Source organism: Bos indicus x Bos taurus, chromosome 11 (genome assembly GCF_003369695.1).
Source record: "Bos indicus x Bos taurus breed Angus x Brahman F1 hybrid chromosome 11, Bos_hybrid_MaternalHap_v2.0, whole genome shotgun sequence".
NCBI classification, from domain to species: domain Eukaryota; kingdom Metazoa; phylum Chordata; class Mammalia; order Artiodactyla; family Bovidae; genus Bos; species Bos indicus x Bos taurus.
Window position 1 is genome coordinate 47,577,315 of NC_040086.1, and position 118,599 is coordinate 47,695,913.

Below are 118,599 nucleotides of genomic sequence, written 5' to 3' on the forward strand. Positions count from 1 at the left end.
ATGAGAGTCAAACTCCACAAATGGCATTCACGTCTCTATAACAGGGATCAGTAAACTTCTTTTGCAAAAAGCCAGAAAGTAAATATTTTCAGTTTTGTGGGCCACCCAGTCTCTGCCACAGCCCACCAATTCTGCTGTGGTTAACACTGAAGCAGCCACAGATGATGCCCAAACAGGTGGGCATGGCTGTGTTTTACTGAAACTTTATTTTTGAACACTGAAATTTGAATTTCATATCATTTTCATGTGTTCTTCTTTTGATTTTTTAAAACTTTTTTTTAAATTAATTTTTTATTTATTTTTAAATGTTGTTTGTGCTGAATCTTTTGTTGCAGCGCACAGGCTTTCTCCAGCAGTGGTATACGGGCTTAGTTGCCCTGAGGCATGTGGGCTCTTAGATCCCAGACAAGGGATTGAACCCATGTTCCCTGCATTGGAAGGTGGACTCTTAACCACAAGACACCAGGGGAGTCTCTGATTTTTTTTTTTTTTCCAACCTATTTAAACATGGGGAAATATCCTTAACTCGCACACCACGTAGAAAAAGGTGGTAGCCAGATCTGAGTCATGGACCCTATGATTAAAGTGAAGACCTTGAAGTGGGAAAATTATCCTGGATTATCCCACTGGGGCTAATGAAATCACAAGAGTTCTAAGTGAAAGAGGCAGGCAGGAGGGTCAGAGAAGGGGTGATGTCCTGCTGACTGGGGACCACAAACCAAGGAATGTGGGCATTCTAGAAGAAGCATTTAGAAGCTGGAAAAAACAAGACACAGGTTCTTCCCCAAGGATCTCCTTATTGACTTCTTTCTGCATCCTTAAGAGAAGTAAACCTGAGCCATCCAGGTTAAAGGTTATATCTGGCCTTTAATACACGTCTGTTAATTCACTTGTGGGGTGGTGGACAAGAGGCTTAGTCTGAAGGGTTTGGTGTGGCACTGGATGGCAGAGGTTTCAGAATGCAGAGTTCACCCTTGACTCTTTAATGATCTTTCTATCTATTCTGCTGTATCTATGTAGCAAACTCCACTTTTACTGACTGATAACACTACAAATTAATGTGTTATTCTAAAGTTCAACCGATCACCATGACGTAAATATTCCCACCAAGTCCAGTGGCAGGTTATCAGTGTGATGCTATGCAGAGGTGGGAAGAGGCATGTGTGGCTGACTGTCTCGAGCTGGTCTAGCACACCACTGCTTGTCTCTGTCCTTCACCCCCACTTTCTCAGTAGGGGAAGGGACACCCCAACAGAAGCATGGGTGGAATGCTCATGGACCACTTAGGATGAGACAGGCACTGTTTTAAGAAACCTATATTTTTAAAAACGTATCTTGGGGTACTCTTTCTACCCCCTTCTGATGTCTATATCAGAAGCTTTCTCTATCTCCTTTACACTTTAATAAAACTTTATTACACAAAAGCTCTGAGCAATCAAGCCTCGTCTCTGGCCCCAGATTGAATTCTTCTCCTCCAGAGGCCAAGGATCCTGGCCTCTTTGCGTGATTCAGCAACAACCTTTCATCTTGGGGGGCTTGTCCGGGATTCTTCAGGACAAGATGGGAGCTAACAATTCCAGCCTCACTGCTTTGAACTGTATCCTGAAAAACTGGGATAGATTTGATCCCCAGGGCTTAAAGAAGACACACCTGGTCTTCCTATGTGATACTGCATGGCCATGGTATCCATTGGAGGATGGCAAATGGTGGCCGGTTGGAGACACTGGGGCAACTTATTCCGTGCTTATTGAAGCCTCTGGTCCACTTTCTTCTTGATCCGCTTCTGTAATGGGACTGTCTGGACAAGCCAAAAGCTTTTCAACAAGCATTAACAGAACTCCAGGAGACGACTCCTGACCCAGCCTCTGAGTCAAGCAAGCCTCTATTTGAGCCAGGAACCGAGCTGTCAAAGTGCCAGGAATTGATTCGTGGGTACATCACACTTGAATTAAGAGGTGGCACCATGACCGAAACTAAGTGACTTCATTTTATGTCTTTACTTTCTATGCTCTGACTTTGTACTTTTCAGATGGGCCTGATAATCTATGTGAGCCTACTTCTGCTGACTCCAAAAATCTTGAGTCTGCCATTTAATCCTCAAGACAATGCCTTCCTGTCCTGGGCTCACTCCTACGCAGCATTTCATAATCAGTCTAACTGCTGGGTCTGTGGAGTGGAAGGCTTCCTGTGGTGGACATCTCCACTTCAAGGAAAAGACTTTCTCCAAGTCTGCGAATACATTCAACAACAATCATATGTGATGCCTCTTCCTAAACTGATGACATCTAACAACCCTAAAATGGACTGGTGCAACACTTGTACTTTAACTATGGACATAACGTGACTTTTAATTTTGATTATACATTGTCTCGGTTCGATGACTGTTTCACTACACATAAGGCAAATAGGTCTAGATCTAATGGTTTTTTTACCTGATGTTTATTAAACATGGGATGAGGCTATATGGCTAACTCCTGAAAAAGGACGTCTAATATCTACTGCCCCTATATGCTGGGAACAAACAGAGCCATCCCCAAAAGTTAGCCAACAACTTAATTACAATTATCGGAAGCAATTGGGATTTTTGCCTCAGGATATATGCAACGTAATCTTTCCCATGTTTTCCAACCCCAGTTCAGGTCCTTCCTTTGTCTGGCCAGGCACTAATTGGGACTGGATATCTCAGTCACGCCGGCTTGCTCCAAATGGGACCTACTGGATATGTGGCTCTTACCTATGGGCATGGCTTCCCCCGGTTGGATAGGGAGATGCACCCTAGGGTGCCTTTACTCGTGGCTTTATGTTTTCAGAGCTTCCAGAAAAATCTGCTGATTTACCCTACCTTAAAACTCCGTGGGCAAGGTCTGTATTTCACTGGTATGATTATTTGGCTGCAGTGTTTGTTCCCTCTCTGGGAACTGCAGATGTTATGCTACGAGTAGATGCTTTGACTAATTTTACTCAACAGGCATTGCAAGATTCTCAAAAAGCTATTTCAGCTCTTAATGCTGAACAAGCACAAATTAGAAAGGTGGTTTTACAAAACAGATTGGCTTTAGATATTTTGACAGCTGCGCAAGGAAGAACTTGTGCCATTATTCATACCCAATGCTGTACATATATACCTGATATGAGCACTGATGTTACTTATTTTTCTAAACATATGAACAAGATGATTGGGGCTATGGACACTCCTGAAGCCTCAATTGCCTCACTTTGGGAGACGTTAACTGGTTCCCCATGGTGGAAAACTATCTTAATTACAATAATTCTGATTGTTGTAAAAAAAAAATAAAAAAATAAAAACGTATCTCTTATAGTAACACTCCATGGTATGTAGAAATAATGAAACTGAAGCATGGATGAAATAACCAGCCCAAGATCATCTAACTAATTTCAGGACCACTGATATGAACTTAATTTGTGTCAGTGTACATGATCTTAAAAACTGCACTGAAGAATTCTCTAAAACTGCACTAATACAGTAGACACCAGCTACATTGGCTATTTTCATTGAAATATAATAGTTAAAAGCTCAGTTCGTCACTCATACTAGACGCATTTCAAGTTCTCAGTTGTCCCATGTTGCTAGTGGCTACCATACTGGACACAGATAAAACACATTTCCATCATGACAGAGAGGTCTATTAACACTGCTTTAAACAGACTGTCAGAAAGAAAGAAGCCACACACATTTGCTTGGAAACATGGAAATTTAATAGCCTATTTGGACTGCTATAATAAAAACTCAAGATACATAGTTCTATGTCTCTTGTGCTCTGATCTAAGCAAATTCATTCACTTAATCATTCATTCAATACATATTAACTGAGCACCTACTATGTCCCAGGACCTGTGCTAGGTTCTGGGGATAGAAAGATGAATAAAGGGACAAAGCTCCTGCCCTCCGGAGGAGGCAGACGAGTAAAAAGGCGATATAAGGTCATGAGGAAAATGTTATGATGGGAGATTCAAGGGTAATATGACAGACTCCGATAGGCAGCCAGCTGAATCTAAACCTTTCAGGAAGGGCTTTACAGAAAGGGTGATTTCCAAAGTGGGTGCTGAAAGATGAATAGGAGTTGATAGGTTTTGCATATTTTAGACACAATGTTTCGAAACTCAGAGAGGCACAGGAGGACATGGGTCACCCAAGGACCCATGAGTAAGTGGCCCTGACTAAAATCTCAGATGAACTAAATACTCAGTAAGTAACTAGACCAGTAGTCAGATGTTCTCCTTGGGGGCAATGGGTGTTGAGGAGGAACAGGCGCAGGAGTGGGGAGAAAGGAAAGAGAAAGAGTTCCCTTTTGGACATGATGAGTTTGAGAGGCAGAACGTTCGACAGGAGATGTGGGACTAATGTTCAAGAACAAGGTTAGAGGGTACAGACTTAAGAACATCAGCCTCAAAAGTATGAAAGTGTTAGTCACTCAGTAGTGTCTGACTCTTTCCGAGTCCATGGGCTTCAGCCTGCCAGGCTCCTCTGTCCATAAGATTCTCTATGCAAGAATACTGGAGTGGGTGCCCATTCCTTTCTTCAGGGGATCTTCCCAATCTGCAGGCAGATTCTTTACCATCTGGGCCATCAGGGAAGCCCTGAGGCCATGAGGAAACAAAGAGCCTGGCTGAGCTCCTGGGGGAAGGTGTGCAGAGGGAGATGAGGACCAACCAAGAGTGACCAGAATGAACAAAACCAGCTCTAGGAAATACCAGCCTGTCAAGGGCAGGAGAGAAACCTCGACAGAGAATCATTACAAGGATGTGGTACCCAGAAATCAAGGGCTGTGATGCCAACTGAAGCAGAGAAGCCAGATAATACGAAGGCTGAAATGGCCCACCATGAGTCAACCTTGGAAAGCGCCATGATCATTCTGCAGTGGGTTCAGGAAGAAATGGAAAGTGAAGAAAGCTAAATTCCAGTATACAGTAGGTGCAGAAAAATGCTGTCTGATTCCACTTATACAAGGTACCCAGAACAGTCAAATTCATAGGGCCAGAAAGTACATTGGTAGATGCAGGGCAGGGCAGGGAGGGGAGTTAGTATTTAATGGGGACAGAGCTTCAGTTTACTAAAGTGAAAAATTTGGGAGATGGACAATGGTGAGCACAACAATGGGAATGTACTTAGTGCCACTGAAATGTACAGTTAAATATGGTTAAAATAGTATGTTTCATATTATGTAACTTTTACCACAATAAAAAAAAAAAGCATTTTTTTTTTTAAAGAGGGAATTCTCTGGTGGTCCAGTGGCTAAGACTCTGTGCTTCCAATGCAGGGGGCCTGGGTTCGATCCCTGGTCAGGGAAATATATCCCACATGCTCAAGTAAGAGTTTGTGTGCCACAACCAAAAAAAAAAAAAAAAAAGCCCAATGCAGCCAAAATCAATAATTTTTTTTTTAAAAAAGAATTGTTAATAAACATGGGAGACAAAGCCTTTTAAAAAATAGTTAACCTTAAAGATTATGAGTCCCCTGCATGTCAATTAACTGCTTTAAATAAGCCAGAAATGTGAAGAATCCAAGATGAGAGAGAATATAGGGGAAGCGAGGTTTAAAGACCCAGGAGGGGACAGGAGTCCAAGGTGCAGGTGGAGAGTTTGGCTTTGGAGGAGAAGGGGGTGTGAGGAGGGGGGACGGGAAGGACAAGCACAGATATGACATGTGTGAACCCACGTGGGAAGAGGAAACTGAGGAAATCCCATCTCCTGGCCCCTCCATGAAGCAGGCAATGAGGGCCTGCTGAAAGCTGAGAACTCAAGAACAGGAGTGAAGAGCTGAAATAACCACTGGGCAAAGGGAGAGCCAGCAAGGGGCACAGGGAGCACGTCTGGGCTGCACCCCAAGGCCGGCTGAGGTTGGCGAGGAGTCTGTGGAAGAACCTGTGATGAAAGGTGCCATTTTCCTGGCTGTGCACAGACCTCCAGGTACAACAGAGGAAAAATAAGACAGCTGAATTAATCTAGGTCAGAACTCTGCTGGAAGGGGGCATGGGCCAAAAGGAAGACAGACACCTAATTTGAGAAGAGGGGATGGGAAACAGACCAGGAATATGGGAGAATGACCAGCAGTGTGGCAGATGAGAGTGACAAAGAAGGAAAGAGATTTGGAGGAAGGTTTTATATGAGGGTAAGTCACTTCAGTCATGTCCAACTCTGTGGCCCCACGGACTGTGGCCCGCCAGGTTCCTCTGTCCGTGAAATTTCCCAGGCAAGAATACCAGAGTGGGTTTCCATTTCCTATTCCAGGGGATCTTCCCAACCCAGGGATCAAACCAGGGTCTCCTGCATTGGCAGGCCAGTTTTTACCACTAATGCCACCTAGGAAGACTGGGAATAGAAGAGGGACCATTTGAACTGGCACAGTTGGCTCCCTGGGAGAGGGCTGGTTCCGTCCTTTGCCGTGTAGAATGTGGGCTTAGAAGAACTGTCACTCTCCCAGTGAAAGTTCTAAGGAAGCAGGTGTCCTCAGTAAAGAGCCAAGTGCCAGGTACAAGCACTCTGCAAAGAGTTGGCATCTTTGCAGAACTTTTTGGACAAAGATTTTGGCACATTGGCAGGGCTGTTAGGTTCCAAGGGAGATAGTGGATTGTTCTGAGGATGAAGGGGTGTAAGGATGGAGGAAGTGACTCTTTAGGCACAGGTGACAAATCTAGGTCCTGGGGGGATCATGTGACTTCAAGATGTTAGTCAGAGCTCTGGGGTCAAGGGTGGCTCCAAAGGATATAGAAGACTTGGTGATACTCCCAAAAAGAGGGTTTTGGTCCAGGATCTGCCAAAACACTGGTGAGAAGTTTGGGCTCCCAGAAGATACAAGAGCACAATTAGAACAACTGTCCCAGGCCAATGGGACAGCTGGATTGGTTGATTCCCAAGACCCTCATTCTTGAGTGAAAAATCAAGAGCAGCTCCCCAGGAGATGAGAGCAAGTAGATCATACCCCAAAGAGGTCCCAACCTAAGTGTGAAGTGTCCAGATTAGACATTTCTCCTGGTAAGAAAAGTAAAGAACCCAGGGTATGGACAATGAAAGAAATTAACCCAAGGAAGTCATAATTATTCATAACTAAAAATAGAGATTTCCTGGGGGTCAGTGATGAAGTCTAAGCTGATATAGACCACCCAGGCACATGTAACCAAATCAAATATCCAAAGGCCAGTTCTGCTGGACCCATGATTATCAGGTAGGTGGGTTTCCAAATTTCTCCCTCAGCTTCACCCTAAAGAGACTTGGGCCAGAGAAATCTCAGCTAACATCCAACTACTCCCACATCATGGGAATCACAAGGCTTGACTCAGACGGTAGAGAAGGGAGCCACTCCGTCTCTGTTCTAAAAGTAGTTTCAGAATAATCCTGGGAACCCAGACTTTAAACTGAGGCCTCAAGTGGCTTGAGCAAACCTCCCTCTCCTTCTGCATAGTACCCTTATTAAAGAGGTTCTAGTTCTCTGAGTAGGACCCACACGGCCCAAACACAGTCCCATCTTCATAACTCCACAGTCACCTGTGGAAACCGGACAACACCCATTCCAGTCAGCAAATCCTGAATATCCCTGAGACACCTGCACAGATAGGTGAGCAGACAGCTGAGACTCCAGGTACCTGCAACTCTCAGCTCAGAGGTCATCTCCTCCATGACTAACCGCCACCCACCCCCACCCCGCGATGGACACACACACACACACACACACACACACCCTAGACACATATCCCTCTCTCCATACAGCTTACCATTGCATTTATTGTCACACTGTGTTTTAATTGTTTGTTTATGTTTCCTCTCCCCAGTTACCTTTGGAACTTCTTTATACCTAAGGTCTAGCACCCAATAAACACTTGTAGGATGAGTTAGACCGGGCTGGGCTGGGATAGAGTTAAACTGAATTGGACTGAGTTGAAGTTAAAGAAAATGACACCAGGGATCACAGAGCAGTACGTTCCCATGGCAACAAAGTTGCGTATTACCCTGATTTCCTCAAGGGTCTCCCCAGAAACCCAGCACCCCCAGGATGTCTCCCCAGTGCCCCAGCCACGGCGCCCCTCCCCCACCATGCAGGTCGTCATTGCTTCTTGTGGAACAAAGCTGGCGCCGGCTCTTTGCTGGGCTCGGCCATGACCTGCATGGGTTGGTTGTTCAGGGCGGCCTCGCGCATCTTGTGGTACATGAATTCGTTCTGGCGGAACATGCGCAGTTCCATCTCCGTCTGCATCCGCATGGCCTGTGGGACGCGGATACATCGGAAACAGTGATGACAAAGCCCCAGGACGTGTCGGTCTCTGACTTATGTTGGCCCTGCTGGAAAGGACACATATACACCCTACACACACATGCACGCATGTATACTCACACTCATCCACTGGGGGTCGAATGTCTTGACAGTGGGCTCCATTTGTTAGGAAGAGGCAGCCACACGAACCACTGAGAGAGCAGCTTGTGGGACTGTTCTCAGCAGAGATTATTCTTAGGAAGTGCCAGGTGGGGACCTGGGTTTGAACCTTGGCTCCTGCACTGAAGTCCCATCTAACATTGTGGGACTTAATCCCTTCAGCCCTCAATTTGCTCATACATGAAATGGGTGAGATGCCCTGTACTTTATAATGTGCCAGGAAGACTACAGCCTGTGACACATAGCAAAACCCTCACCCTCCTAATGTTAATTCAAGAAATATTTATCAAGGGCCAGGCTTCGCTGCAGGGCTAAGGTCAAAGCAGTGAATACGGTGACAATGACTTATTTGACAAGCTTAATATACTGACATAAAGTTAGTCTTCTTGTACGTTCTATGATGCTAGGGTCTGTCTTCTTTCCCTATACTGCTGCCTGAGGACAGGCCTTTGGACTCTGTTACTTTCAAGTAAATCAGTGTTCAAAGCACAAAGGAAACCAGTAGCTATGAAGAGCATTCCATTCACACACCAATTCATCAAACCCTTGTGCCAACCCTGTCTTTTTCCTCCATTTCACTGATAAGGAGACTGAGGCCCATACATTCAGTATTAGCAGCCACACAGCTGGAAAGTGGTAAAGCAGCAGCAGCAGCAGTCTGATTCTAGAGCCTGTGCTCTCTGACTCTACTCCACATAGCAGGTTTTCTAATGTACGTGTTACACACACATGCATACCATTAGGTTTTCTCAGTCTAGGCTTGGAGCATCCTAGGGTTCAAGTCTGAGCTTTGCCATCCACTAGCTTTGTGACTAAGGACAGGTTACTCTCCTTCCCTGGGCCTCAGTTTTTTCAGATGTAAAATGAGAGGAGGGACTAAGCATGTCTGAATTCCCTCCTGGTCTAGCAGGCAACTAGGGTCTTTGCAAAAGCAGAATCTAGTACTCAGCTTTCATCTTCAGAGAGCCCAGCCCAGCCACAAGATGCCACTTGCCTCTAAGTCCTTGGTGATGGGATGAGAGGGTCCATGTGTGACCAGGAGGATGGCATAAGCTTTGCAGATCATGCCATGCCCCACTTCAATGTTGCCAGCATGCCAGTTGGTCAGCCCTGCCCGCATGATGGCCATGCCCAGCTGGGCATTGTTGTGATGGTACAGCTTCCTGTGGGGACATAGCAAGTAATCATAACCCATATTCCCAACCTGCCTTGCATCTGCACAGCATTTGACAGCTTATAAAGCAACCATGGGACTTTCCTGGTGGTCCAGTGGTTAACAATCCTCCGTCCAATGCAGGGGACACAGGTTCAATCCCTCATTGGGGAATTAAGATCCCACCTGCTGTGGGGCAACTAGAGAGCCTGTGTGCCACAACTAGAGAGAAGCCTCAGCACACTGCAATGAAGACCCAGGGCAGTCAAAAATAAATAAACAAATAAATAAATAAAAGTGACCTCACTGATTAAGTCCATTTGCTTTCCCATCAGCCCTGGGAGGTATCTGCCATCAAAGATAGATTGAGGCACACAGAGCTGCAGTCAGATACCAAACACCCCACATGGTGAGACTGTGAGGTGGAGACTCTGACCTGGGCCACTGAGCCAAGTCCTCACAGGGAAACGGGGGCAGGATTGTACTTGGAACTTGAGTACTGGGAGCTGACAGCCTTCAGGAGTACCCAACCTCTCCTTGGGAAAAAGCTAAGAAGTTTAGGGGAAAAAAATAATTTGAATGCTCTTCGTGGGACCAAGTGGTATTCTTACCTCCCTGGTACCCTCCTTTTGTACCCTCCATGGATTGAAAAGGGTACCCTCCATTCAAAAAATACAACTTTCTTATGCAAAAGTATTCATTTGGCCAGAAATACAAATTCACACACCAATGTGGACACATATGGCAAGAGAAGACATTAGCAGAGGAAAGGCAAGGAAGTTGCCTTTTACAGTTTATAAGCAAGGATGGCCCACGCCTCTTTTATTTTCTTTCTTTTTTTCCTTCTCTTTCTCTCTGTTTTTTTGTTTGTTGTTTTTTTATCACACTGTGCGGCTTGCAGGATCTTATTTCCCAAACCAGGGATTGAACTCTTATCCCCTGCAGTAGAAGCACAGAGTCTTAACCACTGACTATCAGGGAAGTCCCTTTCTTTTTTCTTTTGATAAACTCTAAAGCTGCAAGATTGCCTCTGTTGATTGGTTGATTGGTTGGGGGTGGGGGGAACCTTTCTAGGCACTTAAAAGCAAGCCAGATTTAGCCTTAAGGAAACCAAAAACAGAAGATGCCACCCAAATAATAGACAACCTGGAGGTGGGAAAGACAAAGGTTGACACACAGATTTCATCTCAAGTATCCGATCTGATTATTTGGACATTATTGGTGGGCACACCATGATAAAGAGGTTCAGTCATAAAGAGGATGGTGATAGATTACTAATGCCTGCTGTGGGTGCCAGAGGGAGGGATATAGTGATATGCCTGCCATCTTCTTACCATCCCTGAAATAGACACATTTCTGGAGACTACCTGAGACCCAGGATCGTCACCTACATGTAGCCATCCACCATCCTCCTGGCGTAGTGTGAGGCCTCCTCAAAGGCCTGCAGGTAGGAGAGGACCTCGGAAACAATGCTCAGCAGTCGCAGCGTGTAGATGTTGGTGTCGGCAAACACTGGCTCCTGCTTCTGCAGGCACTCCCGGCATAACTTCACAACCTAGGAGACACAAACCCTGATTGTACTCACTGCACCAGAGCACAAGCTTAATTCACATACGGGAGCATCATGATGCCATCATGGACACTCATGCTTTGAAGACTGAGGAAACTGCTAACAGAGATGGGAAAGCACCAGCTTGTGATTTGAAGAGAAAAATGGTTCCCATTTGGCTAAGATGTAGAGATGGAAAGGGTAACTGTGGGACACAGTGCTGACATGGCAGGATGAGGAGTTACCATAGAAGTTAGTATGGAGTCTGTTAACAGATGAATGGTACATATATACAAGGGAATTCTGCTCAGCCATAAAAAGGAAATGAATTTGAGTCAGTTGTAGTGAGATGGACGACCCTAGAGCCTGTTATACAGAATGATGTAAGTCAGAAAGACAAAAACAAATATTGCATATTAATGCATATATATGGAATCTAGAATATTCATTAGAAGGACTGATGCTGAAGCTGAAGCTCCGATACTTTGACCACCTGATGCAAAGGGCTGACTCATTGGAAAAGACCCTGACCCTGGGAAAGATTGAGGGTGAGGGGAGAAGGGGATGACAGAGGATGAGATGGTTGGATGGCATCATCAACTCAATGGACACAAGTCTGAACAAACTCCGGGAGGACAGGGAAGTGAAGGACAGGGAAGCCTGGGGTGCTGCAGTCCATGGGGTTGCAGAGTTGGACATGACTGAACAACAACAAATGGAATCTAGAAAAATAGTACTGATGAACCTATTTGCAGAGAAGAGATGGAGATGCAGACATCTTTCTCTGTGTCCATACCTCTGCCATGTGAGGATGCAGCGAGATGATATGCAAGGAAGGTGGCCAGACAAACATGAGCTAAGTTTCCTATCTGCTGTATGTATGTGTGCTAGTCAGGAGTTTCCTTAGCAATTGACAGAAACCTAAATAAAACTGGTTGAGAATAATGGAATCACACAATGGTATATTAAAAGGAACTCAGCCATTAAAAGGAACAAAACTGGGTTATTTGTAGATGTGGATGGACCTAGAGCTGTCATGCAGAGTGAAATGAAGTAAGTCAAAAAGAGAAAAATAAATATCGTATATTAATGCATATATGTGGAATATGAAAAATGGTATTGATGAACCTGTTTGCAGGGAAGGAATGGAGATGCAGATATAAAGAATGGACACATCGGGGGAAAGAGAGGGAAGGACGAACTGAGAAGGTAGCACTGACATATATACACCATTATGTGTAAAATGGATAACTAGCAGGAAGCTGCTATATAATACAGGGAGTCCAGCCTGGCACTCCATGGCAACCTAGAAGGGTGGAATGTGTCAGGGACGGAGGCTCAAGGGGGCACTGATGCATGTCAGAGACCTCCACAACATTGTAATTATCCTCCAATTAAAAAAGAAGTCAGTAGGGAGTTATGAAAGCTATATTCACACATTACTTCCTCTCACAACAGCATGATGAGAGAAGTGCTGCTAATATCCTCATTTTCCCAGATGAGCAAACAGAAGCACAAAGAGGGTAAGTGCTTTGCTGAAGTTACACAGAGAGTGAGCGATGCAGTGCAGATTCAAACCAATCAATGGAGCTTTATCTTAACCATCATGTCCATGATTCTCCATCGTGGCTCTACTTCGGAATCATCTGGAGAGCTTTTTTTTTTTTTTTTTAACACCTTGAACAAGTAAAATTTCTACTTCTTAACTATGCTTCAATAAAGCTGGAAAAACATAAAGAGTATACCACATGCTGGAAGATATGACCCCTTCTCATGAAGTATTGCTTATAAAGCAGTGCTTCACCTGAGCCTTTGACAGCCTTATAACACTTTTTATTAGGCTAGGAGGATGTGTAGTATGGTAGGTGATGTAACCAGTAGAATCCAAGCTATGGCTCCATTTCCACACCTCTATGGCTATAAAAGGCATCATTTGGACTAGTGATACCAGTGTGCACTCAGGTACCATTGGGACAAAATCTCTGTAAGTGCCTGGAGAGCTTTTTTAAATCCCGGTGTCTGAGTCCTACCCCAGACCAAAGAAATTAAATATCTAGGGGAGGGACCCTGGCATCTGTAGCTCATATCTGCCCCCGGGTGGCCCTTATGCACAGTGACATTGGACAGTCATGACCTGCTAGAAGTGTACAGGATGGATTGGAAGAGAGAGGGTCCAGGAGACTGACTAGAAGGAGGCCACATTGGTCCTGGTGAGGAAGAAGATGGGCTCAATCCCAAGGGACTTGGAGGCAGGCTTTCCTGACTAATTCACATGTAGACATAGCTTCAGTGATGCCCTACAAAGTCAGATGGTTTCTAGATTTTAGTGGTTCATAGCTCTCCTCTCTTTCCCTTGCCAATCTCATGGAAGAAACGTCACACAATTCTTTCCATTTCTAATGAGTGGAAATTAGTTTTCTCTGAGATTCTCCCAGAGGCCCCTGGGGCAACTGGGTGGGGGTGTGACGGAGTGTGAGCTAACAAGCCATCCATCCTGAAAACAATCATGAACTCATAGGCACTCTCCAGCCCTACATCTAGCCCTGCCCAGCTTAAGCGCAGAAGAGGACAGACGAAGAAGAAGAGAGGACAGAGGAATGGAATCAGGAACTGAAGCTCCTACCTCAAACCTCTAGATTTTCTATATTGCACAGCAACACTTTGTTCATGGGACTCTCCCTGAGACTTGACAGACTCCTGGGAGGCAAGCAGCATGTCCTGTGTTGGGCTCAATAAGGGCTCAAAAATAGGCAATGAATGAATGAGGAAAGAAGAATGAAGACAACGGACAAGCTGACAGAAATGAACAGAAATGAATCTCCCACACTGCCACACCCTAGTGGCATCCAAACCCAGCCACACAAGTTCTTTAAAGAGCTTGGAGGGGAAAAAAAAAATACTGTGATGATCCCTGTGTTCTGTTGCAGACTGGGTGAATCACATCTCAGGGGGTGAGACACAGGAATCTGTATTTCCAACAAACTGCCTGACAGAATTCAATGCAAGTAAGTGCTCTGCAGGTCAGTGCTGGTGGTGGGTCTCAACTTTAGGTGCACATTGAAATCACATGGGAGCTTTAAAAATCTTGATGTCTGGGTCCCACTCTAAGAGATTCTGGAAGGACTGTCCTGAGTGTCAGTATTTTTCAATGATTCTAGTGTACAGCCTGGCTCTAGCGTACAGCCAGGGTTGAATGCACAGTTAGAAGAACTTGGAAAGTGTAGGCAGGACACACGTTCAGTTACCAGAAAGCAAGCCATCCACTGCCGTTTCCATTCCTCCATCCCTGATGCCAACCTAAAATATTACAGACCATCCCCCAAACCCCAGGGACATTTGTCAGGCTGCCTGTGCTTTCCTCAAACCCAGTTTTAGTGAGTTTCTGAACCATCAGTGAGAACACGCCCCTAAAAGAGGCTGCATGGCTTAGGGGCAAGAAGAGTCATGGTCTCAACCATGGGACATCTTCCAGAAAAAAAACCTGCTTGGTAGCCTCCCCGTCTTGACTGCCCCCCACCATTTCCCTCCTTTACTAGAGAACCCTTCTGCCCTCTTCCCCACCCCTATCCCCTATAAAAATGAATTTTTACCTCGTGGTACAAACCCTCAGAGCGAGCCTTGTCGATTTTTTCCAGTGTATCCTTGGAGAATTGTATCATCTCCTTCACCACCTCCTGAGAGGGCTGGGAAAGGAAGGGACACTGAGCTGGAGACCTGTTCGTGAGGCAGTCCACCGCATCTCTGAACAGCCAATATTTTTTTTATTGGAGTATAATTGCTTTACAATGTTGTGTTAGTTTCTGCTGTTCAACGAAGTGAATCATCCATAACTGTACACATATCCCCCTCCCTCTGGGACCTCCCTCGTACCACCCACCCCCATCCCAGAGAACCGAAGTGAACTCCCTGTGCTATAGAGGAGGCTTCCACTGGCTCTCTTTTTATACATGGCAGAGTATATATGTCAATCCCAATCTCCCAATTTGTCCAACCCTCCCACCCCGCCGACCATGTCTACATTTTAGTTCTCTATGTCAGCGTCTCATTCCTGCCCTGCAAATAGGTTCAGTTGCTCTTGTTGACATTTACTGTAGTACGAGATTAATGCCTTCCTCCTTGTGAATGCTTCATTTCTGTAAATGCCGCTCAGGATCCCTATAGCTTTTCCAACTCCCTCATTATGCTTCTGATGCACATTGCATTTTCCATTGACCAAGTTCCTGAGCCTTGCTGCTGGGTCATGTTCCCCAGCCCAGCTCGTGCCTGGGTTTATAGACCCCAGTGAAGAATCTGACATTAATCCCTGTTGTGTTTTCTCTGGCATTTTGGATTCTTATTGTATTCTATCACCCAAAATGTTTGCCATTCTTCCTCTTGACTTCAAATCAACCACATATTCTATAGGTATGGCCTTGAATCTTTGTTTTCACCCAAATACTGACCAGCACAGGGCTGAGGACAGAGTCTGAGAGTTTGACAAAAAAAAAAAAAATCATACTCCAGTTTGCCACTGAAGCTCATTAAACAGGGCCCTGTGGCTATGGGCTGTCAACCCTTTCACGTGTCTCTGCATCCTGCTCATAGTTCCTAGGATGATCAAAATGATATCATGGAACGTCCTTGGTGATCTGGTGGTTAAGAATCCACCTTACAAAGCAGGGACACAAGTTTGATCTCTGGTCAGGGAATAAGATCCCACATGCCCAGGAGCAACCAATCTTCGTGACACAACTAGTGAAACACGAGTGCCACACCTCCAGAGTCAGTGCCCTGCAGCAAACGGCCCAGTGGGCCTCATCGAAGACCGGACACAACAAAATAAATAAACGCATGATTAAAAAAAAAAGGCTACCATGAAGAACTTGTTAGCTGTGAAATCTAGACCAATTAGGCTTCCTACATTTGCCTAAGCAGTCTAGTGATCTTGTAAAACAAAAATGAGGTTTTGATATTCAAGGTACCATAATTAAGAAGCCAGTTCCCATGAAAGCATAATTTTGAAGAAAAAGTGCCAGATTTCCCAAAGACCAAAGAAAGAGTTTGCCTGCAATGCTTACCAATATCGGAAGCTCTTTTCTGGGGGGAAAAAAAAAAGTTTTTTGCTCAGGCAAATCTGATATAATTTTTTCCAAAATAAAAATATCTTTATTATTTATTCTGACTGTAAAATTAATATACGCAAACTGTAAAAAAAACAAAACATATGAAAAAAACATGGAGAAAAAAAGCGGAAATCCCCAGAACTCACCCAAAAATGGACACAGTATGTTGAGGAGTATTTTCTAATACTTATACATAGGAATAATATTTTAAATATTTAACAACTAGTATAGGAAAAGCACTGACAGATCAAAGGCACAGACACATCAATAGTATGTCTACATGACCATATCAGCTTACACTGGCTGATAAAGTTCTGATACACAGAACTTTGGTCCTGCATGTTCACACATGCATGAGTGTGTCTATGTCTATAGCATCATATTTTTCTAACTGGTATAGTAACATATTTCTCTCTATTGCCTGTTTTTTTTTCACTCATTATAGTCAGATCTATGGTTTTTCCAGTAGTCATGTATGGCAATGGCACCCCACTCCAGTACTCTTGCCTGGAAAATCCCATGGACAGAGGAGCCTGGTAGGCTGCAGTCCATGGGGTAGCTAAGAGTCGGACCCGACTGAGCGACTTCACTTTCACTTTTCACTTTCATGCATTGGAGAAGAAAATGGCAACCCACTCCAGTGTTCTTGTCTGGAGAATCCCAGGGACTGGGGAGCCTGGTGGGCATCCGTCTATGGGGTCGCACAGAGTCGGACACGACTGAAGCGATGCAGCAGCAGCATGTATGGATATTAGAGTTGGACCATAAAGAAGGCTGAATGCCAAAGAATTGATGCTTTTGAACTGTGGTGCTGAAGAAGACTCTTGAGAGTCCCTTGGAGTGCAAGGAGATCAAACCAGTTAATCCTAAAGGAAATCAGTCCTGAATATTCATTGGAAGGACTGATGCTGAAACTGAAGCTCCAATACTTTGGCCATCTGATGCGGAGAGCCGACTCATTGGAAAAGACCCTGGTGCTGGGAAATATTGAAGCAAAAGGAGAAGGGGGTGGCGGAGGATGAGATGGTTAAATAGCATTATTGACTCCATGGGCAGGAATCTGAGGAAACACAATTCTGTGTTTGTTTCCGTACTTGCCTCACAGCCTGACCCCAACAATTGATGCATACGTCAGTGCTCTGTCTTCTGTTGGGTCTCACTCCTGGGTTATCCTTCACCTTGACCTTTGATTTGGCTGAGATTTCTGGCTGCCTTCCTGCTTGATGACCTAAATGTTGACTTCCCGCCTGAGTGCTACTCAGCCCCCTGTTAGTTACCTGGTCATGTCTTGGTCCCAGACCACATCATTTCAGTGTGTGTCTGCTTCCCTAAGCCCGTTTGAATCAACCACATTAGTGAGAGGAGTCCACATCCTGCCTGGTATGCAGAGTCCTGTGAGTAGGGTCCAGAGGTGTAGCGTATCATCCATCCATCAAACCTACAACTTCAGTTTCACCTATCATTTGTTGCCCAAGTGTTGGCTCATAAAATCCCATCTAGTTGATGACTACTAGTCTCCAAGCTACTGTAAGTTCCATCATATTCAAAATTCTTAGTGAATCTTCTCAGTTCAGTTCAGTTCAGTCACTCAGTAGTGTCCGACTCTTTGCGACCCCATGAATTGCAGCACGCCAGGCCTCCCTGTCCATCACTAACTCCTGGAGTTCACCCAGACTCATGTCCATTGAGTCAGTGATGCCATCCAGCTATCTTATCCCCTTCTCCTCCTGCCCCCAATCCCTCCCAGCATCAGAGTCTTTTCCAATGAGTCAACTCTTCACACAAGGTGGCCAAAGTACTGGAGTTTCAGCTTTAGCATCATTCCTTCCAAAGAAATCCCAGGGCTGATCTCCTTCAGAATGGACTGGTTGGATCTCCTTGCAGTCCAAGGGACTCTCAAGAATCTTTTCCAACACCACAGTTCAAAAGCATCAATTTTTCAGCGCTCAGCCTCCTTCACAGTCCAACTCTCACATCCATACATGACCACAGGAAAAACCATAGCCTTGACTAGACGGCCCTTTGTTGGCAAAGTAATGTCTCTGCTTTTGAATATGCTATCTAGGTTGGTCATAACTTTCCTTCCAAGGAGTAAGTGTCTTTTAATTTCATGGCTGCAGTCACCATCTGCAGTGATTTTGGAGCCCCCAAAAATAAAGTCTGACACTGTTTCCACTGTTTCCCCATTTCCCATGAAGTGATGGGACCGGATGCCATGATCTTCATTTTCTGAATGTTGAGCTTTAAGCCAACTTTTTCACTCTCCACTTTCACTTTCATCAAGAGGCTTTTGAGCTCCTCTTCACTTTCTGCCATAAGGGTGGTGTCATCTGCATATCTGAGGTTATTGATATTTCTCCCGGCAATCTTGATTCCAGCTTGTGCTTCTTCCATGGAAAAGAAATGCAAAAAAGCAAAATGGCTGTCTGGGGAGGCCTTACGAACAGCTGTGAAAAGAAGAGAAGCGAAAAGCAAAGGAGAAAAGGAAAGATATAAGCATCTGAATGCAGAGTTCCAAAGAATAGCAAGAAGAGATAAGAAAGCCTTCTTCAGCGATCAATGCAAAGAAATAGAGGAAAACAACAGAATGGGAAAGACTAGAGATCTCTTCAAGAAAATTAGAGATACCAAAGGAACATTTCATGCAAAGATGGGCTCGATAAAGGACAGAAATGGTATGGACCTAACAGAAGCAGAAGATATTAAGAAGAGATGGCAAGAATACACAGAAAAACTGTACAAAAAAGATCTTCACAACCCAGATAATCACGATGGTGTGATCACTGACCTAGAGCCAGACATCTTGGAATGTGAAGTCCAGTGGGCCTTAGAAAGCATCACTACAAACAAAGTTAGTGGAGGTGATGGAATTCCAGCTGAGCTATTTCAAATCATGAAAGATGATGCTGTGAAAGTGCTACACTCAATATGCCAGCAAATGTGGAAAACTCAGCAGTGGCCACAGGACTGGAAAAGGTCAGTTTTCATTCCAATCCCAAAGAAAGTCAATGCCAAAGAATGCTCAAACTACTGCACAATTGCACTCATCTCACACGCTAGTAAAGTAATGCTCAAAATTCTCCAAGCCAGGCTTCAGCAATATGTGAACCGTGAACTTCCTGATGTTCAAGCTGGTTTTAGAAAAGGCAGAGGAACCAGAGATCAAATTGCCAACATCTGCTGGATCATCGAAAAAAGCAAGAGAGTTCCAGAAAAACATCTATTTCTGCTTTATTGACTACGCCAAAGCCTTTGACTGTGTGGATCACATAAACTGTGGAAAATTCTGAAAGAGATGGGAATACCAGACCACCTGATCTGCCTCTTGAGAAATTTGTATGCAGGTCAGGAAGCAACAGTTAGAACTGGACATAGAACAACAGACTGGTTCCAAATAGGAAAAGGAGTACGTCAAGGCTGTATATTGTCACCCTGCTTATTTAACTTATATGCAGAGTACATCATGAATCTTCTCAAGTAATCAATAACTTGCAGGATGGACTCAGAGAATACCAAGCTGTTAGATGTCAAGAAAAATGGTACTGATGAACCTATCTGCAGGGCAGGAATAGAGACGCAGACATAGAGAACAGACCTTGGACATAGAGGGGGCAGGACAGGGTGGCATGAATTGAGAGAGTAGCAGTGAAATGTATATATTACCATATGGAAAATAGACAGCTAATGGGAAGCTGCTGTATAGTGCAGGGAGGTCAACACGGTGCTCTGTGACAACCTAGAGGGGTGCGATGGGGAGATGGGGGGAGATTCAAGAGAGAGGGACATCTGCATACTTATGGCTGATTCACATTGTTGTATGGCAGAAGCCATCATAATGTCATAAAGCAATTATCCTCCAATTAAAAACAAATTTAAAAAAATAAAGTGCATCTCTTATAGAAAGCTTTTTTTTAAAATCTTCTTCAATTTGATGCTGTAAGAAAAAGTGCTACTTTAAGCTCTTGAAGGGAGTTAAATTTTTTCAAGGAGGCAACTGCCAAGGTTCTCAAAACAACCTGGCTGAAAGGTTGTTAACTGACCCATGCAACATGTGATGAAGCTATTCTGAGAAGGGAAATGGGCTGTTCCACTTGGCTCTCTTTTCAGAGTAAAGGCAGGAAAGCCTGATCTGCAGACAGGATTTAAGGAACCCCACAGAGAGATGTTCCACTCTCCAGGAGCACCAAGATTAATAGAAGGAGGAGATTAAAGATTAAAACAGGGAGGAAGAGAGAGGAGCCAGAGGAGAAGGGGGAGGAGCTAGTGGCGAAGGGGGAGGAACTGGAGGAGGAACCAAAATAAGAGGAGGGGAGGGAAAGAGGGACACTGGCTCCCCAAACTTGAAAAACTGAAACATTCCTATTGTGAAAACCATAGGTGAAGGCTGGAGAAAGAGGGAAAAAATAAAAAATTTAAAAAACAGCAACCTAAACAAGGAGGGTACAAAGCTACAACTGAGGGAAATTGGTGTTATTTTCTCATTTTAAAAATATTTGGTTTTTATTTTTATCCAGCTCTATATGTATATATATTATATATATACATATATATAATGTATACATATATATAATGTATAATGTAACATATATATACACACATATATATATATGTGTGTGTGTATATATATGTATATATGAGTCAGAAACAATTTGATGCCAACTGAAGGTTTGAAGTTGAGTCACAAAGGCTGATGTACAGAGAGGAGCTTATCAGGCTGTGATAAAGCATTATTTAAATAAATAAAAGCAATTGGATGACATCATAGAAAAGCCTGAAGGAACTGTTAATAAGTTAGTCCAATGCCCCACTTCACAGATGAGGAAACTGAAACCCACAAGGAAGAGCCTTGCCCAAGCTTAGACATTCAGGGTCACAGCCAGAATAAGATCACAGGCCTCCTAATTTTTTCTCCAGTGTCCTTTCCGCTACAATATTTGGGGGGTGGGAGGGTGGGGGGCTGTGGTGGGGGCAGAGGGAGGCAGTGAAAGTGTTAGTCACTCAGTCGTGTCTGACTCTTTGTGACCCCATGGACTGCAGCTTGCCAGGCTCCTCTGTCCATGGAATTCTCCAGGCAAGAATACTGGAGTGGATAGCCATTCCCTTCTCCAGGGATATTTCCAACCCAGGGATCGAACCCAGGTCCCCGCGTTGCAGGCTGATTCGTTACTGTCTGAGTCAACATGAAAACCCGAGTTATTGTTATTTCTTTATTTTAATAGAGAAACCATTTTGATATAAAAATAATAAAAAGCTTTTGCTTTGAATCCAGGTCAGTTCAAGCAGAAATCATTGATGTTTTGTATCAAGAGAGATGTCAGCTCTTCAATTCAGATAGGAAGATGTGGGCATATGGTCACCATCTGGTAGCAGCTTATCTAAAGTGAAGGGGCAGGAACTAACAGCCACACATCACCTACTTAACTATTGGCACTGCCAGGTAAATATAAAAAAATTCAAAAGGCTGTATGGGAGGGGAGTTTGGAGGAGAATGGATACATGTGTATGTATAGCTGGGTTGCTCCGCTGTGCACCTGAAATTAACACAACATTGCTAATTGGCTATACTCCCATAAAAAATAAAAAGACGAAATGGAAAAAGAAAAAACAACACATCTGATTTCAGAATCTTAAAATGTGACTATAGATTTTTGGGTGTGTTTAAGGATATTCTCCTAAAAATGTATAAAATATACAAAAATATTAAAATCTACATGTATAGTGTATTATATGAGCATAGATGGGTCCTTTCAGGATAAGTAAATGGGAAATAAATTAATTAGTACTAATGAACTCAAAGGGGCTTCCCAGGTGGCACTAGTGGTAAAGAGTCAGCCTGACAATACAGAAGACATAAAGAGACACAGGTTTGATCCCTGGGTCGGGGAGACTTCCTGAAGGAGGACATGGCAGCCTACTCCAGTATTCTTGCCTGGAAAATCCCATGGACAGTGGAGCCTGGCAGGCTACAGCTCACAGGGTCGCAAAGAGTCAGACACACTGAAGCAACTTAGCATGCATGCAATGAACTCAAAATAAATAAGAAACAGATATTCCATGTCATAATAAGTAATTCCTGTTTCTTATCTAATTTATTTTGAGTTCATTTGTACTAATTAATTTATAATTAAACTAATACCTTAACTTGGTTTCTATAAAAAGAAATTTCAAAAGATTCAAAGAAATAACTACAGTTATTTCATTTAATTTCAGAAGTGAGAAAAGAAGGTCTTGTCTCTTAAAAATTAGGTAGTGGTTGCTGCTGCTAAGTCACTTCAGTCGTGTTCGACCCTGTGCGACCCCATAGACGGCAGCCCACCAGGCTCCCCTGTCCCTGGGATTCTCCAGGCAAGAATACTGGAGTGGGTTGCCATTTCCTCCTCCAATGCATGAAAGTGAAAAGTGAAAGTGAAGTTGCTCAGTCATGTCCGACTTTTAGTGACCCCATGGACTGCAGCTTTCCAGGCTCCTCCATCCATGCGATTTTCCAGGCAAGAGTACTGGAGTGGGGTGCCATTTCCTTCTCCAGGTAGTGGTAGAAGCAAGTTATGAAAAAATTACTCAGGTCCAGGCAGCAGGCGGGAAGGCTGGCTGACTTGCAGATAAGACACACGTTAACCTGCAGGTTCTAGAAGGTCAGGTTAAGGGTGGACACAGTAGCTTATTCCTTTCTGTACCTCCTGTGGTATTGAGCTCAGTGCCCCATACATACAAGCCAATACACATTTCCTGGACTATAGAACCTTTGATTCTATGAAAATGGGGTTGTTCCTATAAAGAACACATCCCTGAGTGTTTTGTATCCTGCCCTGCATCGAGATTGACTTCTGCTTGCACACACATGTGGGTACGCGTATCTGTGTGAGTGCATGTGTCCTTTCTAATTTTAATAATTAAATAAATTTAATTTTAATTTGCATACAGTGTTACACTCCCCTCCCAAATTCAATCCATATGTTTCAGTTCTAACCCCTAGTACCTCAAAACATGACCTTTTTAGAAATAGGGTCAGTGCAGGTGTAATTAATTAAGATGGGGTCAAACTTAATTAAGGGTGGCCCCTTCATCCAATGGCACTGGTGTTCTTATAAACAGAATGCCAGGTAAAGAGAAAGATACATGCATGAGGGGAAGACCATGGAAAGAGGCCCAGGCCCGTCTACCATCTAAGGAAAGAGGCCTAGAGCAGATACTCTCTTCATAGCTCTCAAAAGGAACCAGTCTAACCAAGACCTTGATTTCAAATTTTAGCCTCCAGAACTGGGAAACAATATATTTCTATTGTAAGTCACCCAGTTTGGGGTCCTGGGTGTTATGGCAGCCCTAGGAAACAAATTCATATGTCAATGTTTGGCCCCTTAACTCTTCTCCCTTAAGAAATAGAGCTCAGACTTCCCTGGTGGCACAGTGGATAAGAATCCACCTGCCAATGCAGGGGTCACGGGTTTGGTCCCTGGTCCGAGAAGATGCCACACAGCTACGGAGCCTGTGTGCCACAACTACAAAAGCATCCAGAGCATGTGCTCTGAAACAAGAGCAGCCAGCACAACGAGAAGCCTGAGCACTGCAACGAAGGGTTGCCCCTGCTCACCACAACTAGAGAATGCCTGTGTGCTGCAAGGAAGACCTAGCCCAACCAAATATAAATAAATAAATGATTTTAAAGAAAGAAGTAGAGCTCAGCTAATCACAGTAGCTAAGATGCAAAAACGACCTAAATGTCCATCAACAGATGAATTAATAAAGAAGATGTGGTGCCTATATACAATGAAATATTACTCAGAGATTTAAAAAGAATGAAATAATGCCATTTGCAGTTCCGTGGATGGACCTAGAGATTATCATACTAAGTGAAGTAAGCCAGAAAGAGAAAGACAAATACTATATGGTACCTCTTACATGTGGAATCTAAAATATGAGATGAATGAACTTGTCTACAAAATAGAAACAGATTCACAGACATAGAGAACAGAGTTATGGTTGCCAAGGGGGCAGGGAGGGAAGGATTGGGAGTTTGAGGCTGGCAGATACAAACTATTATCTATAGAATGAATAAACAACAAAGTCCTCCTACATAGCACAGGAAACTATATTCAGTATCCTGTGATAAACCACAATGGGAAAAAACATGAAAAAGAATTATGTGTGCGTGTGTATAGGCTTCCCAGATGGCACTAGTGGTAAAAAAACCTGCCTGCCAATCCAGGAGACACAGGTTCTATCCCTGGATCGGGAAGATCCCCTAGAGCAGGGCATGGCAACCCACTCTAGTACTCTGGCCTGGAAAATCCTACGGACAGAGAAGTTTGGCAGGCAGCAGTCCAGAGGGTCACACAGAGCTGGACATGACTGAAGCGACTTAGCATGCACACACACATGTATAACTGAATCATTTTGCTGTATACCAGAGACTAACACAACACTGTAAATCAATTATACTTCAATTAAAAAATAATAAATGAAAAAAAAAGAAATAGAGCTCCTTTCATATTTGTACATAAAGATATACCTTATCAGTTTTAGTGACTTTGAGGTATTGCCCTAACTTAAATATTTCCCTATTGGTGGTTACTTAGGTATTATTCAATATTTTGTTGTTCCCAACAATGCCACAGTGTCCTATCTCTTTATACATATACCCATGCATGTATGCAAGTATATCTGCAGGGTAATTCTTAGAACAGCTTGGCCAAAGGGTAAAAATATTATCTATTAAAAATAAAAATAAGCTAGTGGCAAAAAAAAAAAATGTCTAGAGTAGCCTGGGGATGAGAGAAATGAGTTGGGGACAGCAGCACTGATGCCATAAGTAATTAGGTGGGTCCCACCATCTGAACCTAGAAGTCAATTTTGTTTGTAGCCTTTGCTGTAACCAGAGACAAGTTTCTGCCAACACACAGGATGCAGTGTATGTGTGCGTGCTCAGTCACTTCAGTCATGTCCGACTCTTTGCAACCCTATGGACTACGGTCCGCCAGGCTCCTCTGTCTAGGGGGTTCTCCAGGCAAGAATACTGCAGTGGGTTGCCATGTTCTCCTCCAAGGGATCTTCCCAACCCAGGGATCAAACCTGAGTCCCTTATGTCTCCTGCTTTGGCAGGTGGGTTCTTTACACTAGTGCAACCTGGGAAGCCCAATAGGATACAGAAGTTAATTCACAAGTATATTTGTGTTTTCAAATGCACTGATGGATTGTGCATTATACAGAACTACTGAGTTAGTCTCTCCAAGGAGGCTGGCGCCCAGTTAAAAACCTATATGTGCTTTTTCCAGATCTGACTATAAGCTGTACCTGGCAGGCCACACAGGTAGGAGGGAAAGCTGCCCTCCCCACGAAAGACTTGGTGCAAGGCCAGTGCACCGCCGTCTCTGAAGGGAGGTGCAGCCAAGGGCTCAGGCCTATCCTGGCAGCTCACACTCTTCACATATGGGCATTCCTGACCCAGGTGCCTTCATTCTTAAGTCTCTCTCTCTCTCTTTAATTGAAGTATAGTTGATTAACTGAGGTCTTGAGGTCTTCTTCAGGAGCCTCTACTGAGGCCTGCTTATTGTGAAAGTGGAGTTGGGGGAGATTTTCTTTTCTTTTTTAGTATTTTCTTTGCCACACCACATAGCATGTAGGATCTTAGCTCCTGGACTGAGGATGGAACCCATACCCCATGCATTGGAAGCATGGAGTCTTAACCACTGGACCACCAGGGAAGTCCCTGGGGGATTTTGAGACATGCTTCCTCATTCTGACTCTGTATCCCAGACTTTTCTACTCCTAACTCTTCCCCCACCTCCCACCCTCTCACTCACATGCCTCAGGGTCCATAAAACTGTGGGGCCCTCAGTTCTGGGTCCCTCAGCAGTGAGCCAACCCTCACATCTATGCTGATCTACCTGACCCTCCACCTGTGTGCCTTCCCATGGGGGGAAAATGGACTGGGGGAATCGGTGCCCACTCCAGTCTCAGTCTCATGCTTTACCATTACAGGTAAGCGATTAAAAGCTTGCTGCTTTAATTGGCTATTCTGTCACCTAGCAGCCTAGCTCTCCCAATTCAGCAAGCCCCTGACCTCCTCGTTGATAAGACTTGCAATGCTCAGTGGTCTCACCATTGATGAGGAAAGAGCTACTCAGGAGGTAAACGTTTTAATCAATCTAAATATCGCCTGGTCTGCACATTACCCATTTCCATAAGACTAGAAACATATCTGTGATAATCTGACAACAAATCTCTTTGCCCATCTGGTCTCTCTATGAGAAACTCTCTGCATCACTTAATGTGCAAGGGGGCAAGAAGAGGAACTTAAATTTACTAAGTGTCTACTCTCTATGCCATTTCCTTTACATAGATCATCCTGTTTAATCCTCATAACAGCCCCTCACAGTGGATGTCATGTTCCTATTTTACAATTGAGAAAACAGAGTTACTTCCCCAAGCTCAAAAACCTGGCAAGCAGTGGCACCAAGACACTAGCTAGGACCCATCTGTGGTGCTCTGTCCACAAATCAGCAAGGCAAGGGCACCTTGGTTAGCTGGGGAATCCACCCTTGTCCGGCTCTTGAGGAAGATGCCCAAAAGCACCCCAGTAGTGGGGCTGCGTGTACCTTCGGGTTGTCTTTCACCCCCAGGAAGAGGTCATCCTTCAGCCCCTTCTGGCAGTGCTCACACGTGCAGTCAAAGTAGTACTGTCTCTTCAGCTGCTTCTTGCGTTCTTCACTGACGTTAAGGAAGTCGATATAGGACACCGTCAGCTCCTCTCCTTCTGAGATTTTGCCCAGGGCTCGGAGCTCAATTCTGGACCAAGGTAAAGGAGAAGAGTCAATCAAATCCAGGGTGGGATACATGCTCTTCAAGGTTTCAAGGAGTTGAACCTCAAAGACAACTTCCACTAACACTCTGAGAAAACATTCCTCCAAAAGGGGCAATTGTGACATAAAGGACAGTTTTCTGAATAGGTCTGCTCTACTTGTCATAACAATCAAATCTGCTGCATTCAGTCTGTTGCTCTGGAAGCAGCTCAAATAGACTCCCAGTAGAGAGCTGGGCTTGGTCATAAAAGCATATGAAGCTTCCATGTCTGCAATTATCCCTGTGTATTTAGCCACTGATTGTAAAAAAGGAAAGGAGAAATAATAAGGTACAAACTTCAAACAAGAGAAGACTTAATAGTCATGTCTGGTTGGTCAAGGACGGCTTCTCTCAGAAACACACATATTCAGTTACCCACAATCTTAACCCATTTTGTGTCTAATTATAAGGCCTGGCCTATCTAAACTTTTGGTCCAATGGTTCAGGCCAACATTAAGTGAGGAGAGTTATGCTTGGAGATCTCTGAAGGCAACTAAAGCCTGGCTCTTTAGTACCCCACTGCATTTTTCACTTTTTCCTTTACTTGGGGACATGGATTTGGGGTTGAAGGTGGGTTAGAAAGAGCAGATGACATTTCAACCACCTTCCAGCCTAGACCTGAGCCTCCAGTTACCTACAGCACTACACACCTCACCATGTAATAGAGACAGAATGTGCTGAAGACAAAAGGCCGCTGCACAACTGACACCCAGCTAAGCCAAACCAGCAGAGACCAGCCCGTGGGCCTCTCAGCCATGCATCTTCTACCCACAAGGCCAGAAGCTATAGAAAGAGTAGTGAGCCCAGAAAACTGTGCTTCTGTATCTAAGCTGTGCTCCTGTATCTCCCCAAGATCCTGGCACCTTCCTTCCCAGAGAGAACCCATCACCTAGAGAGTGAGTGGCAGGATGTGGAGGGCTAGGAAAGCATCAGCAGAGAGGTCCGCAGTTGTTCCCTTCACCTCCCAGAGAGGCTGAGTCAGATGCCATGTGAAAGGCAGGAGATGGTCTCAGTCAGAGGCAACCCCTTCCACTTGTTCTGAGGTGACAGCCCAGCAAGGAACAGCTGGATGGCAGTGACACGTGTGTCCAGGTATCTGAGGTGACTACTTCTCTCACAGTGGGGTACACTGCGATGCCCAATAAATGTGATCATACACACACACACACACACACAACTTATATGGAGACCGGCAAAATTGTCACCTTTAGTCCCTTGTTTCCTTTCATCTCCACCCTAATTTTTGACTGTTACTGAAGGAGTGAGGCCTGGTGTGCTGCGATTCATGGGGTTGCAAAGAGTCGACACGACTGAGCGACTGAACTGAACTGAAGGAGTGAAAAGAAAAAGGAGAGAAGGGCAAGATGGCCTACTCGCAGCTCTGCTTAGAATCCTAATATGTCCTAGCTGCAGGGCATTGACCTTCTCATTTCACAGATGAGGATGCTGATACCCAGAGAGATGAAGTAACTTCCCTGAAGGTCCCACAGCACTTTGGCAACGGGGCCAAGATTTTGAACTCAAGAGCTTTATCATATCATACTGGCCATTAATTCATGGTTGGCCCAGAAGCTGTAAAGAGAATATATGAATAAATACTTACCAAAAACATCACAATTACAGATACCAATTTTAGAACTAGTCTGAGTACGAAATTGGAGGTTATGAACAAACACACAGTCCTTTAGTAGGTCAGTAATATCAACAGTCCTCATTTCATGGTAAACAGGGTTTAGAGGAATCATGTGTGTTTTTCTAAGAAGATGTGGACTGGAAGGGACTGTCATACTTTGGGGTTAGAGGAGAGAAAGAAATGAGGAGTAAAAGAGAAGGAAGAAAGGGAGCAAAAGCAAGCACAGCACAGAAGGTAGTGGTGGGTGAGGAACAAGATGATTAACATAAATGCATTAAACATACAGCATTCAGCAAAGACGAGATTTGGGGGAGCAGACAGGCATTACAGACAGACAGCAACCAATGGGTCTCAGGAAGGGGCATTCCCAGCAAATCAGGCAAGTGAGGGAGATGGGTCAGAGGAACAGGGAGGTTTTCAAAGACTGACCCACCTCATCTGGGTGTGAAACATGGATTTCACTGCCTCATGACTGAAAAACAAAACAGACACCCAAATGGAAATCATTATCATCGGCTCATCCCATACAGCTAGCAACAGTGCACAGCATTCCAGGTTATGCCATCAAAGCTTTGGCCAGCACAACCAACTCTCTCCCAACCCCTTCTAGCTGAGCTCCCTTGGCAAGATGTAGCCTGGTATAATGGAAAGTACATTTGATATGAAACGAGAAGTTCTGGGTTCAAAAGGACTCAGCCTTGGGCAAGTTACTTCCCTTCCCTGGGCCTTGATGTTTTCATCTGTAAGCTAACAACAAGACTGTCATAAGACAATGAATTCAAAAGTAGAGGGCTACCATATTTTTCAACGGCAGGGCAAAAAAAAGCATGCGAACCATTCATGAAAGATGCTCCTGGTTGCCCAGGCAAATTTGAACACCAAATCATGGGCAAATCGGGCTTAGAGTAGCCCTTCAGAGCCTTAGGGTCTTCTGAGTGGTTCGCCAATAGGGCTTCAACTTCAAGTCACCAGCAGCATTGCCACCAAGAAGCAGAATCAAACAATCCTTGGATGGTTTACTCTGGCTAATTTCTCTTTAAAATGAAAGATTGAGGGCAAGAGGAGAAGGGGGCAACAGAGAATGAGATCGTTGGATGGCATCATCTACTCAATGGACATGAGTTTGAGCAAACTCCAGGAGACAGGACGGGACAAGGAAACCTGGCGTGCTGCAGTCCATGGTGTCACAAAGAGTTGGATAGGACTAAGCGACTGGACAACATCAATTTCTCTTTTAATGAAATAAATGTTCCTGCAGGCATTCTTTTCCATAAATAAGTGAAGTAGAGTGCTAAAAAATCATATGGGAAGCTACATATTATTATCCCTCTAAACAAGCATCTTGGGCATAAGGGTGGCCTCTTTTGATGTCTGTCTTGGGAAGAGTTTGAATATGTCTGGAGACCAGTCACACAGGTAGTATGTAAAAATTGCTAGGATTAGAATTGGACTCCTAACATCACAACAAGTATTCTTTCCACTATGGCAGGCACCTAGACTGTTACTGCAAAGTCATCTTCTCTCACACAACAGCCAAGAAGCTCGGGTACCGCGTGTCTGCTCAAAATTAGAGGATGCATCGAAGCCAGAGTGGACACTGGTGATGATCTGAAGAAAGGGCCCCTCAGGTTTCTATGGTAGTGACAAGAAGGGCACTGGCTCACCACCACTTACGGGAGGGGTACCCAGAAAGACCAGTCCCACTTGTGAATTTAATCCTCCCTGCCTACCAGGGTAACTCCAGACACCAGTCCTTCTGGGGAGGATTCCATGAAGTCCAGGCCAGGGACCCCAAGAGGTTTAGGAAGGGAAACACAAATATACTGGGAAAAGACTGTCATCTGGGTCCAAAATAAACTTTCCTGTCTTGAGGGACTTTCTCAAGTGCTCAAAAGCCTCGTGTCATGCATGCCCTTGCTTTCAGAATTAGGAAGGAAAAGGGAAATCAGAGTCCAGGCTCCACTGGAGCCTAAGCTTGTTTCTTGGCTGAGAACCAGAAACCATTATTTTTGGGGGCAAACCTGCTCATTGTTGATGGCTTATAGTCAACTTGCATCATCATAAGAGCTCGTCTCTAACAGTAAAAGAAATATTTCTTAGGCCTTATATCCCCAGTAGCTCAGACAGTAAAGAATCTGCCTACAATGCAGGAGACCCAGGTTCCATCCCTGGGTCAGGAAGACTGCCTGGAGAAGGGCATGGCTACCCACTCCAATATTCTTGCCTGAAGAATCCCATGGGTAGAGGAGCCTGGTGAGCTGCAACCCATGAGGCCACAAAGACAGACACCAACTGAGTGACTAACAGTTTTCTTTATATCCCCAAAGCTCCCCCTGTCTGAACCATGGACAACCTGGATTCATCATGTTTTCTGACTCTTCTCCATTTGCACCCCACCTCAAATTCTGTTCTCTGCCCTTCAGTCCTCTGATCTGTGCCTTCCAGGGGGCGAGGGTGAGCTCTGAAGTTTTCATAACCAGATTCTTTGGTCATCTGGCTTCTGGTTTAGCCAATGGGAGGAGATCAGAAGGTGGGAGGAGAGAGAAATTGGGGTATTTAGTCTCTTGGCTCCCTCTCTGCCTGACCACGGTTCCAGCTGTGGCTGGTTTCTCTACAGGCACAGCTGAGCTGTTGGGCTGGGGGACAAACGGCTCCCTCCCATGGCTACAGCTCTCATCAGCCACAGAAACAGCACTTCCTCCATCACCCCTCCAAGTCTAGAGGAGGTCATGATTTCATGTTGCTGCCCAGACCCTGGACACCTCACCATTATTTTGTCAGTTTCTTCAGCTTTACCCACACTTCTATCAATTGCCCTTTTATTAAATTCTCTTAGGGTAACCCTTGAGTGCGCCTTCTGGTTTCTGCTGGTAACTTGACTAACACATGCTCCTGACAGGCGCCTTCTTGGCCAATGATGCTCTGCAATGACCCCTAGATAGAAAATCTCAGGCTTCAAGTTTGAAATTACACAGTAGTTAGAGGTTTATTTAACATATCTCAGCCACCTCAAGAAATATACAAAGACTCAGAAATCACTTTGCTACCTTCCTCATTACATTTTTCCTCTCTACACTTATTCTGGAATAAAATTTCAATTTTCTATCCAGATGAAATCCATGCTAGTTCAGGTCCAACAGTTTACTTTTGGTTTAAGTCAAGTGTAGAGATGATACCCTACTGTCTCCCCATCCCTAGCACACCAACCCAAGTTAAAGACATACTCACTTGCCATTGTTAAATATGACAGTGCAGTTGGGCCAACAGTCATGGTTCACCAGGGCCAGGTTGGGGAAGACGCCCACGCCCACAGCCTGCAGGCCTCGCTGGTCACTGAGTGTGAAACCATTGCAATTAATCTGCCCAGAAGAAAAGATGAGAGTCAGCTAACAGACCAGACATAGACTTGGTGCAGAACACTAACCAGCTGTTGAAAGTATTTTAAAAATAGAAAACGTGGTCTCATTCTGGAAATGCTTAGAGAGTTTGGAAACAAAACAGTTAGTCTCCTGATCTCTATGTGATTCCAAATGACCCTCAAGATGAGTACCACGTGAGAGTCTCAATTTGCACCATTACCTTGAAAGTCTAGGGTAGCTGTATTCTTAAAAAGTCCAAGATAGGAATTCTCTTGTGGCCCAGTGATTAAGACTCATTTCCTTCACTGCCATGGGCAGGGGTTCGGTCCCCGGTTGGGGATATAGGCTCTCACAAGCTACACAGCAGTGCCAGAAAAAGCCCCGAACTGCCTCTTGTGTTGCAGAGATTGTGTACAATAATAAAATAATATCTGGGACACTGGGATGGTTAATTTTATGTCAATTTGGCTGGGCTGTGGTGACCAGATATTTGGTTAAACATGATTCTGTATGTTTCTAAAAGGTGTTCTTTGGGTGAGGTGAACATTTAAATTGGGAGGCTTAGAGTAAAGCAGGTTAGCCTGCACAATGGAGGTGGGCCTCATACAATCAGTCGAAGACCTTCATAGAGCCAGACTGATTCCCCAAGTAAGAAGGAATTCTTTCAGCAGACTGCCTTTGTACTTGAAACACAATTCTCCTTTTTGGGTCTTCAGCCTACTGGGCTACCAGCAGCCCCTACAATCACAGGAGGCAGTTCATTAAATCTCTTTCTCACTCGCTCTCTCTTTCTACACACACACACACACACACACACACACACATCCTCGTGGTTCTGTTTCTCTGGAAAACTCTACTACAGAAGCACTGGCACGTGGGGAGGACTCTGAGGTGCTGAGCACGATCATACTATTTTATTACGAGAACTCCCTCCTCAGCCCACTCACCAGCAGCCCAGCAGGCACTCAGCCTGCCAGATGGGAGACAAGTTCCCACAGCCCACAGCCTGAGTCTGCTGACCCACTGGGCTCCCATCCCCTCCTCCCTCACGGCTTCAGAAGGCCTGGATTTGTGGCTCAAGACAAAGCCCTCCAGAAAGCCCCTACTCTCCTCTCCCTGCATCCCCATGATCAACCCATTAGATCTGGAAAAAGGAAGAATCTTATTTCCAAAGTGCCGGGTCAGCAAGAAGAAATAGTGACTGGATCTTCATTTTCTTTTCTTTCAAGATTTGGGGGGTGGAGGGAGGTGGACCATGTTTAATCTTTATTGAATTTATTACAGTATTGTTTCTGTTGTTCTGGTTTTTTTGGCATGAGGCATGTGGGGGTCTTAGCTCCCTGACCATGGATGAAACCCATGCCCCCTGCATTGAAAGACAAAGTCTCAAGCAATGGACCACCAGGGAAGTCCCCCTGGGTCTTCATTTTCAATGTGGAGTAGAGAAAGTATAGAAGTGCAGATGAACAAGAAAGTAAATCACCATCTAAATATGCGGTGGGAGATAAAGAGTAGTTTTCAGGTGGGATGTTGGTTTCAGACCCCACGGGAATGACCTCATAGTAACACAAGACCAGAAAGAGAACTGAGTGAGAGCTACTCATCTAAGGCCTCCTTTGCCCTCCAGAGCTTTTCTTGGCTTCCCCAGTCCACACTTTATCTTTTGATGCAGATCATTTTTAAAGTGTTTATTGAATTTGCTACAACATTGCCTGTTTTGTTTTGTGTGTGTGTGTGTCATGTGTGATCTTAGCTCCACAACCAGGGATTGAACCTGCACCCCCTGCTTCGGAACGGGAAGTATTGACCACTGGATCACGAGGGAAGTCCCTCCCCTTCCTCTCTGACCTGGCAGCGCTGGGGTCGCTGGCCCACCTCCACCCCACCCCATCCCCACGTTGAGCGAACTCCTACGCACCACACCGAAGATATGGGAGATGTACTGCATGCTGAACTGCTGGCTCTGCGGCGGCCAGTACTGCAGGAACGTGTCCACGTCCAGCCGCAGCTCCTTCTGCTCCTCCTCCCCGAAGTGCTCCACGTGGTTCTGCAGGTCGTCCACGGAGACCAGGCAGCCCTCGGTGAGCCCGCTACCCTCTCTCTCCACCCGCCACATGATGCGTGCCGCCAGCCTGTGCAGAAGGGTGGAGTGAGTGAGGCCTTACTGCGATCATTATTTCCACAAACACTTGTGGAGTGCCTCCTGCTGCCTGGCGCAGTGTCGGGCTCAAGGTAACAGTTCTGAACTAGATGGATGGAATTTCTTGTGTTGTGAAGCATCTTAGAGTGGTGGTTGGTGGTTTAGTCACTAAGTCCTGTCTGACTTGCAATTCCGTGGACTGTAGCCCTCCAGACTCCTCTGTCCATGGGATTTCCCAGGAAAGAATACTGGAGTGGATTGCCATTTCCTTCTCCAGGGGATATTCCCCACCCAGGGATCAAACTCAGGTCTCCTGCATTGCAGGTGGATTCTTCACTGACTGAACTATGAGGGAAGCCCTTTTAGAGTCGGGGAGACCTAAGTTGAAAAGATAATCTAAACCAGTGCTAAGTGCTATGCCCAAAATCAAACAGGGTGACCTGAGTGGGAGCGGGAGGGGAAGCCAAGGTGCTCAGGGGAGGCTGGAGGAGGCACACGGGGCTGCCAGTGGAGTGAATAGGAGCCAACTCTGTGCAGATGGGGAAAGAGCAGCAAATACAATGGCCCTAAAGAGAGAGAGAGCTTGGCATGATTAGAAGCAGCAAAATGGGGACTTCCTTAGTGGTCCAGTGGTTAAGACTATGAACTTCCACAACAGGAGACATGGGTTCAGTCCCTGGTTGGGGAGCTAAGATCCCACATGCTGCAGGGTCCAGTGAAAAGAAGCAGGGGGAAAAAGAAACAGCAAGATGCTGGGGCTAGAGAGCAAGGAGAAGAAAGCAAATAAAGGTGAAGACGGAAACGGAAGCCATATTTTGTGGTCTGGGAAGCCATGAGAGGGGCCTGGGGACACAGTGAGGTCTAGTTACCTGTGTCTCTCCTGACCCTGCGGCTAACTGAAATGAGCACTGGAGAAGTCTGATGACTCCACTTCTTACTGTGTGACTCTGGGCAAGTTGCTTGCTCTCTCTGAACCTCTCCAATGGCGAGTAAAGTGAGGGTAATACACATTCCATGCCATGCTAACCTCCAGAGTGCTGGTTCTCATACTGCCCTCCCTTTACAGAAGGCAGGAAGAGACCAAAGAAAGAGGTCCACCACTCCAGATTGGTGGTGGCACTCTGAACCTGCAGGGCACTCACTTAGAAAGCTTGTCTTGGGTGACCACAGATAAATAGATCTTTCACAATACACATGTATAGCAAATCAACACAATGTACAATATATTTTAAATATCAATATCTTACGACTTAATCAATTACACCTCAATAAGAGGGAAATTTATAAGTAAATAAAATTGCACATGAAATTACAAAAAGAAGGAATAGGGGAAAAGAAGAAGATTTCAACAGATGGAACTAAGGGGGACAGGAGATGGGGAGGCTGACTAAGCAATTTCATTTTGCAGTTTCCCATAAGTTACCAGGATATGATGATTCCAGTCTGGGCTTTAACTTCACAGTTAAAATGCTCAGTTCAAATGCTTCAGCATCACCATCCCCATCTCCTCCACTCTCCATTGCCAGCTTCATAAGCACCTACCTGCAATCTAGCATCAGGTCCTACCCTGGCAGAGCCTCCTGGACTTAGTAGCTCTGGTATTAAGGTATTGGCGCAGAGATTTTTGCAAATGCAAATGCATTTCAGGTATTTGTACTGAGTCCAAAGGGCTAGTGTACAACCATGGGGACCAGTGGAGCTGTGATAATTTGAAAAGTTCTATTTTGTTTAAAGAGGTTAGTTGCTATTGAGCTCTCATTTTGCCAAATCTTCACTTTTTTTTAAGAGAAGCCAGAAATCTTAATTTTTTTAATGTGCAACTTGCTAATTTTTTGACATAGCAGGTCAGTTTTTAATTAATTTTAATTAGAGTATACTTGATTTACAGTATTGTGTTAATTTCAGTTGCTAACCATAAGTTTGTTTTCTATATCTGTGACTCAATTTTTATTTGGTAAATATGTTCATTTGGACATTTTTTTTTTTTAGATTCCTCATATAAGCCATATTATATGATACTCAGATCACTTTTTAAAAATTAAACATTGAGGAGCCACACAGAACAAGTTTGCAGCCAGCTCCACCCAGTGGAAATTCCCTCATAAATGGGCTTCCCAGACCAAGTGGGGCGGGGCTTCTCTGATGGCTCAGATGGTAAAGAATCCACTCACAATGGGGGAGACCTGGGTTCAATCCCTGGGTTGGGAAGAGCCCCTGGAGGAGGGCATGGCAACGCACACCAGTATTCTCACCTGGAGAATCCCTGAGGACAGAGAAGCCTGGCAGGCTGTATTCACGGAGTCGCAAAGAGTCGGACACAATTGAGTGACTAAGCACAGCCCAGATCGAGGGAGAGCACAGAAGCAGCAATTGTAGTCTGTTTGGGGCTTTCTCTTGATTTGCTCTCAGCCCAACTTGCTTGGACCGAGGCGTGGTGCCCCCGCTGCCACCCGACTCCTCACCTGACATTTGGAAATGCAAAGCCCCACCCCAGGGCCCAGCTCTCACCTGATGTTCTCGTTGGGCACCTTGCCATATCTCTTGATGGCCGAACATTCATTCTTGTGGTTCAGCCAAGCATCTTTCTGGCAGGTGCGGTCACAGTAGTGGGCAAACTTGCACTGCCCACATCGGTGGAGCTTCTCCTGCCTCTTGAAGCAGGTGTGGCACACAACATTCACCAGGCTGGAAATAGGGGGAGAAAACTCTGACCATGGGGCACCACACCAGCTGTTGGGAGACTGGCATTTGGGTATGGGCTCAGTGGGCTGTCCTTGCCTTTCTCAGCTTCAGAGTCCCACCTTTCAAAATGAGGGGCTTGGGTTTCCAAAGGTCCCTTCCAGCTGTAACCATTCTTTTTTATAATTTTATTTATTTATTTTTGGCCCTTCTGGGTCTTCATTGCCGCGAGGGCTTTCTCTAGTTGCAGCAAGCAGGGGCTGCTCTTTAGTTGAAGTCCCGGGGCTTCTGAATGTGGTGGCTTCTCTTGTTGCAGAGCACAGGCTCTAGGGCTCCAATAGCTGTGGGACTCAGACTCTAGAGCACAGACCCAATAGTTGTGGCACATGGGATTTGTTGCTCCACAGCATGAGGGATCTTCCCAGATCAGGGATTGAACCCATGTCTCCTGCATTGGCAGGTGGATTCTTTACCACTGAGCCACCAGGGAAGCCCTGTACCTATTCTTTTGGCAGATATTTTTCAGTGAAACTAATGAAAGGGACACTGTTGAACTCTGCATATAAACCCTCCAGGTTAATTCAGTAAGTATAGATTTACGACCTGTATGCGTTAGGCACCGGGAATATCGCAAGTTGCTGGAGGAACAATTGAACTGGGGTCACCAGGCAGCATGAGCAGCACTATAGGAGGAGGGACGCAGGGTGTTCATGGATCACAACATAGGAGTTCCCCTTTAGGAACCGGGGACGTCTTCTAAGCCAAGGGAGTGGGTGGAAATTCCTCACAGTCCTCTTGCTGAAAGTCACAGGTCATTAGCACCATGGCATGGGAGAGAGCATTCTGTGTCACGTGTCCTTCTCGTTGTTGAAATAGACTGTCCTTTTCTCCAAAGAATAAAAAAGTCATAATTATCTACAGTATAATGGGACATGACCTGTTTTACCCAGAATGACATCTACATATTTATGTCACAGTTCTGTGTGTTTAGCAAGAGTGAGAATGACAGAGTTGCTGATATCACCAGTGTTACGTGATGTGTTCTCTTGGCTCAGAGAGAAAGTGGAAGTGATGGGTGGCCAACTCCACAAACCGCTGTGAGGTGCAATGCCAGTAATTAATTATAAAGTGCTCAAGGCTTTGAAAGGTTAGTGCTTACTTACAGGTTAGGTTATTCCCATAGTACTGTCTTCCTCACTCCCTTGTATTCCCTGAAGTTTTCCCAATGAGAGAGGAAGAGTAGAATTACTTATAATTGTGCAGAATTGCAGCCCGTTAATTACTATGCCACTACTACTACTTGGACCAGGAGAAGGCTAGGGACAGAGCCCCAGGATACTACAGTAGAGACCTCACCCCATACTGGGTGATGGAGAGACCTTTACAACAATGTATACAATCCCTTATCAGGCCTTGACTCAATTCAGCCACCAGTTCAACAATCTCTTGCCCTCATTTTGTCTCATCAGAGTCTTTACAATCACTTTGTTATAATAAATGTTTAATTACAATTCAACTTCCCTGGTGGCTCAGACAGTAAAGCATCTGTCTACAATGTGAGAGACCTGGGTTCGATCCCTGGGTTAGGAAGATTCCATGGAGAAGGAAATGGCAACTGGGAAGACAGTGATGACCTATACACTAAAGGGTTGCTGTGACGGTTTAACAAAAGAGAATTGCTTAAAAATATCTCTGAAAATTGCAAAGCACTGTGTAAATGGGACTCTTGTGGGGACTGAAAAAATGAGACTAAGGAGGAGAAATGTGGCTTGGTGAAGGTCATCAGCTAAGCTGGCTGGCAGAAGCAGTCTTTCTCTTGGAATCTAAGATGTGGTTTTAAGTGGGAAGGGATAAACTAGGAATGTGGGATTAACAGATACACACTACTGTATAGAAAATAGATAAACAACAAGGACCTACTATATAGCGCAGGGAACTATATTCAATATGTTGTAATAACCTATAATGGAAAAGAATCTGAAAAAGGATATATATATGTATAACTGAATCACATTACTGTATACCTGAAACATTGTAAATCAACTATACTTCAATAAAATAAATAAGTCAGAAAGTGGTATTAGAACTTTGTTTATTTAATTATAGTTGATGTATGGTATTATATGTCACAGGTGTACAATGTAGTGATTCACAAGTTTTAAAGGTTATACTCCAATATAGCCAATATTTTGTCATAGCTATAAATGGAGTATAACCTTTAAATTTTGTCATCACTGTCTTCCCAGAGATATTATTCTCACAGGGGTCCCTGGTGCCTGACACTGTTCCCAGCACAGAAGGCAGAGGAAGCTCCCAAACCTACCTGCTTTGTGTACAGCCCTGAGTGTGCCCTGCCCCAGCCAGCGGGTCCCTGCTCGCTCTTTCCTCTGCAGCCCTGGGTTGTATCATCTGTCAGAGTCAAGAGGGATGGAAAGGCAGCTGCTGCTCAACTCCTTGTATGGAAATAACTGGTTCCTGAACAGATAAATGCAAATAGAAGGCGCCTGCAAGGTGGACGAGCCCTCTAAAAACAGAGCCAGAGAGGACTGGACCAACTGTTCTGGCTTCCTGGGCTACCTAAAAACTTGTAGCCTGAGAGGAGGTCTCCCCTTAAAAATTGCAGGGGAGAGCATCTGTCTTAAAGAAATCACATCTGGGAGGGGGGTTCAGGATAGGGGGACACATGTATACCTATGGCCAATTTATGTTGATGTATATGAAAAACCATCACAATATTGTAAAATAATTATCCTCCTATTAAAATAATTAATTTTAAAAAAGAACATCGCATCCCCCAAGTACCCAGAGAACTTTACAATATTTTGAATTCCTTCTTCCTTCCTTGTTCCTTCCCATCTTTCTTCTTTTCACAAGTTTTTATTGGGCATCATTTGCAACAATGTGGATGGACCTGGAGGGCATTATGCTCAGTGAAATAAGTCAGAAAGAGAAAGATAAGTAATGTTTGTTATCACATATATGTGGAATCTAAAAATTAAAATCAACAGATGAGTATAACAAAAACAGAAACAGACTCACAGATGTAGAGAACAAACTAGTGGTTACTAGTGGGGAGAGGAAAGGTGGAAGGGTCGTGATAGGGGTACGGGATTAAGAGACACAAACTACTGGGATTTCCCTTGCAGTCACGTGATTAAGACTCTGCGCTGCCAAATGCTGGGGGATGCAGATTCAATCCCTGGTTGGGGAACTAAGATCTCACATGCTGTAATGCAGCCAAAAGATAAAAAATAAATAAAATTTTTAAAAAGAAGGTGTTGGTTTTAAAAAAAAAAAAAAAAGTCTCATCATAATTGATAATGATTCCATGATCCTACCACCTCCTTCTGTAAAGACATATTTTTTAAAAAAAGAAATACAAACTACTATGTATAAAATAAATAAGCTGTAAGGAAATAAGCTAGAAGGATACAACACAGGGAAATATAGCAAGTGTTTTGTAATAACTTTAGATGGAGTATAATCTATAAAAATATTGAATCAGTGTGTCATACACTTGAAACTAATATGATATTGTAAATTATACTTCAAGTTTTGAATTTTTTGTTTGTTTTATGTTTTTTACTATATATATTTTTTTAAAAGTAAATTAAAAGTTCTAAGTGTATTAAAAACCATTTATTGAGCATCTGTTATGTGCCTTGCCTTGAGCTAGCTGACAGAGATAAAGAAGATACAGACTTTGCCTTCAAGCAGTCCCCAGTTTGGGCTGGTGCATAAACACATATAAGGAAGGTGAGGCATGCCCCCCAGGAATCCTGCTGCAGGATTCAAGGTCAAGGAAGGAGGAACCTGGGAAGGCCATCACCAAGGAGGCCGGGAGGCATGGTTCTGACTGTCTGAAGATGAGCTGAGTTATACATAGAAGGTCAAGTGCTCTGCCACGGACAGGCACTGGCATGAGTCAAGGGCTTCCATGGGGGGAGCAGTCAGGGCAGGTGTGTCTAGGAGACAGGAGGAACTGTTTGACAAGATCACATTACTGGGAAATAATGTTGGAAAAATGACTGGACTGTGGGGGACCTAGAATGCATCTTTCAGTAATAAGACCTTATTCTGCAGCTAGAGGGGCTGGGATGGAGGGGACAGAAGAGGTCCAGTGGAGGCTTCTGTAGAGAGGAGAAACATGGCCAGAGTTGGGATACTCTGTTTCTTTTTGCTACGGCATCTACCTAATGTCATTTTTAAAAAATTGTATTTGTTTGCTTTTGGCTTTGCCGGGTCTTTGCTGCTGCTCGGGCTTTTCTCTAGCTGTGATGGGGGGATGCTCTCTAGCTGCAGTGTGTAGCCTTCTCACTGCAGTGCCTTCTCTTGTTGCAGCGCATGGGCTCCAGGCGAGTGGGCGTCGGTAGTGCTGTACATAGGCTCTAGAGCTCCGTAGTTGTGGCATTTGGGCTTTGTTGCTCCACAGCATGTGGGATCTTCCCGGATCAGGGATCAAACCCTGTATCTCCTGCATTAGCAGGTGGATTCTTCACTACTGAGCCACCAGGGAAGCCCTCTAATCTTGTTTTTAAATGGCCCATGTCAATCCTTAAGGGATTCACATTTGCACAATTATTTACCTTAGCAGAAGTTAGGTGGTGTATATCCCTAGACCAGACCTAGAGATTTTTAACATTTCTTTAATTAAAATAGCAACTTTCAAGATTTTCTCTGCCACAGCTCCCAGGAAAAGGCTCACACACCTCACTCAGACCTGGATGCACCTCCCACACTCTACCAAACCCCTCTTCCCAGACTCAGAACACATCTTCAGATGCAAATGAGAGGTGACATTGTTTGGGGGACAACTTGGCATTTGACCTAATCTTTGCTTAAAAACACAAGCTGGAATCAAGATTGCTCGGAGAAATATCACTCACCTCAGATATGCAGATGACACCACCCTTATGGCAGAAAGTGAAGAGGAACTAAAAAACCTCTTGATGAAAGTGAAAGTGGAGAGTGAAAAAGTTGGCTTAAAGCTCAACATTCAGAAAACGAAGATCATGGCATCCGGTCCCATCACTTCATGGGAAATAGATGGGGAAACAGTGGAAACAGTGTCAGACTTTATTTTGGGGAGCTCCAAAATCACTGCAGACGGTGACTGCAGCCATGAAATTAAAAGACGCTTACTCCTTGGAAGGAAAGTTATGACCAACCTAGATAGCATATTCAAAAGCAGAGACATTACTTTGCCAACAGAGGTCCATCTAGTCAAGGCTATGGTTTTTCCTGTGGTCATGCATGGATGTGAGAGTTGGACTGTGAAGAAGGCTGAGCACCAAAGAATTGATGCTTTTGAACTGTAGTGTTGGAAAAGACTCTTGAGAGTCCCTTGGACTGCAAGGAGATCCAGCCAGTCCATTCTGAAGGATATCAGCCCTGGGATTTCTTTGGAAGGAATGATGCTAAAGCTGAGACTCTGGTATTTGGCCACCTCATGTGAAGAGTTGACTCATTGGAAAAGACTCTGATGCTGGGAGGGATTGGGGGCAGGAGGAGAAGGGGACGACAGAGGATGAGATGGCTGGATGGCATCACTGACTCAATGGACGTGAGTCTGAGTGAACTCCAGGAGTTGGTGATGGACAGTGAGGCCTGGCGTGCTGCAGATGGGGTCGCAAAGAGTCGGACACGACTGAGCGACTGAATTGAACTGAACTTGCTTAAAAAGCTATTATCCCCAAACTTCTGCATTTAAGGATTAGTTAATCAAGTTTAGCAACACAGCTCACTATGGGTCACGTGACATATCAACATGTCTGACCTCTGCAGATGAATTAAAGTGCCAAATTAAATATATATGTCTAAATCTACTCTGTGGTTATCCTTAACATCAAATGCAAATGTTGAAGACTGTAACCCAAATACTTGCACAGTTACTCACTCATTTTCTGAACTATCTGTTCAGGAATTTCTCTAATCCCTTTATTAAATTATTTCCATTTATAGCATCATTTATATCCCACCACCTACCCATCAGCTGTTACCAGGTTAAGGTCACACATGTATTTGTGCATATGCCATGGTTAATTCTGGTGTTCGCACGGGTCCACATAGAATTACATGGGCTGAAAGCCCAGCCGTCTCTGCTGGACCTGAAGAAGCGCAGAGCTGGCTTAATTTTCAAAAAAGCCCAGCTGACAGTAATTTGTTCTAAAATATCCTTCTTTTCAAACTCTTAGACTTAGAGAATGAACTTATATTGTTGGGGGAAAGGATGAAGAAAAGGGATAGTTAGGGAGTTTGGGATGGACATGTACACACTGCTATATTTAAAATGGATAACCCACAAGGACCTACTGTACAGCACAGGGAGCTCTGCTTAATGTTATGTGCAGCCTGGATGGGAAGGAGTTTGAGGGAGAATGGATCCATGTGTGTGTATGGCTGAGTCCCTTCGCTGTTCACCTGAAACTGTCACAACTTTGCTTGTTAATTGACTATACTCTAATACAAAATAAAAAGTTAAAAAAAAATCTTTATTTTTCTCATATTTTCATCTTTGATTTTCCCTGCTCAGATGGATAGATAGGTTCTCTTGGGCACTTCCAACTCTTTAAACAGAATTATTTAGGAGTTGGTCAAGAACTTTAAAAAAAAAATTCACTGTCCTTTTCACTTTTTAACATCATGTATGACAAATTGAATTAATAGAAAATGCATTTTATTGGTTAAAGTAAGCTGAAAAATAGCCCCCCAAAATGTCAATGTCCTACTCCTGGAAACTACATGAATTACCTTACATGGCAAAAGGGACTTGCAGATGAAATTAAGATTAAGAACCTTGAGGTGGGGAGGTAATCCTGAATCATCTGGGTGAGTCTAACGTAATCACTAGGGTCCTAACTAAGAAGGATGCAGGGGGTCAGAGGAGAAGATGCTACACAAGTGCATTAAAGATAAAGCCCAGAGATACAGGCAGCCTATAGAAGCTAAAAAAATCTTGGAAACATAGTCCTGTTTTATTTCAGATAGTAAATTTGTGTTGTTTAAACCACAAAATTTGTGATAATATTTTATACCAAGAGTAGAAAACTAATTGGGGCTTTCCAGGTGGCTCAGTGGTAAAGAATCCACCTGCTAATGCAGGAGACATCAGTTTGTTCCCTGGGTCAGGAAGATACCCTGGAGAAGGAAATGGCAACCACGCCAGTATTCTTGCCTGGGAAATTCCATGGATAGAGGAACCTGGCAGACTACAGTCCATGAAGTTGCAAGAGTCAGACACAACTTAGTGACTAAACAACAACAAAGGAAACTAATACATTGGTTTATTATTATAAACATTTTTTTCCTGTATCAAAATGAAAGTGTTAGTCACTCAGTCATGTCCAACTCTTTGCAACCCTGTTGACAGTAGCCCTCCAGGCGCCTCCGTCCATGAATTTCCTCAGGCAAGAATACTGGAGTGGGTTGCCATTTCCTTCTCCAGGGAATCTTCCCAACTCAGGGATTTAACCCAGGTTTTCTGCATTGCAGGCAAGTTCTTTACCATCTGAGCCACCAGGGAAGCCCCTTTTCCTATATGCTGCTGCTGCTGCTAAGTCACTTCAGTTGTGTCCGACTCTGTGCAACCCCATGGACGGCAGCCCACCAGGCTCCGCCGTCCCTGGGATTCTCCAGGCAAGAACACTGGAGTGGGTTGCCATTTCCTTCTCCAATGCATGAAAGTGAAAAGTGAAAGTGAAGTCGCTCAGTCGTGCCCGACTCTTAGCGACCCTATGGATTGCAGCCTACCAGGCTCCTCCGTCCATGGGATTTTCCAGGCAAGAGTACTGGAGTGGGGTGCCATTGCCTTCTCCTTTTCCTGTATAGTCACATGTATATTTCTGTTTCTTACCTACAAGTCTCTGGATCTAACCTTTCTCAGGCCCCAGAACCAGATCTTGATTCCTCTGCAATTAATAGATGCATATTCTTTCTTTTATTATGACTAAATATTAATAATTGACAAGAACAAAAGAAAATTAGGTAGGCAATGGTAGGCCCACTTGTGAGGGGTGGGTGGTTGGGGAGGATAGTGAAAAGAAATGACAGACAAGATCCTGGGAGACTCAACCCTTGCCCTGCCCTGTGTGACCTGGGAAAGCCTCACTAAGCCTCAGTTTCCCCATCTGTAAGAGAGGGGACTTGAATTAATTCAATGGGTCTCAACCTTCTTCTGGGTTGAGGACCATTTTGAAAGTAATAACTTTCTCCCCAGAAATAAAAAGCATGCATGCACATCCACATACATTTTGATCCTCCCGTCACAGGTGCTTCCCTAGCTAAGGATCCAAGAACCCAGGTCAGGAACCCATAGGCTAGAGATTCTCTAAATGTAAGACATCTGGGACTTTATCAAATAAAAAAAAGAAAAAATCGAATAGTATTTTTGGCTTCTAGAACTGCCCATGGCCACTTTCCTTATGAAAAGTATATTCGTTGTATGTGATGCTAAACTAAATCAAAACAAGCTTTATTCCTATATTAGCCTAACACCCCTGTCTTGCCACACTGTAGTCCCTTGCATGTCCTGAAAAAAAAAAACTCAGAAAATCTCAGACTGGAAGAGATCTTCAGGGTCCTATGATCCAATTCCCCTCTGTGGCCCAACTCGTACTCTACATCATCTCTGTTGTCATCAAGAAATACACACTTCCCACCTCCAGACTGCCAAAGCCCTGTTCTACCTAGAAGGCAATAGAAACTCAGTGTCGGGGGCTTAAAAGCTTACAGATGCTCCAGGGAAAGATTTGGAACTGATAACATCTTTTTTGTTGTTTAGTCCCTCAGTCATGTCAGACTCTTTGTGACCCCATTGACTATAGCATGCCAGGCTTCCCTGTACTTCACAGGGAAAATAGACAAATTGCAGAAGAAGAAACGTAATGACCAATAGGCATATTTAAAAGACCTTTCACCTCCTTAATAATAATAAATTCAAACAAAATAATTCTGGGCTTCCCTGGTGGCTCCGTGGTAAAGAATCCACCTGTCAATGCAGGGGACACAGGTTCGATCCCTGGTCTAGGAGGATCCCACATGCAGCAGAGCAGCTAAGCCCTTGGGTCACCACTATTGAGCCTGTGCTCTAGAGCCTGGGAGCTGTAACTACTGAGCCCACATGCCCTCAAGCCTGTGCTCTACAAGAGAAGCCACCGAAATGAGAAGCCTGAGTACCACAACTAGAGAGTAGCCCCTGCTCACCCCAACTAGAGAAAAGTCCACAACAAAAACCCAACACAGCCAAAATAAATAAACAAATTATACTAAAAATAATAATAATTATAAAATACATTTTAAAGATTAGTGTTAGTCACTCAGTCGTGTCCGACTCTTTGTGACCTAGTGGACTGTAGCCCGCCAGGCTCCTCTGTCCATGGAATTCTCCAGGCAAGAATACTAGAGTGGGTTGCCATTTCCTTCTTCAGAGGATCTTCCCCCAGAGATCAAATCGGGGTCTTCTGCATTGCAGGCAGATTCTTTACCATCCAAGCCACCAGGGAAGCTCCTAAAAATGAATCTGTCTGCCACTGCAGGAAGACACAGTTTCAATCCCTGGTCTGGGAAGATTCCCACATGCCGCAGGACAACTAAGCCTATGTAAAGTTAAGTACAGAGCAAAAGGAGAAGACAGAAACCTTGAACAACTCAAGCTTATCCACCATGCTTGGGGTCTCACCCACTTTCAAAGACCAAATCCATGAAAGACGACTCCTTGGTAAATTGACCTTATCCACCTACTTTGCCTTCATCCCCTTCCAGCATGAAACTCAGAATCCCCAAAAAGCATGACACACAGGCTCCCTTCTAAACGTCAGTTTTGGTTGATGCACAATGGCTGCCTGGAGTACCCTGTTAGAAAGAACAGTGAGGCCAAGTTGGAGTTAAGGAAGAAGGTGTTGCCTGATTGATTAGCCATGTCTCCCAGGGATCCTGGTGCCCAAGTGCTGCTCATTTGCCGGTCTCAATGGATTATCTCTGTTTTATTCTTGGCCTTTTATGTTTAAGCAGATGACCTGTTTTTCCAACCAAGCAAATTAAAGAGATTCTAACCAAACTAAGGGCTATATAATAAAGGCCTGAAGAGCTGCTCTGAATGCTAAGCCCAGTCTATTCTAGCAAAGACACAATTCAACTTGCAAGTCAACATGACACAGTGCAGCATTATATTTTAAAGCTAAATATCTCATGCATCATAAACCAGAAATTCCACTCCTAGGATACACACCCCATGTATCTGTTCACCAAGAGATACAAACAAAAATGTCCATAGCAACTACTTGCAGGAGGATGGAAACATAAATTGTGGTACATACATATACAGAGCTTACTCATTTTGTTAGTTACACAAAACCATATGGATAAATAATAGAAGAACATTTGAATGAAAGAAGCAAGAGCATAAAACCACCTATAACTGTATACCCCGGTTTAAAAGATGAAAAAAAAGCTATAAAAACTAAATTATATATTGTTTAGGAATATGTACATATATGGCAAAACTATCATTGAAAACATAGGGAAATAAGCAACACGAAATTCAGGAGACTACTATAGTTACCTTTGGGGCAAGTATGGGACAGGATAGGGAAAGATAGGCAGGATGAATGTAATAGAATGTTCTCATTAAGTAGGATGGTGGTTTCACAGGGGTTCATTTATTGTAATGCTTCATGTATGTTCGTGCGTGTACTCAGTCACTCAGTCGTGTCTGACTCTTTACAATCCCATGGACTTTAGCTGGCCAGACTACTCTGTCCATGGAATTTTCTAAGCAAGAATACTGGAATGGGTTGCCGTTTGCTACTTCAGGGGATCTTCCCGATGCAGGGATCGAACCCTCATCTGTTGCATCTCCTGCATTAGCAGGCAGATTCTTTACCACTGTGCCACCTGGGAAGCCCTGTAATGATTCACAGAATATATACATATACATATATATATATATATATATATATATATATATATATATTTCATGTATTGTTTGCAAGAAGAGATTTTCATTTAATGCACTACTCAACTAAAGATAAAATCTTCATTTTGGAAGGTAATGCAGATAGCCTGGTTTGCAGTAACACAGTGTTAGAAAATGCTTCTTTCATAGGGTGACTTTTGTGGGTCACCTGGTCCTACTTCCCCAGTCAGGTTCCTCCCTTCCAGTGGCTGAATCTCATCAGGAGCCTAAAATTGGAGTGAGGATATGATGAGCAAAGCTTTCCTCTGATGCTTCTCTAGGCTGTCTCAGGTACACCTGAGCAGTTCCCTCATCTTTGCAGTGATGAATTTGATTTTATCTCTTATTTTTTAATTATGAAGCAGTCATTTCAATTTCCATATTTCTTTCTTTTTTATTCAAATATAGTTGACTTGAAATGTTGTATTAGTTTCAGGTGTACTGGGTAAATCACTTTAAAAAATAATCTTTTCGATTTTTTAAATCATTTTAAAGATCATTTACTCTAATCATCCTAATCTTTATTACTATTATAACAATGAGATTTTATTAACAGTTTATCTGCAACATGCACTAAAGTTGTTTTTATATAGTTATTACTTCAAATGAATGATGAATTTTTTTATAATAAGAAAAACATGTAAACAATCTGAATGTCCATTCATAAAAGAATGGTCAGAAAGTATGCAGTCTTAAACTCTACAAAGAGAGTATAGTAACACAGAAGATACCTAAATCATTAAATGAAAATCTTCCCAAGTCGGGAAGTGGTAAAAAAATCTGCCTGCCAGCGCAAAAGACACAAGACGGGGAGGTTTGATCCCTGGGTCAGGAAGATCCCCTGGAGTTACTCCAGTATTCTTGTCTGGAAGATTCTACAGACAGTAGCTTCGTGGGCTATAGTCCATGGGATCCCAAAGAGTCAGACATGACTGGGAATGCTCGAAGTTTAGATAAGATCCCAACTAATAGTACAAATAAATGAAACCTATGTTTTAAAATGGGTTTCCCTTGTGGCTCAGTGGTAAAAAATCCGCCTGCCAATGCAGGAGACTCAGGTTCAATCCTTAGCTTGGGAAGATCCCTTGGAGAAGGGAATGGCAACACACTCCAGTATTCTTGCCTGGGAAATCCCATGGATAGAGGAGCCTGTGGGGTCACAAAGAGTCAGACACGACTTAGTGAATAAACAACAACAACATTTTAAAATAAGCTGGAAGGAAATGACCACCATGTCAATGCTAGCTTCATGTGAAGATACATTTTTCTCTTCCTAAGTTTTACTCTTGTAATGGAAGGAAAATCCACTCAACTTCGGACACTCTTGAAAGGGAAACTGATTGGCAATACTGGTTTTTAGGGAGTTGAAGACACCCATGGATGTTCTATAAAAGGCAAGATGGCGACTCAGTAGTAGTAGTAAGATCATTGTTCAGAGTTTCTGTGTTTCTAGCTTTTTCTGTCTTACTTCTGAATCCAATTGATTCCTCAACTGCCCCCAACACACCCACACAAGTAAATAAAGTAAGACACACTCCCCCTGAAGAAGTATTACTGTCATCTCAGCCTCTCTAAATTCCTCAGCTGTAGCTAGCCATACACTCCATTCACAGCCTTTTCCCTGAAGGTCTTGGTGGGCAGGAAGAAATGAGAATTTGAATGCTACTTAAATTATCTCTGAAAAGCTGTGAAGATCATGGCATCCGGTCCCACCATTTCATGGGAAGTAGATGGGGAAACAGTGGAAACAGTGTCAGACTTTATTTTTCTGGGCTCCAAAATCACTACAGATGGTGACTGCAGCCATGAAATTAAAAGACGCTTACTCCTTGGAAGGAAAGTTATGACCAACCTAGATAGCATATTCAAAAGCAGAGACATTACTTTGCCAACAAAGGTCCGTCTAGTCAAGGCTATGGTTTTTCCTGTGGTCATGTATGGATGTGAGAGTTGGACTGTGAAGAAGGCTGAGCGCTGAAGAATTGATGCTTTTGAACTGTGGTGTTGGAGAAGACTCTTGAGAGTCCCTTGGACTGCAAGGAGATCCAGCCAGTCCATTCTGAAGGAGATCAGCCCTGGGATTTCTTTGGAAAAAATGATGCTAAAGCTGAAACTCCAGTACTTTGGCCACCTCATGTGAAGAGTTGACTCATTGGAAAAGACTCTGATGCTGGGAGGGATTGGGGGCAAGAGGAGAAGGGGACGACAGAGGATGAGATGGCTGGATGGCATCACTGACTCAATGGACGTGAGTTTGAGTGAACTCCAGGAGTTGGTGATGGACAGGGAGACCTGGCATGCTGCGATTCATGGGGTCGCAAAGAGTCGGACACGACTGAGCGACTGATCTGATTTGATTCTCAGGATGGTCATACAGTGAGTCAACCACCAAATCTAGATTATCAGAGACCATCTTAATTTAGACCACATCAGTGTCAGTCAGGTCACCCCAATTTGGGGGCTCAGAGAATACTGTCATAATGTTATCACAGTGGAGGGTTTTTTAAAAATAAAGATTATTACTACTGGTTCAGGAAGATCCACTGAAGGAGAGTATGGCAACCCACCCCAGCATTCTTGCCTGGAGAATCCCATGCACAGAGGAGCCTGACGAGCTACAGACCACGGGGTCACAAAGAGTCGAACACAACTAAAGCGACTGAGCACGCACGCATGCAAAAGTGTAGTGGTCAAGTATGGACAGGACTGTAGGGGAAATGGGAATGTAAATTTAATAGATTCTCTTTGGAGGGCCTGTTAAAATGGAAAACAGCACACCCCAAGGCACGGTGATTTTTCTCCTAGCCAGTTCGCCTAGAGAATAATCACACATGTATGCAAGTGGACATGGTCAAGGATTTCAATCACAGAAACATTTGTTTTTATGAAAAATTGGAAACCACCAGATGTCTCTCAACGGGGCAATAGATTTTTGAAAGTTCATATATTCATATGGTAAAATACCCACAGCAGTTAAAATTGGTGGTCCATATAGCATATGGATCAACGTGGATAGATCTACATGTTGAGGGAGGGGGAGGAAAAAAAAAAGCCCACAGATCTTTGAGGATTTAAAAGAAGTGGCTATAGATTTAACGGTTCCCATGAGGATAAATATCAAAACATGTTGTTTAGTGAAAGGAGCAAGTTCAAGGATAACATCGAAAGTATGATATTATTGGGAGTTCCCTGGTGACCTAGTAGTTAGGATTCTGTGTTTTCACAGCCATGTCCCAGGTTCAATCCCAGGTCAGGGAACTGAGATTCCCCCAAACCACACAGTGTGGCCAGGAAAAAAAAAAAAGTATTGTGCCATTTCTGTTAAAAAGAAAAAACAAACTACAGCTATGCATTTTGATAAGTACAGATATATATATATATAGGTATCTATCTATCTATATATATATATCTATACCTATTTCTACAGGTAAAGAGATGTAATAGTACAAGAACATTCTAGAAGGAAACACATTAAAATTAAAACAAGGATTACCTCTGAGGAAAGACAGAGGAAACTGGGACCTGGGGTGGGAAAGGTGAAACAGGACTACAGGTCATTGGTGATATTCTAATTTTCAAAGGTAAATGGATTCCAGTGTTACTTGTGTGTTTGCAATTACTTTTTTAAAGTCTCAGCAATTACTTAATCTTCTAATATATCTATTACACCTCAGAAGCAAAAAATATGGAGCCTTCCATAGAAGAATGTCTCCTAGACACCACACCCCCTTTTCATTCCCTTTCCCTCCACCATCTCCACTCACAGCACTCCCACTCGGGCAAGTTCACTTATGTTCTGAGTGCTTGTGTTGTGCTTAGTCGCTCAGTAATGTCCAACTCTTTGCGACCCCATGGACTGTAGCCCGCGAGGCTCCTCTGTCCATGGGATCCTCCAGGGAAGAAAACTGGAGTCGGTAACCATTTCCTTCTCCAAGTGATCCTCCCCACCCAGGGACTGAACCCAGGTCTCCTGCATTGCAGGCAGATTCTTTACTGTCTGAGCCACCAGGGAAGCCCAGTGTCCTGAGAGTATGCCCTAAAGCCTTCAATCACCTTTGCAACCCTCCTAGGCACTAGAGCAAATCCCATGCAGAGAAAGTAACGCCAGCAAACAGCTGTGCATGTACCCGTCATTATCAATAGCCACATGAATTGTATCCCTTCCCATGATTATTTTTTTATTAATTGGAGGATAATTCCTTTACAATGTTGTGTTAGCTTCTGCTGTAGAACAATGTGAATCAGCTATATGTATACATAACCCTCTCCCTCCCACCCTAACCTTATCCCCCCTGCTCTGGGTCATCATATCACCAGGCTGAGCTCCCTGTGTTACACAGCAGCTTCCCACCACCTACCTATTTTACGCACAGTGGTGTACATATGTCAGCGCTACTCTCCCTCAATTTTGAGAGCAAAGTATTTGAGAGTGTGGCACTGGCCAAATCACCAGGAGTAAAGAAGGCAAGAACCCACATTCCATACCTGTCAAAAACCACAGCGGAATAAGCCCGCTCGGCAAAGATGATGTCAGCAGCACAGAACTCCTTCGTGGCCTTCAGACCTCTGCCTTTGCCCTCAGCAGTGAAGACCTCCACATTCTCCATTCCCCCTATTGTCATCTCAGAGTCTTCGGGCAGCTCGGCAGATATTTAAAACTGAGCCAAGTCCCTTGTCCTCGCAGCTATTTCAGCACCTTCAGCATCCCAAAGAGCAAGTCTATAAATGGACAAGCACCTCCCCTTCCCTACCCCCTCCAGCCCCTGGGCCCTCTCTCACTCCCCCTTCTGCTTCTTTTCCTGGAGACCGGGATGGGGGAGGCCAGTGGACAGTGACCCAGGAAGGATCCCCTCCACCGCCCAGCCAAGCTGACGAAGTAGAAAAAGACCATGGGCTGGTGTGCTTCTCAAATTGGGCCTGAAAACTTTGGAAAAGTTCCTTTGCAAGGAGTAGTAAGTCCTGGATTGCAGTCGTGCTCAGCTTTAGTTGGAATGGGCAGCACTTGGTCAGTAGGGTATTTTTAGCAACCAGATGCCTCTGTCAATCCAAAGCAGAGACAGCTGAAGTGGTCCAAGAGAAGAGGAGAGGTGATGTTTGCTGCTCTGGGACCCTTCAGCTGTCAGACTTGGACTCTCTCAAGTGAGATGGGGCCCTTGTTTCCTCCATGGGTAGACTATTGGCAGAAAGTAACAGATGATAAATTGACCCTTTGCCATATACATAACCTCTCTCCTCCCTGGTGGCTCAGACAGTAAAGAATCTGCCTGCAATGCAGGAGAGTCACGTTCAATCCCTGGCTCGGGAAGATCCCATGGAGTAGGGAATGGCAACCCACTCCAGTATTCTTGCCTGGAGAATCCCACTGGGTACAATCCATGGGGTTGCAGAGTCGGACATGACTGAGCGACTAAGTACTCTCTGGGCCCCAAGGGGCCTCCCTCTTCTCTAATATTCCTTGGCTCTCCCACAGTGCCCCTCCCAGGGCATGGAGGTCTGAGCATTCTCTGATGAATGCAGGTACGTTGGACCACAGGATGTGTTATGAAAGGAGGCTGGCTTTGAAGAAGAAAGCCCTCATATCTATCATTCTGTCAAATCTCCCTTAAACTTTATGTCTGTTACCAGAAAAGTACCAATACCTTCTTTCCCAGGAATGAGGACATTGGAAGGATTAGTCTAAAATCCCAGCTATTGAACACTGGACGCCGCTCATCTTGATCATCAGACAGCTCTCACTGAGGTTGAAAAGAAAGACACTTGCAGATCTGGAGCTATGGCTTATCTTCCAGGTAATATTTTTAGTTTCTGGGATGCATCTGTTTACGGATTTCTGTGCTCTGGGTTTCTGTAAGTGTACTAGTTTACAAGCACTGGCTTCTGAGTTAGACAGGTCTGCATGTGAATTTTGAGCCTTCTAGGACCATGGGCTTCCCAGGTGGCACTAATGGTAAAGAACCCGCCTGCCAATGCACGAGACATAAGAGACCCAGGTTCGATCCCTAGGTGGGAAAGATCCCCTGGAGAAGGGAATGGCAACCCACTCCAGTATTCTTGCCTAGAGAATCCCATCGACAGAAGAGCCTGGCAGGCTACAGTCCATAGGATCGCAAAGAGTCAGACATGACTGAAGCAACTTAGCAGGACAACTTTGAGATAGTACCTGTAAAACAAGGGTGATAATTTCTACCTCACTGGTAAATGAGATAATAGGTACAATGGATATGGCACAGCACTTGGCTATGTTCATACAGAACTTACTAAATGATAGCAAATTTATTTTATTTATTCTGTCCATTTTCTTCCCCCAAACCATCAAGATACATTCAAAATTCTAATGTGTCTTCAACCCAATTGCATCTCCTGATGCTTCTTTGCTCTTGGAAGCAGCTGGAGAATCGTCTGTCAGACCTTGCACGCATGCTAGGTCACTTCAGTCGTGTGAGTCGTTGCGACTCCATGGATGGTAGCTCGCTAGGCTTCTCTGTCCATGGGATTCTCCAGGCAAGGATACGGAGTGGGTTACCATGTCCTTCTCCAGGGGGTCTTTCTGACACAGGGATTGAACCCAATTCTCTTGTGTTCTTGCATTGGCAGGTAGCTAGCACCACCTGGGAAGCTCTCTCCATGTATCCCAGTTTTTAGGTCATAACACATAGTACCTGGAACTAGAGAATAATTCAGTGAACTCTGATCTATCCCAAAGGGCAAAACACGTTAAGATATTTAAAATTGGGTGCCCCAAAAGTAAACATCACATGCTCTTGGGGGAAAAAAAGCAATTAAATAAGAGTTCTTCAGGTTAGTCTCAAATGAATGTCTGCACCCACGTTGCCTGGCAAGAGCCAGGGTCCACCCTTGGGAGCCAGCAGCTCTGCCTGGTAGAGATGACCTCATTGTCCTCTAGACACAGGTTCAGCCCAACCCAAGGTCAAGGAAGACATCTACCTGCCTGAAATCAGAAAGAGAGAAGGAGCATCAAACCTGGTGCTTTAGTTTCAATGGTGAGTCTCAACCTTCTCGGAACAGCAAGATTATATTATTAAAACATGGTAGAGGGCAGTGCAGTGGATGAGAATGCAGGGGCATGAGTTCAGTCCCTGGTTCGGGAATATTCCATATGCCATGGAGCAACTAAACCCATATGCCACAACTACTGGGCCTGAGAGCTGCAACTACTGAAGCAGGCATTGCCTTTGGCCTGTGCTCTGCAACAAGACGAACCACCGCAATGAGAAGCCAACACGCCACAACTAGAGAAGGCCCACACAAACCAACAAAGACCCAGTGCAGCCTAAATAAATAAATAAAATTTAAAACATGGTAGACAGAATAATGGTTTCCCAAAGATACTCAGGTCCTACTCCACAACCCCGTGAAGATATTATCTTACATGGCAAAAGGGACTTTGCAAGTGTGATTAATTAAACCTCTTGAGAGAGGGAGGATTGTCCAGTTGGCCCGATGAAATCATAAGAATCCTCATAAGAGGGAGTTGGGGGGTGATCAATGTCAGGTGGAGATGTAACAATGGAAGCAAGAAGGTCAGAGTCAGAGAGAGAGACATTTGAAGATGCTATATGGTTGGCTTTGAAGTAGGAGGAAGGAGCTATGAGCAAAGAAATGCAGGTGCCCTCTAGAAACTGGAAAAGGCAGGGGTATAGCTGCTCCTCCAAGAGCCCCCAGGGGGAGCATGGCCCTGATGACACTTTGATTTAAACCCAGTGAACCCTCCGTTTCTGGCTTCTGATAACTGAATTCTAATATAATAAGTTTATGTTATTTTAAATCACTAAGTAATTTGTTAAAAAGCAGCAATAGAAACTAACACATACAGTATTATACTTTGTTTTACATAAGAGATACCAAGGGAACATTTCATGCAAAGATGGGCTCGATAAAGGACAGAAATGGTATGGACCTAACAGAAGCAGAAGATATTCAGAAGAGGTGGCAAGAATACACAGAAGAACTGTACAAAAAAGATCTTTACGACCCAGATAATCATGATGGTGTGATCACTGACCTAGAGCCAGACGTCCTGGAATGTGAAGTCAAGTGGGCCTTAGAAAGCATCACTACAAACAAAGCTAGTGGAGGTGATGGAATTCCAGTTGAGCTATTTCAAATCCTGGAAGACGATGCTGTGAAAGTGCTGCACTCAATATGCCAGCAAATTTGGAAAACTCAGCAGTGGCCACAGGATTGGAAAAGGCCAGTTTTCATTCCAATCCCAAAGAAAGGCAATGCCAAAGAATGCTCAAACTACCGCACAACTGCACTCATCTCACACGCTAGTAAAGTAATGCTCAAAATTCTCCAAGCCAGGCTTCAGCAATACGTGAACCGTGAACTTCCAGATGTTCAAACTGGTTTTAGAAAAGGCAGGGGATCCAGAGACCAAATTGCCAACATCCGCTGGATCATGGAAAAAGCAAGAGAGTTCCAGAAAAACATCTATTTTTGCTTTATTGACTATACCAAAGCCTTTCACTGTGTGGATCACAATAAACTGTGGGAAATTCTGAAAGAGATGGGAATACCAGACCACCTGACCTGCCTTTTGAGAAACCTATATGCAGGTCAGGAAGCAACAGTTAGAACTGGACATGGAACAACAGACTGGTTCCAAATAGGAAAAGGAGTATGTCAAGGCTGTATATTGTCACCCTGCTTATTTAACTTCTATGCAGAGTACATCATGAGAAACTCTGGGCTGGATGAAGCACAAGCTGGAATCAAGATTGCCGGGAGGAATATCAAGAACCTCAGATATGCAGATGACACCACCCTTATGGCAGAAAGTGAAGAGGAACTAAAAAGCCTCTTGAGGAAAGTGAAAGAGGAGAGTGAAAAAGTTAGCTTAAAGCTCAACATCCAGAGAACTAAGATCATGGCATCTGGTCCCATCACTTCATTGGAAATAGATAGGGAAACAGTGGAAACAGTGTCAGACTTTATATTTGGGGGCTCCAAATTCACGGCAGATGGTGATTGCAGCCCTGAAATTAAAAGATGCTTACTCCTTGGAAGAAAAGTTATGACCAACCTAGGTAGCATATTCAAAAGCAGAGACATTACTTTGCCAACAAAGGTCCATCTAGTCAAGGCTATGGTTTTTCCAGTGGTCACGTATGGATGTGAGAGTTGGACTGTGAAGAAGGCTGAGCACCAAAGAATTGATGCTTTTGAACTGTGGTGTTGGAGAAGACTCTTGAGAGTCCCTTGGACTGCAAGGAGATCCAACCAGTCCATTCTAAAGATCAGTCCTGGGTGTTCTTTGGAAGGAATGGTGCTAAAGCTGAAACTCCAGTTTTTTGGCTACCTCATGTGAAGAGTTGACTCATTGGAAAAGACTCTGATGCTGGGAGGGATTGGGGGCAGGAGGAGAAGGGGACGACAGAGGATGAGATGGCTGGATGGCATCAACGACTCGATGGATGTGAGTTTGAGTGAACTCCGGGAGTTGGTGATGGACAGGGAGGCCTGGCATGCTGCAATTCATGGGGTCACAAGGAGTCGGACACGACTGAGTGACTGAACTGAACTGAGAGTAAATATTATATAAAATCCTTTTTGATGTATGAAATTAAATTTATAGAGAATATAATGTGTTAGTTCTTGAACCTAAAAAACATAGATTACTAACTCCTCTGGGGCTTCCCTGGTGGCTCAGATGATAAAGAATCCGCTTGCAGTGCAGGAGACCTAGGTTAGATCCCTGGGTCAGAAAAATCCCCTAGAGAAGGGTATGGCAACCCACTCCAGTATTGTTGCCTGGAGAATTCCATGGACAGAGAAGCCTTGCATTCTACAGTCCATGGGGTCACAAAAGAATCAGAAATGACTGAGTGACTAACAGGGTCACTTCACAAAGTCTGAGTATTTGTCCCCTCCACCTCCAAATTCATACGTAGAAATCCTCACCCTCAATGGTGATGGTATTAATCTGTGGGGGCTTGGGTAGATCCTTAAATCATGAAGGTGAAAACCTCATGAATAAGAGTCATGCTTTATATATAGAAGAGGCTCCAGAGATTGCCTTGGCCCTTCTCTTCTGCCATGTGAGGATACAAGGAGAATTCTGTGACTTGAAAAGAAGCCTTCATCCAAACATGCTGGCACCCTGATCTAGGACTTCAAGCTTCCATAACTGTAAGAAATAAATTTCTGGTGTTTATAAACTACCCAGGCTTTGGTATTTTGTTATTGCAATTCAAATGGACTAAGACTCTGATCTAACCTAGTAAAGGAAAAGGGAAAATGACAGTTAAATTATAATAAAATAACATATATTCATTGTAAACTCCAGGAGATATTGAAGGACAGAGAACTCTGACATGCTGCAGTCCATGGGGGTCTCAAAGAGTTGGACACAACTTGGCAACTGAACAACAACATAAAAAAAAAACTAGCTTATATAATGTTAATACTATTTAAAAAATAAAAGGACCCAGCTTTTTAAAAAAATTTACAGAAACTGATCTATGATTACGTAAGACAGTGTTCTAGACTCAGATAATTATAAATACAATTTTACATAAGTGAAATGAATATCCAGATATTTGAAGTACAAGGCTGTTGCTTACTTCCTGGGGCATCCAGCATCTCTGGCCAGGACCAGTGAGACAGGGGATGTTGACTCTAGTTATCAGGCTGGTGATGGAGAAGGGAGCACAGGGCTCTGTGGTATCAAACACCAACACAAATCCTATGCAAAGGCTTTTTGCCCATCTACCCACCTACATTTCATTTTTTCCCCACTGGGATCAGCCTTTCTTGCTGGCCCTAGCCCTACTTCTGCCAACAATAAGCCAGTGCTTACATGTGCGTGCTCAGTTGTGTCTGACTCTTTTTGACCCCATGGACTGTAGCCCGCCAGGCTCCTCTGTCCATGGGATTTAACAGGCAAGAATACTGGATCGAGCTGCCATTTCTTCCTCCAGAGGATTTTCCCAAAAAGGGATCAAAGGCATGTCTCATGCCTTCGCAAGTGGATTTTTTACCACTGTGCCACCTGGGAAGCCCACATTATGTCAGTTGCACCCTACAATCATCATAACAACCAAAATATCCACCCCCACATTTCTAAGATGGCCCCTAACTAGTGGAACTGCCTCCATTGAAAAGTGCTGGTCGTCATCATCAGAAAAAGCACATTTAGAGTTTTTAGTGGATTTCTTATCGCTCTACTGGAGATGTTTAGCCAGAAAAGATTTAAGAAGGACATGAGAGCTTTCTTCAGCATCATTCATCAAAGCATGGAAGAAGCAGGAGATTCATTCCACGTTTCTTAAGAGAGCAAACGAGGGTCCAGAGTGGACATAACCATTTGGCAATGTGGTATCGAGGTTAAGATCCTAAACTTGAGCTTCACAGACCCTCACAATCCTATCTCTCTTGAGCACTTTTCTGCTCCAAGAAGATGGAAACTTTCCCATTGTTAATGATTTTAATAGCCATCCAGTCTCTTTCTTTGATATATCTATTAACAGATAAAGAAGGATGGTAAGAAAGAAAGAAAAATGAGATTGTGCAAGTCAAAGGACCCCTGGTCCCACAAGTACTGGCTGAGTTAGGAGATTGCAGACAAGGGAATGATGAGAATGACTACAGTGGTTCTGTAACTCAAAGTGGGATCCAGCTGCTCGCCACTCCAAAACCATTAAAGAGGCCAGGCTGGTGGAAAGAAAAGTTTGCATTATTTTGGTTGCTGGCAACCGGGGGTCAGGAAGGCGGATGCTTGTCCAAAGGTCAACTACTCCCCAACCCCTAACAATTAGGGCGCAAGAGCTTTTATAGACAGAGAGAGGGACTGCATGCAGAAACAACAGAAACAGCAGTCAGCTCTGACGGTCATCTTGAAGTTGGTCATTGGTGATGTGACCAGCTTCATCTTGATTAAGTACAGTTAATCTTCAGTTCCAGGGTGGGTTTATTCCCATTTCCTTGAGGCCAGTTCTTGGAATTGTGGCAGCTTATGTCATGGCTACAGTCTGGTCATTATATAGTTAAATTCTCCACCTGGTCGGGATTTTGGTATCTATAAGAGAGCTCACAGGATATGGCTCAGATTTTTATCTATAGCTATTGAGAAGGAACTAAAGGTCCTTAGCTGTGCTTAATGACTACATTATTATTTGGTCTCCTTTGACTGGTTTTCTTTGCTTCTTCATTTTCTTACTTCTCTAACTAGATTTATTCTTTTCTAAAAAAAAATTTATTTATTTATTTATTTATTTTTGGCTGCATTGATCTTCCTTGCTGCACTCAGACCTTTTTTCTCTAGTTGAGGAGAGCTGGGGCTACTCTCTAATAGCAGTGCACAGATTATCTTTGCAGCGGCTTCTCGCTGCATGGACTCCAGGGCAAGAGGGCTTCCGTAGTTGTGGCACATGGGCTTATGTGCCCCATGGCATGTGGAATCTTCCCAGACCAGAAATTGTCCCTTGCGTTGGTGAGCAGATTCTTACCCAATAGATCTGGACGTATTATTTGGCTGAAGTTTTTCCACAAACAAAAGGTCAGCAGAGAACATGGGTGGGACGATGGAGGGGAAGAAGGTGGTAAGGACCATAGGGTCCTGCTCCATTTCGGTTCCATTTACCTCGATTTTTAGCTGAACTCCCCTCCCCACTCAGGCCATACACAAGGACATTACTATGGCTATTGAGTACCCAGCACCCTAAAGAAGTGTGGGCAACCATTGCTGGGTTCCCAGTCTTGTACCTCAACGGTAGAAGAAGCTAACATGAAGTGGCCAAGACTGGGGCCTATTTTGGAAAGAATTATTAGCATAACATTATAAGCCTAAACATGGGTTTCAAGTAACCCTTACTATAAGCTCCACTGGTTAACTTTTTTTTTTTTATGTATTTTTGGTGGGGATGCTTCCCTGGTGCCTCAGATGGTAAAGAATCTGCTTGTAATGTGGGAGACCCAGGTTCAATCCATGGGTTGGGAACATCTCCTGGAGAAGAGAATGGCTTCCCACTCCAGTATTCTTGAGACTTTGTCTTTTTTTTTTTTTTCTAATTTATGTATGTATTTATTTATGGTATAGATTCTCAGATTCTTATTTTATTCGATAAGTTGTAAGACATTGTTATTGTTTTTTTCTTTTTCATTTGTTATTAACTCCTGTATTTTACTTTATTTTTTTTTCAGCTTTATTGAGATATAATAACATATAACATTGCATAAGTTTAAGGTGTGCAATATGATAATTTGCCACTGGTTAACTTTCATCTCAGATAGAATCTGTTCCCAGATTCCACATCACAGCCCCAAAATCTTTTTTTTTTAGCGTCAAAGTCTTTAACCATATTCTGTTTTCATATTATTATCCTGAATTTTTTTTTTTTTTTAAATTAAAAAAAATTAAAAAAAAAAAAGAAAAAAAAAAAAAGAAAATAGGAAAAAAAAAAATAAAGAAAAAAAAAACGAAAAAGAAAGGTAAAAAAATGAAAAAAAGAGTCGCCAGTCCAGGTTCGATGCATATCCTGAATTTTTGAGCAAATAATCTCAGAGGCCTTGAAAGAGTGATTGCATTCCCTTCAGTTGGATATGCTACAGTTCAAGGAATATGTAGAATTAAGTGTGAAGGTGGAGATGTCTGTGAAACCCAGAGTAACGATTTTGAACCACCAAGACAGTTTGTGTGCCTATGTTAATATCATGGTAGCTGATCCACCACGCTCGATCCTTCCTTTTGGTGAGATTCAGTCACACACCTGCAGGACCACCACCTAGTGGCAAATCAAGAGAGCTGCAAGATTTTAAATCTTTTTTGAAGACCTTTTTTTTTTGCCAGGCATGGCTTTATTGGGGCCCCTGCTGTAGCAGGGCGGAGCAAGAATAAACAACAGGTTCCCTTGCTTGTTTGCTCCCCTAGGGAGGGGACAAGCTTGTTCCTTATTTGGGGTGAGGGTAGGGATGTGTCCAGAGGTTCGGCTGGAGGGGTGGCTTAGGTGTTGTGGGCAGAGGGTGTGCTCTGTACCCTGCTTTTGTTCCTGACACCCAGTTTTTGCTCCCGGCTCTTCTAAAGTGGTGGTTGGTTTTTTGGTCTCTCTGTATCTTTTGTCCAGAGTTCACCCCAACTGCACATGCAGGCAGTTGATTTTAGTCCTATATAGTTTCTTTATATTTTGCTGTTTGGAGGAGAGGTGTGTCCAGGCGCAAGCATTTTAGCAAAGGTCCCCAGGTCTCCCAACCTGTCTCATTCCCCACTGTGAAACTGTGCTCAGTCGCTCAGTCATATCTAACTCTTTGCGACCCCATGGACTGTACCCCACCAGGCTCCTCTGTCCATGGGATTTTTCAGGCAAGAATACTGGAGTGGGTTGCATTTCCTACTCCAGGGGAAAAACTCTACACCCTAATTATTTTAGTAAAAGTACAGCACTTTATCATTGGTTTCGACCTTCCTTTGTACCCAGAGCTAAGATTCATTTAGGCCAGGGCTTGAAAAGGTTCCTTTAGGCCTGTGAACTAAGAACAGTTTATATATTCTTTAATGATTGGCACTGGGGTAGAATGGGGGAAATCAAAAGAATATTTTGTGACACTTGAAAATTATGTGAAACTCAAATTTCAGTAACGATAAATCATATAAAAAAAGCAGCCATACTCATATGTTTACATATTTTCTAAGGCTTCTTTCACACTATAGCCCCAGAGTTGAATAACTGCAACAAAAACCACATGGCCCACAAAGTCAAAAATATTTACTGTCTGGCCTTTTACAGAAAATGTTTGCCAATCCTGCTTTAGACTAATAGTAGCTAACGCCTAGCAGTGTTAAATAAGCCAGGGGTTGCTCACTATTTTCAAATGCATTCACTGGCTGATTCATTATCATTTCATAATCACAGGATCAAAGAGGTTTGTGGGCACACCTAGCCCTCACATTCCAGAATGAGAGGAGCAGGTTCCCTCCTGAATAGTCCATTATATCCTGTGTAACCGGGGTTCCCAGGTGGCACAGTGGTAAAAAATACACTTTCCAATGCAGGAGACCCAGGAGACAGAGGTTGGACCCCTGGGCCAGGAGGATCCCCTGGGGAAGGAAATGGCAACCCACTCCAGTGTTCTTGCCTGGGGAAGCCTATGGACAGAGGAGCCTGGCGGGCTACAGTCCATGGGGTCGCAATAGAGTTGGACATGACCTAGTGACTATACAACAACAATAACAATCCTATAAAATTACATCATTGACAAAACTTCACACTCTCTCTGGTCCCTGCATTCTTACTAAAGTAGCACTCCTGCTTCCATCTTTCTTCCTTCAGCTCCTAAAATTCTCAGCTCAAATTGCTTTCCTCTCAAGAGCTCCTGAAGGCACTCATTCCACATGCATTTATCAGCACTTTTACCAGGCACTATACTCAGTGCCCCGACACAAAGGTGATTAAAATGTAGGCCCATATGATATATACAATAGATAACTAATGAGAACCCACTGTGTTTCACAGGGAACTCTATTCAATGCTTTCTGGTGACCTAAATGGGAAGAAAATACAAAACAGAGTGGATATATGTATGCATGCTGAATCACTTCAGTTATGTCCAACCCTTTGTGATCCCATGGACTATAGCCCACCAGGATCCTCTGTCCATGGAATTCTCCAGGCAAGAATACTGATGTGGGTTGCTGTGCCCTCCTGCAGGGGATCTTCCCCACCCAGGGATCAAACCTGAGTCTCACATCTAACCTGCATTAGCAGGCAGTTCTTTACCACTAGCGCCACCTGAGATGCACAAATATATGTATACGTATAGCTGTTTCACTTTGCTGTACAGCAGAAACTAATGCAACATTGTAAAGCAAATCTACTCCAACAAAAACTTTTTTTGAAATATAGGCCTGGTATCTAAGACATTGACCATTTAGAGAGAATTATAGGTAATGGCGGCTTCCCTGGTCGCTCAGTGATAAAGAATCTGCCTGAAACGGAGGAGACAAAGGAGACAAGGGTTCGATCCCTGGATTGGGAAGATCCACTGGAGCAGGGCATGGCAACCCACTCCAGTATTCTTGCCTGGAGAATCCCATGGACAGAAGAGCCTGGCGGGCTACAGTACATGGGGTTGCAAAGAGTCAGACACTGAAATGACTTAGCACATACGCATGCATATAGAGATGTACAAGGCAAAGGGGAAAGGGTAGTAATAGCAGCCTAAGAAATCAGGAAAGGCTTCAGAAGTAGCAGACAAAGATAAGTGTGGGAGTGGGGGGGAAACTTTCAGGCCCAAGGACAGAGCAGAGATACGGAGGTAAAGAAACAGCATGATATTGTATAGACAATTACAATCAGTATTCTGGGAGCTAAAGAAGCACATGTATTATACTTCACTTTATCCTCTGTCACCAGACTATCTCACCCTTTATGTCCAGTGTTTCATATACAGCAAAAATAAGTGTTTGAATGCTTGAAACTGTGCTTTATTTGCATTACTTCATATTGCTTTCACAACATCCTTTGAGGTGGGTATTACTGAGACTTCCTAGTTAAAAAGTAGATCCCTCTCCTAAGTATAATCCCCCAGAGAAACTCTCACATGTGAGCATAATGAGACTGAACAAGAAAGTTAAAGCAGCATCGTCTATAAAATTAGAAATGGGAAATAAGCCCAAAGTCTTAAGACAGGAGAATGGATAGCTCATGTGTATTCATACAATGGATGTTATAGAGCTGTGAAAGGGAATCAGTTATAACCTCACAACTCAACAGAGGTTAATATCAAAAAATAGTAAGTGAAAAAAGGAACCTTCAGGGGAATAAATAGTAGGCAAAATAACATTTATGTAAAGTTTTAAATCATGCAAAATAATACATCATGTTACTTAGGGATACATATCTATGTAGTAAAAATATAAAGAACCAGGCTACCTCGCCCCTTGCTGGCATTCAAAAAAAAAGAAAACTTTCCTTTACACTAACCTGGCCTCTTTATTGAATTTTGAGCATGAGAATAAGAAATGCTGAATTCAGGATAGTGTTTACTTCTGAGGAAAAGAGGAATTCATTCGGAAGTAGGAAGAGGGTGTTTCAGGAAGAAGTGGCAGATGCAATAAACTGAGTTATGCATAGTGTTTATGGTAATCAGTAAAGGTTTAATGTTGCTGAATCATAAAGTGAAAGCAGGGTGGGGAAGTGAGAACACTGGGAAGCTAATGAGATCAGGGAGGTGCACAGAAGCCCAGTAGTACAGCATTCATGATTGACTGAATGAAGAGCCAGTAATGACTTCCAGGTAGTACCCTTTGGCAGTACCGAGAGTAGACTGGAGGGTGAAATTGAAATGTAGCAGTACCCTATGGTCCTTGGATCCCCCACCCCACCATGTCCTCAGCCTGCCTTTTGTCTGTGGAATAACTCCTGTTGTTCAGTCACTCAGCCCTATCCAACTCTTTTCGACTCCATGGACTGCAGCACACCAGGCTTCCCTGTCCTTCACTATGTCCTGGAGTTTGCTCAAACTCGTGTCCATTGAGTCAGTGATGCCACCCAACCATCTCGTCCTCTGTCATCCCCTTCTCCTGGCTTCAATCTTCCCCAGCAGGGTCTTTTCCAATGAGTTGGCTCTTCACATTGGGTGGCCAAAGTACTAGAGTTTCAGCTTCAGCATCAGTCCTTCCAAAGAATATTCAGAATTAATTTCCTTTAGGATGGATTGGTTTGATCTTCTTGCAATCCAAGGGACTCTCAAGTGTCTTCTTCAGCACCATAGTTCAAAAGCATCCATTCTTCTTTGAAAGAAAGTACTCAGCTTTCTTTATGATCCAGCTCTCACATCCATACATGACTACTGGAAAAACCACAGCTTTAACTACATGGACCTTTGTGGGAAAAATAATGGAACAACTTTAGCCGAAGAATAAGTTTAATCAGAGAAGTGAGAAAATGCATAAACAAAGGAAAACAGTCAAAGGAGACCAAATGATAACAATGCAGTCATTAAGCAAAGTCACGGGCCTTTAGTTCCTCCTCAAGAGGTATAGATAATATTCTGAGCTATATCCTGTGAGCTGTCTTATAGATACTTCTCCCCTCAGATGAAGTTAACTACATGATGACCAGACTGTAGGCCATGACATAAGCTGCCACAGTTCCGAGAACTGGCCTCAAGGAAATGGGAACAACCCACCCTGAAGATTAACTGTACCTAAAACAATCAGGGGTTTCCCTGGTAGCTCAGCTGGTAAAGAATCTGCCTGCAGTGCAGGAAACCCTGGTTCAATTCCTGGATCAGAAAGATCCCCTGCAGAAGAAGTAGGTTACCCACTCCAATATTCATGGGCTTCCCTGGTGGCTCAGATGGTAAAGAATCCACCTGCAAAGCAGGAGACCTGGGTTCCATCCTTGGGTTGGGAAGATCCCCTGGAGAAGGGCATGGCAACCCACTCCAGTATTCTTGCCTAGAGAATCGCCATGGACAGAGGAGCCTGGCTACAGTCCATGGGATTGCAAAGAGTCAGACACGACTGAGCAAACAAAGCACAGCACACAAAACAATCAAGATGACACTGGTCAGACCACTGATGACCAATTTCAAGGTGATTGTCAGAGCTGACTGGGCTGTTTCTGCATGGAGCCGCTCCCTGTCTATAAAAGCTCTTGTCCAGATTGTCAAGGGTAGGAGTTAGTCTTTCCACAGATTCCACCCTATCTCCCACTTGCTGGCATCCAAAATAAAGAAAACTTTCCTTCCCACCAAACTGGCCTCTTTTGACTGTCTGACTTTTGAGCAGCGAGCAGCCCAGAACCCACTTTCGGTAACAAAATCAGGAATGATGATAAGTAAGGCAGACATTGCCCCGGCTCTAACAAAAGATAATGAGAACCAGAAATTAGGCAATGCTGGTTTGACGGGAAAGGAGAACATACAGAAGAGAAACTTTTGCACAGTGCACCAGGGGGCATGCCCATCAATTGGGAGATGGGTGGAATATTGTACAGCAACGAAATGAGTAAATTACACGTATATGCAACAGCTTGGATGTACCTTAAAACAGCAAGTGAAACAAGTCCCAGAATACCGCTAGAGAAAGACATAAATCTTATGAAATTCAAAAATAATCGAAACTTTTTCCCCAGTCACACATATATTCCTTTCAAATGAGTATATCTTTATCACATATATTATATTCATATGAAAGGAAATGACCACAAACAGGGTATTAATTTCCTTGGGAGATAGGGAATTAGAGGATGAAATGAACCGGTGTGTATGTATATTTGCATACACTGAGACTATCAGGAGAGAGAAAGAGGTCATTTATGGAGCAATGATGACAGCATATCAAGACCAAGGATTTTCCACCCTGTATTAAAGGCTCTAACAAAGAAAACCGGTAAGGGAGGAAGGCATGTATTTTTCTGATTTTTTAAAAATTGTATTTATTGAGCTATGTCTGGTCTTAGTTGCAGCACTCAGGGTCTGTGCTGTGTCATGCAGGACCTTGTCTTGTTGCACATGGACTCTCTGCAGCGGGCAGGCTTAGTTGCTCCTCAGCACGTGGGATCTTAGATTGAACCCAAGTCCCCTGCTTTGCGAAGTGGATTCTTAACTACAGAACCAGGAAAGTCGTAGGTTTTTTGGTTTGTTTTTTTTTTTTTTTTCAATTAATTTAATTGGAAGATAATTACTTTACAATATTGTGATGGGTTTTTGCCATACAGCAACATGAATCGGCCACAAGTATACGTGTCCCCCCACATCCTAAATCTTCCTCCCATCTCCCTCCTCACCCTATCCCTCTGGGTTGTCCCAGAGCACTAGTTTTGGGTGCCGACTCATGTATTGAACTTGCACTGGTACAAGTGCATATGGTAATGTACATGATTACCATATGGTAATACACATGATTTAGTGCTATTCTCTCAAAACCTCGCCTTCTCCCACTGAGTCCAAAAGTCTGTTCTTTACATCTGTGTCTCCTTTGCTGCCCTGAATGTAGGATCGTCGGGTACCGGCTTCCTAATTGGTTTCAGACTCTCCCAAGGTGAGCTGCCCCAGGAGTTTTTCCTCTCTTCCAATGGTGGGTGCGTGCTAAATCGCTTCAGTCCTGTCCGACTCTTTGTGACCCGATGGACTGTAGCCCACCAGACTCCTCTGTCCATGGGATTCTCCAGGCAAGAATACTAGAGTGGGTTGCCATTGCCTTCTCCAGGGGATCTTCCCGACCCAGGGCTCAGACCCGTTTCTTGTGGCTCCTGCATTGGTAGCCGAGTTCTTTATCCCTAGCACCAACTGGAAAGGCCCATGGAGAGACCAAGGAACAGCAAAGAAAGTGAAAGTGAGTCACTCAGTCGCGTCCAACTCTCTGCGATCCCATGGACTGTAGCCCACCAAGATCCCCTGTCCATGGGATTCTCCAGGCAAGAATACTGCAGTGAGTTGTCCTTTCCTTCTCCAGGGAATCTTCCCGACCCAGGGATCGAACTCAGGTCTCCCATATTGCAGGCAGACTCTTTACCGACTGAGCCACCAGGGAAATCACCAAAGAACAGCAAAAGACTGAGGAACAGCAAGGAACACCGAGGTACACCAAGGAACAGCAAAAGAAAGGCTAATGCAAGCCAGAGAAGAAGAGAACTCGGGAAGTGACGGACTGAGCGGGTAGGGCAACCGGGAGGGCGCGGCTTTCGTGGAGCCGGGAGACTGCGCAAGCGCAGTAGCGCGCCTCGCCGCCATGGTCCCCGGTTCCGTCCAGTCAGCCGCTGGTGGTGGCGGCGACTTCCCCTCAGGAAGTCCGGTCTCCGCCTCCTCCTCCTCCTCTTACCCCGCCTGTTCGGCAGCGGCGGAGGCGGCGGCGCGGCAGCGGTTGTCCCTGCCTCTCCGCCACCTCCACCTCGGCCTATCCCCGGGCTGGCGGCGCTGGCGGGGAGGGGGACAGTAGTTGTAGACGCTGCCCCTGCCTCAGAGAAGGTGAGTTCCCGCCCCGGCGGCGGGGGCGGCCCGGGCCTTTAGCCCCTCCATCCTGCGACCCGGTAAAGGCCCGGCGCGCCCGGAGAGTGCGAAATGGCGGACCGGACAGGACCTGAGGCTCTCCGCTCCCCTCCCCACCCGTCACCCCTGGGAAACGGGCGCCGGGCTCCCACGTGGATCGCGGAGGGAGAAGGGACGTCTCCGCTGCCGGGGGAGCTGAGGTTGGAGCGGGAGAGAGGCGACCCGGCCGAGGCTGTAGATAGAGAGTGACAGGGCGAGGGAAGGGGAGGATGTGATGGGGACAGAGGCAAGGAGAGAAAAGGCCCCAGACGCGGAAGGGCGTAGACCTGCGCGGGGTGAAATTGAACATCCCGGAAAGTGGCGACCTCACTCACAAGTAGGGAGAAGTGGAGTCGGAACTTGGGGAGAATAGGAAGTAAACACGCGAGCCCAAGGTTCCTGGGGCCCTGGAGGAAGAGAAGAGGGGGTTAAGTTTTGAGGGATCACTTCGCAGAGTTTCCCCGGGTTTTTTGAGGATAACACCCTTTAAAACAAGCCTCCAAGATGTACAAGCTCATCTTGATAGTGGTGTGAGTTTTAATAGATACCTGCCAGTGTCAAAGCAGGACTTCAGTTAGGGCGGCGAAAACAACTTTTATTCAGTAACTACTGATAGTAGGAAAAATACTGAGCTCCATTCCGACTTTTCGCAGAAGTGACTGGGGGGTCTTAAAAGAAGGAATGGGGGAAGGTGGGGTTCAAGTAGAGTCGGAGAAGTACAGACTTAACAAAGGGTTGGGCAGTGTCAGCTTGCTGGCAATTACGGAAGTGAGAATTCTGTTTTCCCACAGAAACTGGGAGACAGCCTCTGAAATACATGATCATCACATTTCAAAGGAATGACTTTCAGATCCGTGAGACTCAGACACACCCGAGCTGTAGGAGACAGAAATACATTTCAAAGAGCCTGAGGAAGAGTTCGCAATTGTAAACCCTTTAGTAAGAACTGTATGAAAGAGAGGCCAGGAACCTCATCAGGTGTTGGCTAGAACAGACAGTAAGTATTTTTTGACAGCCGTGAGCTTTTCCAGACCTGAGCTCCACGATGGGGCTGGTTCATTCAAACGTGACCATGTTAAAATTTGGTCAAGTCTCTGCAAAAGTTTGAAAGAAATATACCTGCCTAGAGTTTTTACAGTTTTCACCAGTTCATTTTCCCTAAAACAAAGAGCTACTTCTTGACCATTTCGATCTAAGAGATGTTTGAGTTCTTACAAGTACTGTAAGAACTTACAAGTACAAACAAACTGTTGGTTCCAAACTATGAGTTTAGGCTTTAAGGCAGTTTTGAAATGATTTTGGATCGTGGAGCTTGATCCCACTGCAGAAGATTCTAGTAGAACATTCAGCCATCTTCAGTTTCATAGTTAATTTTTAGTATTTGCAGTGTTGCCTCATGTTGCTTTTTGTCTCCAGAGAGACAAAATGAGAACATTATTTTTGGTGGAAGCCAGAACATTGTTGGATAATTTAATTTTCCTTTTTCCTGAGGAACAGCAGTAAATATAACTTCATTAAAATAATTTTTATTTTCATCTTCCACAGTATACTCTATTTTTGTGTACTCTTGAATAATCTTTTATACCTTTCACTTGAAGGAATGACAAAACAGTAAAATATTATAAATTTCTTAGAACATTCTGTAAATATTTTATATAAATTCCATTCACTAAAAATGGAAATCAGAAACTGTAACCAAATGATGTTTCATTAAGTACCTTAGTGAGAGCAACTTTTAGAAGACTAGGTTTAGTGTCTTCAATCAGCCTGGGTTAGTATTACTGTTCTGAGATTAAAAAAATAAAATCTGAATTTTCTGCTTTCATACCAAACTTCCTGCCTTTCACTAACAAGCCTGAGCTATTATGATGTCAAGACTACAATTCAGTTTAGCTTCCATAGCCACATCACAGAAATTTGGAAACAGTTTCTCATGGGGGGAAAAAAAACAGCTTTTTGCCAGAGTGGGGTTTTTTTTGTTTTGTTTTGTTTTGCAATGACTTTGAATATGTGCAGTTACTAAAGACTAAAAATCAGTTCAAAACAAAGTGTTGGCAGGCAGTTACCTTTCTGTACTGCTTCAAGGTGGTTTTGAGGGCATAGGAGTCTTGACTATATAGATTCTAGTGCTAATTTCTCAACTAGCTTTATGACACTAAGTCCCAAACTTTCTGAACTTGTTTTGCCATCTGTGGGGAGGGGAGTTGGACTAGCCCGATTGAGTGACTTTCACAAACAGATGCTTTTGCCCTGCCCCTACCTTAGAGGACAGTTAGCAATGTTTGAAGACTTTTTTCCTTGGTTTTTGCCACTGGACAAGGAACAGCTTGGTGAGCAGTGGTACTACTGGTATCTGCTAGATGCCAGAGATGGCACACACAACATGAAAAGCACAGGGCACCAACATAGACATACCACAGCCTCCACAAAGGATTATCCTACACGAGATGTCAGTGTCAAGGTTGAGGAAGTCTGCACAAACCAAATAGAGGACCTCACCAGCTTTAAAATTATGAACTGGTTTGGCTTGGCTGTGTACTAGAACAGCAATTTATAAAACGTGAAACTTTGACTTAAAATGGCTATCAAATGACGTTCAAAGAGTAGTGAAATATTTTGAGTTACAGCTGAGATTTTGTTAGGATTTGGAAAATAGAATTTACTACCTAGAAATTACCTCGTCACTTTTAAGTAAATATCCTTATTAATTATTCAGTTAACTGCTACTTAACAAATAGTAAATATTTGATATGCTATTTAAAACACTCCTAGGACCCGGTATATTTTTAGTTTAGATATTTATAAACGCCTAATGTAATTTCCTATTGTACATAAGCTGGAAGAGAAAAAAAAATTCATCTAGTACTTAGCCAGTATCTTTTTTTCTTAAGATTCCTCCAAAAGGTGTCAAAGAATTATCATCCTTTCAATTATTAAATTCCACTCTCCTTTTCAAGATCCTGAAAGGACTATTAAAACTCCTGATCCATTTTCACCTATAGCTGTAATACTTATGAAGGAGCTTCTCTTAAACTGGGCTTGATAATAAAGGTCAGTAAGGATTAAGAATTTGCAAGCAGGGAATATATAGAAGGTGTAAATTACAAATAGGAAATTGAGAAATTAGACTCAATCACAAAAACTCAAATACCACATGACCAGACTTACTTGAAAAGAAATATACATCACATTTATGGTGAAAGTGTAGTAAGATTTTCCAGGACACTTTGTAATTCATTGAAAGAAGTTTCTCAAATATTTTTGACAGTTAAAAACTTTTTTCAGAATAATATTACTAAGAAATCAATAGAAACAAAACCACAGCAAACAGTTCTTTCTTATCTGGCTTTTTAAAAGAAAAGAAAATTAGACTCATTTTCAGAATGAAGAGCATTTCTAACTGCTTATTGAATCTAACCCATTTACATAGCAATTGTCTGAAGTGTTCCTTTGTTTTTTTGCAGAGATTCGAGACAAATGACAGAAAATCAAGCTAATAAGCCCTTATATTTATTCAGAAACCATTTAGAGCCCCTCCCATTAACCAGGTTCTTATGTTAGGACATGATCATTCTTACTGACCTATTCACATTTACTGACCTTTTGGAAGGACTGGCACGTATTTGATGACATTCTAATTCAGAATGGGCCCAAGTAAAACTAATTTCTTAGTTGATCTAGTCAAGGTCCTTGAGCTAGCTAGCCATAGATTACTTACAATGATTGATATTCAAAACATTTGTGTGTGCTCAGTCACTCGGTCATGTCCAACTCTTTGTGACCCCATGGATTGTAGCCCACCAGGCTCTTCTGTTCATGAAATTTTCCAGGGAAGAATACTCGAGTGGGTTGCCATTTCCATCTCCAGGGGGTCTTCCCAACCCACGAGTCGAGTCCAGGTCTCCTGCACTGCAGGTGGATTCTTTACCAAAGGCTTAGTTTGAGTAAAGACAGGAAATTTCCCTGATCATCTAATGATTAGGAATCAGTGCTTTTCCTGCTGGGGCCTAGGTTAGGGAACTAAGATCCTGCAAGCTGTACAGCACAACCAAAATAAATGGACATAAATTTTATATTACATTTGTAACCAATAATCCCAATTAATGATTTTGTTAATTCCTTTATGTTTTGTCATTGGAAATGTGCCATAGCAAATCCTGTTACTTGTGTGATTTTATTAGTGTAAAATAACTATAAGTCATCCAGTTCTATGGCAAACTCATAGGTCACATACTAATCTCATTTCCTGAAAAGGCAAGGTTAATAACTAACTCAGTTAAGAGTGAGTATTCATAATACTAGAAAGTATACACTGCATCTCTCAAAACTTCTTAGATGGAATTTGACCCTCTGGTAAAAAGGAATAAAGCAGCATACTTTGGTTAAGAGAACGGAATCAGTTACCTAGTCTCCTAAAACAGCGGTCCCCCAAACAGTCCCCAACTGTTTTGGCACCAAAGACCGGTTCCGTGGAAGACAATTTTTACACAGACTGGGGGATGCAAGCGATGATCAGCTATAAATACAGATGAAGCTTTGCTTGGTTGCAGGCCACTTACCTTCCACTTTGCAGCCCTGTTCCTAAGAGGCCGTGACAGTTAACTGTCCGTGGCCCAGGGGTTGGGAACCCCTTTCCTGATACAGGCTGTGCTCTAATCTTCCCTCAGGTTATAATGGTTTTAAAAGATTGCCAACCTCAAGAGCCAGGAGCAAGGCAGGGATGTCTATTCTTGCCAGTTCTTTTTAGTATTGTCCTGGACGTCCTAACCAGTATAGTCAGGAAAGGAAAAAAGGTTTACAGATTGGAGAGGAAGAAATCAGACTGTCTTTGTTTGCTGATACTAATGATCTGATCATCTATGGGCTCCGTGGTGGCTCAGTGGTAAAGAATCTGCCTGCAGTGCTGGAGAATAAAGTTCAGTCCCTGGGTTGGGAAGATAACCTGGAGAAGGAAGAGGCAACCCACTCCAGTGTGAAATTTCATGGACAGAGGAGCCTGGCAGTTCACAGTCCACAGGGTCACAAAAGAATCAGACACGGCTTAGCAACTCAACAACAACAAATAATCATCTATGTAGAAAATCCCAAGGAATTTTGGAAAAGCTACTAGAATAAGTGAGTTTAGCAAGGACACAAAGTACAAGGTTAATATACAAAACCAATACTATCTGTAAATGTTAGAAACAAGCAATTAGACATTGAGATTTTTAAAAAATACTATTAACTATTGCATAAAAACCAAAATACTTCTGGATAACTTTAACAAAGTACAGTGAATGATACATAACATTGCTGAGAGAAGATGCAAATGGTGGGGAAAATGTCCTTTAATGCTTCTTAGTGAACTCCATGTAAAAATGTAGTACTGTGTCATTAATTTGATATATTTAAAAAAGTTTATTAAAGGGAAACTAATTACACCTAAAACTTGCCAAATTAACATTCTAATTTTGCTCAAACATTTTTTCTTCAGTGACTAAAGATATTTAATAAGTATTTTTTAAAACTTAGTTTTAATGTCATGTTACAACACAAATCGGGTAGTGTCCTGTGGGCATGAAAATTTTTAGTAAATTTTTCACTCAGATTGAGTTGATTTACTCATCAACCTATTAAACCTATTGTGGCATATTAAAAACATATATAATGCAAAAGTTAAATTCAGGTTTTGCAATTTCTAAAAGGGTGATTGTATGCTTGCTTAGTGGTGTCCAACTCTGTGACCCGATGGACTGTAGCCTCCCAGAGTCCTCTGTCCATGGAATTCTCCTGAAGCCATTCCCTTCTTCAGGAGATCTTCCCGACCCAGGGATCAAACCTGGTCTCCTGCATTGCAGGCAGATTCTTTACCATCTGAGCTGCCAGGGAAGCCCCTGAAAGGATGATTGGGGTGTAACAAATTTTCTGACAAGATTAGAATTAGGAACAGTGGAGTGGTTCTTAGTATTTTATTAAATACTAAACCTTTTAAGACAGTTTTGAATTGCAAGTAATTCATACTTTTCATTTTTCATATTTAACTCAGTAGTTCACATGCAATGTTTTTATTACTTTAGCTTTTGCAATGGCTTTACCTATTATTACTGAAATAAGACCAACCCTTGTACAGATATTGAATAGCAAGGTGCATAGTTTCATTTCTCAAAATAAAAGATTACATTTTCTTTCTATTTGCACTATATCTTTCCTGGAAGTGAATGGCATTGTGGATAGTCATCTATAACTAGACTTGTACAAATAGGAACATCAAGTTTTCAGAATTTTGCTAGATTTTTTACAAAAATTAACCCTAATCTGAGAAAAATACTCCAAATGAGTTTCAGAAGAAACAAACTATTTCTTGCTTGAGACCTAATACCAACTTGTAAATAGATTGGATGTTTCTGCTTGACATTCCATTCTTTTAGACGTCAAAGTACATATAGCAAACATTAACACAGGACATAAACTGAAACCTTATAAGAGTTGGTTTAAAATCAGCAATCAGAAAAGATAGTAAGAATCAAGTTGAAATTTGACTTTTCATTTAAAAAAAAAAGGTCCTTCTGAAACATGAGTTAGCTTGAAATGCAAAGAATTAGGTACTCCTGTCAGGCACTCCTGACCTGTATAGCCATAATCTTTTCTTCATTTGGCTTTCTGTAGTTACTGGAATGGGCTTTTAGATGGCTTAGTGGGTGAAGAATCTGTCTGCAACGCAGGAGACGGGAGAGACACAGGTTCCATCCTTAGTCTGGGAAGACCCCTGGAGGAGGGCATGGCTACCCACTCCAGTATTCTTGGCTGGAGAGTCCCATGAACAAAGAAGCCTAGCGGGCTACAGTCCTTAGGGTCCCAAACAGTCAGACACGACAAGCAACTGAGCACACAGTTACTGGAATAATTGGTTGGAAAAACATTTCAGTTAAATGGATGAAATCCCAAATAACAATAAAAACAGCCCAGTTGTACAGCATTTACTATGTGCCAATACTCTTCTAAGTACTTTACATTTGTTAATTTCCTTAAGATCTACAATACCTGAAAAACTTGACCAAGCCTATATAATAAGTGCCAGAACTGACTCTAGAGTCCCTATGTCTAGCTCCTAGAAGCAGTGAGAAAATTAACATTGTGTGGCAAGCAGTAGTTCTGCATAGGTTGGCTTAAGCTATGTTAGGTGGATGATCTTCCTGGAAACAAAGCCAACATTTAAAGATCCAGTGTAGGGACTTCCCTAAAGTTCAGTGGTTAAGACTGCTTCTGCTGCAGGGGGCACACAGGTGGGTTCCACCCCTGGTCGGGGAACTAAGATCCCACTTGTTGCTTGGCCAAATATCTGTGTGTGTGTATATATATATGGTGGCTCAGACGGTAAACAATCTGCCTGCAATGGAGGAGACCTGGGTTCAGTCACTGGGTCCGAGAGATCCCCTGGAGGAGGGAATGGTAACCCACTCCAGTATTCTTGCCTGGATAATTCCACAGACAGAGGAGCCTGTCAGGCTACAGTCCATGGAATCACAAAGAGTCAGACACGACTGAGTGACTAACACACAGTTACGTATCCAGTTTAACAAATTACAGTAGAATGTTTTTTCCAAAACATTCATTTTAGATCTTTAAGCGCCTCTCATACACTTTACTGAGGTTTACTTTACTTATAGTAAACAGCACTCATTAAAAGTGTACAATGAGTTTTTGGCAGGTATTTGACATGAAATCACTTTCTTAAACAAAATGCCATGTATTTCCACCAGCTTGAACACTTTTCTCCTCCTCCTTTACAATTTATCCCTCCCTCCATCCTTGTGCCTGGCAACCACTAATCTGCTTTCTATCGCTACAGATTAATTTGTGTTTTTAGAACTTTTATAAGTAGACTCAGTAGGTACTCATGCTTTTACTCAGCATGATTATTTTGTGATTCATCCATGTTGCATGTATTGCTATTTTGTTCCTTTTCGCTGCTGAATAATTCTGTTGTATGGATATACCACACTTTTCTTACCCATTCCCCTGCTGATAGAGTTGCTTCTGATTTTGGCTATAAGAAATAAAGCTGCTATGAGTATTCATGTACATGGACATGTTTTCATGTCTCTTGGGCAAATACATGGGAGTGAAATGACTGGATCCTATAGTAGGTGTTTAACTTTTAAAGAAATTGTCAAAACTGTGTACCATTTTAGATTATAACTAGTATTGTAGCAAATGCCAAGATTAAAAGAATCTGAATTTTAAGATTGTCAGAGATGAGAGTGGTGGCCTAAACCTTTACCAGGATAAAGTGTAAAGTCCTACATTTAGAAAAGTAAATCAATTACATTAAGTCCCAAATGGGAGAAGTCAGCCAACATGGGGAGAGAGATATCGCTGGGATTTTAACAATTACAAAGATCAAAAATCAGAAACATGTCTGCTCTAAGACACGAAGTACTAAGGCTGGATGCCCGCCCCAAATCATTTCCCTCAAGTCCAGAGTCCTACTGTAATGTGCCCCAGTAACTTCTCCTTCAGAGAAGAAGTATTTTCTGAACTAAAAAATACATCGTTGTTGTTGTTCAGTCGCTAAGTCATATCCAACTCTTTGTGACCCCATGAACTGCAACACGCCAGGCTTCCCTGCTCTTCACTGTCTCCTGGAGTTTGCTCAAGCTCATATGCAATATCAGAGGCTTACTAAATGTTTTCATACTGAAATTGCCATTCCAATGAGCAAAAAGCTATTACTTTAGCCTTGTAAGCAGTCTTAACTTGAGAAGTTAAGATTTGATATGGTATATGAAATGATACAGGGTTGAAAATTGAAAATATTATCGTAAATGTCTTACCTGCCCTTATTTTATTCATAGATACCACGTTGAGTGAGCAAAGACTGAACATTTTACAGATACCTTTTGTAGAAGGCTTATAAGAACTAGTGCCATAATTTGAATCATAATGGATTTCACATTATGAGGTAGGTTGAAAATAAAGGACATCTCAATTATTAGCATTATTTATACTGAAGCATTATACATATTATACATAATTTATACTGAATTATTTATATATGTTATACTAATACTTTGATTTGAAAGCAAGCGAAAGTATAACACTCTTAGTTCAGACTAAATATAGTAAAATTCCTGAGTAAATAAACTAAAACTCACAAGTGCTATTTTCAAATTTAGAGGTGTAAATTTTGGATCACTTTCTCTAAAATAAACAATATTATTTATTTTTCAAGGGTAAAATACACACTGGGCTTCCCTCTTGGCTCAAACAGTAAGAATCCACCTGCAATGCAGGAGACCTGGGTTCAATCCCTGGATTGGGAAGATCCCTTGGAGGAGGGCATGGCAACCCACTCCAATATTCTTGCCTGGAGAATCCCCATGGACAGAGGAGCCTAGCAGGCTCCAATCCATGGGGTCGCACACTGAATGATTAAGCACAGCACAAAACACATACTCAAAAAGTTGGCTTTACTTTCAGATTTACAGGAAGCAAAATAAGAAATTGAAGATGCATTTTGTGAGTTTTCAGATGATTGATTTATGTTGATGTAATTCTAAACTTTGAATTATTTAATCATTATAACAAGATTGTGCTTGCAATATTGTAGAGCAGTTAACCTTCGATAACTTCAAACTTCAAACCTCAAAGCAAGTTTAACTTTTTTTAGAAAAAAGAAAAGATTGCTTGGTTTCAGGTAAAGGGAAGTAGAATATTGGGCAACAATGGATTTTTAAAATCTCTGCTGTCATGGTTTTTAGCTCCTCGGTTGTTGCACAGTCTCGCTATTTGGAGAAAGTTCATGCTAAAAAACGGAACTAATTAATGAGTGAATATGATCAGATTTCTCCACCAAGGTCTCAGTCTGATAAGGGTAAGGTTCAGTTCACCTCTTCATTGATCTCTGCACCATCTGTGATCTTTTGGGGTTGTCTTCAAGTTTCATCCATGGTATACCATTTTGTAGTACCTCATTCCTTTATATTTCTGAATGACATTCCATTGTGTGAATTGCCACATTGTGTTTATCCATTCATCAGCTAATGAACATTGATTGTTTCTAATTTTAGCTGTCAGTAATAGTGCTGCTGTGAGCATTTTTGTACAAATTTTTGTGTCGACATAGATTTTCATTTCTCTTGGGTATATATTTAGGAGTGAAATTGCTAGGGTTATGTGGTGACTCTGTGTTTGACATTTTGAAGAACTGCCAAACTGTTTTCCAAAGTTGCTGTACCATTTTACATTCCCACCAAGAATGAATGAAGTCTCCAGTTTTTCCTCTTCTTTGCCAGCACATTATTTATTATCTATCTTTTTAATTATAGCCATCCTGTGAGTATGAAGTAAAATCTTTTTCTTATAAAACATTTTTAAATATAAAAATAGAGAAAACAGTATTATGACACCTTCTGTACTTATCATCCAGTTTTGACAATTATCAACATCTTTTTAATTTTATTAGTGACTTTTTAAAAGTAGCTTTATTGAGGTATAGTTGAGGTATGTACAGGAAACTGTACATATTCCAGGTATATAATTTGATAGGTTTGAAACATATATATTGATGAAATGATCACCATAGTTAAGACAGTAAACATATCCATGCCCCCAGAAATGCCCCTTATAATGCTGTGCTGAGTCACTCAGTCATGTCCAACTCTGTGGAACCCCATGGACTGTAGCCAGCCAGGCTCCTCTGTCCATGAGGATTCTCCAGGCAAGAATACTGGAGTGGGTTGTCTTGCCCTCCTCCAGAGGATCTTCCCAACCTGGGGATCAAACACAGGTCTCCCGCATTACAGGTGGATTCTTTACTGTCTGAGCCACCAGGGAAGCCCAAGAATACCAGCATGGGTTGCCATTCCCTTCTCCATTAGATCTTCCTGACGCAGGAATGGAACCAGGGTCTCCAGCATTGAAGGCGGATCCTTTACCAGCTGAGCTCCCTCCTACTTTTTCCTGACTACTTTTTCCCAGGCAACCACTGTATTGCTATAGGTTAGTTTTCCTTTTTCAAGAGCTTTATGTACATGGAATCGTGTATTATGTACTATTTTCTCAGGCTTTTTTGAGTCAGCTTGATTGTTTTGAGATTCATCCATTTCGTCAAGTGTATCAATAGTCTGATCCTTTTTATCATTGATTCCATTATATGGATATACCACTGTTTGATTTATGCATTTATCTGTTGATCAATATTTGGGTTTTTTTTTTCCTTTCTGGGGCTATTACACATAAAACTGCTGTGAATATTCAAGTATAAGTCTTTATGTGGACATATAGTTCCTTCTCTTTAGGATAAATATCTAGGAGTGGAATAACTGGATCATATGGTAGGTGTATGTCTAACTTCCTTAGAAACTACCAGACTATTTTCCAAGTAGTCGTACCATTTTATATCCTACCAGCAACATTTGAGAATTCCAGTTGTTCTGTATCCTCACCCATCTCTTTAATTTCAGTTATTCTAGTGAGTGCATGATGGTATTGCTTTGTGGTTTTAATTAACATCTACTTGATGATGAATCATACTGAGCATCTTTCATGTGCTTACTGTCCATTTGTGTATATTCTTTTCTGAAGTATCTGGTCAAATTTTTTTGCCCCTGTTTAATAATTATGTTACATTTTGCTCTAGTCAGAATTTTTCTACTATTTAAGTTGAATAGGAACTAAATTTTCTGGCTCACCAAATTAGGCTTCATTTAGACTTCCTTTTTAATCTCAAATTGCCAGTAAAACTAGCTGATCATTGGTGACTCTAGATTGCTGTCAGACTTGTTTCTGTTAAAGGAAGGAACTGCATGGGTTATACTGCCTCATAATTTTTGGAAATAAAGCATATCACCAAAAATATTATCTTCTCATACTAAGTACATTTTCTGCTATATTTGTAATGCAGGATTTGAGGTGGGGACAGAAAGAGAAATAGTAGTTGTACTGCCCCATCCCCCAAAAAGCAAGCAAACAAAGATTAGCATATCGGCTTGAAATTTCTTCTGAAACTTTTCTCTACATAAATCCCTACCCACTCTGAGCTTTCACCTCCATTTCCTGCTTAGCCCTCCCACCAGCTCTTTAATAGAGAACAAACCAGAAGGCATTCTAGAATGTCTTTTTCACCAATCAGAAGTAACAGAATGAAATCCAATTCCTTATGCAGAAGATACAGAACTCTGTTCCCTCATCTTTTCTCATGCCCTATACCTACGAGTAGTTTTGTCTCAGCTGGATTTCTAATTTCCAGCATTCCAAAACCATTTTATAATTTTATTGTTAAGTCTTACAATACTGTTATCTGGTGAGTATGTATGTTTATTTTATTTTGAGTGAACAAAAGATTTTTAAAATTACCTCTCTATGGTTTGTTACTTTTCTTAGACAACAGTGTTCAAGAATCTGAATTTTAGAAATTATTTGAGCACTCAGATCAGGCCACTCACCATGGATGTGTAAGTCCTTCTATCCATACATCCCTACAAAGCCTTACATTTTTAGCCCTACAAAAGAATTATACATGTCAGCTCCTTTCTGCCTCCTTCATCTCACTTCTGAGAAAGATAAAATTACTTGTGAGTGGCGTAGGCCATATTTGACTTCCTTATGCTCCTTTTTGGCATATAATATCATGATATTTAACTTTTATACCAAAGTAGATTTTAATTTTGGGATGGGGAAGGGGCTTCTTTATTTTGTCTTTTGAGATTCTTCAAGAGTAAAGGAAATATTCAGAATTAAATAATCTAGTAAGAATTTTCTCCCATCTTTTCTACCCACAGAGAATCCCTTGTCAAGCTAATGAAGCATTCAAAGAAGACATATGACTCTTTTCAAGATGAACTTGAAGATTATATCAAAGTGCAGAAAGCCAGAGGCTTAGAGCCAAAGACTTGTTTCAGGAAGATGAGAGAGGATTATTTGGAAACCTATGGGTACAAAGAAGAGGTTGACTCTAGACCCAGGTGTAGAATGTTTGAACAAAGACTCCCATATGGAACCGTCCAAACCTACCCAAGATCATGCAGTATTTCACAAAGAGTGGAAAAGCAGTTACCTCAGTGGCTACCAGCTCATGACAGCAGGCTGAGACTAGACTCCCTGAGCTACTCTCAGTTCACCAGGGACTGTTTCTCAGGAAAACCTGTACCCCCGAACCTTAGTCAGCATGAGTCTAACTCTAGCTCATACAGTGTAGAATCTGGAGTTTACAGGCACCTCTCCTCAGAAAATAATACCAGTGCCCATCAGGCTAGTTATAAACACATACATCAGAAGAGGAAAAGGCACACAGAGGAAGGCAGAGAAAAGCCAGAGGAGGAGCGGCCCAAGCATAAGAGGAAAAAAGCTTGTGAGGAAATAGATTTAGACAAATACAAGAGCATCCAAACAAGCAAAACGGAGGCAGAAACAGTCAGAGTCAGTACAGAAAAGTTTAAGAACCGGAAGGAGAAAAGAAGCCGAGATGTAGCCTCTAAGAAAGAGGAACGTAAGCGCAGAAAAGAGAAAAAGGAACAAGGCCAAGAAAGGACAGAGGAGGAAATGCTTTGGGACCAGTCTATCCTTGGATTTTGAAGCTCTTGCATTGGTTCCCCCAGGGTTAAACTAATGCTGAGAAGCTTGGTTTTACAGTGTTCATGTTCAAATCCCTCTTCTCACATGAGCAGGTACAAAGGCTAAAAGAACAGGAAACAGAGTACGCTTGCTATCCAACATGCAAATATTTTTCCTCATTTTCTAAAATCATTACTACATTTTTCTTATACATAATGTAATTTCCCTTAACAAGAGTGGCTCTGCTTTTATTCATCTGGTTGCTGTGATGATGGAAGTATTTTTCCCTTGGGAGGTCATTTATATTTAAGTAGGATTAATAGGCTTAACAGAATCTATTTCTTGATTGGGTTTTAGTTTGGGGTGGGTATTTTTATATTCATTAGTTTTCTCTGTGAAGCAATTTAGATATTTTTCCTCCGTTAGATCTAACTTGCAGTATATTTTCTAGATTGAAAGGTGGAAAATGACATACATTATAATAAGCTTAAGTTACATACAGTTTTTAAAAAGAGTCTTGATACAAAATCAGTTTATATTCTGGAAATGTTTATAATATAATAAAAATCTAATTTCTACTTTTTTGTTTTGTTTTGTTTTGTGTCATTGATCTGTTCCTATTCGATGAATATTTTCTTCTGGAAGAGCAATAGCCAAGTAAATTTAAACCCACTTTTTGGATAGAAATCTGTGAATGGCCACAGTTTTTCCAAATAGTTGAAATTGGGGGATTAAATGGCATTATTCTTTCCTGACCAGTACTTTCTGTTCTGATAATCCCCTTTTTTATGATAAACATATCAAGTATTCAAGCACTGCTCTTTTGTTGTAGAGAGTAGTGACCTGGAAATCTGAATCCCAGAATTCTAGTCTCAGCTATGCCTTCAAGTTGTTATGTGACTTTGGGAAAGTCTCTCAACTTTATTTTCCTCACTATTAAATATAACTAGAAGCACTGGCCTCTAAAATGCTTTGGATAACAAGATGCCGCCATGATATGAAAGCTCTTTGCATTCTACAATGTTGTGCATATATATTATAATATTAACTTTAACCTTATTTTGCTAATGTGATTTTTTATTTTATATTTTATTATGTATTCCCTTGGGGCTTTCTGGTGGCTCAGACAGTAAAGAATCTGCCTGCAGTACAAGAGACCCAGTTTCAATCCCTGTATTGGGAAGACCGCCCTGGAGAAGGGAATGGCAACCCCCTCTAGTATTCTTGCCTGGGAATTCCAAGGACAGAGGAGCGCAGCAGGCTACAATACATGAGGTCACAACGAGGCACAACTGAGCGACTAAGCGCACACACACACACATATTCCCTTCACCTGCTCAACCCTCTGCATGTAATCAGTCTCCCCACCCTTGCTAGGCCACTGCCTTACTCAGCCCTGAACCCTCTCTGGGTCCCCACCTTGCCTAGCCTCCTACCTCAGTGGGCCTCAAATAGCAAAGAAGAAAGGAAGTGGAGGAGGGAGAGGGCATAGGTGATCCATTTTATTTTAAACTAATGACTGCAACCTCCAGTCCATCAGGTTTCCCTAGTAAATTTCCCACCCTCAGAGATGTCTTTTATACTCTCCGCTCTCTCCTCAAACCTTCTCCTCCCTGGTGCCTCCCATACAGGCCCCCTTTCTCTCAGCTGATGGATCACAAGTACTTTTTTAAAAAAGAAAAAAGGTCAGAGAGCTAGCTGAGCAACCCAGTCTATGATAATGTGTTTAAAGCAACCCAAATTGACAGAGATGGTGACCTCTAAATTTCTGTTTCTAGACTAGATTTCTCCCTGAGTTGTGGACTCATAACCAACGGCATTTGTTGCTATTTCCAAGTAGAACACCAAAAGAGCACACACTTCTCAGCAATCATTCTTCCCTCAGTCTTCCCCCATCTCCACAAATAATAACACCATCTTAATTGTTCAAGCCAAAAAATCACTAAAATCACACTTAACTCTCTTCTACATCAGAGCCATCAGTAATTCTTCATGGTTTTACCTCCAAATTATCTCTCCTATTGTCCACTTCTATCTTCACTGCCACCACCCTGACCCAAACTAACCCGGGTATTGTTTTGGGTTTATTTGAACCAAACAGGATTAACAGGTCTGCTGCTGCTGCTGCTGCTAAGTCACTTCAATCGCGTCCGACTCTGTGCGACCCAGTGGACGGCAGCCCACCAGGCTCCGCTGTCCCTGGGGTTCTCCAGGCAAGAACACTGGAGTGGGTTGCCATTTCCTTCTCCAATGCTTGAAAGTGAAAAGTGAAAGTGAAGTCGCTCAGTCGTGTCCGACCCTCAGCGACCCCATGGACTGCAGCCTTCCAGGCTCCTCCATCCATGGGACTCTCCAGGCAAGAGTTAACAGGTCTGAGAAGAGCTGAAAACTGGGAAAAGTCATCACAGGCTTTGAGTTAATGAGTATAAAACCAGCAACAGGTGTATCAAGAGATCAAATAGTGTCATGGCCATCTAGCACTGTGGACTTCAGAAATGCCCAGCAAATATTTCCTTCCAGAAAGACAAAATCTTACCTGAAAAGAAAACTGCTAGGTTGAAAAACCAAATTGGGCAGGGAGGTAGCACTGGGGGTAAGGGAAAGAAAAGGTTCCAAGAGTAGGGAGCAGGGGAAGGTGCCAGATGAAGAACTCAGAAAATTCTGCAACAGCAAAGTACAACATCTGAGGTGAGAATACCACCTTGCCAGGCAAGCCCCACTGGCCTGTAAGAAACAACAGAAAACTTTTCTGAACCAAGCTCCACTCCGAATGGTGGAGAAATAACCATATCTTGAGCCCTTCACTGTAACAAGAGAAATCCCTCGAGCCATGAAGCTGGAAAATGTACCCAGGGCATTCCTTCTCCACAGAAATGTCCTCACAGTAGTCCAGGTCAACACATTCCATTTAAACTTTGGAAAGGAGGAGGAGAATATGATCTAGCCATACAGAGTGTTACGAGAGAAAAATGAACTAAAATACTTTGACAAGAAGACACCAAAAAAAATGCAAACACAAAGCAGATTAAAAACTCCAATACTTCAAACAAGGCTGAAAGAGATTAAGAAAACAGTTAAAACTTTAAGAAAAGTTAGAATGGACTTCCCTGGAGGTCCAGTGGCTAAGACTCCCTGCTCATGATGCAGGGAGCCTGGGCTCAATCCCAGGGCAGGGAACTATCCCCACATGCCACAATTAAGACCCTGCACAGTCAAATTCCATGGGGTCGCAAAGAGTCCGATACGACTGAGCAACTTCACTTTCACTTTTCACAGTCAAATTAGTTTTTTTAAAAAAGAAAAAGCAAAAAGGGCACAAAACAGAAAAAAAACTATGGAATAAAATGGCCAATTATGCAACTGAAAAAGACAGTAGTCAATTCCAAGAAAACTAAAATATAATGCAGTAATGAAAAAGTAATTCTAATTTTTAGTCAAAAATATTCATTGAGCATTCACTGAGCATCAAATTAGAGCCAGACATGGTTACTAAATAATGACCTTGACAGATAATAGGGGGGAAAAAATAGTAAAAGAAAACAAAATCAAATCATTAAAAGAAATACAAGAGAGTATAGGCACCATAGAAAGAACAGGGTAGGAAGGAGAATAATGAAGATATTCCAACAAAAGTAAATTTACACCTTGCAAGAAGGTGATAAAAGATGAGCAAAGACGATCCAAAGCAGGGGACTTCCCTGGTTGTCCAGCGGTTAAGAATCTTCCTTCCAAACCAGGAGATGTGGGCTCCATCCTTGGTTAGGCAATGAAGACCCACATGCCTCAATTGACCCCTCACACACACCCCCAGCAATGGATGCAGGGGCACTCAGCGACTTAGCTGACTCCTCTGGGAGTATAGTGTACGGCCCTCTGCAGACAAAAAACAAGCCAAAGGAAAGGACAGCCCTCAAAGGCAGGGTGGATGTCCAAATCAAACCAACATACCACAGATGGCCTGGAGAACAGAGTCCCTAATGACAAGGGACTCCAAATGGTCCCCAGGTCCTGGCAAATACTGAACATCCTTGTATTATACCTCATGCCTACAGCTACCACAAAGGGAGCTGCAATACTCCCGCCATCTTCCTTGGAAGAGACTGAAGAAAGCTGAGGCTCTGAGAAATGGGTTTGTCCAGGGCTACTCTGGAGCCCAGTCGTCTCTCCTTCCAGGACTGAGGTTTGAAACACTCCACCCCCCTTTTAGGGAGCTGGAATCCAGGAGAAGCCTACTGGGTGGGGTTGGGGGCACGCGGCACATAGGTGCTGTCTTCTGGAGGGGCCAAGGGTAAGGAACTGCGTTTACCATAGATCTTGAAGGGAAGGAGGGAGCCCCAGCCTCAGGGCATATGAGAGAATATGCAGGTGACGGTGGGCACAGGCCTCACTTGAAAAATGAGGTTATTGTCCTGGTCTGATAGGAAAGGGAGTAATGAGCGGTCTCTAGGCAGAAAAGGAGGGCGTTGAAATGGATGATCTCAAAGGTTCCCCTCCATTTGGGAGAATGGAGCTCAGCAGCAGGCTCTGCCACAAGGTGACCTCGTCTCTCATCTGGAGCGGCCTGAACCCAGCACCTGTGAGCTCCTGCCCAGGCCTGCTTGTCTTGCTCCCCACCAGACTTCACTCCATTTCACTTCCTGCCCAAGGTTGCTGGCGAGGTGGGAGCAGGAAGTGAGCCTGAACAGCGCCCCTCAGCTGGGCGCAGCCCCGCAGCCTTGTTTTCATTGCATTGCTGTCTTCCTGCCGGATGCAGGGTGCTACAAGACCACCTCCTCCTCCATCACTAATTCATGTCAGCTACATCCCAGGCAGGCACACTGCCTTCTGATGAGTGATGAGGAGTCTGGTGTGCTATAGTTCATGGGGTCACAAACAGTCAGACACAACCGAGCAAATAACACACACACCACACTGCTTTGTATAATGTAACATTAAGTGGAGTTTTGAGGTTAAGAGAGAGATGGGCATACCAGACCACCTGACCTGCCTCTTGAGAAACCCGTAAAAAGGTCAGGAAGCAACAGTTAGAACTGGACATGGAACAACAGACTGGTTCCAAATAGGAAAAGGAGTACGTCAAGGCTGTATATTGTCACCCTGATTATTTAACTTATATGCAGAGTACATCATGAGAAATGCTGGGCTGGAAGAAGCACAAGCTGGAATCAAAATTGCCAGGAGAAATATCAATAACCTCAGGCATGCAGATGACACCACCCTTATGGTAGAAAGTGAAGAAGAACTAAAGAGCCTCTTGATGAAAGTGAAAGAGGAGAGTGAAAAAGTTGGCTTAAAGCTCAACATTCAGAAAACGAAGATCATGGCATCCCGTCCCATCACTTCATGGGAAATAGATGGGGAAACAGTGGAAACAGTGTCAGACTTAATTTTTCTGGGCTCCAAAATCACTGCAGATGGTGATTGCAGCCATGAAATTAAAAGACGCTTACTCCTTGGAAGGAAAGTTATGACCAAACTAGACAGCATATTCAAAAGCAGAGACATTACTTTGCCAACAAAGGTCCGTCTAGTCAAGGCTATGGTTTTTCCAGTGGTCATGTATGGATGTGAGAGTTGGACTATAAAGAAAGCTGAGTGCCAAAGAATGATGCTTTTGAACTGTGGTGTTGGAGAAGACTCTTGAGAGTCCCTTGGACTGCAAGGAGATCCAACCAGTCCGTCCTAAAGGAGACCAGTCCTGGGTGTTCATTGGAAGGACTGATGTTGAATGAAACTCCAGTACTTTGGCCACCTGATACGAAGAGCTGACTCATTGGAAAAGACCCTGATTCTGGGAAAGATTGAAGGCAGGAGGAAAAGGGGATGACAGAGGATGAGATGGTTGTATGGCATCACCAACTCGAAGGACATGGGTTTGGGTGGACTCTGGGAGTTGGTGATGGACAGGGAGGCCTGGAGTGCTGTGGTTCATGGGGTTGCAAAGAGTCGGACATGACTGAGCGACTGAACTGAACTTGAGGTTAAGAAATGGAAGAAAGTCCACATGTATGCTTATTAGACTGCATTGAGGAACATAGTGTACCCATATCCAGTCATTATGACCTTCCCTGAGTTCCAAAGGGCAGATGCGAGCAGTTGCTAATAGAGTGAAGAGCAGCCAAGAACCCAAAATAGGCAAGATTAAAGGGACCAGATAAACTCATCAAAAGTAGGAGACCGCCCACCTGAGATGAGATTAAGGGAGTGCAAGCCCCACACACACACTAACCTTGTCAGACTCCACCAGTATAAAAACCCTCAAGTTCTAGGTTTTCAAGGCAGAAGTCTGGTATATCTCCCTTTGCGTTGCAAAGTGGTAGAGCTATTCTTTTCTACTTCACCCAAAACTTGTCTCCAGGATTTGATTCGACACGGATGTACAGAAGAGCTAAGCTTTCAGTAACAGAAGTCAGTCTCTGAGAAGAGCGTGCTAGACTAGCTCCAGGAAAAGACTGGATGCTTTCCTAGGCAACTTCCAGTCTGAAGGTTTTGGTTCACCCAGAAGACAGTGAACATCATGGATCGGAATGATAGCCTCTCTCCGTTTGACCAGTATCTGGCCTCCCCTCAAGGTGCCATGAGTCCTGGAATCCCTGTCTTCAGTCCAATGATGCATTATGGCACAGGACTGACTCCGCAGCCAATTCAGAGCACCGACAGTCTGTCTACTTCAGAGGAGGAGCAGCAGCAGACGACGGTGAGAACAGGTCGGCTTTCGACGACATCCCAGCAGGCAACCCAGGAGGCCTTGGACCAGACACCACAGCTCTTCGACTCACAGCCTCTTACGACCGAACCCTTGCTGGGTACCACTCCCCTGTATCCATCCCCCATGACCCCCATGATCCCCATGACCCCTGCCATGCCAGCCTCAGAGATCGCTGAGTTGGTGCCACAGCTGCACAATGTTGTATGCACAGTGAATCTTGGTTGTAAACTTGACCTAAAGAGCATCGCCCTTCTTGCTCGAAATGCTGAATATAATCCCAAGAGGTTTGCTGCTGTAATCATGAGAATAAGAGAGCCCCGAACCACTGCACTTTTATTCAGTTCTGGGAAGATGGTGTGCACAGGAAGCAAGAGTGAAGAACAGTCCAGGCTAGCAGCAAGAAAATATGCCAGAATCATACAGAAGTTGGGTTTTCCAGCTAAGTTCTTGGACTTCAAGATTCAGAACATGGTGGGGAGCTGTGATGTGAAGTTCCCCATAAGGTTAGAACCCCTTGTGCTTAGCCACCAACAGTTCGCTAGTTATGAGCCAGAGTTATTTCCTGGTTTAGTCTACAGAATGATCAAACCGAGAATTGTTCTCCTTATCTTTGTCTCTGGAAAAGTTGTGTTAACAGGTGCTAAAGTCAGAAGTGAAATTTATGAAGCCTTTAATAACATCTACTCTATTCTAAAGGGTTTCAGGAAGACATCGTAATGGCTGTCGTGTGCTCCTGCCTCCTCCACCCACTTTTTTTTTTGTAACCAATTGGTTTTGGTGTATTTGTTGTGTTGTAGATGGTCCCATGTGGTGAGAGGTTGGACTTGAGGTTGTAAATCACAGTTCCAATTGAAGCTCTCCTGCATGTGTACCCCATAAGGGTGCCAAGAAGGGGTATTATTTCTACAGGAAGAACGCCAGAAGTGTTACTGTAAGTTGTTGAAACTGTGTTACTAATCGGGCAGTAATGTCTGTTTATTTATATTTAGATTTTAAACATTTCATGCCTTTTTAAAAAAGTTTTTGAAAATTCTTGTATTTTATTGATTGATTTTTGGCTGTGCTGGGTCTTTGTTGCTGTGCACAGGTTTTCTCGAGTTGTAGTGTTTGGGCTTCTCCTTGCTGTGGCTTCTCTTGTTTCAGAGCATGGGCTCTTAGGTCACTCAGGCAACAAGCTTAGTTGCCCTGAGACATATGTGGAATCTTCCTGAATCACGGATCAACTCCCGTGCCTTGGCAGATTCTTAATCATTGGACCACCAGAGAAGTCCACTTACTGCTTTTGACAAGTTGGTTTAAGGGGCAAAACTTTGTGTTAAGGCACCTCAACAACTGATTAGACTTTGTTTTGTTTAATTTCTTCCCCATAATCCAGAGTTTTGTTTTGTTTTCTACCAGGAAAAGAAAAATCTGTTTTGAAAGGTGTTGTTTTCTAATTGGTAACTCTTAAGGATTATTTTTCTACCAGACACATTCGCCTTTTCAGTATTTCAGGACAAAAAAGAACTTTTGCATTCATATTAATGAACATAAATGGCTGCACATATCTTTCTTCCTTCAGAGTACTCTGTAGAATAAATGCTGTTTATAAAAGTGTTAAGAAACAAACCAAAAAAAAAAAAAAAAAGCCTAAAATGGAGTCCCTTGGGCTAAACCCCATTGTGATTAGTTTAGGCCCCTCCCAGGAGTAGAATTTTAAACCAATTAATCCAGAATTACCCAATCAACTCCTATGATGTAATCTGCCTAAAGCCCCCTGCCTTTCTCTAAGGGAGGTGACTTTGCCTAAAATAATCCAATCTTAACTTCCTCTTCCCATCTTCCTTCTGTCTATGAAAGCCTTCCATTTTGTTCAGGTCCTCAGAGTTCTTTTCTATTTGTTAGAAGGCATAACTGCCAGACTATCAAATAAAGCCAATTAGATCTTCCAGTTTACTTAGTTGAATTTTGTTTTTTAATGTAACAAAAGCAGCACTACAGAACAGTGAGGAAGATAGATTTTTCAATAAATGGTGTTGAAAAAATATGATATCTGCAAGGGAGAACTAATGACATAGAATGCCTGCCTCACAGCTTGGACAAAAATCAATTCCAATTGAATCATGTATCCATGAAGCTTTTTTACAAGACATCCTGTGAGAATATATCTTTATGATCTATGGCAGTGGTTTTCAGTCTGGGCCAATATTGCTCCCCAGGAGATATTTGACAATGTCTTGAGACATTTTTTGGTTGTTAAAACTGGGGCAGGGATAGGGACTTCCTGGTGGTCCAGGGAATTTAGTTACATAGAACTGAGTGAACTGGTAAATATGGTTATAATTTTTATGGCTTCTATCTTAAAAATACTGGTTTAAATCTGTGTTTTCCAAGAGTAAGGAAAATCTCCCCCTTAAGTTAATTATGACTTACAATAATTTGGTAAATTATACCTTTGTAAGAAGAATTGAAACATTTATTTTTTTCCCTCTATTTGGTTGATCCTGCGAGCAACATTTGCCTGTCTTAAAGATTAAGCCATGTGTAAGTTGTGTACAGCCTGGACAATGAAACTATGGATAGCTCATTAAATCAGTTATGACTCCTTTGGTTGCTTGACTATTGCAAGTGGGTTACAACTAGATATACTAATCATTGTTTTAATTTGTTCTTTGTTTTCAAACTGTTTGTGCTTCGTGCCTCCCTGCTGCACTTCATCTTTGTCAATGGTACTGGCTGCATTACTTATATCTTGTCTAATTTATAAGACTGTTGTCTCATGTAATACCCAGTGTGTAACCAGGCCTCCAACAAAGCTTAAATGACTAAAAATATAACATAAAATAAATGTAACAGTTTGATTCTAGGTATGGGAAGAAGCAACAAGGGAAAATGTCTGCTGGATCATAATTAGGCACAAGATCCAGAGAAACTTATTATGGCTGGGGTCTAATCCAAAATTTAGCACCCGGAGTGGCATATCAAGAGCTTTCACCCCATCTGGGATGAGCCTCCCAGCACTGTGAGACAAAATTTGATCATGAACTGTCTCCCAAATATTGATCAAATTTTCAACCAAGAGGGGAGAATCTGAGAAATGGAATACTTCCTGCCTTGTCAATCATCAGCAATTTCAGCCCTCCAGTGGGAGCGGATGAGCCCTGAGAAAACGGAGGAAGGAGAATACCTGCCACCAGGCAGTCATCAGATTGCAGCCACTACCTATGGTGAACCCTGAGGAAATTCAGGATATGAAAATACAGGATTACAGGCCCCAGACAGCTGAGGTACATATCAAGGAAATAATTTTAATGAGCCCTGACTCTTGCATCTTCCCATACATAGAAAAGCACATAATTCCTTAACTTGAGATGCTGCCTCCTGGGTTATATGTCCAATATTTCTAAGTCTACAGGTGTAAAGTAGACACATACCAAATAGGAACAGAAGAAGACAAATATCAACAACTGGAACACCGATAGCAGACACTCTTGGACAGATTCATCTGATAAAGCAGTTAGAACAGTCATCACTCCCTTTTCCCACAAGACTGTGGAATGGACATTGACAATGGGGAATTGTAGCAGGGAAGAGCCAATTCTGACTCCACGATGGATCTGTTTCTTTGACCTTAACCTTTGTTTTTGCTGCTTTTGTTATTATAATCATACATAAAGGCCTGTGTCAGGGAATCCTGCCTCTCTACGGACTATTAAAGTGCCTTTGTTAGAATCTGACCCAGCCCACCTGTGAAACTGGCACCCAGACCTGGATAAGATGGTTAATTTGAGACATTAGTCTGCTATCTTCTCAGTCAGCTGGCTTTCTGAATAAAGTCGTATTATTTGCCTAAACACCTTGTCTCTCAGTTAACTGACCTGTCATGCAATGAGCAGGCTTAAACTCTGTAACATGCAGAGTTCCCAGGTTTGGAGAGCCTTTCTATCCCCCATTTCTTGTAGGCAAGTCTCCAGCCTCCATGGCCTAGCTTGGGTTCCAAAAGGTGGATTTGAACAATAGATAAATTAAAAGACGCTTGCTCCTTGGAAGAAAAGCTATGACAAACCTAGACAGCATATTAAAAAGCAGAGACATTACTTTGCCGACAAAGGTCCATCTACTCAAAGCTATGGTTTTTCCAGTAGTCATGTATAGATGTGAAAATTGGACCATAAAGAAAGCTAAGCACCGAAGAACTGATGCTTTTGAACTATGGTGTTGAAGAAGACTCTTGAGAGTCCCTTGGACTGCAAGGAGATCCAACCAGTCAATCCTAAAGGAAATCAGTCCTGAATATACATTGGAAGGACTGAAGTTGAAGCTGAAACTCCAATACTTTGGCCACATGATACAAAGAACTGATTAACTGGAAAAGACCCTGATGCTGGGAAAGATTGAAGGCAGGATGAGAAGGGGGCGACAGAGGATGAGATGGTTGGATGGTATCGCCAACTCGATGGACATGAGTTTGAGCAAGCTCCAGGAGTTGGTGATGGACAGGGAGGCCTGGTGTGCTGCAGTCCATGGGACTGCAAAGAGCTGGACACAACTGAGTGAATGAACTGAACAGAATCAAGGGAAAGAAAGTGAAAGTGAAAGTCGCTCCGCCCTGTCTGACTCTTTCCGACCCCATGGATTATACAGTCCACAGAATTCTATAGGCCAGAATACTGGAGCGGGTAGCCTTTCCCTTCTCCAGGGGATCTTCCCAACCCAGGGATCAAACCCAGGTCTCTCACACTTCTGGTGGATTCTTTACCAACTGAGCTACAAGGGAAGCCCAAGAATACTGGAGTGGGTATCCTATCCCTTCTCCAGCAGATCTTCCAGACCCAGGAATTGACCAGGGGTCTCCTGTGTAATGGCAGATTCTTTATCAACTGAGCTATCAGGGAAACTCCAGCTTCAACTTCAAGTTGAAGTTGAATGGTTCTATGAAGACCTACAAGACCTTTTAGAACTAACACCAAAAAAATATGTCGTTTTCATTATAGGGGACTGGAATGCAAAAGTAGGAAGTCAAGAAACACCTGGAGTAACAGGCAAATTCAGCGTTGGAGTACAGAATGAAGCAGGGCAAAGGCTAATAGAGTCTTGCCAAGAGAACACACTGGTCATAGCAAACACTCTCTTCCAACAACACAAGAGAAGACTTTACACATGGATATCACCAGATGGTCAACACCAAAATCAGATTCATTATATTCTTTGCAGCCAAAGATGGAGAAGCTCTATACAGTCAGCAAAAACAAGACCGGGAGCTGACTGTGGCTCAGATCATGAACTCCTTATTGCCAAATTCAGACTTAAATTGAAGAAAGTCGGGAAAATCACTAGACCATTCAAGTATGACCTAAATCAAATCCCTAACGATTATACAGTGGAAGTGAGAAATAGATTTAAGGGGCAAGATCTGATAGAGTGCCTGATGAACTATGGATGGAGGTTCATGACACTGGACAGGAGACAGGGAGCAAGCCCATCCCGAAGAAAAAGAAATGCAAAAAAGCAAAATGGTTGTCTGAGGAGGCCTTACAAATAGCTGTGAAAAGAAGACAAGCAAAAAGCAAAGGAGAAAAGGAAAGACATACCTATTTGAATGCAGAGTTCCAAAGAATAGCAAGGAGAGATAAGAAAGCCTTCCTCAGCGATCAATACAAAGAAATAGAGGAAAGCATGAGAATGGGAAAGACTAGAGATCTCTTCAAGAAAATTAAAGACCAAGGGAACATTTCATGCAAAGCTGGGCTCAATAAAAGACAGAAATGGTATGGACCTAACAAAGCAGAAGGTATTAAGAAGAGGTGGCAAGAATACACAGAAGAACTGTTCAAAAAAGATCTTCAGGACCCAGATAATCATGATAGTGTGATCACTCACCTAGAGCCAGACATCCTGGAATGTGAAGTCATGTGGGCCTTGGGAAGCACCACTATGAACAAAGCTAGTGGAGGTGATGGAATTCCAGTTGAGCTATTTCAAATACTAAAACATGATGCTGTGAAAGTGCTGCACTCAATATGCCAGCAAATTTGGAAAACTCAGTAGCGGCCACAGGACTGGAACAGGTCAGTTTCCATTCCAATCTCAAAGAAAGGCAATGTCAGAGAATGCTCAAACTACTGCACAATTGCACTCATCTCACACACTGTAAAGTAATGCTCAAAATTCCCCAAGCCAGGCTTCAACAGTACGTGAACCATTAACTTCCAGATCTTCAGCTGGATTTAGAAAAGGCAGCAGAACCAGAGATCAAATTGCCAACATCCACTGGATCATCGAAAAAGCAAGAGAGTTCCAGAAAAAAACATCTATTTCTGCTTTGACTATACCAAAGTCTTTGTGTGGATCACAACAAACTGTGGAAAATTCTGAAAGAGATGGGAATACCAGACCACCTGACTTGCCTCTTGAGAAACCTGTATGCAGGTCAGGAAACAACACTTAGAACTGGACCTGGAACAACAGACTGGTTCCAAATAGGAAAAGGAGTACGTCAAGGCTGTATATTGTCACCCTGCTTATTTAACTTATATGCAGAGTTCGTCATGGGAAATGCTGGTCTGGATGAAGCATAAGCTGGAATCAAGATTGCTGGGAGAAATATCAATAACCTCAGATATGCAGATGATACCACCCTTATGGCAGAAAGTGAAGAGGAACTAAAGAGCCTCTTGATGAAAGAGAAAGAGGAGACTGAAAAAGTTGGCTTAAAGCTCAACATTCAGAAAACTAAGATCATGGCATCCTGTCCCATCACTTCATGGCAGATAGATGGGGAAACAGTGAAAACAGTGGCTGACTTTATTTTTTTGGTCTCCAAAATCACTGCAGATGGTGATTGCAGCCATGAAATTAAAAGACGCTCACTCCTTGGAAGGAAAGTTATGGCCAACCTAGATAGCATATTAAAAAGCAGAGACATTACTTTGCCAACAAAGGTCCATCTAGTCAAGGCTATGGTTTTTCCAGTGGTCATGTATGGATATGAGAGTTGGACTATAAAGAAAGCTGAGCGCCGAAGAATGATGCTTTTGAACTGTGGTGTTGAAGAGACTTGAGAGTCCCTTAGACTGCAAGGAGATCCAACCAGTCCATCCTAAAGGAAATAAGTCCTGAATATTCATTGGAAGGACTGATACTTAAGCTGAAACTCCAATACTTTGGCCACCTGATGCAAAGAACTGACTCATTTGAAAAGACCCTGATGCTGGGAAAGACTGAAGGCGGGAGGAGAAGGGGACAACAGAGGATGAGATGGTTGTATGGCATCACTGACTCGATGGACATGAGTTTGGGTAAACTCCGGGAGTTGGTGATGGACAGGGAGGCCTGGTGTGCTGCAGTCCATGGGGTCACAAAGAGGACTGAGTGACTGAACTGAAGTGATCATTTCAGTTGCTCAATTGTGTCCGAGTCTTTGCAACCCCATGAATTGCAGCATGCCAGGCCTCCCTGTCCATCACCAACTCCTGGTGTTTACCCAAACTAATGTCCATCAAGTTGGTGATGCCATCCAGCCATCTCATTCTCTGTCGTCCCCTTCTCCTCCTGCCCCCAATCCCTCCCAGCATCAGAGTCTTTTCCAATGAGTCAACTCTTCTCATGAGGTGGCCAAAGTACTGGAGTTTCACCTTTAGCATCAGTCCTTCCGAAGAACACCCAGGACTGATCTCCTTTAGAATGAACAGGTTGGATCTCCTTGCAGTCCAAGGGACTCTCAAGAGTCTTCTCCAACCCCACAGTTCAAAAGCATCAATTCTTCGGTCATCAGCTTTCTTCCCAGTCCAACTTTCACATCCACACATGAGCCCTGGAAAAAGCCTTGACTAGACCGACCTTTGATGACAAAGTAATGTCTCTGCTTTTTAATATGCTGTCTAGGTTGGTCATAACATTCCTTCCAAGGAGTAAGCGTCTTTTAATTTCATGGCTGCAGTCACCATCTGCAGTGATTTTGGAGCCCAGAAAAATAAAGTCTGACTCTGTTTCCACTATTTCCCCATCTATTTGCCATGAAGTGATGGGACCAGATGCCATGATCTTAGTTTCTGAATGTTGAGCTTTAAGCCAACTTTTTCAGTCTCCTCTTTCTCTTTCATCAAGAGGCTCTTTAGTTCCTTTTCACTTTCTGCCATAAGGGTGGTGTCATCTGCATATCTGAGGTTATTGATATTTCTCCCAGCAATCTTGATTCCAGCTTATGCTTCATCCAGACCAGCATTTCCCATGACGAACTCTGCATATAAGTTAAATAAGCAGGGTGACAATATACAGCCTTGACGAACTCCTTTTCCTATTTGGAACCAGTCTGTTGTTCCATGTCCAGTTCTAACTGTTGCTTCCTGACCTACATACAGGTTTCTCGAGAGGCAGGTCAGGTGGTCTGGTATTCCCATCTCTTTAAGAATTTCCCACAGTTTATTGTGATCGACACAGTCAAAGGCTTTGGCATAGTCAATAAAGCAGAAATAGATGTTTTTTCTGGAACTCTCTTGTTTTTTCCATGATCCAGCAGATGTTGGCAATTTGATCTCTGGTCCTCTGCCTTTTCTAAAACCAGCTTGAACATCTGGAAGTTCACGGTTCATGTATTGCTGAAGCCTGGCTTGGAGAATTTTGAGCATTACTTTACTAGTGTGTGAGATGAGTGCAATTGTGCGGTAGTTTGAGCATTCTTTGCATTGCCTTTCTTTGGGATTGGAATGAAAACTGAACTTTTCCAGTCCTGTGGCCACTGCTGAGTTTTCCAAATTTGCTGGCATATTGAGTGCAGCACTTTCACAGCATCATCTTTCAAGATTTGAAAAAGCTCAACTGGAATTCCATCACCTCCACTAGCTTTGTTCATAGCAATGCTTTCTAAGGCCCACTTGACTTCACATTCCAGGATGTCTGGCTCTACGTGAGTGATCACACCATCGTGATTATCTTGGTCATGAAGATCTTTTTTGTACAGTTCTTCTGTGTATTCTTGCCACCTCTTCTTAATACCTTCTGCTTTGTTAGGTCCATACCATTTCTGTCTTTTATTGAGCCCAGCTTTGCATGGAATGTTCCCTTGGTATCTTTAATTTTCTTGAAGAGATCTCTAGTCTTTCCCATTCTCATGCTTTCCTCTATTTCTTTGCATTGATCATTGAGGAAGGCTTTCTTATCTCTCCTTGCTATTCTTTGGAACTCTGCATTCAGATGCTTATATCTTTCCTTTTCTCCTTTGCTTTTTGCTTGTCTTCTTTTCACAGCTATTTGTAAGGCCTCCCCAGACAGCCATTTTGCTTTTTTGCATTTTTTTTCCATGGGGTTGGTCTTGACCCCTGTCTCCTGTACAATGTCTCCATCCATAGTTCATCAAGCACTCTATCTATCAGATCTAGTCCCTTAAATCTATTTCTCACTTCCACTGTATAATCATAAGGGATTTGATTTAGGTCATACCTGAATGGTCTACTGGTTTTCCCTACTTTCTTCAATTTAAGTCTGAATTTGGCAATAAGGAGTTCATGGTCTGAGCCACAGTCAGCTCCTGGTCTTGTTTTTGTTGACTGTATAGAGCTTCTCCATCTTTGGCTGCAAATAATATAATCAATCTGATTTCAGTCAGGGAAACCCATAATCAAGGGAGGAGCAGCCAAAAAAACACCTGAGGCAAGATTAAAAGAACCACAGAAACACATCAAGATTGGGAAACCACCCACCTGAGATGAGATTAAGGGAGTACAAGCCCTGCTCACACCCTATTCTTCTCAGAGACCCCAGCTTTGACCTGCTGTTATAAAAATCTTCAAGTTCTCTGGCACATAATTTTTCAAAGCATAATCCTGATGTATCTACCCTTGCCTGTCAAAGCAATAAAGCTATCTTTACCTTACCAAAACTCTGTGTCTGGGATTTGATTTGGCGTGTGTGCTCAATTGTTCAGTTGTGTCCAACTCTTTGCAACTCCATGCTCTGTAACCTGCCAGGCTCCTCTGTCCATGGAATTTTCCAGGCAAGAGTGCTGGAGTGGGCTGCCATTTCCTACTCCAGGGGATCCTCCCAACATATTTTGTATCTCTTGCATCTTCTGCATTGGCAGGCAGGTTCTTTACCACTGAGCCACCAGCGAAACAGCAGTGTACTCGAGCCAAGCTTAAGATCCCGCATATCACAACAAACACCCAATGAAGATCCGTGTGCTGCAATTCAGATAGCCAAAAATTAATTAATCTGAAAAACTTGAGGTAGATGTTTCAATTGTCATCTAGCTGGTAAAGGACAGGGATGCTGTCCAACGTTGTATAATGCACAGGACAACCTCTACATCAAAAAGTTACCTAAACTGAAATGTCAGTAGTGCTGAGGTAGAGAAACTCTGGTCTAAGATTAGGAAATTACATCTTAAATATGACACAAAAAAGTGCTGTTTAATTATTAACTTTGACAACATTAAAATTAAGAACTTCTGTCCATCAAAAGATACTGCCAAGAGAATGAAGATGCCAGGCACAGAGTAGGAGATCTCATACACACAGACCCAGCGAAGAACTCACTTGAGAACTCGAGAAAATCCAACAGGTCAATAGATATTAGGAGAGGTACTCAGTATCATTGTGAACATGGAAATACTGTTGATTCTAATCGTTGCAATTAAGTACAGAATTTAAAGCCAGACAGTTCCAAGTATTAGAAAGAATGTGAAGCACTCAAATGATTCTGGGAGGATTTAACCTCTTGATAGAACCACTTGAAAAACAGTGTCTGATAAAAAACAGTGTCCCACAGTGCGGGACTGTGTCTGATGAAACTAATGTGCCACAGCGTGTAGACTGCAATTGTAGATCTTCCTCTACGGGGTATACAGCCTATAGGAATGCAGGCTGAAGTATATCTGGAGATCTATGTAAAAGTATACATGGCAGTGTTGTTTAAAAATGGCCCTGGACTGGAAACCCTCATGATGCCCATGAATGGATAGATGAACTGTGGTTGTGTATGTATGTACGTATATTTTTTTTCATAGACTGGAATTCCATACCGCCATGAAAATGAATGCACTGTGGTGAAATTCAAAACGAAAGAACTGTATGTGATATGATTCCATTTAGTTATAACCAAGAAAAAGGTAAAACTATCATAAATTGAGATTTATTCTTGAGTGATAAAGAGCAAGGATGGGACGACCATAAAAATCACACAGTTGGGGAATTAAGATTAAGAAAGGAGCCAGGGCATGGCAGTGTTTTATTTACCAACTGAAACTGTAGTTTAATAAACTTTTCCTTTGTAATAAATCATCATGCTGTAGGTTTTTGATGGTGCACATTTCTGCTTGGGTGCTATATTTTATGATTTGAGAATGGCTTGCTTTATTTTTAAAATATTTCAAACTAAACTCTTCAAATAGGATAGAATAATAAGATTTAGATTTGAGACTGTGTCCCAAGGCGATGAGCTTAAGTGTTCCGGAAAGAAAGAAAAAGTGAAAGTCCTTCAGTCCTGTCCAACTCTTTGTGATCCCAGGGACTATACAGTCCATGGAATTCTTCAGGCCAGAATACTGGAGTGGGTAGCCTTTCCCTTCTCCAGAGGATACTCCCAAACCAGGGATCAAACCCAGGTCTCCCTCATTGCAGGCAGATTCTTTACCAATTGAGCCACAAGGGAAGCCCTAAGTGTTCCTAAATCACCTAAAATTCTATGACTGGATTTATTTCTCCTGATAGCCTGGAGCTGTGAGATGGTGAGATTCTAAAACCTGAAATCCCCAAAGAGGTGTGGCTTCCTGCTTCCCAGCTTCCCTGCTTGACGTTTGAGCTGCAAAGAAGTTGAGATTCTTCTCCTGGAGCTGAGTAAAACCTACCCCTGACTAGGGATCCCTTCCTGCCTCCCTCCCTCCCTCCCTTCCTTCTTTCCTTTGAGGTACTAGGCAGGTGAAACTCTGCTCTCCGTAGGCCCACAGGTCTTCTACTTACATGACCCCAAAGTCTTGTAGGCTCGAGAAATAAGGGTTCCACCTGTGGAAATTTCTCTCAGTAAACCAGTGCATGCATGGTGGTGATTCCAGGTAAAAGGTGAGCCAAATGTGTTGCCTTTTTTTTTTTTTGCACTCGTGTTTGATGGCTGTGGGCGTGCTAGCTGGAAGAGGTGGTGGCTTGAGGGGCAAACGGGAGGATGCTGGGTGGGAAGCACGGCTGAGGCAGGTAAGACTCCTTGGATCTGGGCTTCTCAGGGCACCTGGACTTGTGGGGGTGAAGTGTGGAAAGAGGTCAAGGCCCTTCTTCACTCCCATATTCATTCAGCAAGTATGTGATTAGGCATCTACCTTGGCCCAGGTGGCGTGGTGGTAAAGAATCTACCTGCCAGCGCAGGAAAGACAAAAGACTTGGCTTCAGTCACTGGGTCAGAAAGAGCCCATGGAGGAGAAAATGGCAACCTGCTCCAGTATTCTTGCCTGGGAGAGCCCGCAGATAGGGGAGCCTGGTGGGTAACAGTCTATGTGGTCACAAAATTCAAAGTTGGACACGACTGAGCATGCACGCGCTTCAGTTCAGTTCAGTCACTCAGTCGTGTCCGACTCTTTGTAACCCCGTGAATTGCAGCACTCCAGGCCTCCCTGTCCATCACTAGCTCCTGGAGTTTACCCAAACTCATGTCCATCGAGTCGGTGATGCCATCCAGCCATCTCATCCTCTGTCATTCCCTTCTCCTCCTGCCCCCAATCCCTCCCAGCATCAGTCTTTTAGGTCAGCGCAATTCAATATAAGACAGCAGCGAATAAGGAATCTCTGCTTGCTGAAGTATTTCTTTTTCTTTTCCAATTTTTGTTGTTGTTAGCTACACTGGGTCTTCGTTACTTTGCCCAGACTTTCTTTAGTTGCGGTGAGGAGGGGCTACTCTTCTTGCAGTTCATGGGCTTCTCGTTTTGGGGACTTCTCTCCAACAGACTCTAGGGCTCAGTGGTTGTAGCTTTCGGCCTTAGCTGCTCCATGGTATGCAAAATTTTCCTGGACCAGGGATGGAGCTCTGTCTCCTGCATTGGCAAGCAGATTCTCATCCCCTGTGCCACCAGGGAAACCCTTTTAATTTAAAAAAGTTTTTGTGTTTTTTTTTTAATTTTTTGGCCACTCTGCACTGTATGTGGGATCTTGGTTCCCGAACCAGGGATCCAACCCGCACCCCCCGCAGTGGGAGCACTTAAGCTTAACTACTGGACGGCCAGGGAATTCCCTTGGTGAGGGATTTCTATCGGAGGGTGGTTAAGATGAAAAATAGACCAAAATTTTCAGTTTAAAAATGTATGTCAGATGCAGCATCCAGAAAAGGAGAGTCTTCTCCTGGGATCCATAGTCCAAGAGCTTGAGCTAGAGGGTGCCCACGCATCCCCTCTGGCAGGGAGAAGGAAGGCTGGAAAGGAGGAACAAGGGGAGGGTTATCCGAGAGAAACCAGAAACTTCAGATAAGTGAGACAACCATTAGTGGCTGGGCTTTGTAGGCACCCTTGGGGGTTTGGGCTTCCTTCTTAGGAAAGAAGCATACCCAAGGGATTTTGAGCAGAGGAGTTTGACCAGGTTTGACCAGGATTACATACGTTAAAAAATTTATTTTGCAAGTATTCTGCAAGATAACACATTTGCAGGAGACTTAGAAAATACAGAACAAGGTTACATATAGTTCCACTATATTACAATTGTTTTTTTAAGCAGATAAGGTTTTTAGTTGGAGTTTCAATATCAAACTCTCAAAAATTAATATAATGAATATACTGAGAAGTAGAAGGATATAGCAATCATATTTTCATAATTTAAAAAATAAAAACTTTAGATGAAGATAATTATTCTGGCTGCTGGTTTGGAAACAGACTCATCAAGCAGAAGCTAGAAGGCCAATTAAGAAGGGACAGTGAGGAGAAGGAAATGGTAAACCACTCTAGTATTCTTGCCTGGAAAATCCCATGGACAGAGGAACCTGGTAGGCTACAATCCATAGGGTCACAAAGAGTCAGGCATGACTTAGCAACTAACACTTTGACGCTCAGGATGGATTTCCTACCTCCAAGTCACCCTTTGAGGAACCGCCTCATTTTGTACTCCTTTGTGTAAACATAAAGACTACTGTTTAAGACAACAACAAAGCTGTGATACAGCAGAAATGTGGTCCCACCCCCTGCAGGAGCAGCTTCCATGCAAAGAAATGCTCCCATCCTGGATGCTTTTTGTGTGTGTGTGGCTTGGGGGAGGGACAGAGGGAGCACGGATTCTATAAAGGCTGTGGGGGTGGGGTGCAGAAAGGAAAGGCAGGCAGCAGTTGCAGCTGGTACTTGAGACTGAGGAGTAGGTGGAAGTCAGACGTGGGTGGCCTGGGGACTTTTGTGTGTTGTGCGCGCGCGCACATGCTTGCTCGGTCAGTCCTGAGCGACTCTTTGTGACCCCATGGACTGTAGCCCGCCAGGCTCCTCTGTCTGTGGAGTTTTCCAGGCAAGAATTCTGGAGCGGGTTGCCACTTCCTTCTCCAGGGGACCTTCCTGACCCAGGGGTCCAACCATGTCTCTCGCATCTCCTGCATTGGCAGGCAGGTTCTTTACCAGCTGAGCCATAGGACAAAGGACAATTTTAGAGCAGTAAGAAACAGAGGGCCTTGGCTGGAGGAGACATCCAGTTGTCCTTTGGTCTGTGGGAATTGGTCCCAGGATGCCTCTGCCCCCATGCTCAGGGCTTTTGTATAATGAATGTGACTCAGGCTATGAATACAATCTGGCTCTGGTATTGGTGATTTCACGTTCGTAGATACGGAGCACAGCAAGGAGTGCCTGCTGTAATCAGATTGACTTTAAAAAGATTTCTCTGGCTGCTTTTTCCTGGAGACGGATTCAGGGGTGGGTGAAAAGGGATGGGTGCTGATACGTGGCACTGGTGAAGAGACCAGGGTTAGACTGGGTAGGTGGTAGCCAGGAAGAAGGACTCTAGGTAGCTTTCAGGGGTGTGTAGTAGGTGAAATAGGCCAGGCTTGGCAGATCTCACAGTGCACACGTTTTCTGTGTATGACTGTATCCAAGCCCTATGTAAGCAGGGCCTGCTTTCCCCAGCCCTGTCCCCTCCCACCTACCTCCCAGTGGACAGATCTGGACCACACCCCTCTCTTACCAGTGCTTGTTAAGGCTGTTTATGTTGCATATTTAGGAGGTGTGGCGGTGATGGTTTAGTCGTTAAGTCTAAGTTTTGTGATACCATAGACTGCAGCCCACCAGGCTTCCTTGTCCTTCACTATTGACATAAGTCAACAGCATGAATAAGTGGCAGCCTGACTCCAGATCCACACCTGCCCAGAGTTGTAACCTGCCTAAAGGCTCTCAGATCCCACCTGTGCCCTGGGGGTGTGTGTGTGGTGGAGTGAGTCCTTTCAGGGATTTTGCATTCCACCCTCCTTGTGGCTCAGGCAGTAAAGAATGCAGGTGACTTGGGTTTCTACAATTTTCTACAATGCAAGAGATCTCGGTTCAGTCTCTGGGTTGGGAAGATCCCCTGGAGAAGGGCATGGCAACCCACTCCAGTATTCTTGCCTGGAGAATTTCATAAACAGAGGAGCCTGGAGGACTACAGTCCCTGGTATTGCAGAGTTGGAAATGACTGAGCGACCAACACTCTCACTTTCATCCTTCCACAATGAGGAAATGACTGGATGCCTCTCTGAAATCACCTCACCAAAATCCAGAATCAGTTTGAATCCCCCACACACAAAAAAACTGAACCCCTCTCCTACAAATTCAAACCCCTCTCAGGTTCTGTTCAGGGGAGGAAGTTTTCTTCCTGACCAAGAATGTTTCAGGAGCAGATCCTTCCCGAGGAGGAGGGCCTTAGCCTGGCAGCCCACCTCTGGGCCAGCACCCTACTACTGCTGCTCTTGCTGCCCAGCTGCTCAGTCGTGTCCGACTCTGTGTGACCCTATGGACCGTAGCCTGCCAGGCTCCTCTGTCCATGGGATTCTCTAGGCAAGAATACTGGAGTGGGTTGCCATGCCCTTCTCCAGGGGATCTTCCTGGCAAAGGGACTGAACCTGCAGTCCCTTACATCTCCTGCATGGGCAGGCAGGGTCTTTACCATTAGTGCCGCTTGGCAGCACTACAGCGCCCCACAGACCCTGGTCGCTCAGGCAGTGTCTGCAAAATACTGCTGCTTTGTTGACCATAGCTAAAAATTAGGAGGACCTAAATTTTCAGGGATCTGATTTGTTTAAGTGAATTATATATATAATTTTCTTTTAGCCGTGCGGGGTCTTGCTTTGCACAGGCTTCTCTCTAGTTGCTGCTGGAGGGCTCTCTAATTGTAGGGTGTGGGCTTAGTTGCTGCTTGGCATGTGGGATTGTAGTTCCACCACCAGGAATCAGACCTGCATTGGAAGGCAGGTTCTTAACCACTGGACTACCAGGGAAATCCCTGTTTGTTTTTTTAAAGAATCACGGTCCATGCCTGTTCTGTCACACCAAGAAGCTCCCATAAAGATAAGGTACAAACTTTGTGCACTGAAGTAGAAAATGAATCTGAATACATTGTTTGGGAAGAAAAGCTGAGTTGCAAACCAGAATGCACAGTCTGACCTCCCGCCTGTTTGATCAGAGTTTTAGTCCTCAGGAACACAGTAATATAGAGCATTCCTGGTGGCTCAGACAGAAGAATCTGCCTGTATGTGGGAGACCCAGGTTCAGTCCCTGGGTTGAGAAGATCTCCTGGAGAAGAAAATAGCAACCCACTCCAGTATTCTTGCCTGGGAAATCTCATGGACAGAGGAGTCTGGCGAGCCTCAGTCCATGGGCACCCCAAAATAGTAATATGGCCAGTAGTTACCTCTAGAGAGAGAAATCAGCTCAGGTTTTTTTTTTTTTTTTAAGGAATTTTATTTATTTTTATTTATGGCTGCCAGGAGTCTTCACTGCTGTGCTCGGGCTTTCTCTGCTTGCGGTAAGTGGGGGCTACTCTTCGTTGCGGTGCACTGGCATCTCATTGCAGTGACTTTTCTTGGTGCAGAGCACAGGCTCTAGAGCTCCAGTTTAGTACTTGTGGCACACAGGTTTAGTTGCCCTTCCTTGCCCTGAGGCACGTGGGGTCTTCCCAGACCAGGGATCGATTCTTTACCACTGAACCACCTAGGAAGCCCAAAATCCACTATTTGATTTTACAGTGAATATTGCTGCTGTGACTTTTTTTTTTTTTTTAACTTTCAGCACAAATAGGTGTTTATTTTAATTAACTAGAAAAACAAAACACTAACATAAAATAGAGACAAAGTTCTCAGAATAGACTACCAGTAACACATTAAATGCTGCTAGCCATCATTCCAGCTTCCTAATGAGAATATTAATAGCTGATGGGCACTGACCAGTGTCTCTGCACACATCACTCTTTTAGTCCTCATAGGACCTAGAAGGTTGGTACCAATATTGGAGTAGTTAAGTGAGCAGGCTCTGGATCCTCTGCCTTGGTTCAATTTTTGGCTCTTCCACTTTCTGGCTGTGTGACTTTAAGTAAGTTATTTAAACTCTAACTCAGTTTCTCATTTGTTAAAAAAAAAAAGAAGAACAGGTCTAGACTTTATCACAATAAGTAGAATCTTTCTCTGTTCTTTTACCCCACCTATGAGATTAAAACACACACACGTGTCTGTGTGTGTGTGCGTGCGTATGTGTGAGAACATGTTTGAAGATCTCTTTTATCTCTTTCTTGGCACGTAATACAAGGACTAGCCAGTTCTGTTTTTGTAGAATTTATGAATAATTTGTTTGCCTGATGTTCTCTCTGCTTTCTTAAAATGACTTGACTTTCTTTTTTTTATTATACAAGTAGTGTTATTTATGGCAAAAAACACAAAGTACAAGTAAATAAAACTGAAATCATCTATAATCCCTGAACCTAGTGATAACCACTGACAAATTTTAGACATTAATGATATATTCCCAGGGCTTCCCTGGTGGCTCAGTGGTAAAGAATCCACCTGTCAATGCAGGAGATATGGGTTCAACCCCTGGTCTGGGAAGGTCCCACATGCCTCAGAGCAACGAAGCCTGTGTACCACAACTACTGAGCCTGTGCTCTAGAGCCCGGGAGCTGCAAATACTGAGCCCAAGTGCCTCCATTACTAAAGCTCGAGCACCCGAGAGCCCTCGCTCCACAACAAGAGAAACCACTGCAGTGAGAAGCCCAAGCACCACAACGAATAGTAGCCCCTGCTCGCTGCAACTAGACAGCAACAAAGACCCAGCACAGCCAAAAGTGAATAAACAATCTTTTTAACGATATATTCCCAGATCCTCAAATTTACACAGTGTTTTAGGACACATTTTCTTAGTCCATTATAGTTTATGATTCTCAGTCTATGTCAAAACCACATGTGTTTTTATTGATGTATAAGTGATTTCCAATATTGTGACAGTCTCTGCTATACAGCAAAGTGACTCAGTTTTACACATATATACATTTCATTTTTTAATATTCGTTGCCATTATGGTTTATCCCGGGAGACTGGATATAGTTCCTCACGCTGTACAGTAGGAGTTTGTTGTTTATTCATTCTAAATGCCATAGTGTGCATCTACCAACCCCAAACTCCCAGTCCATCCCTCTCCCTCCCCATCTCGCCCTGGCAGCCACAAGTCTGATCTCTATGTCTATAGGTCCATTTCTGTTTTGTACCTAGGTTCGTTGGTGCCATACTTTAGGTTTCACATATAAGTGATATCATACAGTATTTGTCTTTCTCTTTCATGACTTACTTCACTTACTATGATAATTTCTAGCTGCATCCGTATTGCTGCAAATGGCATTATTTTGTTCTTTTTAATGGATGAGCAGTGTTTCGTTGTATATATATAGACAGCTTCTTTTTCCACTCATCTGCTGATGGACAGTTAAGTTGTTTCCATGTCTTGGCTATTGCAAATAGTGCTGCTAGGAACAGAGGGATACCTGCATCTTTTTGAATGACAGTTTTGTCCAGGATATGACCAGGAGTGGGATTGCAGGATCATACGGTAATTCTACTTTTAGTTTTCTGAGGACCCTCCATACTGCATTGCCTAGTGGCTGCATCAACCACACTCTCAACAACAGTGTCAGAGGATTTCCTTTTCTTCACATCCTCGCCAGCATTTGTTATCCATAAACTTTTAAATGATGGTCATTCTGACCAGTGTGATGTCTTCTTTGGAGAAATGTCCATTAAGGTCTTTCTTCTGCCCATTTTTTGATTGGGGTATTTGTCTGGAAATCAAGAGATACATGGTATTGACAGCTACATATATTTTTTAAATCAATATTTTCAAAATATATATACAAAATAAATATTTTCAATATACATATATTTTCAAAACCAGTAGCTACATGGTATTTATAGTACATGATTATAATAATATAATCTCCACTAGAAATTTGACAACCTGATCTTTTCAAAGAAAAAGCATACATTTATAGCAAAACAATTAACAGAAAGTTTTTCTTCATCTTCCTTGGCAGAGATTCATCCATAGTCAGTATAATGGAAAATTCTAAGACCTGTGACTCTTTTCAACATGAACTTCAGGATTACATCAGAAAGCAGAGAGCCAGAGGATTAAAGCCAGAGGTTTGCTTTAGAAAGGGGACAGAAGACTCTGCATACAGAGAAAGTGACCACACAGCACCCAGACCTCCAGTTCTGGAGCAGGGCTTCCCCTTCAGGCAGCCCCACAAGTCCTGTGGTTCCTCCAAAAGGCTGAAAACAGTGGAAAGCCACTCGTCCCCACTGTCCAGTAGTCATCACTTCAGACAAAGACTGGAACCTGTTAGTCACTGTCAGAAAAAACACGACCATTTCTTCAATAACTGGTGGTTTCCAAGGCCTCCTGTGCAAGGAATGACCACTGGTCCCCACGCCACACAACACAAAGATGAGGCTAGCTGCATCTCAGAGTACCTCACCAGCATCCATCAAGATAGAGATCAAGACAGAGGCTGGAAGAGAAGATCCAGGGAAAAGGAAGAAGGAGGACACGGTGGCGAGGAGCAGGCAGAGTGGAAGAGGAAGAACCACGAGGATGGAGATTCCTACAAAGAGAATAGGAGGAAGGCCAAGGTGGAGCCAGGCAGCACAGAGAAGTCCAAACACAGAAAGAACAGCACCCATGATTGGGACACCAGGAAGGAGAGGAGAAGGTCCAGTAGAGAGAAGAAGCATCCTGACAAACACAGCGCCCAAGAGTGGGACTTGTGGGATGAAGCTATCCTTGGCGGTTGTTACTGATGCACGGGATTTGGGCCCCAGATATTAAATGATTTGGATCCATTGGAAAGACTGGATTACATGGTACTGAAGCAATTCATTGGCCATACTGTTAGGGGAGACACTAACTGAAACAGCCATCCCTGGTCAGGCAAGATAGTAGTCACTTACGTGAGCTATTTTATAACAGGAGGTCCCAGTAAGAAACCTGGAACTAACAAGCTACCACCAACCGGAAGGTTGGGAAAGGTCAGAGGACAGAGGAGACTCCAGTCCATATATTTCACCATCCTCCCTCCAGAGGATCCTTCTCTCTGGATTCCATCTTGGCTGAGTGAACCACATGCTACCAGGAAGGACCCTGAGGAAGTGATTGGCCAGAGACAATTCAGAAACTCATCCCATCACCACAGAAACCCGAGACTGTGAACCATGTGGCACAGCAGTCCTCCTGGGTTTCCTGACCTTCCTGCTCACCACCCAGGTGCCCCATCCCAGTAAAGTCTCTTGCTTTGTCAGCTCAGACAATTCATTTCTGAGTGTTATTCAAGAGCCCAACCTCAGGCCCTAGAAGGGGTCCCATTCCTGCAACAACACTTCAAAGAATATAAAATTAGATCCCCACCTCTGACTCTGTTCAAATATATCAAATATAAAACCCAGTTGGTTTCAAGATATAGATGTAAGCCAGCAAGATGATACCATCCATGTTGCTGTGTCCCTTTCTCAAAGCTGAAACCCAGCCAGGCACCTGAGTCAGCAAGGTCTACATCCGGGAGTATCCACATGGCAGACCTGATTGGCTGAAAGTTGGATCGACCTTGGGCATCTCTGTTTTCTTGTGAATCTATCTCATCAAACAACATAATGAAGATGTTTTAGAGTACAAAAGAAGAAATGGGTTGGAATAAACTTTTGAAAGACTGGTACACTATGTTAAGAATATAGATTTTAAGAAATCAATGCTGAAGGATTTACTCCTTATATCAACTTTTAGTTTCTAATCAAAATATTTATTCTTTAGTGATCAGGGTGCTAGAACTAACTAATCCTAGTCTATCATTAAAAGTAAAAAAGAATCCAAATACCATTTTCTTCCAGAGAAGAAAGTAAAAATGAATCCTCTTACCAGAGTTTCTTCTGACTCCATTTCCTTGAGCATGAAAGATTATCATTTGGGTCACTGGTTTGTTGTTGTTTTTAACAGATCAATATTTTTTTTAAATTTTTATTTATTTGTGTCAACTACAAATTGGCACTTGCCGTGGGCACTTGCCATCTACCTCTATAAGGAGTAAATCCTGTTTTGCTGCGGCTGCTGACCTTTAACATGCTCTGAAAGGAGTTCAGGGTGGAGAACAGAAATGAGGCACTCTGTGCTGGTGTGGGGATGGGGAAACTAGCAGGATAGGTCTTCAGATAGTTAGATATTATCAGGAGCCGAACTGATAAGCCTAATTCTTGCATCTTCCCACATCTAGTCATCGTGAAGTCGTGATGTCGCTCAGTCGTATCTGACCCTTTGTTACCCCAAGGACTGTAGCCCACCAGGCTCCTCCATCCATGGAATTTTCTAGGCAAGAATACTGGAGTGGGTTGCCATTTCCTTCTCCAGGGGATCTTCCCAACCCAGGGATTGAAACCAGGTCTCCCGCATTGTGGGCAGATGCTTTTCCGTCCCATATCTAGAAAAGTACTTAAATCCTTCATGGTGATGACTGTTTCTCTTGACTGGCAAAAGCTTCATGAGACTAGTAGAAACATTCTGGAAAAATATGTGCTTGATTGCATGTATTCCCCCTTCAGCAAAAATCATATATATACTCCCCTTTTCCTCCTGCCTCTTTGGAGCAGTTTCTCAGAGCTATCCGAGATGCTGTCTCCTGGGCTGCAATCCTCTTTTTGCCCCAAATAAAACTTAACCTGCAACTCTGACATTGTGCATTTTTTAAGTCGACATTTGGCTGCACCTGGTCTTAGTTGCACCACTTGGGATCTCTGATCTTTGTTATGGCGTGCGGGATCTTTAGTTGCATCCAAGAACTCTTAGTTGTGGCAGGTGGGATCTAGTTCCAAATCAGGGATCAAACCCAGGCCCCCTGCATTGGGAGCAAGGAGTCTTAGCCACTGGACCACCAGGGAACTCCTTACCTTTGAAACAACAACAAAAAAATATTTTTAAAGGTAAGAAACAGATTGGGAAAAAAATATGTGCAACACTCTCTATTACTATCTCCTGTGCAGTTATCAAATGACTGCCTCTTAGCTCCAAGCATCTTCTTTGCTCTTTGAGAATTGACCCTATAAACAAGTCTCCTTTGCCAGCTGTCTTGTTAGTCTCTGCCAGTAGAAGGCGCTGGAGGGACACCATAAACGGAGCTGGAGGGACTTTTCCCAGCTTTGCCAGTTTTTCATGGTAGCAACTCCCTGACTTTGCGTGTGTGATGTAGGGACAGCCCATGTACCCTGACATATTTCTTTGTTCCTGAACGACTGTGTAGCCTGGGGCATTTATGTTCTTTCTGCAGAGGTCTGAACCTGGGTCACAGGAGCCCCTCTTCCGTTTTTCAGTGCCTCCTACCTTCTTCCTCCCTCAGGGATCAAGGGAGGGCAAACTTCAGCCTGCAGGTTAAATCCAGCCCTCTCTTGTATTTGCACACCCCTCCATCTAAGGACGATTTTCACATTTGAACCCCAAAGTAGCAGAATGTTATCCCAAAGCAGTGGATCCCATTCTTCTCATTAAAGAACTTCATTAGCAAAGCTTGTACTCGGTTATTACAAAGATGGTGGAAATTTGTTTTCTGTGTTGTTTTATAAGCAGCTACGTAATATCCTTGATTGTGCCTCTTACTCCACAAAGCCTAAACTATCTACCACCTGGCCCTTTACACAAGAAGCTTGCCTGTCCCTGCCTCAGTTTTTTTATACCTCTTTTAGTTGTGCTTAGTCACTCAGTTGTGTCCAACTCTTTACGACCCCATGGACTGTAGCCCACCAGGCTCCTCTGTCCATGGGGATTCTCCAGGCAAGAATACTGGAGTGGTTGCCATACCCTCCTCCAGGGGATCTTCTCAACCCAGGGATCGAACCCAGTGAGGATTCTTGTTAACCACCTCTTATTAGTTAAAAATTCTTTATATCTAATTTTCTCTATTCAAATTAGTGGTACAGTTTGTCTCTTGATTTGGCCCTGAATGATATAACCCTAAAAGACAAATATCTTCTACCATTTTAATTAAAAAAAAAAAAGTAAAAACCCAATAAGAAAATAGGCATTTATCTATTCATTTAGTGAAAAAAATATTGAATTATTGTCATTGTTCTAGGCCTTAAGATAAAGCAGAGGATGAAATACAAGTGAAATATAAAGAAGAAAAGTGAGAAGGAAGCCTCTACTGATGTATAAAATAGAGCTCATTTCTGGGATGGGGTCATGATGAGCAGGTAGATCACCTGGAAGTAGATCTGGATGAACCTCTGGGAGTCTTGCAGGCTGTGGGAGCATCCATTTTTTGTTGTTTGGTGAATGACAGTTGTTCAGTCCTGTCTGACTCTTTTCGACCCCATAGACAATATCCATGGAATTCTCCAGGCCAGAATACTGGAGTGGGTAGCCTTTCCCTTCTCCAGGGGATATTCCTGATCCAGGGATCTAACCCAGATCTCCCTCATTGCAGGCAGATTCTTTACCAGCTGAGCCACAAGGGAAACTCAAGAATACTGGAGTGGGTAGCCTATCCCTTCTCCAGCAGATCTTCCCGACCCAGGAATGGAACAAGGGTCTCCTGCATTGCAGGTGGATTCTTTACCAACTGAGCTATCAGGGAAGAACATGTGGTATCCTTCGTTTCCAACTGCTTAAAACCAGTAGGCTTCCCACGTGGCACAGTGGCAAAGAATCCAACTGCCAATGCAGGAGACTCAAGAGAAATGGGTTTGAACCTTGGGTCAGGAAAATCCCCTAGAGAAGGGTATGGCAACCCTCTCCAGTATTCTTGCCTGGAGAATCCCATGGACAGAGGACCCTGTCGGACCACAGTCCATAAGGTCACAAAGAGACATGACTGAGCATGCATGCACAACACACAAATGCCAGTAGCTCCTTCTCCCTACCCGAAACACTGAATCAATCTTATGTCTACAGGACATGCCCCCTCCCAGAGGTTTCTGTTCCCTCTGAGAATGCCTGACTTAGCCTCCGAGTTCAATTGAACAAACAATTAAAAATCAAGTCTCTGATTTCCTTTGTCCCTAAAGACAACCCAATGAGACATGTAAGGTTGGTTTTTTTTTTTTTTTTAATAAGTTGAATATGTTTGAACAATTTTGTTGTGCTGTAATTGACATGTACATATTTAAAGTGTACAATTTGATGTCTTTTAAAATATTTAGTTATTTATTTAACTGCATCATGTCTTGGTTGTGTCATTCAGGATCTTTCTGTGCCGCATATGGTCTCTCATGTTGTAGTGCTGTACTGTATAGGCTTAGCTGCATTGCTCCACAGCATGTGGGTTCTTCGTTCCCCAACCAGGGATCAAACACACGTCTCCTGCATTGCAAGGTGGATTCTTAACCAGTGGGCCACCAGGTAAATCCCCAAGGCTGGTATCTCAACCTCCACTTATCAGAGGAGGAAATCAAGACCTCATGGGGTGGAAGATCCTAGTATTGATTCCAACCTAGGTTCTGTGAGACCCAACCCAGTGCTCTTTCCACACTTGCTTCCAAATGTTACCTTAAGGGATGCACGAACACAGCCTCAAACTACATTAAGTGACCCAGGGAGAAGGTGGTTCACTGTTTAGTTCTCGTCCTCTCCTTTTGCTCAGCAAGGAGAAAGACTGCGTTCAGTGCTGGTGTGTCTTTACACCTCTCTCCAGGGCTGTTAACCTCCCTGCTTACTTCAGCTTTTGTTTGTATGGTATATGTAGCAGTTACCTTCCATTTATTGTACTTGTTAGTAGAATTTTTTTTTAATAAATTTAAGAAATAGAGTCACAGATGTAGGAAACAATGTTATGGTTACCAGTGTGGAAAGCAGGGGGGGGATAAACTGGGAGACTGGGATTGACATATACACAGGACTATACATAAATAGATACTAATAAGAAACTACTGTACTGCACAGGGAACTCTTCCCAATACTTTGAAATGACCTATATAGAAAAAGAATCTAAAAAAGAGTGGATATATATATATATATATATGTATGGGCTTCCCAGTTGGCACTGGTGGTAAAGAATCCATCTGCCAATGTAGGAGACACAAGAGATGTGGGTTCAATCCCTGGGTCAGGAAGATCCCCTGGAGGAGAAAATGGCAACCCACTCCAGTATTCTTGCCTGGAGAATCCCATGGATAACAGAGCCTGGTGGGCTATAGTCCTTAGGGTCACAAAGAGTCGGACATGACTGAGTGAGCACACAAACATGTATAACTGATACACTTTTCAGTACAGCTGGAACTAACACAGCATTATAAATCCACTATATTCCAAGAAAAATTTGAAAATATAAAAATTTACTCAAACTTTTCTTTTAAAAGTCAATTTAATATAAAGGAAACACACACACACAAAAGTCAATTTAAAGAAAATTCAACCCTGGAAGACGTAATCTGGAAAAATAAAAGTGAGAGGTGAATAACAAATGGTTGGGAAACACCAGCCTAAACCACACCTTGTAGAGTTTACAGGCTGACATGTTGCGGTATGAGATAAGATTAAGATTCAAATAAGGAATAACTGGCAATCTGGGAAGAATTTATGAATAGTTAGTTATATCTAAACTGTGTCTGGAGGTTGGGAAACGTTTTACTTTTTTTAATATATTTTACTTATTTGATGGCACCATATTTTAATTTTGGCATGTGGGATCTAGTTCCTTGACCAAGGATGGAACCCAGGTCCCCTGCATTGGGCGTGTGGAGTCTTAGCCATTGGACCACCAAGGAAGTCCCTGGGAAAAGATTTAGGCTGAATGGTGAGGGCTTTCTAGGAGGATCCACGCTAGTTTTGCTTCATCAGGAGGCAATAACCACTGAGCTGTTTCAGATGTATTTCGCATCATCTAGAGCTCCTTAACTTGAAAGTTCTTGACTAGAAAGCTCAGGAGTCTACATCATCATCCCCCAGGATGAAATTGTACATCATTTCCAGCATACGATTGAGAAAACTACTTGTTTGCTGAATGGAAGGCATGAGGGCAAGAAAGCTTTTCTAGGTTAGCACAGCCTGCAGAGGCTGGAGAGTAAAACTGGAAATGTGGCTCAGCTTTGATGATTCACAGTCATTAATACCTTTGCCGCATTGACTACAGCACAGGAATGGCTTCAGTTCTAAAAGCATTCACAAGCCAAAGCAGCTCAGTGGTTGAACTAGCACAAAGCTCACACTAGAGACAAATGTCCCTTATGAACATAGATGCAGAAATTCTTGACAAAATCTTAGCAAGCTAAACCCAGGCTTCTCAGGTGGCTCAGCAGTAAAGAATCTGCCTTCTAATGCAGACACAGTTTTGATCCTTGGGTCAGAAAGATCCCCTGGAGAAGGAAATGGCAACCCACTCCAGTATTCTTGCCTGGAGAATTCCACGGACAGAGGAGTCAGGCGGGCTATAGTCCATGGGGCTGCAAAAGACTAGGACCTGACTTAGCGACTAAACAACAACAAACCCAACTACATATTAAAAAGATTACACATCATGACCAAGTGGTATTTATCCTAGAAATGCAGGGTTCAACATAAGAAAATTAATCTATGTAGTACACCACATTAATAGGACAAAGGAAAAAAGAGCCACATGATCATCTCAATGAAAACAGAAAAAGCATTTGACAAAATTTGATACCCTTTGATGGTAAGAACACTCAGAAAACTAGCAATATATGGGAACTTCATCAACACGTATATGGCAAAACCATAGCCAACATTATACTCAATGATGAAAGTCTGAAAGCTTTCTCCTAAGATCAAAAATGAAACAAGGTTATCTGCTTTCATCCATTGCTATTCAATATTATACCGGTAGTTTTACCAGCACAATTAGATAAGAAAAATAAATAAAAGACACCCAAACTGAAAAGGAAAACTATCTCTGTTCTCATACAGCATGATCCTTTATGTAGAAAGTCTCCAAGAATACACACACAAAAAAACTATTCCAGCTAATAAACATTAAGCAAAGTTGTAGGGTACAAGATCAACACACAAAAATCAGTCGTGTTTCTATACACCAACAATGAGCAATCTAAAAAGGAAATGAAGAAAATAATTCAACTTACAATAGCACCTAAAAAAATAAAATACCAAAAAATAAATTTAACCAAAAGAGTGAAGCACTTGTACACTGAAATAAAAAATAAAATGCTAAAGGAAAATAAAGAAAACCTTAATAAATGAAAAAACGTTCTTTATTCATGGAATGGAAAACGTAATATTGTTTAAATGGCAATTCTACCCAAAGCAATCTACAAATTCAAGGCAAATCCAATTAAAATTTCAATATCTTTTTTTTTTTTTTTTGGCAGAAAGGGAAAGGCTGATTCTTAAATTCATGTGGAAATATAAGGGGTCCCAAATATTTAAAAAGAACAGTGCTGGGCAACTCACATGTCTCCATTTTAAAACTTACTACACAACTACATGTATTGGGTTTTGTTGTTTAAAGAAAGGTCTGAGAGCCAGAAGGCCAATGGTGTAGATTTCAGTTCTAGTCCAAAGGCCTGAGAACCAGGAGTGTTAAAGGCAAGAAAAGATCAATGTTCAGCACAGATGGACAAGCAGAAAGAGGGCAAATCCATCTTCCCTCCACCTTTTTGTTCTACTCAGCCTTTCGACACATTGGATGCTACTCACTCACACTAGGTTGGACCATCTACTTTACTCAGCCCACTAATTCACAAGCTACTCTCTTCCAGAAACAGTTTCACAGACACACCCAGAAGTAACATTTAATCAGGTATCTGGGTATCTGTGGTCTGGTCAAGTTGACATAAAATTGGCCATTACACTACAGTAATCAAAACGATGTGTTACTGGCATAATGGTAGATATATACATCAATGCGACAAAACTGAGAGTCTAGAAATAATCCCATACCTTTGGTCAACTGATTTTCAACTAGCATACTAAGATTATTCAATGGGGGAAGAATAGTCTTTTCAACAAATAACACCATAACAACTAGATATCCACTTGCAAAAAAATCAAGTTAGACCCCTACCTCACACTGTATATAAACGTGAACTCAAAATGGATCAATAACTGAATTATAAGAGCTAAAACTATAAAATTCTTAGAAGAAAATTTCAGGGTAAATCTTCATGATCTTGTATTCAGCAACTGATTCCAAATACAAGACCAAAAGAAAAATAGAAATATTGGACTTCATCAAAATTTGAAACTTTTGTGCATTAACTTATTAACTAAGGGAAAAGACAACTAGCAGTATGGGAGGTAATAGTTGCAAATCATACATCAGAGAAGAGTCTAGTATCCAGAGTATATAAAGAGCTCTTAAAATTCAACAACAAAAAGAAAACCTAAACTTTTAAATGGGCAAAGGATTTGAATAGACATACAAATAAGAAATACAAATGGCCAAGAAGCATATGAAAAGATATCTAACATCATTAGTCATTAAGAAAATGCAAATCAAAACCACAATAAGATGCTACCTCACAGCCACTAGAATGGATATATTAAAAAAAAAAAAAAAAAAGAATAGAAAGTAACAGGTGTTTGTGAGGATGTGGGGAAACTGGAACCCTCATACATTGTTAGTAGAAATGTAAAATGGCATAGCTGCTATAAAAATAGCTGTAAAAACTCCTCAAAAAGTTAAATACAGAATTACTGCATAACATAACAATTATAATCCTAGGTATAGCGGTGGTGGTTTAGTCACTAAATTGTGTTTGACTCTTGCAATCCCATAGACTATAGCCCACCAAGTTCCTCTGTCCATGGGATTTCCCTAGCAAGAATAATGAAGTGGGTTGCCATTTTCTTCTCCAGGGTATCTTCCTGACCCAGGGATCGAACCTGGGCCACCAGGGAAGCTTTGTTGATCAGCTGCTAACTTCCCATTTCAGTGTTATTTTAACAGGAATTACACGTGTGAGGAAGGTAGAGAGAGCGTGATAATTTTCTCAGCTCTTCCGGACTCTGAAGGTCAAGGTCTGGATGCGCCCCTGGCCCAGCCCGGCGCCCCAGCTCACCTTTCTCAGCATCAGACTCTGTGTCACTGTTAGTTAGCTTTCTTTCACCCTCTCAAGTGTGTGCTCTTGAGGGCAGGGCCTGGGTCTTGGTTACTCCGGGCCCGCTGGCCCAGGGGCACCCAGAAGGCTCTCTGGGTTAAGTAACGAC

The 118,599-nt window shown here is 43.1% G+C and overlaps 2 protein-coding genes, 1 long non-coding RNA gene and 1 pseudogene across 11 annotated transcripts; 3 read left to right on the forward strand and 1 right to left on the reverse strand.

The window, feature by feature from the left end:
- Nucleotides 1–3,694: 3,694 nt before the first annotated feature.
- SMYD1 (SET and MYND domain containing 1) lies at nt 3,695–52,776 on the reverse strand. Of its 2 annotated transcripts, XM_027555482.1 has the most exons (10): nt 52,274–52,776; nt 36,667–36,843; nt 33,937–34,150; nt 31,888–32,018; nt 29,093–29,131; nt 26,783–26,972; nt 14,679–14,771; nt 10,931–11,094; nt 9,381–9,549; nt 3,695–8,218 (listed from the first exon to the last, which is right to left on the reverse strand). In XM_027555482.1, exons 1-10 carry the CDS (start codon nt 52,408–52,410, stop codon nt 8,060–8,062), a joined length of 1,473 nt encoding a protein of 490 aa, XP_027411283.1. In that variant the 5' UTR covers nt 52,411–52,776; the 3' UTR covers nt 3,695–8,059. The 2 variants fall into 2 exon arrangements, with proteins under 2 accessions (XP_027411283.1, XP_027411284.1); XM_027555483.1 differs by lacking the exon at nt 29,093–29,131 and having other exon boundaries at nt 52,274–52,519.
- A 70-nt stretch (nt 52,777–52,846) lies between these two features.
- Nucleotides 52,847–57,972, forward strand: LOC113901290. The gene is made up of 3 exons (XR_003513383.1): nt 52,847–52,927; nt 53,440–53,577; nt 57,809–57,972. It is a non-coding gene; the product is annotated as an uncharacterized LOC113901290 (long non-coding RNA).
- Nucleotides 57,973–68,544: 10,572 nt separating this feature from the next.
- Nucleotides 68,545–82,894, forward strand: KRCC1 (lysine rich coiled-coil 1). Of its 8 annotated transcripts, XM_027555488.1 has the most exons (5): nt 68,566–68,719; nt 69,571–69,776; nt 77,614–77,720; nt 78,520–78,632; nt 81,541–82,894. In XM_027555488.1, the coding sequence occupies exon 5, from the start codon at nt 81,560–81,562 to the stop codon at nt 82,331–82,333; it is 774 nt and encodes a 257-aa protein (XP_027411289.1). In that variant the 5' UTR covers nt 68,566–68,719; nt 69,571–69,776; nt 77,614–77,720; nt 78,520–78,632; nt 81,541–81,559; the 3' UTR covers nt 82,334–82,894. The 8 variants fall into 8 exon arrangements, 7 of the variants coding, with proteins under 7 accessions (XP_027411286.1, XP_027411285.1, XP_027411288.1 ...); XR_003513382.1 differs by lacking the exons at nt 69,571–69,776; nt 81,541–82,894 and adding an exon at nt 79,564–79,605 and having other exon boundaries at nt 68,545–68,719; XM_027555485.1 differs by lacking the exon at nt 78,520–78,632 and having other exon boundaries at nt 68,564–68,719.
- Nucleotides 82,895–88,829: 5,935 nt separating this feature from the next.
- LOC113900749 lies at nt 88,830–89,738 on the forward strand (annotated as a pseudogene).
- The last annotated feature ends 28,861 nt before the right edge of the window (nt 89,739–118,599 follow it).

What these genes read in the sequence shown, in the direction of transcription:
- SMYD1 (XM_027555482.1), bottom strand. Translation starts at nt 52,410, where the DNA reads ATGACAATAGGGGGAATGGAGAATGTGGAGGTCTTCACTGCTGAGGGC. An exon ending in AGGATGGTGGATGGCTACAT is followed by an intron (nt 9,550 to 10,930) that starts GTAGGTGACGAT and finishes ATGTCCCCACAG; the next exon opens with GAAGCTGTACCATCACAACA. An exon ending in CCATCACCAAGGACTTAGAG is followed by an intron (nt 8,219 to 9,380) that starts GCAAGTGGCATC and finishes CGCGTCCCACAG; the next exon opens with GCCATGCGGATGCAGACGGA.